Source organism: Acromyrmex echinatior, chromosome 2 (genome assembly GCF_024713525.1).
Source record: "Acromyrmex echinatior isolate Ae372 chromosome 2, ASM2471352v2, whole genome shotgun sequence".
NCBI classification, from domain to species: domain Eukaryota; kingdom Metazoa; phylum Arthropoda; class Insecta; order Hymenoptera; family Formicidae; genus Acromyrmex; species Acromyrmex echinatior.
The window spans coordinates 21,498,196-21,607,441 of NC_141853.1; the positions used below are offsets into that span (position 1 = coordinate 21,498,196).

A 109,246-nucleotide genomic window follows, 5' to 3' on the forward strand; every position below is an offset into this window, starting at 1 on the left:
AATTCCAACACCTAATATTACATACACATGTAAACCCCACTTTCCAAAAATTAATTAATGTGCGTGTGAATCTCAATCTCTGAATGAAATAATAAATACTTGTACGTACTTCTTTTGTGTATGAGAAATAATTTATATCTGATTCCATCTACAGTATATCTACAATATTTATTCTCTCTATTTTTCAAAGTATGTCCTCAACGTCCATGAATATAAACGCGTATTGAGATATTTGGAACATCTGTCTTATACTTAAATATTCGCGCGTCATAATTTTATTATAATTTAATAATAATTAAATATATAATTTTTTAACTATTTATACAGTTTGTCATTTTATGTTGATTGTTTTTAGGCTCGTAACCCTTTTTTCTTTTTACTTATAATAATTAAATATTATAATAATAAAACATTACAATATAGTAATATTTTGAAAAATAGAGAGAATAGATATTGTAGATATACTGTAGATGGAGTCAGATATAAATAATTTCTTGTACACAAAAAAAGTACACAAATACACATAAGTAAGTTTATTCTTTCAAAGGTTATTGCATTGATGTCTCACAAATAGTGTATAAATTTTTGGAAAGTGGGGTTTGCAATATGCCCCACTAATGAACTAAAATAAACATAAATGTAAATTTATATTTACACGGAATATTTAAAACTCGCTGTATTTTCTTTCGCCGATATACTAAATTGAAATCTTTTCTATTAAACATCTAATTTGTTGTGAGAATAAGCGTCGAGTTGTATATTTCGTGTATAAACTATGGAACTGCAATTACGCCTCGGAGGCGCAGTCGAAGAGAAGTAACGGACTGACGGGAAAACATGTATGCTCTTGACATTTCATTGATTTTAGCTCGATAAAATAAACACTCCACCGTAATACTAAAACAATGTACATAATATATTTTATATTATGTATATAATACAATGTATATAATATATTTTATTATAACAAATTATTACTATTATAACAAATTAATTATTTTATAATTATTATCAGTAGTTATATAATGTGAGAAATTGAAATACGGAACATTATGCACCAAAATATGCCTCGATGTGCTATGCGTTAAGATATTTACGTATATTCCTATATACACACTGTTACTCTCTAAAACTTAAAGTAACTCGAACAGTAAAGAGTGAAATCTTATTCATAAAGATTGAAAATTGAAAACCATTCTTTTTTAAAATTGGCTCAATTTTCGCTCTTTAAAGTGAGATTCTACTATAAAGAATTTAGAGAGTAGATATTAAAGGAACAATGGCAATCCAATCTCTGTTACACAATATTTTGTTATTTTTAATATCCTTGTGTGTAAAAAAAGATATTAATCAATCCATTTTTTTATGATTGTCGTTTCAAAGTAAACAAAATTCATATTAACAGATATATTTAGTAAACAATAAATTAAATTTTTAAGTCACATTTAAAATACTGAAAGAACATTTAAATATTCCTAGGTCTTTGAAAATATTTTTATACGCATCTTAAGATTAATCTTGACAAGATCGATCTAAATAAGTTTGTGCTTTTCTAATTCGCATTTTGGGGAAATATTAAAGATCAAGAATGGATAAAAAATATGAATTAACTCCGAAAAGACATCAACATAGGGTTTAGCTAAATTAATCACCTTTAATTATTAATATATACTGATTAATAAATAAATGGTAGTGCGAATCCTGCTTGTCGACATCCGCCAGATATTCAGGAAATTGTTCATCCGTCTTATGTAACGCATTGCGGACAAATTAACCTTTGCAAGTACAGAACATTTTTAATGCGGGGTATTTATTTTATCGAGCTGAAATCAATGAAGTGTCAAGAGCATACATGCCATCACATGTTTTCCCGTCAGTCCGTTGCTTCTCGGCTGCGCCTCCGAGGCGTAATTACAGTTCCATAGTTTATACATGAAATATATAACTCGACTTATTCTCATAACAAATCAGATGTTTAATAGAAAAGATTTCAATTTAGTTTATCGGCGAAAGAAAATACAGCGAGCTTTAAATATGAATATAAATTTCCATTTATGTTTATTTCAGTTTATTAGTGGGATATACCTACAAATCCCACTCTCAAAAAATGTGAAGTTGAAAACCTTCTTGCATGAATCTCAATAACCCTTGAAAGAATAAATACTTATACGTACGTCTTTTGTGTACGAGAAATTATTTATGTCTGACTCCATCTATAATATATCTACAACATTCTATTTTTCAAAATATATCTTCAACATCCGCCAGTTTTTGTAAACCAGTTTCTGTAACTTATTTTGATTATTTCTTAGTTATCAAGAAGAATGTTCAAGCTTTATTTTAAGCTTTCATTTCGATATGATAATTTTTTATTAAGTTTGTCGCTATTGAAAATATTAAAAATTTATATTAAAATTTAGTGGCTCGTTTTTTTGCCAGTGAATATACATACATTGTATATGTATGGCAACAATTCCGGAACGCATATCACGAGAAAGTTACGCGCTTGAACTTTACTATTTACGCGTGAATGTACATAGAGACACGTGCCAGTCTCGTTACCACGTGTCTCTTTAATGTGCTTTAATGGTGCATGAGAGAAGGGACACTTTCATCACGATGCGATTATTTTATTACTACTCAATAAGGATCACCTGTTCCTATTTAAAATTCATCTCGCGCAATTTAATTGCGTCCGAGATTGCGAACGCAGAAAGCGTAAAAGATCGCGATCTTCTATGATTCGTTATATAAGAAAGTATAAAATATTCTTATTGACTGAAGCAAACAATTTGCGATTGATTCATAGACGTAATCATAATGTAAGAAGATCAAGCGTTACGGCACACAAAAAAAGCTTAAACAGCAAGACATAAAGCCGGAATATAGATCTTTGCATAATGTATAATGCATAAAGCATAAGAAAATACAGTGAGCTTTAAATATTATTCGGTACGAATATAAATTTTCATTTATGTTAATTTCAGTTTATTAGGGGGGAATATAGATAAACCTCATTCTCCAAAAAATTGAGAGTCGCAATTTGAGTGAATCTCAATAATCCTTGAAATAATAAATATAATACTTGTACGTACTTCTTTTGTGTACGAGAAATTATTTATGACTTCATCTACAGTATATCTACAATATCTATTATATTTTTCAGTCTTCATCGTTCGCCAGTTTTTGTAGACCAATTTCTGTAACTCATTTTGATTTTTTTAGTTATTAAGAGGAATGTTTAAGCTTTAATTTAAATCAATCTTTTATTTCATTAAAAGAAAGGAAAAAAAAAGACTCTGATTGGTTGTTTTTCTTGTGTATTAAAAGTTAAATGTGTGAATAAAATTGCGAATAAGTAGTGGAATAAAAATTTGACAAATTTAGACAAGTTTCTGATGTGGTGAACAAATTGTTGCGCATTCTTGGAATTCTTTCACTTGGTCTTTTTACGTACGTATTAAGAATGGATTGCGCATTCTTAAGAAATTGTCACTATCAATGTAGAAAGAATGAGGTAGCTTGAATTATGTTATTCTTTCTGTCTGAAGTATCGAGTTGAAGAAAGATGCTGATAGAATTGATAAAAAGTTGATGAATACATGTTTCTTTCTAATGAACCACGGAGTTAAGATCAAGGAATGCGCTATATCTATCTATATCTATTACATCTATAAATTGATTCATTTTTTTCTTTTTAATACGTAATCTTATATCATTCACATGTTCCCTCGCGTTTCAACAGACCTCATGAACGCCTTTGTAACGATTAGATCATCATCGTCATCATCACCCTCGGGCGGCACTTTCGTTTGCGCCAATCGAGTTGCCGTATATCCCGGACGCGATCATTATCGTTAAGAATAACCGAGGTTCGCTTCTCTCTCTCTTTCTTTCTCTTTTCCATTTAGTGCTCTTTTCACCTTCCGTTCGTCTTTTCCTGAAGAGATAAGACGACCAACCACGCGCGCCCTGTCATAGCCCACGCGACATTTATTACGACTAATCAACCCTTCAAATAATCGCTCTAAGCGACACAGACAATTCTCTCATTTGGAATTTCATCCGTCTTGGATTGCATTGCCTCGCAAATAATCATGCATACATAATGAAATTATATTGTTTAATCGGTTAATAAAAATCAGAAAGATTCGCCTTACAGGAAGTAAAAGAGCGGTTTGATTAAACTTTATTTTATAAAATTATAGTTATTGTCATGCATATTAAATTTCGATTAATTCATTTAAATGGAATTAATTTTAAATAGATTTCGTAATTTGATTCGGTAATTTTGTTATTCTTCTTGGAGCTAGCTTATTATCTCTTCCATATAAAATCATGTTTCAAGAAAAAAGTAAAATAAAAATAGAAAAATATAGCTAAAATAAATAAAGACATATGTTTTACTAAATAAAGATAAAATATATGCTTATTTAATCGATTATAATAGAATTTCGTTTATCTACAACCCATTCATTTATTAAATAAACAATTCATACTCACAGATCCAAATATCTCTAATAATTTGTACGTGAATTATGGCGTCATAGTTCAAATAAGATACCTCGATATGCTCGACTAGTTTTCTGAACATCGGCTCTTATTATCAGTCATCGGAATAATAAGTACTAATAGAGGAGAAAAGTAGTGAATCTCTATTATCCGAACCATTCAGAATTGTATCCTCTCGACAAGCTCGGATAAACAGAGAATTTTACTGTATATGTATTTTAACTATATATATTTAATTATAGATACATATGGGTATATATTCATATTTAGAGTATATATCATTATATTTTTTAAATTTGCATTTTGATACAAAGACATTTTCATACATTTTTGCTTAGTTATTTACATCATACTTACTTCGCATCAATTTTATTTTTACACTTGTAGGAAAAGAATTTGCCATGATAAACTAATATTACATAATTTTTGATAATGACAATATAAGAATTAATTACATTATATAAGTTACATTGTAAATAGTTGCATTATCATAAAAGTATTTTTTGTTCTACACTTATATATAAAATATAAAATTACTTTCTCTTATACGTTGTTATTACAGCCTCACATTTTATAACTATATCTATATTTTATGTATCATATAACTACAATATAAATTACAAATGACAAACTATTTTGTCGGCATTAGATCCATTTCAATCATATTGTACAAGAGTTCGCGAATGTTCATTACAACTATAATTGAGTAACTTAATAACATTCTTTGAAGTTTTATTGCAAGTACACATTATCGATAATATCACTATTATAACTGTAATAAATGAGTCAAAATTAAACAACATTTCCTAGCTATATATAAATATTATATCTAAGCAAATTATTTTACGTCCAAGCTAATACACGATCAATAATATATAAAAGAAGAAAACAATGTCTTCGTATTCACCAGCACCATTTTTCAGTTTTGCTTCTATAAATAATAGACAAATAAAAGATAACAATTTATCAATTTAAATTAATGCATAAATTTAAATGTTAATAAACAAAATAAAAATAAAGATAAAAATACATTTACAAATCATACTTAAGCAGTATTCCAAAATTGACTGTCAGTACTGAAAATCTATAGTGCACGTGATGTAAATTGTAGTATTTTCAATGCTGGCAGTAAATTTGGAACACAGCCCTTGATGTGTATTACAAATATATTTTAAAATATATATTTAGAATTAAAAATAATAAAAAGAAAGAGAACTATGGAGTCATGGAAAAAGGAATAAAAATATATTTTAAACTATTGCTACAAAGAACATATATATCTGACTGGAAGAAATTCGAGTCTATTTAATTAAATGATTGCATATTGTATGTATGTGTATGTATATGTATTGATTGATTATACGAATTATGCAAAATTTAAATTGGACGGGGATTTTTTGGCACATACTGGTCCATAGCTTAATGGCACTTTCACGCCACTTCTGAAAGTGGATACATTAATCGTATCACATTATACTTGAATTTCTAAAGTTGTTCTACAATATCGTGATCATTTTTGTATGAAGATTGTTTAAAACTGTTTTTTTGAGAGTGCTTTGTCCTTTGTAATTCCTTTGCGAAATATACTATAGTTTTCTTCAAGCCTTCAGCCAAAGGAACTTTAGGCTCCCAGTTTAAATATTTTTTAGCTCTACTAATGTCCGGTCTTCTTCTCTGTGGATCATCCTCAACCGCCGCGAGTTCGACTATTTCACTGGTAGCACCCACCAAACTCTTTATTACACGCGCAAATTCTGCGACAAATTGGAATGTTAAATTTCAATAAATATTACAAACAAATGTTGGGAAAAATGTAGCATAATTGGGATAACTCTTACTTTCAATAGTTTGCTCTTCAGGATTTCCAATATTTACAGGAAGTGTATAATTAGATGCCATTAATGCTACCAATCCATCCACCAGATCGGAAACATATTGAAACGATCGTGTCTGTTTTCCACTGCCGTATATCGTGATCGATTCATTTTGTAAAGCCTGGATGATAAAATTCGACACGACACGACCATCATTCATATGCATTCTCGGACCAAAAGTGTTGAAAATTCGTGCAACTCGGACCGAGACACCTTCGTGTCTCATGTAAGCATAGCTCAATGTCTCAGCAACTCGTTTTCCCTCGTCATAGCATGCCCGCGGACCTATATTTCAAATATACCCATCATTAGAGTATCTTCTACAATTTAAAGAAAAAAAAAAATAGTATTTACATCACACAGAATCTTACCGATGGGATTAACATGACCCCAGTAAGTTTCTGCTTGCGGATGTTCGTTAGGATCCCCGTACACTTCCGACGTGCTCGCAATTAATACTCGTGCACCGACTCGTTTCGCGAGTCCTAAAATGTCGTCAATAAATTAATAACATTGAATATCTTCAATTCATATCTTCAATTTTCAAATTCGGTTCCATACTGTTAACTCACCAAGCATATTTATAGTGCCTAAGGTATTTGTCTTGATCGTTTTCACAGGATTTAGCATATAGTGTGGCGGACTGGCCGGGCTAGCGAGATGATAGATTTCATCTACTTCTAGATATAATGGCCTTACGATATCGTGATGCACCAGCTCGAAGTTCTCGTGACCGACCCAGTGCTCCACGTTCCGCTTTCTGCCGGTGAAGAAATTGTCGACGACTATTACCTCGTGCCCGGCGAGCATCAGACGATCCACCAGATGGGAACCAACAAAACCCGCACCGCCCGTCACCAGGATTCGTTTCCGATTCTTATAATTTAGGAACTTCACCGTTGGGAAGTCCTTTGCCACTCCATTCTTAATTGCTGCCTCCAGATGTTGGAGTTTACCCTCCAGCTCGCGGATCCGAACTTTCGCCTCCTCGATGTCCCTGATGTCTCCGTCATCCTCAACATCGTGAATCTTTTGCGTCGCAACCTCGAGCTCGTTTTTATCTAAATTAGCTTTATTTACTCCGAGCACGGCGCGGTGTCGACCACGATTGAAAGATCGTTCCTCTTCCGTAGTCACCAGAGTTTTATAAAAACCTAAGACTGATACAAATATAAAAAACGACATTATTAATCCAAAAGACCTGTTTTTTATGCATTAATTTTCAACAATATAATAATTATATTGATATAAAAATAAAAAGTTTTGTGACTCCAAAAATAAATCAAATACAAGTAAAATGTATATGAGTTTCCGTGGTCGTTGTTACAATTACAAATTACATTGATAATCGTAATTAATTGTAAATTTATGCAAGATTTTTCAGACTGACAAAACAATAAATTTTTTGCTTCTCATAATATTTAACTTTTTTATATAACATATCATTACTAATAATAGTGTATGGATCTCGAGTAACCGCAGCGGTTAATCCTCAAAAAAATTTGCCTGCTCTACAAATTGCCTTATTCTCCAATTCTTGTTCGGCATTCGATGGTGCTCGATGCGAACGGTCCAATGTTACATAAATACGTAAATTACATAAATTATATGCTGCATACAGTCGCGCTCAGAGAAAGCTTTCCGATCGTTATTTACAGAGGCATGCAAAAATAATTTTGCTGCTCCAGAAGTGTGCATATATAATTATATTTGTATATAGAAATCGATTGAAAAAAGGATATGAGAAAGAAATCGTGTTAAATACGAATTCTTAGAACTAGAAAAAGATACAGAATAAATTAAACCGAGATTAAAACTGCGAGAAATCCAATTGCTCTCATATCGTTAATTGGCCAATTTAACATAAAATTTTCTGATTGGTATATTGGAAAGTTTCTAGGCCGATGTGAGTGAATGTATGATATCGAAATGTGAGCTAACGGAAATCTACCATCACAGTTGATCTATATTGGGTAAAAATAAACAATAGAAGAAAATAATTTTGGTCTGTTTGCTATACTCTATCTTTTTCTAATTCTTAGAACTAGAAAAGATAAACAAGTTAAATCGAGTTATAAACTTAATCTGGCTCTACATTGGCAGAAATGAATATAAAAGATTAAAATTAATCTGTATTGATGGAAATGAATAAGACAGAGGAAAATAATTTTAATAAAAGTAGAAATAAACATATATAGATTAACTAACTTTATCTTTTTCTAGTTCTAAGAATAAAAATTAGGAAAAAATAAAATAAAATTTATATTTGACCCATTTCTTTTTTGTCTTCTATTTTTAATAAATTCCTACAAAAACTGTATCTACATGCACATTTTTGGAAAAATTATTTTTGCGGAATTATTTTTGAAGAGAAAAAATAAGAGGCATTTCGTTTTCTTCATAACGATTTTGATTGAAATTAGAACTTGGTTATCGATAAAATTACGATCATACGTCTCAATAATATGACGATCGCGATGTATAATTACCGATATTAATAATTAACTGGCAATAATTCAAATCGTAAAATAGGCCTTTACATGCTTAATTAAATTGATATAGAAACAAGAAAATGTCAAAAAATTAAATCGACATGTTTGCCTCTCATTTTAGTTAACGGAAAGTCATTCTTGCAACGATTTGTTATAACTATCAGAAAAACTTTCAATCGTATATTTTATTTTTCGGAGTTAAGGTCGAGTTTTACGCACGAGAGATAAACACACGACATACACATTAAAATATTTTGTTATTCTTATAACGCAGCATCGTTGATTTCTAGTATTTTTAATTTTAACGATAGTAGAGTGCAGATGGAATCATAAAGTTATCGTTATGTAAACGTACCATGAGACATAAATGAGAAAAACGATACTCTGAATAATGTTGACGAATAAATGATAATAATGTGGAAGGAACGGGATGAAAAGGAATTCAAAGAATTCGAAGAATCGCTTGATGAATTCGCGAAACTAAACAGAGAAGCAAACGAGATCAAACGAGATCGCGCAATCGCTGAATTTATTGTCTGACCGTGTGGCGTATCAGTCGTAATAAATAAATCAAGTAGTTCGCGACGCAAAAGAGTCAAAACATATTCCGAGCTTGTTCGGATCTCCGATGATGCTCCTCGTTCTTGGCTCTCATAACCTATCGAAAAGACTCACCCAGCAGTGCGCAAATTGCAAAGATCGCAACCTGCTTCATCTTCCGTTGCGTGATAACCATGCTTTAAATTTACACATGACTCGTTTTAAATTGTGCTTACGTCACTCCCGTCGTGACTCGACGGACACCGATCGTTGCGTTCTCCCGCGTGACACGGGAAACACGCGTTCGAGGAGTCGAGTACAGTGCGTGCACTACGTAAGTACGTATATTATGGGATTATTTGGAAAGGATTCCGATGGGAATTATTCTGTTGCCCTCTAGATTTCTGTTTTTCTAGGGAAAACGGAATAACTCCGATCGAAATCCATTCCGAACACTTTCATATAATACGTTCCCAGTTTTAATTACCAATTCAAAATATACACACGGGGCGAGGGAACATAACCTCCACAGTACACGGACACCAACGGACACCGACTAAACGCGTGTTTCATCCACTGTATCGACAAACTTCTGTGTATATATATATATATATATATATATATATATATATATATATATATATATATAGTATAAAAGTCTGTAATTCGATCGCTCCGAGACGCACCTGCACGCGACGTGCTCGATGCTTATTGACGCAACGTGCTTGGAGATACGAGTGTCGCCATCTAAGCAGAGATATTCAAAAATTTTGAGATTTGCTCTCCGTTGTATCGTGATATTATCCTTCGTCAGTAATGCATAATTTTGTACCTTCTGTCAATAACTTGGATTATTGAATTTCAATGCATGATTTTTAATATTTTTCTATTGTTTTGAACTGTATGAAAAAACTGTTGAAGAAATTAAATTACATTACTTGTGAAAGTTTTAACAATGAATTTTTGCTATCATAGAAGTCAGATTGTATTTTTCATTTATTTTTCGTATTTAAATTTGTATGGCAGAATTAATTAAAAATTGACTGTGCCTTTAAATATATATAATTATTATTTTATAATGTAATAATATTAATTTTATATACTACAATTATTGTAATATATATTATCCTGACGATTGATTTATATATATATATATCGAATATTATCGTATTATATATAGCATAATATATAGATATTATATATACATATTATATTGAGAATAATATTTGAGTTATAAAATTGCACTCTCATTATTATTGTCATGACATATACTCCAGTTATCCATGCAAGTGGGAATCGTAAAAAAAATGCATCTTTACGGCAATAATTTATCGAGTCGCATATTTATTCGTAAAGCACCTACATAACAGTCATCTATATATAACAAAATTAACATAAAATTATAGGCCATCGGCAACGGCACGGACGCATATCGATATCGTCCGCCTTTAACCTAATCTAACCTCAAAAACTGATGTATCTCAACTCTCAACTGTACACGCAGGCGCAGAGCCAGTTCTTCGATTAATATATAAGGCTATACGACAGTACAAAGGAAACATCTCGGGTGGTTTTCCTGCAGTCACGGTGGCACTTGAAACATGGCAGACGTCATCGATTGTAACTTTCCTGTTTGGGGCCTGCTGCCTAAAAAAGAGACAGGTGTCACTCAGTTTCTTACTAAGTATCCGGAGTACGATGGACGAGGTGTTGTCATTGCGATACTGGACTCGGGGGTGGACCCCGGAGCCCCGGGTATGCAGGTAAGCCAAGGGTGAATTCGGACATTAGTTAGTATTGGTTAGTTGGTTGACACGCCTCTCAAAAAAATTAGCTCCTCACGATGCTAATTCTCTTTGCACAAGAACCGTCTTTTCTTCGAAACGCGAATGCAAAATTTTTAAGTAAATCTGTCTCGACGAGTATCAGTTCTATCCTTCATTCGCTCCTTAATTTTTTTGTTCGAGATGTTTCCCGGATTTCATCAACTATCTCCACCAAAAGATAAAAGTCATGCTGTTTGCTCAATATGATCGATTATGAGAAAATCTTATGGAATGACAGAAAGTTGTTGAATGAACTTTGTTATGTCAATAATAAATTTAATTTAATTGCGGCTGAGCTTTTTCACAGTAATTTCAAATTTGTATAACTATTCTCACATTACCATAATTTTTGTCAGTATATTTAATTAATAACAAATTTTTTTAAATCGCATTTTAGTATTATTTTTATTTTTATTTTTTTATGCATATTTTATTTTCGATAGTCTTTATTAAATCTTTAATAATTAAAATATTGTTAAAGCTCTATAGAACACACACATTATTAAATTTTTAATAAAACTTTAACAATACTTTATTAAAAACTTTATTAAAAACTTTAGTGAAAAAATAAATATTGTTATCTATAAATCAATACATATGGGATTTAGGTGACTTCAGATGGAAAACCCAAAATTATTGAGAGATTTGACTGTAGCGGAGCAGGGGATGTAGACACTAGCAAAGTTGTTCAAGCACCTGATGGATATATAACTGGCCTGACTGGTCGTAAATTAAAGGTATGTGTATTGTATTCTGTTTATGTAAACTGTTTTATTGTATAGAAAAGATATCATATTATATAGAAAATGACACTTTAAATTTTTTTATTTATAACCTAATGATACTTTTTAGAATTTTAAATTGTTAGTTACAAAAGTATAAGTAAGTGTAAAATTAATCAAATTATATTAACTATATAGCAGAATGTGTAAGTATATATATATATATATATATATATATATATATATATATATATATATATATATATTAACGTCATAATAATGTGTAACTGTAAATAAAATAAAACAGATGTTTATTATAACAATTTATATATATTAATTGCAACATTTGATTATTATTTATTATTTAGGTTCCATCTAATTGGAATAACCCTAGTGGAGAATATCATATCGGTTTAAAGAATCTGTATTCATTATATCCTAATAAACTAAAGGAAAGAGTAGTAGCAGAACGCAAGAAGCGTCTTTGGGATGATGGACATAAAGCAGCATTTGCAGAAGCCTCCAGACAATTACAGGTAAAATATTTTGTATTAAAATATGTTAATTTTTTATATTTGTTTAAAAAACGGATTATAATTCACTTGATTCTTTATATATACTTACAACTTTTCAAACTTGGATATATGAGAATTTTAACCGAATTGAATGTTATTAATCTCTTTGTTATTAATTATCCATCTCACTCTGTGATGTTTAAAATATATTTATTGAAATTTTTCAACATCAAGTTGTTATTTTGTCTTTAATTTATATAAATAATTACAATGTTATTAAAATGTCACAAGAATTAAAAATCAATAGAAATGTCTCTGAATAGTATTATAATTAGAATATTAGTCCATGTGTGATCCAAAGATAGGAATGCATGTCAAACCATGCAATTAAATGAGGCCGCTATTTCACAACATGTCACAGTGATCTGTATCTAATGCTATATTTGTATTTGGCAGATTGATCTATTGTAAAGCCATTGATTCTATTATATAATATCTACTTAAGCAAAGTCTATTATATTGTGAATGATACATATATGTGTAACATTTTTATTAATTTTATGACATTTTTATAGTATATAATTTATAAATATTAATTTCTAAGTGTTTAAGAAGGCATGTAAAAAATTTTAAAGATATATATTATACAAGAAATTGAAGATATAAAAATATATCATTAACGTAAAAAAATTTGTTAGAGAGAAAGAGAAAGAGAGAGAGAGAGAAAGAGAATTGAAAATATTTTATATGTTGAATTAAATTATTATAAGCAGATGTTTTTTGTACCTTTATTAAAATATGTATTGTCCTGTTTATATGTTTTTTATTAAATAAACTGATATGAATACAGTATTCATTTTTTAATTAATAATTAACTAATTAATAATGTAAGTTTACTTTATAAATATTAGTTATATAATATTCTTAAATATAATATATAGGAATTTGAGAATAAAAATCCACAATTATCGACTTTGGAAGAAAGACTGCAAAAAGAAGAGTTTGAAGCTCGAGTTGAAGTATTGAATAATATTGAAAAAAAGTATTGTGATGTAGGACCTACTTACGATTGCGTTGTTTTCCACGATGGTAATATTTGGAGGTAATCATATTTCGAGTATGTGATAAGCCTAAATATTCACATACCTATTTATTTAAAATTTAAATTACATTATATTTACTTGTTTGATTTGATGTTTATTTTTTCTATGACAGAGCATGTATTGATACTTCTGAAGTGGGTAACTTAGAAACTGGCGTTTTTCTTGGTGAATATTCTATCACGAGAGATTTTACTCCTCTTACACAAGAAGACCAGTTAAATATTAGTATTAATATTCATGATGAAGGCAATACATTGGAAATTGTCAGCTTATGCTGTAAGTACGACAAAAATTTTATTAAAGTTTTATAAAATTAAATGCCCGATTTTTCTATTAGACTTTAATTAAATTATATTGCAGCGAGTCATGGGACACATGTAGCATCAATAGCAGCTGCATATTTTCCTGATAATCCAGAATTGAATGGAGTGGCACCAGGAGCCCAAATTATTTCGCTTACTGTCGGTGATGGTCGTATTGGCACAATGGAAACTGGAACTTCAGTTGTGCGGGCAATGATCCATATAATGCAACGTAAAGAGAAGGTTCACGTTATAAACATGAGTTATGGTGAACATGCTCATTGGTCAAATACAGGTAGAATAGGAGAATTAATGAATGAAGTTATTGATGAATATGGTGTAACATGGGTTGCATCTGCTGGCAATCTGGGCCCAGCTTTGTGTACCATTGGTAAATATAAAATTCTTTATTCTCTTTTTACACACATTCTATTATATCAGCTTCTTAAAATTTAATTTTATTGCTACACTTTATATTAATATTATCAATACAAAATATATTTAGTTTTTTGTGCTATGTGTCTTGATATCTTACATCTAAATACTTTAAAAAATATATAGGAACTCCTCCAGACATCAGTTCAAACAGTATTATTAGTGTTGGTGCTTACGTATCACCTGATATGATGGTAGCCGAATATTCTTTAAGAGAAAAAATGCCAGGCATGCCATATACTTGGTCCTCCCGTGGCCCAATGATAGATGGAGGTGCTGGTGTAACAGTATGTGCACCAGGAGGTGCCATTACCAGCGTTCCAAATTTTACTCTTAGAAAAAGTCAACTTATGAATGGTACGAGTATGGCAAGTCCACATGTTACTGGAGCAGTTGGTGTGTATTGAAATTTCTATATATATCTATGACATTAAATTTTGATATGATTATAAAAATATTTTTATGACATACTTTTATATTTTCAGCGGTTCTTATATCGGGTCTTCTTGCCAAAGATTCTTTATATTCTCCTTATAGTATAAAAAGGGCGCTTGAGAATACTGCTCTTTATGTACCCAATTTAGATCCATTTGCACAAGGCTCTGGCCTATTACAAGTCGAACGTGCATTTGATAATCTCATTTCGTGTTGTGATGCACCCGAAAGAGACGTACGCTTTGCTGTCAATTGCGGCGTTAATAATTCTAAAGGCATTCATATGAGAACAGGTGTCATTGATCGTGCAAAGGATTTTGCAATTACAGTCGAACCAGTATTTATAAATAGCGAAAATATAGGTAACATAATACATAATGATTTTATGTAATTGTTCTTTTTTTATTTTTATTATCACGATATCATATTTCTCTAGAACGAATATAAAATAATATTTTAATAAAATGCTATATAAAATATTTTAATTAATATTTTAATAAAATGCTATATAAAATATTTTAATTAATATTTTAATAAAATGATATATAAAATAATATTTTTGTACAAATAAATTTATGTCATTTTGTAGATCCAGCACGCAAAATAGATTTTAATCTGAAGCTAACACTGGTGTGTGATGCTTCCTGGGTTCAATTTCCGACACATCTGGACTTGATGCATATGCCTCGTGCTTTTGCTATTAGGGTTGATGCTACTAATTTACCAGAAGGTGTTCATGCTACTAGGTAAAAATAGTTATTTTAAATTGTATCATTATCTTAACTAGTTTAAAGTAATTGCAATTATAAGTTTGCATTCTTACAATTTTTAGTGTACGAGCGTATGACGTAACTAATATCGCGAAAGGACCAGTATTTCAAATTCCGGTAACTGTTGTCCAGCCAATGACAATACCGAAGACTGCACTTCTTCCAGACTTAACATACACAAATGTATTATTTAAACCTAATACAATTCAGCGTCATTTTATTCTTGTTCCAGAAGATGCTACTTGGGCAGGTAATATATTAAAGATAATCTTATCATAAAAAATTATTTAATGTAATTTAGACAACATTATATACATTATATTTTATTTTTTATATGTTTAAATCAGTTCTCAGATTAAAAAGCACAGAAAAGGATAAGACTGGTAGATTTGTGATGCACACTATTCAATTAAAACCTCGTTTAGCCTGTAAAACTCTTGAAGTTAACAGAATAATAAGTGTTACATCTCAATCGGAAACTATTCAACCATTTGCTGTTCAGGTATAAAATATTTATATTAAAGATGTATAAACACATTCTTAAAAAGTACAATGTTTGTAATTGTTTAGTTTATTATATCTGTATATGCAAATAATTTTTTCAGGGTGGATTAATTTTAGAAGTAGTTATCGCAAAGTATTGGGCAAATCTTGGCGATATGTTTATTGATTATTCTATAGAATTTCATGGAATTCATATGATAAATGGTAATCTTACAATGCTATCTGGAGATGGAATAAATCGTCTTGAATTACGTAGCTCTCTTAGAAACGAAGAAATTGTACCCAATATTTCTCTGAAGACATCTGTTCAAGTCTTAAAGTATGTTTTACTTGATATTTTGCATCTTATTTTTATACTAATGATTACGAGATATACTTTAACATGTAACATTATAGGCCTAATGAATCGAAAATTGCTCCTTTACGAGCACGTGATATTATTCCACCATCACGACAAATATATGAATTACAACTAACATACACATTCCACTCGGCAAAATCAACTGAGGTCACACCAAATGCTGCATTGCTTAGTGACTTGTTGTATGAAAGCGAATATGAAAGCCAAATGTGGATGATTTACGACAGTAATAAACAATTGATAAGTTGTGGAGATGCATATCCATCTAAAGTGAGTTTTTATTTTAATATTTAAAAAAATATAATGAAATATTGTACTGCATTTGTCGTTATATAAGTACATTAACTTTTTTATGTATTATGTATGTAATATATACATGATAATATTTCTTTAATAATAAAAATATATTCAAGATTGTATATTTTTCACAACACTAATATAATAATTCCAAGATCTAAATATGGAATTTGGCCCAGTACGGTTTTATTTAACATATGAAAATAATATTAATTTATTACAGTATACAATTCATAAATTAGAAAAGGGAGATTATACTTTGAAAATGCATATACGTCATGAGAAAAAGGATTTGTTGGAAAGATTGACAGACATGCCGTTACTATTGAGTCAAAAGCTTAGTACACCAATTAATTTGGATATTTATGCCAATCAATCGCAAGCCATTATTGGTGGAAAAAAAATGGTTGCTGCATGTATTCCACCTGGCCATATTCTTCCTCTGTATATTACTCCACTGTCTAATGAAAGCAAGTGAGTGTTTACATTTATATCTGTATATATAATATTTTTTCTTAGTATTTGTGTTATAGATATACGTAAATTAATGTAGTTTGACATTTCTAAATTTGTCGATAATAATAATAGATGTAGTTAAATATTTAATAATTATTTGCATAAGACTAATCTACAACTATGAAAGTTATCTATAAAGAAAATTTTATAATTGGAAATTTCTAAATAGTTTCTAAAATATTCAAGGTTTTTAATTGCAACATTTTATCTTAAAAATTTATACTATAGGTTAGTTGATTATTTTATGTATGCACTCATAATTTTAATTTAGAAATCTAAATTTTTATACATTTTAACACACTTTTACGTTGTACACATATCATATATATACTTTTGCATATAATTTATATTAAAATACATTATATGTATGTATACAAATATACAGGAGATTTGGAAAATAATGATAAATCTTTCATATAGAGGCAGAATGGACTAAATTGAGAAGAAAAATCCTCAGTCCATTTTGTAATTTTCGCAATAGTTAATAAGATTAATTGCCAAAAATTGACGAAAATTGATCTTCAATAATTTTTTACTCAAATATTATTAACTTTACAGAAAAACTGCAAGAGACAAAAATTGTTTATTTTCTTCTTATAGAGCTCTAAGAAAGCTCTTTTTAGAATTTTTTCAAAATTTTTTAATACTGTATTTTCTCATTTGGTAAAAATGAGAAAAATGTAGTACTAAAAAGTTGATAGAAAAATTCTGAAAAAATTCGTAGAGTTTTATGAGAAGAAAAAAAAACAATTTTCGTCTTTTGCAATTTTTCTATAAAGTTGATAGTATTTGAGTAAAAAATTATTGAAAATCAATTTTCGTCAATTTTTGGCAATTAATATCTTGTTAACTATTGCGAAAATTGCAAAATAGTAGAGAACTTTTTTTCTTAGTTTACTCCATTCTGCTTGTGTGCGAAAGATCATTATTTTCCAAACATCTCGTATATTAAAAGTAAATTATTGATGTACTCTCAATATCATCTTTATTGCTTGTTTCATATATTGATAAATTGTATGTTTAAAATATAAAAAAATATATACTTTGAAATATTCTATCTATATAAAATTTTATATTTTTGTATATAAAAATATTTTGTTTATAAACTCTTAATAATTTTACAACTTGAAAATATCATAGTACTATGCTTGAATGTAAAATATTCTTTGAGTTTTACTTAGTAATTTTTTTTACGGTTTTATTGATTATCAAGTTAAATATATACGAATGAAAATATTTATATGAACGTTTTTATATGAACAAATATATTTTATGCATACGTGTACATTAAAAACGTTTATGAAAATATTATAATTCAATATTTTATATATATATATGTAAGATGTTTCTAAATTGATGTCATAAAATTTACACACATTTTCTTTGACCAATTTAGTATCTCTTTTTCTTAGTAAAAAGTTTATTGGAATTTTTTTTATATAATTCTTTATTTTTTAAATATGTTACATTTATATGTCAAATATTATATTTAATATTGATTTTTGTGTTAAAATTTTATTAAAACGAAATTTGTATAAGTAATATAATTTTAATTTTCCGTTTTGAAACTCAATTCCTATAAAGTTTTTTATTTTCTATTGCTTATAAATCAAATTGTAAATAAGAAAAATTGTACATACACACACACACACACACACACACACGCGCGCGCGCGCGCGCGCGCGCGCGCACACATATGTGCGCGCGTGAGTGCGTTTTCGTTAAAAAAACATTGATGTCAAATTGATTAAAAAATTTATACATACCTGTAAATTCTGTGACATTTATTTGGAGATATTTGATAATATAATATATTATTTAGTGCTGAAATGCTATTAAGATAATTTTTTTTTCATCTTACATTGCAGCACTGAAAACAAGTGAGTTTATAATACAATTTTATACATACTTTGAAAGCTTTATAATAAAATCAAGGACATTTGCTATTCAGTTATATGACAACATATTTTTAAATGCATGCTTATGTCTGTCTTTAATCAAGATATTGCATATAAGATACAATATCAAGATATTACTTATTGCAAGAAAAGGTACATTTAAAAAAGGCAATTTTACATAGGCAAATTTTTATTCCTTTTTCATTCTTAGTTAAAGCAGATACATCAACATATATTGGATAAATAATGTCAATTCTGATCTATGTTTATTACAAACAATACACGTAATCAAACTTATATAGTTAATATAAATAAGTTTTATAAAAAAATTTGCCTACGTATATATTAAAAACTATTGCTTTTTCTACTTTCAATTAGTTTGACGTTACTGTTTTTCAAAAATGTTGCAAATTAAAAAAGTTTCTTCATAGAGATTTCATATCTATATTTATATAATTGTTTCTTCAAATTTGATTGTCAACTTTTATTACTTGCGAATATTTGATTCCACAAGAAATGATTTGACTTTTTACATGTATAAATTATGCTTTTGTTTGCTAATGTAATGTATTAGTACATTTGATATGAATGGAGTGTATTATTTCTCTGCGAGATTATATTCTGTTATATATATTATCACTATTACGCTCTTCTTACAGTATTCTATTTTCTTTCATTCTATTTAGCTTCAGCATGTAATACATATAACAAAAATAAAATAACAGAAACTGCTATATTTATTATTAAAATATATAATTTTAATTACTTGATATACATTATATATTTTTCTTTTCTTTTTACAAAGAGTATCCAAATACGCTACCCCTGGTAGTTATCTTCAAGGTACATTGACTTTCTGTAAAGATGATATTGGGAAGAAGGTGGATAGTCACGTATTTAAATATATCATATCTGAGCCTGCCAAGAAAAATGTCAGCCCTACTGCTAAATCTGAGAAAGAGAAAACTACAAAGTGGGATGAATATCAGGAAGCATTAAGAGATTTAAAATGCAATTACCTTGCTAAATTTGGTAATCATTTAGATATTGTAATGTTTAGATATATAATAAATATAAATTTAGAGTAATTTAATATTATTTAGTTTAGTACTATCATATATATATTTTTTATCTTTTTTTCCGGTTTATATTCCATCAATTAGCACCATCAATAAGTAAGTTGGATTGAATTTAAAATGTGAACATTTATGTATTTTTCTCCATAATATTTATGTTCTTTTTTATATCCATATAAGATACATGTATTCTTTCAAGCATGTAATTGCAATTGTTGCATTTATTTAACTTTCTACAAATATTTATATGTTAAATATGTATCCATGATTACTTTTTATCCTTTTACTATGTTTATAATAAAACAAACTATTTACATTAACAGCATACATAATTTATTTGAGAACACTGACATTTGTTATCATATAATATAAAAAAATCTAACATGAATATCTACATGTATGCAAACGTGATCTTTAATATATATGACATTTATTATATATTATACATTATTAATTGAAAATTTATTTTTACGAATTAATACTAATGAATTCTGTTCTTGTTTGTAACAGAACCTGGTGATCACACCAATACATTGTACGGAGAATTGAAGGGTGCCTTCTCAGATCATTTGCCTGTCCACACTGCCATGTTGATATCGTTGGATTCTTCGGAGGCACGGCGACATGTACCACAAAATGATCTTTCAGAAAACGCTATTGCGTTTGCTAATCAAATAATAACAGTTGCTGACTCTGTGATCACTAATATTGATCAAGATAAGTTATTAGCATATTATGGATTGAAAAACGATCAGCGTCCTGATGCGGCTAAAATCAAAGTAACTATGGAGAAGCAAAAAAACAGTTTGATTGAAGGATTAGTGAGAAAAGGGTGTGCATTGGCACGATTGTATGTACATGGAACAAAAACTGGAGAAGGAGATGGATCCTTCGAACATTTGCTTGAAAGTGTTACACATCATTGGCAAGAAGTACAGAAATTCGCTGAACCTACTGACAATAAGGTAAAAATAATATTATTATTTTTAAATCCATCTTTTAAAATACACAAAAGTAATATATTATCCTTATAGAAGAGATTAGAAGTACACATTTAATTTTTAATCTTCCCCTTCTTCAAAGGATAAAAATTAAGTTTTTATGTTTTGTTAAATTTTGAACGAAAGATAAAGTTAGAAAAATGAAATTTAATGAACATTTTTCTCTAGTAAAAAGGACTTATTAATAAAAAAAAACTTAATTTTTACTTCCTCCTTTAAAGGAGTGTAACTCCTCAGAGATATATATATAAGAGTACATGTTTATATAAAAAAATCTTTCTTAATTTTCGACAAAGTATCATTTAAAATTTTTCATACTTATTTAGAAACATCTTGTATACATCCACTCGAATAAACGTTAGATAATTAATAAGTACATTATAAAATGATAAATAAGATAGATAATCTATTTCTATATCTTCTTTAGGTTGTTATTTTATCTCTATGGCATGCACACATCAATAATCATTATGGACGTTATTTGAAATTATTGACACGCTATTATGAAGAAAAACAATTAAAAGAAATTGATGAAAAATGCATTGAAATTGCAAAGCTTCTGGGATGGGAACATTGGTCACGTCTTCTTACCACAAGTATACCAACACGTTACCCAGCTACATATAGATCATTCTGATCACTGGTGAGTACTGTTTATTTTAATTTTAAATTAAAAAAATAGATAACAATAAACTTTATAAATTATAAATAGCATTTTTTTAATCATTACCGTTCTTTACAATATATTTATATGATTATTTGATTAAAACTTGAAGAAAGTTTAATTGGACGTTTTTTATAGAATACTATATAATAAACAAAACTTATATGTTGCTTTCAGATTAATGAATCCAATGTGCGAAAATATGATATAGAAGATTTATGAAAACGATTTTCACATCTTTGTAATAACAGTGACAAATATAAAAGACAAAACGTTTATTTGAAACAGAAGTCAGGTGTAATATACATTTAGAAAAATATAAATTTATTCATAATAAACTAACGATTTAGAAGATAATTGCAGTGCTGAACTGACTTAAAATAAATCATATTCATAGCACGCATATGATTTGCTTAAAAAACTGACAAATTTTTATTGAAAATAGAAAACAAATTTGATGAAAATTTTATAAAAAGTAAATATAAGAATGGTAAAATATTTTATTCGCAAAAATTAATATGCTATTAATATTATAAAAGAAAAATTGACGAGAAGGCTTTAATTTGAATGAGTACTTAATTTGAAATATATTTTTAATATTGCATTTTACAATGTGTCAATTTAGAAATTTAAATTTTTAGCTAACATCGTGTATCAGTTTCTATTATAATGCAATGTACCTCATTTGATTTTTATCATATTTCTATTTTTACAATAAATTATGGCTACGTTATTCATTACAAGTACTGGAAATCTATTATATTACGTATACCATAGATTTTTCACTACTCGTAGAATAACAGAACGTAGCCTATATGTAAATATATAAATATGTTTTTTGTTTTTATATTCATGGAATATACTTCCATTTTTGTGTTATCTTGGACATATAACACATTGACTAATCTTGAATAGATTATTAGTTTCATAATTGTAAAGTCATATTATTTACACGTGTAGCACAGACGCTTTTATATCTTATCTCATTAAAAATATATTATCACATACTTTTTATGATAATACATACATTCGCATATGCATATATTTGAAACTGAATTTCATACATTCTTTTTAAATGCTAAATGCTAAAAGAATTATTCATAGGAACAATATGCTTTTTATAAAAGAATAAAATGATGAAATTTATATCGCTTTAAAGAAAATCATGTTTTAAAATTATCGATCAATAATCAATATGTCACTGCAAGAAATGTCATTAAAAAGAAATTCAATTAATAAAATGTGTTTTGTTATAAAATATAATAAATATCAAATAATAACTTTCTCTCGCTCTCATTTATTCTCTTATTAAGTAAGCTGGAAATATGTTCTGAAAATATAGATTGTAAAGTACAATATATTAAAAAAGCTGTATCGCTTTTCTCAATTGTGCAATTATTTCGGCAACAAAATCATTACAAAAGTTATTTTTAGTAAATTATTATTTTAAGAACAATATAAATTATACTTTTTAAAAGCCGTGTTATACATTACGCGTTCTATTCGTCTTCTTCTTCATTTTTTCCTTCTCCAAAATGATTTTCCGATTCATTAAGGCAGTAAATCAGTTTTTTTATACATACACATTATCAATATTTGAATATCTATAATATTATACATAACATGAACTATAGATTTTCAGTACTGTAGCGGAACATAACTTAAATTGATTAATTCAATTGCTTGAAACGAAACAATTAATTTGTATCTAATGAATGCAGCTATTTTTCATACAATTATAACCCAATTATTATACAAAATTTGGCATCCAAAATGTCTTGACTTATATATGTATATATATATATATATATATATATATATACATTAAACTTTTTTGGAAAGAAATAAATATGAATCACAAAGAGATGTATTTGGTAACAAAATTAATAAGTAATGAGAAACATATGGAATAAAAAATATTTTTGTAATTATGACTTTACCACCACTATTTAGCTGTCACTTTCCGTCATACATGAAAAACTGTTTTAATAACGAAGTAGATATATTATGGTATCAACCTGAATTTACACAAAGCCGTTATCCACCAGGACAAAAACGTAATTATACTTTGTTACTTATATCAAATTGAGAATATCTGTATACTCTCATATATCACACTATCAATAACACTTTTTTATTGAATAATCCCCAGTAAGTGAAGCCTGTACACTTATATGTTTACTTGTGGCTGTACGAATCTTAAGAGGAAATGTATCGATTTATGATATAGAAAACTGCCTGAGATTAAATATTATTGTGGCAGAGGCGATAATTGAGGGTAACACTATTCATGCGTGGCTTATTAAGAAAAGGCTTATATCACATCCGTATTTGAATACTGAAGATGCTTTAAAACATGGGGGCAAGAGCTTAAATATATTAAAAGAATGGGTATGATAGGAATATTTAATATGAATTATATCCTAATAGACATACATATACATGTGTGTGTGTGTGTGTGTGTGTGTGTGTGTGTGTGTGTGTGTGCGTGCGCGCGCGTGTGTGTATGTGTGTGTAACTGTATACTGTAAGTTTATTAATATTCAATTAAAAAATTATTGATTTCTTATTCAACTTATATTTCTGAACCAATAGAAAAATTTTTGAATATATACATCTTACACTTGAATAATATATACATAATAACTTCCTCAGAAATTCAATATCTTTCATGAAGAGATAGAAACAAGCCTATACAAAAATATAAACATATTTTTACATGACTGGTATAAAAATCCAAAATGTCACACTCTGTTTATGCTGCTTATCACATGTGGACGTACTATATTATTTATATTTCAAGAAACTACAAGTAAGGTAAGCACACGTGTAGCTATAATCAATAGAAATCAATTACATAGTAGTCTTAATTATATATCCATATCTTAGTTGGTGATCGTCTAAATAAATAATCACATATAGCACATTTTTTGTTTTCAACTAGATTTACTTTTTAAAATGTTGACACATATAATTAATGATCATCCTGTACAAATAAGACCCAAGTTTTATTCATAGGTCACTTTGTTTGATTCGCACAGTCACACTACTGACAATTCAAATCATGGATTAGTCATAGCTCAGGTAAGTAAATTTTAGACTTTAATGAATATTAAAGGATACAATGTAAATACAAATGTTATGTTTCTTTTAATAATTGAAAAAAAAAATATATGATGCAGACAACTATCGATAGATTGGAATCATTATGCAATTGGTATATTCAGGATGTATTAAAAAATTGTTACAATATACATGCTAATAAATATGAATTAGCTTTCTTATATTCCAATGCACAATGCAATGGCCATAATAGAATTTTATGCGAATGTAAAAAATCTTGTAAAATGTAATCATTTTTATAACTAAATACTGACGTTTTATTAATAATTATATTTCTTGCCGATTATAAATTTAGAAAATAAATTATTTTTTTTTAACTTATAATAAATAATACACACACGAAATATAATTGTGGACTTTTAGCAGAACTTTTTATTTAATATTCATTTAAACACATAGAGATAATATACACGAAATATGGTGTATATTTATTCAGCAGTTTATTTAAACAGAGACGCACTGAATAGATTGATATATTTATTTACATTATGTACAATTTACTTTCTGTTTCTCCTAAGGCTGGTAAAACAATGTATTGTCTGCACGATGTTGAAACTATTAAGGAAAATTATATCCGAAAATAATATTCGAATATAAATTTCCTTATTTTCGAATAATAATATATTCTATTTTGAGTTTAGCATTGTGCAAACGTATATCCCTGGCGATATGTAACTACATACAATAATAAGTTTATACTGCTTTATATATTTATTGAGATTTTTCTCCTTTTGTCTATTTTTATTTTATATTTATAAAATTTAATCAAAAACGCGTGGACGAGATAATTTTATATTCCAAAGTTTTCGTTTCACAATTTTGTTTATATATTTTATTGTTTATATATATATATATATATATATATATATATATATATATATAGAGCTGCAATATTTTGATTTCCTAACAATTTTTCCAATTTACGATAATAAATAATTTTTACATTATGTCTTTATAATCTCCACATATTTTGTGTAGATAAAAATCTAAATATATTGCTGCGCTAAATTTTTATAGAATGTAGTTACAAGGGATAATATTTAACATACAAAATGCCTACGATAAACTTGTTAAGAGAATCAAATCTGTAAAGAACATCACAAATGATTTTTTATATAAGAATTCCATAAATGAACTTATACTATATAATTGAAAATGAAAACTATTATATTAAGTTTATAAAAAAAATTATATTTTGTCTTTAGAACAATGTTATATAAAGTTTCATAAGTATATTGTATACAAGTAATCTTTCTTCTAATGTACATATGAGAAACAAATTTCTCTTTATCTTCTCATCGTTATAATCTGATTGAATATAAAAAAATAAATAGAATGATGCCGAAATAGTATAATGTCTAAAATACAGATTTCTTTCTCTTTATGTTTTTATATACATTCTAAGTGTCGTGTAATAGAGTATCGTAGAATTTATTTAATAACAATTTCTTCAACAACGCAATTTCTAGAAATTACTATCTACAGGAACGTATGGACTAATTTCTCTTTCAATTTTGCTTCCGACATATTTCAAAAAAACGTCGAGTTTTTTAATTGCTTGCAAATACTACCGATGGTAGTTGAGCAACTTTCTGTTACATTCCCACATGTAAATAAACATCTCACACATATATTACTTTTGTACAATATGATCAATTTCAAGGCAATGCTTTTTTCTCTTTGAAGATAAAACAAAAGTTGTAATTAAATTATTGTACAAGTATCTAGTGGTTAGTAGATTTCACACAACTTGAACTTAATAAATAAAAGGAAATAACTATTATTTTTTTAAACAAACACTCAAGACTTTCTCTCTTTACATATTTTAGCAAATGAAATTGTATTGTCTACTGAAGCGATATATTGTAAATTGTTGAGAATGCATATTACAAGATGCTATATGGTATATACTATGATTCATTATATTATGTGCATTAATTTGTCTCTAATCAATTTTAAAAAGTAAAACAAAGTCGTCATTGGAAAAAAATATTTCACAAAATAATTTTAAAAATATATCTTTTGTAAACGAATAAAGTTATCATGTGCGAGAATGTTGCAAAAAAAAAGAAAATCGTTAGAGAGACTGACGAACTCGAGGTTGTGCCCATTCTACAAAATCATCGATTAACACAGGCCAGGCACCTTCTTCATCATAATTACTCATGTCCGAATTGATCATAAGTGCAAAGTCTAATAATAAGTTCCATGTGTCTTTTGGAATTGATCTTTTATGATGTTCCTAGAATACATCAGTTTATTATTTTAAAATAACTTGCCAAAAAAGTAAATTCAAAAGCAACATCCAAAATTTACTCACCTGTAAGAATTGACACCATAATTGAAGAAATTTAAATTTATCATCTAATACAATATTCCAATATGCAATTGCCATATCCAAATCTAAGCCTTTCTGTCCCGCATTTTTTGCATAATTAAATGTAAAATGATAAAAATCCTTGAATTTTAGAGGATCCCTTAAATCATTTTCTAAACTACCTAATCGCGCTTTTAGCTTATCTATACTATCCACACTGAAAATAATTATGAAAATAGTTATATTTGTATACACATGTCTGACGATGAAAAATGTAACGCACATTCACAGCACATTTCTTTTTTATTCAACCTTCACAGACGTATATCAAAGAAGTTAATATTTACCCCAAGTCCACCATTCCATTCATAAACTCTTCTTTAGTGAATTCACATTGTGTTTCGGCACGAAATTTCCACGCAATGATTAGAACTAATTTACTCTCAGGACTTAGATTCAAGTCATCAAGAAATTTCATGATACCATCCGCAGTAATTTTATTAGGTTCACTTGGATCTGTAAGATAATAATTATAATTTATTTATTAACATTAAACATATAAATAATAGACTAATGAATTCTTACTAATATATCATATATACCTTGGTATTTGCTATACAATATTTCCAATTTCTTTTTGTCAACAGAATTTTTCGGTTCTTTATAATAAGCTTCTGGATTTTGGAAGTAATTATCACTAGCGAGATCCAGTTTCCAATCATTTTGGGCTAAACAATATATCGCAGTTTGCTCTCCAGTTTGTGTAAATGTTATAAATTTTTTCACTTTGTCCCTTTGTGAAAATTTTAACTTATGCTGCAACATAAATAAAATGAATGCTATAAACTTTTTTATCATTAATTTAAAAATAAAAAAGTAATAGTAAGTAAAAGTGAAAGCGACACCAATATAATTCTGAACTCTTTACGTTATAATTAAAGTGCCAATAGAATATTCTACGATCTTAATTCAAAAGCAGTTATCTTGGCTGTCTGAAAGTCATATATGCAAAAATGACAGCTTGTATATCATTCAAAACACACTATGATATGTCGAGACGGTTTTGCATTGCATCAGAGATCATTTTAATGCAACCATATTTTTAAAGTTGAGAGATAGTGGGAGGGGAAGAGCAACAAAGTGAAATTTCGCGTTGCTCCATCGTCCCGGGTGACGAGATCAACGTGAATATGAAAAATATCATTATAATGTGGGAGATAGGTTATTCTAAAAACTCAAAAACGAAGGTTCAAAACTCCAGGACGAGAAGACAGACCGATTAGTCGAATAACGCGACACAAGCATGATCTTGTCGGCATACAATCACATTTTTCTCGAACGCTTACCATTTTCCGGCTAATTTTAGGCCCCCGAAAGCCAAAATATTATTCCCCTCGCACTACGCTTGACATGGACATTGCATGAACATGCGCATGTTCGACGAAGACCTCGAGAGACGCGAATACATCACGCGGATGCGCAACGTGTCGTCGCGAATCGCGATGTGCCACCAAACGTCGCTGAAGTAAACCAGGATACGAGACGACTGGAGGCGACGACGAGCGGGCCGTTCGAACTTGATTGACGCGACATCAAATGCGACTGAACATGACTGGAGGAATTAAGGAGAAATCAGAAGAGATCGTCGAGTCTCCGAATCTCGAAAACTAGGTTGACGTGAATAACTCTGATCAACTCTGATAATTCCCGAACAGCTGCTCACGATTCGCCACGCTATTTCACATTTTCGGCATGCGATCTTGGGAGCAATGGGTGGATCGGTAGTATACGTTGCATTCCGCTGGGTCTTACGAGAACGGAGAAATCAGATAGACGACGTACGCGAGTGAGACGCATCTCGGGACTAACCTCAATGTCCTCGATGCAACCGCAGGCAACGTAGAATGTGACTCTGTCAAAAGTCCTCGTGGCTCGTCACTCCGGCTCGTGATTTTTTTCGATCCGGATAGTAGGGAAACGGAGGAGACCATGAGGTTGCGTAGGTTATTGACAGCACGATGATATGATCTGATAAAGTCATCTCCAGGTTTAATTTCTACGTCGGTTTCTAACGTGGACAGGTATTAGTATCAATAATGTGTTTGCGTACCCTTCGTCCTTTAAATTAAACTAAATTATGAGAAATTATGGATGAAAAGCTGTTTTTGTGACATGCAAAATGAAGTAAAAACTCATGAAATTACTCTAATATCTGTGTAACATATTACTTGCAGAAATCCAAGAAAATGCTAGATGAAAGTATCCAGGATTTATTAGACAGATGAAAATACTTAGCAATTCCATATAATCATGGTGGGAAATACTTATGAGGCACTTCCGTTCTACCACAGTGGATCAGGGAGGGAGATGTGCCAATGGTTGACACACATTAAATTGTCAAGAATAATTATTTTGACATCTATAGTCTTATTTATTGTGCCATTATTTACGCATTACTATTTATCTAAGGTACAATTAAAGAAGAAAGTTTAGCTTTTAAAAATTATTTGTTTCAGAATGTATTACATTAACTTTGATTTTCAGGTAGAATCAGATGCTCCAGATAGGGATATGTATAGAACATTCTCAACCTTGGAGGCTTTTGAGGATTTCACATCCATGAAAGCATCACAGCTGAAGATGAGAATAGAGGAAATGTTTCGTATAAAAATTTCAGTGAGCAATGAATTGAGAGACCTGAGCGCAAAGAGGCAAAGACTTCAGAGTGAAGTTAATAGTTTGACACAAAAGATAGATGAGCTGAAGCAAGAGTTACTGCATCAGCAAACGGATCTTGATAGATTAAAAATAAGTGTGGAGCAAGCACAGGTGGCACAGAAAGAAGCAGTGGAAAGAAACACGCCTGAATTAGCACCACCTAAGAGAATATTGATTAACACTCTGCCAATTATATTACCTAGCACAGATCCACGATCATGTAGAATGTATAATTGTTTCGATCATAGTCGATGTGCACTGACAAGTGGTTTTCCTGTATATTTGTATGATCCAGATCAATTTTCGGTAGTTAATCCAGGATGGGATGTAGATGGTTTCTTAAAAACAACTATTAAACAAACGCTAGGTATGTATTTAGGATATAGATAAACTCTTTATTACATTAAGTAAACAGAATTGTATTTAAAAACATCTTTTGCGTTATGAAGTATTTATCTGTGATAAAACTTGTTATATAGAAAAAATTGATTGTAGGATATAATCCACATCTTACTAGAAATCCAGCAGAAGCATGTATTTACATAGTCTTAATTGGTGAAGCATTAAGCCTCCATCAAAAGAGTGATCAACGTCATAATAAAGCTTTAGATATAAAGAAATTACAAGCACTTCCCTATTGGGGTGGAGACGGTAGAAATCACATATTATTAAATCTTGCACGTAGAGATTTATCTGCAGATTCTGGAAATATTTTTAGTAATCTAGATACTGGCAGAGCAATAGTAGTACAGTCAACATTTTATAGAAATCAATTTCGCGATGATTTCGATTTAATTGTTCCACCAATTCTGGGACCACCTGGTGGAGATGTTTGGCAAGAATGCGCGCAAATGTTACCTGCAAGAAGGAAATATTTGCTGTCATTCCAAGGAGAAATGAGGACTTTTATGGGCACACCGATGACATATCAAATTGATGACGCAGATATAGATCTGGAAAAACTGATAATTGATGATAACAATATAGATGCATTTATTATTCAACATTTAAAAGATATGAGCAACGGAATAACTTTAGATAAATTTTTTATTCAATTTGAATGTATACCAGCTTCTATGGAGAGTAAGCCTGTGGAAACTCTTGATTGGTCTCTTTGCGGAACTGATTCATCCAGAAGAGCTATATTAAAGGAATCAACATTTGCATTGATCTTAGCTCCTAGCAATGCTACATTATTGACTACTTCATTTATGCAAGCGAGATTGTACGAAGCATTGCGAGCTGGATCAATACCAGTCATTCTTGGTGGTGATCAGATTTTGCTTAATTATAACGAAGTTGTTGATTGGAGGAGAGCAGTTATTTTCCTACCTAAAGTAATTTTTATAGTAATTTATTACCAAATTTGTTTTTTAATTATTAAAATGAAATTAGTAGAATTATGTAATTATTTAGGCTAGAGTGACTGAAATGCACTTTTTACTGCGCGCTGTTCCTGACAACGATCTTTTGACTATTCGAAGACAAGGTAGATTAATATGGGAACGTTATATGAGTACTGCTCAAGGTGTAGTAGATACGACTATAGCAGTAATAAGAGACAGACTTGGTATACCTCCACTACCAGCGTCTCAAACATCCAGTCCTAGTGTTTTTAACGAAAGCTTTGTGGTACGTATTTTAATGTGACACGTTTTTCTTATTAAAGTATGTATTTATATATTTTAACATGAAAAACATATTTAATTTTATAATCTACATTATTTTTTATTTTGAAGCCTTTAAAATCAGATGCCATTATTACTGAACCTGAAGCTGAAGAAAGTTTAGGTCCTTTAGAACCGCCGTATCCATCTCCTGCTTTCAAGAGAAATTATACAACACTATTAATTCAAAATCATGAAATTTGGAATGATTGGATGGATCCATTTAATTTGTATCCACAATTACCTTTTGATACTGTTCTTCCCAGTGATGCTAAATTTCTTGGTAAAATCATTATTTTAGAAATTATTCTACGAAAGTTATATGTTATATTTATATTGCTTTTTTTATTTTTTTATAGGTTCAGAAGTTGGCTTTCGACCTATCGGTAAAGGTGCTGGAGGTGCTGGAAAAGAATTTAGTGAATCATTAGGAGGAAATTATCCAAGAGAACAATTTACAATTGTCATGTTAACTTATGAAAGAGAACAAGTTCTTATAAATTCACTGGCGCGTCTTTATGGTTTGCCTTATTTAAATAAGGTACTTGTAGTATGGAATAGTCCAAAACCTCCTGTAGAAGATCTCAAATGGCCTGATATCGGCGTTCCTATACATGTAATTTTAATTTATTATTTATAGTATTTATTTTTAAAGATTTATTTATTTTTAAAGATTACACATTAAAATATATTTTTCAAATATATTTGAACAGGTTATAAAAGCTCCAAGAAATAGTTTGAATAATAGATTCCTGCCATTTGATGCAATTGAGACAGAAGCCGTCCTTTCTATTGATGATGATGCTCATTTGAGACATGATGAAATCATGTTTGGTTTTAGGTAAGCCAATTTTTCAGTCTTTTTATTCGAATATACTTTTGTTATTTATTAATGTACATATTTAGAGTGTGGAGGGAACATCGAGATCGTGTAGTTGGATTCCCTGGTCGATTTCATGCATGGGACCAGAATTATCACAACGCTTGGAATTACAATTCTAATTACTCTTGCGAGCTATCCATGGTTTTAACTGGGGCTGCTTTCATTCATAAACATTATACATATCTGTACACACATTGGTTACCACAAGCAATAAGAGATAAAGTTGACGAATATATGAATTGTGAGGACATTGCAATGAATTTTTTAATATCTCATCTTACAAGGAAACCACCAGTTAAAGTAAGACATTATACATATATTTTAAAGAGAAGATATTCATTACTCTTATTAATATTATAAATCAAAACTTTTTAATTTTTTAATTCAGATTTTATAAAAATTCTGCAATTATATATTATTAGGTGTTGGAATTAATTCGTAGCGTTTTACAAGTGATGGGAAGTACTTTCATTAATGTATTTTTTAATGCTCATGTGAAATAAATAACATTCTTTCATTAAAAAACGCTACGAATTAATTCCAACACCTAATACAAACTTAAACATTTTGTAATATAATATTTCTGTTTACATTTTAATCATACAATTAAACTTGGAAAATTTATGTGAATATATATGATGCGATGACATTAAAATATTTGTTTGTTTATTAGGTAACGTCACGTTGGACATTTAGATGTCCTGGTTGTCCAGTTTCACTTTCAGAAGACGATACTCATTTTCAAGAAAGACATAAATGTATCAATTTCTTTTCACAGGTAAAAAGATCTATCGTTAATTATTTTTACATTTTTTTATTACATTTAAGTACTCTAAATTATTATTATCGTTTAAGTAAATTCGTTAATTTTATTCAGTACAATTAATGATTTCAGGTTTTCGGCTATATGCCTCTATTGAATACACAGTATCGAGCTGATTCGATATTATTTAAGACACGAATACCACATGATAAGCAAAAATGTTTCAAGTTTATATGAAAAGGAGATACATTAAAATTTTTGTGTAAATATCGTAGAATAGGATTTGTACGATTTTGATATAATTTTATGCAGGTCACTTAAGAATTATTATGTCGAATATTTCACAGAACACATATAGAAAACATAAGGTACAGTAAGAGTTTAATTATAATAAGTCAAAATGTTATTAAATTGTGTTAAATTCACTTCAAGAAGTAGACAAATATTAAATGTTACTAATATTTTTTTTAGTTTTTATAAAACATTTAATAATAGACGATGATTACAAATGATCGAAATAATTCTATGAGTAATATTAAATGAAGTGAATATGTAATTATAAATAATTCTTTCTAGCTTTAAGTTTCTTTAAATATTTGATATTTAGCAACAAAATATTTAATATTTTAAAAGAATGTTTATTTTGTAAATATATTAATATTAGTGTACTATATATTAATATTAGTGTACTATATATTAATATAATAATTTATTACACATATTATATTCTATAAGTGCACTAAAATATAATTTACTTTAATACGCTATATCGCGATAGTGTATTAATAAATTACTGCCTATTAGACTTATAATAATGTACATACCTAAGATAAATAATTAATTACATGTACATATCTAAGATAAATAATTAAAAAATGATATAATTTTTAAATAAATGAACAAAATTATATTTTATGTATTTATGTCCAGTAATGATTATTTATTATTATGTAAATAATAATTTATGTTTATTAAATTAAATTTGATAATTAAATTTCATAAAGGCTGGAAGGAATAAATACATAAAACAATATAAAACAATTTGTTCTAAAACTTTACATTGATTTTTCTATTGATAAATGTTAATTTTTATTAAAAATATATTGTATACGAAGGCCACTTGTACACTTGTACATTTGAACGAAACTTTATATTTCTTTTTAAAAAAATTTTAAGAATCTTAATAATCGATTGCTTTAAAATTGACAGAAACATCACATATATAGATATTTCGATATTTGTTTATACAATCTAATAACTCATAATATATAAATTGTACATACTTAACTATTTTTTATTTCCAGAATATTACATATAAAATATAAAAATATCCCAGACAACACATTGAGATATAAGACGTCTTATATCTCTTTTTTAGATACTTTGTGTTATCTGGGGTGTCTATTTAAATTTATGTTTAGCATATAAAAAAATACATTTATTATAATAATTTTGTATATATCATAATTGATTATATATTAGGAAACAATTATGCAAAAAATTAATTTTATGTGCAACAGATTATTTTTTACATACAAGAGTTTTAAATTAATTTTATAATAATTTTTTCAGATTATTTTAAAATTACATATAAAATTTGATAAATTTTAAATACAGTCTGTTTGTTTATAATAAGTAAATAATAACAGTATAAATAAATACGACGCGTTTTATAGACTGCATAGAATAAAGTTTATCATATTGATATTTATAATAAAGTTATATTTCATGGAATGTTACATGGAATATGTATATAAATAGTAAATGACCAATATTTTTTAAGTAAAATTTTCTTTTCTTAACGCATTAAACTTTCAAAATTCTATCTCAGGTGCAAACAAATTGATGCGACAAGTGATTAATCTTGTCTGTATTATGAGAAACGAATCAGTTATAAGTTATAAAAAAAAAATTAAGTTTTAAATTTTTTTAGATTTTATTTATATTTTTAGCATGTTATGTTTTATTTTCATGTAACAAAATAGTTAATTATATCATTTTATTATTATATACATTTTCTATGTAATCAATATGTGCCAAATTTTTTATGACTGTGTGTATGAGATAATTGTATAAGATAATGTTAATTGCACAAGTTTTTAGCTATATCTTTAATATCTATACCTAAACATTTCTAAGAAATTTATTAATTATTGTATAACATAGTTAACGAGTAGATTATTCTTATAGTAAGTGTAATTGCTAAGCGATGTAATATTGTAATGAATTCTGTACAAATAAGTGATGTAAAAGATTCTTCTGTACATGCTCTGTATTATTATTTTATATATTATGTCGTGCAAACGTATATCACAGATATGTCTTAATTTCTTACTTATTCGTGATACGAAGATCTGATTAGACGTTTTACAAATAAAAGAAACATTTATTCGACAGATAAATTAATGACTGAATATATAAATGTGCGACGAAATAATAGATTAAAATACATTGCGTTTTTTGCAATATATGTACATTTTTTTTATACTTTCAACATCTGCTATTTTACTTTAAAAGAATATTTTGCATGTAAATAATTGCTGTAATCAATTTTCGCTTCTTTTCATTTTTCATAGACAGAAGTCATTTTTTATAAGACAAAACATCTTATATTTTTCTTTATCTTATCCTGCAGGTAGCAAGTAATAAGTGTTGATTAATAACTCTCCTGCATTAAGCCCCCCGATCTATATAAGACGCAGGACGCAGGTCGCAGGTGAAACTTATTTCAGATTATAATAAGTCGCAGACCATAATACGTAGGACGCAAGACGCAGGACGCGAAAGTTGAAGTTCATCCGACTTTCTGCGTCTTGCGTTTTGCGTCCTACAACCATATTATAATTAAAATACATTAGATTAGTTTCTAGTTTTGCGAGCCTTGCGACCCGCGTTCTGCGTCTTATGTAGATCGAGCTTTAGATATTGGTTCTGATATTCGCTGCTAATACTGAAAATCCAATAGTATACGTTATATACACTATAGATTTTTAGTAGTAAATAACGGAACAATCATTGTCTGATGCGTAGTAATAAAAACGCCGGCAGTAGTTGTTGCATGTATATAGTCAGACATGCACTGGCAGTAGTATCATACCGCGCTGCGCAGTCAAAAGTAGCGCACTATAAATTTGCATCGAACGAACTACATTTATACTGTTCACAATGACTTCGACATCGTCACATATTTATTCGTACATATTAATTCGTACATATACAATAACTTCGTAATTATAAGCGAATAGCGCATTAATTACGCATTGCAGATAAAGCAAGCGTTTAATACAACGGCCAAAAAGAGGTCAGCCTCTTCCATTTATTCGGCTTTGTTGTTTTCCAAAATGCAAATAGTTATGTATGTTACTTATTAAAATCGTTCTAATTGAAGAATAAGAGTCCATTGATTTTAATATATTTGGATCGAATTTTAATTTTAGAGAGATATGGGCATTATTGCATCACCGTAGTAATTTCTTCGCGACATTTTGACTATTTGCTCCAAGTCGCTCGTATTGGCGTTTTATCGAAAAGGAAAAAAAAAATTCTCGACATCATCCCATATGCAGTCACGTGATGGATATACGAAACTCTGGCAATGTTGAAGGAATGGTAGTCGACCGGTTGCCCGATGGCGCACTTCGGCCATCAGAAGTTTCTGCCATTAGAAGTCACATGTCGGAACACGATTCCCGGAAAGAGATTTATCGAGAATCCCATGTGGAATTATACGAACAGTCACGGTAACTATACATTGTGTATGCTTCAGTTTATGCTCTTGCTTTCATATCACGTGTTCCATTTTCCAATGCGAATGGACAATGTGAAAATTATGCATCTTTTATGTAGCGTTAAATACATTTTTTTTACTAGTTGTTCGTAGATTTTTACGTTATAAAGGAAAGATTACGCAACGATGGAGTCGAGTTTACGGGAGTTTTCTGACGTTACAATTTTGGCTTTTACGTGGCTGCTGAAATCAAATCCGCCTTATGTGCGCAAGATAAAGCTGAATGGAATCTGAATGACTCTTAATACCAGAACCGCCGATGGTATTTCACTCGAACTACTGAAAATGCCAATATGGTGATCTCCTATCTTTATTTTCGGTTAGTAAAAAGTTATTTTAATATTATTATATCGTTAGAATGATTTGTTTAAATTCATGTATTTTTTCAATATTCTGTATATTTAATATAAAAAAGTGATTTTAGTATTGCTTAGTAAATAATACTGAATTTGAGTCAAATTTAAGTAACATTTTAATAAGTTGAATTGACTTCATTGTTTTAAATTAACTACATATTAAGTAGGAGCAGTAGCGATCTTTATGAAAAAATATGATTAAGTGTCAATAGTTATCATTAGTTTCCAGTCGTAATTTAATAAATCAAAAATAGTTATAATATTCAAAAATAGTTATAATGTTCAGTTAGTAAAATCTTAATCTTTGGATTTATTTAGAAAGAAATATATTTTTACTGTATATGCGTTCCATTTTTTTTTATTTCTTTTTCTTCTTATCGAAAGTCTTTAGGTTCATTTTACCCAATTCGGTTACCCTCTTGGGACGCAGATGATCAACTGTTTCCATCTTTTGTGCGGGCGACCTGGTTTTTTTTTTATATTTATTGATCAGATATGTCAACTATACTCCACCTACAGAAGTAATAAAAAATAACTCAAATTGGGTATAATTTGACATTATAATTCTTATTGTTATTTTTTTAAATAATTTTTCTGATTTTTAACAGGATTCGCTTTCAAATACAGCGCCACGTAGTCGCGGTCAAAGTTTGCGCCAGATTGGTCCACTCGGCGATCAATACGGCATTTTCCGCGACGTAAGTCGCGTCCCTTTTGCTCATTGGTCAGAACATACACCGCAATCCCATTATTTATTAAGTTCGCGCGAAGATGCGATATTCGTCAGTGAGCACCATCTATCACTGAGCGATTGTGAGACGGCGATTATGATCGACGCAAATTAATTACGATTGTATGAATCCGGAGTGTATCGCTGCTCGAACGACTTCAAAGTTGTCTTTCTATTTTCCCTTCTTTAGCATTGTTCATCACATACGTGAAACTGGAGTTCGTACGCATCAGATGTATATAGGGCGCTTCAAAGAAATCTTATGTTCTTTCCCTATTTTATATATATATATATATATATATATATATATATATATATACATATATATAAAATATTCTTCGGAAAATCTTAAGTCAAACTTTGCTCAACGAGAACATCATTAAAAGTCATTTTTTTATTTTCGCAGCAGCTTTTTGTCTTCGAAATTAAGAATATCTCTTAAAAAATTCTTAAATAAAAACTTTATATAAATATAATCTATTTAAAAAATTAAATAATGATCAGGTTTTTTTAAATATACTTTTATGTGTTGCTACATGTATAATCTACACTTAAAAAATTTGTCGCAAAATAGATATTTAAGGGTGACATGATCAATGCTTTGACAGCGAAATAATAATTATTTTTTTCAATGTAGTTCTTAACAAACGACTCGAAGAAAGCGCGCGCGATTTCTAAGTCACCCTGTATATTGCTACGGACGAGGGGATGGAGGAGCAAAGCTTGGTTCGCGCAACTGCGGTCGGACAAGTGTGATAAGGCAATCCTCCGTTGGATAGAGGTCTCTCAGCGAGCGATACGTACAACTATCGAAGGGCAGCTCGCGAGGAACGCGGGCTCGCGCTTCGATGTCATCGTGACGATCCCGACAGGAAGTCGATTCGCGACCGGAAATTAGCCCCGTTCGCGTCCCGCCCGTCCCGTTCTGCGGTTGTCACAAGAGAAGGGTCGTGGGAAGTGAGCAGGTAGCATTCGGAACACAGGAGAAAAAAGAAAGAGAGGGGAAGTGAGAGATAACGCAAAGAGAAAGAACGAGAGAGAACGAGAGAAGTAGTCAGGTGGTGGTGGAGGAGAGAGAAAGAGAGACAGAGAAGGATCACGTACAGGCGCGAAAAGGGGAGTGGCGGGATAGGGGGTGAGAAAGAGACGGAGAGCTTACCACCAGTGGTACCGAGCGCGAATACTACTCCGCGAGTCGACGTGGCTGCGAGACAGCCCCTCGTTGCGAGAGGAGAGGAGAGAAGAAGAATATAAACGCATTCACGGGTCGCATTCCGACGTCGCATCGAAGGGAGGGGGTGAAAGGATATCGCGCGGAAGTGAAACGTTTGTAAGCCGGCGACGCGACGCGACGCGACGCGACGCGACGCAGCGCAGCGCAGTGCAACGCAGGGCAGCACAACGCAGGACAATACAACGCAACGCAACGCAACGCAAACGCATCGCAACGGCGGCGTCGCGACGCGACGCGGGGTGGCCGCGAGTGCGCAAGCACCCTCTCCATCGCTTGCGTGACAAGTGTCCGACCGTTCCGCTCGCAAAGTTCCTCGCGGCTCGACGCGGAGCGTACCAAGCGAGTGCTGTGCCGGAGGAGTATACGCGTGGAATATCTAAGAGAAGATCCTGTGAGGCTCGAGATGGATGTTTAATTTTGTGACGACGAGTAGGCAGCAACCTCATCTACGAGGGCGTTCTCGCGTTGGTAACGACGGTGATGAAGATAATGAGCGTGACGTCAGCGATGATACCACGATCTTGGCGTCGATAGAGAAGCACCTTGGAGCGATAGACAACCCTCGACCCCTCGTCACATTGTCAGCTGGAGAAATGGTTGTCGTGGGTGTGTAACTGTCCGCTCGGGGACGATCGACTGCGTGGGCGTCGCGGCGGCCGTTAGAGGCGCGCCGAGAAGCGCCATTGTCGTATCGGCCGCCACGTGAATCGCAAGCGGACTTCTCCTCGGACGAGATCGAGGGATCGTGCGAAGATTGCACGGATCGGTATTCATCCGTCAAATGGACGTGCTCCGCTATTCATCGAGCATGTCCCTCGCAGGTACGGCGGGATCCAGTTAACGAAACGGTGATATACCCTAAGGGTCCACACAGTGGTTGGGATGACGCATTGCCTCGTCGCGGGTTCCAAAAGATAACGGAGCGGAGATATCCCGACAAACGTCGAGAAGCTACAGGAGACTTGAAGTATCAGCAGCAACAGCAACAGCAGCAGCAGCAGCAGCAGCAGCAGCAGCGACGACGGCGACGACAGTGTTCGACCGTGCGAAGATCGAGTCGCGCGAAAGTGGAGTCCTATTTATCAGCAGCGGCCCAGTGACCCGTTTTCGTTTTCAATCGATGCGGTACCAAAGAGTTTCAAAGGATCGGAAGGACAGAAGGGCGCAGCCATTATCTAGCAGTAGAGTCCAACCGATATCGTTCAAGTATCATTTCGTGCGGAATCGCACGTTGATTAGATCCACGATTAGGAAGTCGAGAAGCTACGGTAACCCGAACCCTGAGACTCTATTTATCTGTCTCGATAGCGGTGAACGGGCGAAGCGTGACGTCCGTGAGATCGAGGATCCGAGGGTGATATATTTCGCGTATCGTCCGATGGTGCATTCGGGCAGCGCAGCGCGTGAGGCCGGGCTGCAAGAGAGAATGCGAGAGCCTCCTCACAGCCTGTGAACATGATTTGTCATACACATGCGACGGGCAGTAATCGTACGACGAGAGACACCGACGACGACGACGACGACGAGGAGGAGGAGGACGACGAGGAGAAGGACGACACCCGACCACTCTGCGGCCATGCCACGAGCACGCTGTGCGCTCGCATGAGACCAGCCCGACTACTGCCCGATTGCCCTTCCACGTATCAGCAGCAACAGAAACAACAGCAGCAACTACTGCAAAGGCTGCGGCGAAAAAAGGGGAAAAAATTGATATCGCGTCATACATTGACCAGCGTAAAATCTAAGGACGTGATCTATCGCCATCCGTTATCGTTATCCCGCGTAAAGGAGGCCACATCGAAGTCATCGACCACGATCACGGAGGAGGTCCCGCTTGGTCTCGATTGGCGCGACCTGCGAGTGCAACGTACCGCGAGTACCGAACCGACGACGACGGTGCAACCGTCACGACGACGACGACGACGACGACGTAACCCCGGTGCGCTCGCGTTCCCGCGTCGGTGCGGTGCGGTGGTGCGGTCAACGGGTGTCGGATGACTTCCCCAGGTCGACAGACGTGTTATGTAGTCGTAGAAGGTTATTATATATTGTCTCGGTCATTATATCCAGTAACGAAAGCCGTCGTGGAAGAGGCGCATTTAGGGTGCAGCCCCATCGGAGCAACGTTAACGTCCCATCGACGTCGACGTCGTCGGTGGTGCGCCGGCCTGCCTATCCGCGTCATACCCACGTCGCATACCCCGTGTACGCGCGTATATCGCCAACACCGTGATGGCGGAGGCACTACCTCAGCCCGACATGTCGCACCTCACCCCCGAGGAGAGGCGCATTATAGAGGGTGTTTTAATGCGCCAAAAGGAGGAGGAGGAACAGGATCATGAGATTATGAGGTACGCGACTATAGACTATATGCTCATTATATTACATGTACTTTGCGAAAATTTTGCCTCAATGACGTATGGACACGTGGAAATTTTCCCTTTTTTCCCGAACTTCTTATAAAGGAATTTAAATAGAAATAATTATATGTGTGGTGTCTTTCACATATTAAGTTGTAATTTATTTGTACAGCAGCACATTGAAAAATAATACTGAATATCCGCAGAATATAAACTAATAGTAACATTGTATTAATCAATTAACTAATTAGAATCAAATAAATAATAAGATTAATCAAATAAATAACAGAAAAAGGGGTTACGAGCTAAGCGAGTTGTTCAATGTTAAATATTAGAAAATTGAATCTTTGTATGAACATCAAACACAAACGTTTTAATCTGTATCGGGTCATTCTCAATATGAAAAATTTAAATTAAAAGATTTATATAGAACGTAATGTTTATTAGTACATAATATTGATCATAAAATCGACAATTAAAACTGTATAATTATAAGCGTACAATAAAAAGTATTAATTCGCTCTTAGAAACACGTTCGCTCGTAATTTTTGTGGATAGTTAATAGCCGCGCAATCATACTTCGAAAAAGATTGTCAAATTGTGATATAAAATTAATAAAATTCGCAGACAATGATAAAAATTGCTTGGCTTATAGCATTGTATTAATATTGTAATGTCCTATTCTCTCCAATGTAAGTTATGTATAACATGTATTATATTTATATTGTTGGATAGAAAATTATAATATTAATATAATTTTACTGTTAGTTGTGTTTTGTGAATAGTTTTGCAAATAGAATTGTGACATGAAGTCTATTGCGTATCTATTCCGACATAATATACGAGTATTGTTATACTAAATGTATTATAAGCAAAAAAGAAAAACACATAAGAAGTCAACAAGTTAATTGATAACGTATAATCTCAAGATATGAAAAAGATAAAGGTAATACAATGTACACAATAATAATAATTTTATTCATTTAATAATATTTAAAATGTTGAATCTGAGAGAAAATGAAAATTACTAACATTAAGCAATAATCAATAAGTAATCAATAATAAATAATTAATAAGTAATTATATTATTTAACTGAATAGTGTACTTAAACTCAATAATTGACATAGCGTCTTCCCTCATTTATGTCATTTAGTAAAACATTAAATAACGAACTCGAAATATCATTATAAACACGATACTAAAAACTTTTTTTGCTCTTTCCAGTAGTAGTTAGGTACAATATCACATCTTAAAGCGAGAATGTACATTGAGGTTTTTTATTGCTGCCATATAAGCGTGGCTCGTGCGTTGGATTCGAAACTATCGATGAAGTATTGTTTCACACAAGCAGGACGCGCGAGCTTTCACACGGGTATTTAGGACTCTCTATTGCACCGGATATTGCCAGGCTGGTCAAATGCCTGTAATAACATTCACGTACCGTGATGCATGTGGTCGGTATTGTCCGTCGCGCTTTCGGTAATTGCGACCATTTTTATTTCCATTGCCGCAAATAAAACCGTGAAACTGCATAACGCCAGATGAACACTATTGAGAGTGCCGATATTTTACTGGAGTAAAAACTTGATATCAGCGTTGGTGGGACACTTAAGCGGATATACGCAAATATCTTTCGATTTCACGATTCCTAAATTTACAAGAAGTTATTTGTTTCCAACATAACTTCAATATGTTGGAAATATATTTATTAGGTGTTGGAATTAATTCGTAGCGTTTTTTAATGAAAGAATGTTATTTATTTCACATGAGCATTAAAAAATACATTAATGAAAGTACTTCCCATCACTTGTAAAACGCTACGAATTAATTCCAACACCTAATAGTTTTTTAAAATAATTTCAAACTTAGATAACTTTGGATATTTGAATAAAGATTAAAAAATTATAATTAATAGGTATTTTTATTAAGTTCTGTATTTATTCGTAATTTACTCGAATTTATTAATGCATTTAAAAGTGTGCATTACAAAGAGGGTAACAACTTTAATTGTAATATAACGAATATCTATTTTAACGTTATTGGATCAGTGATAACCGCCAAGGTCATGCCTCGACTAAGTTTAGAAGTTATCGGAATTAGTAGATAAAAGATATTAATGATCAAACCAGCGCAAAAGTTAGTGCAGAAGGTTAGTGCGCGAAAAAAAAAAACTAAAAAGTGAGACATCGTTTAGTTGGTTTTTACCGCAATTGGCAGACACGGACGAAACGACAACCGATCGATTGGCTAAAGGTATTTCTTGACCAACGGGTCTGCTCCGGATCGTTTCACCTATTTTCCCGGCTCACCTGCTCGTTAGTCCTTGACCGCTTTACACCTACATCTTCCATTTATGTATCCATGGCCCCGCACATGCTCCCGATTACCGCGTCGACTCTCATCTCTTTTGTATCAAGCAGTCAGAAATAAAAATCGCTTATAATTGTCTTCGACGTCTGCAAATATTCTCGCCCTTGTACCGCCTTTGCGGCAAGGTTCTGCGTCTCAGGTGACTCGTGCATCGTGATCGACTCGTCGAAACGTGTCGGATGTAATGTGGACGTACATACGATCGATTGAGATCGGCCTCGCCGTATCGTGATGATAAAAATAAGACCGATCTGTGCTTCGCTTATCATAGGAGACGACGACTGGACTGGCGCGGCGACGGCGGTGTGCGTAATTGCGCGAACGGAGATCGGCGTTCTACCCATGGTGGCTAACAATAACTGTAAAAGAGGAGGAAAGGGAGAGAGAGGGAGAGAGAGGGGGGGGGGGACCGGGCGTTGCGCAGTGAACAGGTTTTATTGATAGGTCGTCGCGACTGAGCGAAAAACGGGAACGTGAGAACGAAGGGAAAGAGTAATGAGGAAAGCGTGCTGTGCCATACCGATGCGCGCGAGATCATGTAATGTAGACGACAAGTACGTGTAGGGACGCATGTAAAATGCAAGGCGACGAGCCTTGACGTGGCGTAGTAACGAGCTGCTGCAGCTGCATAGGGTATGCATAGGTCTATGCGAACATAACTCGTGGACGGGGTGTGAAAGCGTTTGGATTGGCACGGTAAATTTTTAGAGGGTGGAATACGCATCTTGCAGACGCAACCGGATAGCACGTATCCGTCGATGGTAAGGAGTAAGGGAAGGAGGGAGGGATGGGTGAAGGAGCGCAAATATCATTGAATAACGAAAATTAGGCCGGACTTACAAGAAAGTTAAACCGGTAATTACACCTTTGCGTTGACTTGCCGTTTAACAGCGTCTTCGATTTTAGAAAGAGTAAATAAAACTCTAAATTTCTGAGAGAAAGATAAATTACTCGTGGCTCCCCTGAAAAAAGACGATGAACGTGCATTTGCGAGAAATCGGAAGTCGTTTTCTTTATCGAGCATTAACATTTTATTGGTCTTTGTTTTATTTTATAGATACCTATGATCGCACGAAGTATACGATATTTGTATGATCCTAAAACGCTACATTTCTTGTAATATTTTCTTTTGTTCATTCATATGAATGCTTCTACATCAGGTCGTTTCATGGATTATAGTAAAAGGTTATTATTGTCACAATTATGATATTAATACATTAGAATAAAACATAAAAGACAAATCCGCGCGAGAAAACGTATTACATATTATAATGACAATTGTCTTGGCAATTTAAATTGAGAATAAAAATTTCTTTTTGTTCAAGAATTAAATTAACAAGAAAGTTTAATTCTTTGCAACTCAAACAAAGTTTAATAAATAAATTATTATTATTATTTTATAAATATTTTTGTTTTATCGAAATTGATATTTGGAATCTGTCTCGATGTAGAACATCGAAGATTGAAATCCAATTTCGTCACACGCTAGAAGCATAAGAAAGTTACACAAAATCACTGGGAATGTATCTGTGATACTTCATCTGTATAAGCTTCTTTTTAATCCTTTCATGTCGACGGGAAAGCAGTTTCTTGCGTGTCGCGACCTTTCCACGATCGCTTGTAACACAGAAGTGGGAAAGTCTTGTGCGACTCTTTGTCGAGTGTGATCACCGTTGCGTGCGCGAGTCACTCGATTATCGGTAAAGTAATTAGAGAAATATAGGTATATAGATGCGGTGTAACTTCTCCCTCTCCCCTCCTTGTTGTAACACAATGCGCTGGCTTTTGTTCTATCGACAAACTCAGGATTTGGGTTACGGTGTCAGGATGCGTGGCGTGGCTGTCTCCTTTATTTGACAATCGGTCAAGGAGATAAGGAGATTTAGTTTGTATATCTTCCTGACTATAAGATTGACGCTCGTAATATATCGATTCTAAAATTTTGTTCTACGACGTTTAGTCGATTTTTTCGTAGTGTCGTATAGCATTGTACGTTTCTATTATCGGGATGGAACCAGTACGTCACAATACCAACAACCCCCTATATAGAAGCTCGGCAGTCTAATTCGCCACTGAGTAGTCCAAGATATATAAATCTTAAAAATTGCTGCAACGTGTCGTCAGAGTGCTCACCTATTCCTACTTGCAGCTACGACAGTAACTACGATTTATTTGCCGATCGAGCATCTTTCATATAAGTTTCGCACATTGCAAATGTACCTACACTTATGTCTGAAGATTTGCATTGGCAAGTGGTTTTATTTGATCTTGCCGATCGACGATAAATTTTTCTTTTTTTTTAACATAATTTCTGTCATCAATCCGTCTATAAAAAAAAATATATATCCGTGACACTTTACATATATACATACATTGACGGATTCAGAAACTTATCAAGTTTGTCAAGTCACCTGTCAATCAGATTCACAAACTTAGCCATTGGCACGAAAGTGAACATTTTTTTTTAAGTTAAATATGAAAAGAAATAGAACATTAAATTATTATTTAAATCACATTGAAAAAATATTTAAATATATATAATTCATAAAATATTTTATTTTAAATTATGTTATATTCACAAATAAAAAATAAAAAATAATAGAATAATAACATCTACGTTTTTTGTATCTAGGACTTCTTTAAATTAAATAAAAAAATATTTTTGGAATATTATTTAAAATTGTGATTAAGCATTTCAAAAATATAAAAAATATATACAACAATAAATATATATTTAACACTTTGCTATAAATATTTTTAAAAAGAAGACTCCAATATATATATATATATATATATATATATATATATTAGATTATCATTTAATAATTTTAACGGCTTTATTTTATATTTATGTGACATAAACAAAAGTCCATAATTAAAGACTCTCGCTTGGTTTTTTCTTTTTTTATCTTTCTTTTTGAAAAGGGAATGGATGCACAAACGGGGAAAAAGATCGTACTGATTCTCTAATGAATAGAGAAACAGTTCTGTTTATCCGACTGCGGCTTGCGATATATTTAAAACGTACTGATGTCGCGTCCATTATACAGGCGATGTTTATTTCATCTCTTTATGGTTCATTAATTTCACTTGCATTTTGCGAGAGCTCTTCGCGTAATTAGTCCTCAGATGGACACAAAGAACAAAAGATGCGATTATGGTTGGACAGGTACGAAATAAACGTGACCTTAAATGTAGCTTCGTGTTTTTCAACGGACGATTGCGCTGCAATAACTGTCAACTAAAGCTTATAAATTTCATTTTTTTTTCCTCCGGTAACGTGACGTGCGTTGCGTTCAAATGGAAAGTTGATAAATAAATACTCTTACCACGCTTTTATATAAAAGCGATTGAGAGCCCATTGCAACAACAATGTAAATTTTCTTGGACAGTTTGATCCAGTAAGTGATTTGGTTTTAATGATTTGCTACTTCTTTCTTCATTATTTATTATTCTAATTATATATACAGAAAGTGTATGATATATACAGAAAGAAAAAATGAACAAAGATTTACGCCATGCCCTTTAAAAAGTATTACAAAAGTATTTTATTTAAATTTCTAGCAGTTTGTATTCTTTTCTTGAATAAATTTTATGAAACATAGAGGAAAGAATTTCTCTAATTGAAATTAAATATTGATGCACCGACATTTGATCCGAATCTTTGTAAGAATATTGTAGACAATATTGTGTCGATATCGACGACAAATCTTGCATTTTGACAGAATCGTTGGCTTAATTTTGAACGTGTGCAGGACACAGTCCTAAATTGGCTTAATGGAGTAGGAGCAAGAATAGTGTCGCAGTAATGGCGACGAGAATGACGTCGACCGTCGTCACATCGCATTTTCAGGGAGAGATTGCGACCGTTCAGTCGGAGACGCTTTCAAGGCGCGATTTACGAAATAGAAATAAGTCTAGGAGCAATCCGTTATCTTGAGGTTTGGTAGAATGGCGGAGTCCACAAATGGTGGAATTAGGATTGACAAATTTAGCTGCCGTCCTCGCGGGATGTGGCTTTCATATCAAAAATAGCCGGTAATTTTCTTAGCTTTAGTATTCAGTTGGACACTGAATACGACGCTAGACGATATTGTTAATTTTCCATCGTTTATCCTGACACTGATTATAACCATCGTTCTTCTTATACGACGTCATCAGAAGTAATTCTACACGGAATCTAATGAACTGTAAGCCTTGGACTGTCAAGCTGTTAGACTGTTAATTAAACATTAAATCTGTTTAAAAACATATTATAGAAGTGATAGAAATAGGTTACATTCTTTTTATTTTATTTTTTTTTCTTGAAATAGAATACATTCATTTAGTTTTCTTTCATCAATGATCATGCTCTTCTATAATTAATCGTACTAGGTGCTATAAAAATTATCAGTTTCCAATTTCTTAACAACTGATTCGTCGTTATTGAATCTAGAAAAAAAAAATGAAACAAAAATGTGCAAAAAAAAAATAGATTACAAAAGATACGCTTCTTCTTAATAGTTTGCTTTTTTGTTTGCAGACGAAAGCAAGATGAAGTGCAGACCCTCGAAGAAACGATACGGATGCGTTCGGAAAAACACAAAAAGGCCGGGGTTGAACTTAACGCCACATGTCACATATGCCTGAAAACCAAGTTTGCCGATGGCATCGGTCACATCTGCACCTATTGCAAAACTCGATGCTGCGCACGCTGTAGCGGAAAGGTCACTTTACGGTCAACCAAGGTAAGAGGGCATGAGAATGGAGCGAATAAACGGCGAAGAATCGTGGGACCAGATTGATCGAGTTGTTGCGAGTATCTGTCCTGACGTGCCACTTTTCTTTCCGCGTATTATATCGCCGCACTCGGCATACCGTGGAGAAACCTTTCGAAGGCCTCGGCATAAAAAGATCACACGGAAAATAAAAATAGAAAAATATCCATCGTGTTATGCATGGCGATCAAGTTGATATTAACGCATCTGATGTAAATAATGTACTCGTCTGATGTAAATAATGTACCTCGTCGAACGATACATCTCGAGGGGTACAGGATATAATAGGAATATAAATCATTTTAACAAAACAACTGAAAAAAAAAAAAAATACGTATAGATAGAAAATGTTATTTTCGTATGCAAACAATCGTTATTCGGAGTAACATCTATAAAGTGTGGAAAATAAATTCATCAGGCCCGCACTGTTCTTAGAGTGAACTTTTCATGAATGTATAAATATACAGAGATAAAAAAAAGTATTGTCCTCTTGATTTTATCTTGAACTTTGGCGCAGTACTTTTTATTTGTCTTTTTTATTTAGTTTGTTTTCTTAGCAAGTAAGTAGATAAGTAATAGATAAGTAATAAAATCAACTCGAGTTATCGAGTTTGCATTGTTCTCACGAGCAATTTATTGATTGTTTTAATGAATAGCAAGATTTTTAAAATCACGGTCGATTAAACGTAATTATACGGATACTCATTTCCTCTCTTATTATTTTCTTTTGAAAAAATTTGACATTACTGCAATATACCTGTTCTGCAAATTATATATTCTGTTCTGCAAATTAGTTGTCGAAACATTTTTTTCGTAGAATTTCTCTTTTCCGTAAAATTTCTGTTCTTTTCACAGAACCTCGATAGCATAAACGGTAAGTCCCTCGTTTCCGTCACAGAAGTATCGTAATTACCTCATTATGGGCGCATGTATTGTACTTCGCGACGGCGGAGATAATGCAAGGAGATAACGCGTGATTTGACGGTAGGAGAGGAGCAAGAAAGGAAAGGATAAATTTAACAACGTTATCAAATCACGACGAACCGAGAGGGAAACACCAGACGGCAGTAATATGAGGGTCGGTAAATGTGTAAATTAGCCGCTTGGAAACGATTAAGAGCAGACGCATTGTAAAAGATAACAATCGATACGTATCGTCCGGGGATATTTACCGGAATACATCAAAACAGTTGATCTATAGTGTCACGTCATCATCTTCATATCGGTACATCAATTAACCTTTATCGCGTATAGCCATGATATCCGTGGGCGTAATATCGTCATTAAAGAGCCATCACGCGGATACTTTGTCTCTTAATTTACGTCGGGGAGTATTGTTTTCTGTTTCTGTTCGCTTCTATACTCGCGTAATTTCGATTTTCCGGTTTTTATCCACGGAAATGAAGGATTAACGACCAGTGCGGTGGAACATAGCATGCAGCCTCAGAGAGTACGGTGAATGCCGGCGGGTGCACTTTTAAAACTTCGCAATTATCCACGCCACCACATTCCGGGATCCGCAGAGATTTTCGCAAACAGAGAGACTAACGTTTGTCGAATTTGCACCGGTATACCGTTCTAACGCGATTATCTTGCGCAAATATTATTCTTATCTCCACATCGGGCTGGTTACGTTCCGTCCTCGCGCGGTATTACAATATCGATTTACCATATTCGAATCGTAGCCTTTCCGCCGTAATCCTTGTGCTAATAAATACATAAAAGTCGCATACGGAGAAAGATTTTATAGGTTGTCGCGCGCAATGTAACTATTAACCGTATTACTATTTATTATCGTGTCACAGCGCAAGAATGTGCGATATGTTGCCATTTAAGTACGCCGTTGGAAGTTCTATGGGTACTTATAGGCTAGGTATATAAGAGAAGCAGCTATAATATATATATATATATGCAACTTATGCGCGTATACGAATATAAATATAGAGATTTAAATAAATAGAAATATAATATTAGATTTCTCCCTTATTATTTTTAGCTTGGAACCGATTTTATCGATTACCGTGTCTTCTGGCTTTATTTAATGACCCAGTTTCGTGACAGATAAATTGCGGATTTAATATAGTAATAATTACCGAAAGGAAATCTAGAGATTATTTCTGGGTACGCGCGCAAATTACATCATTCGCACGGCCGCTGTGTGTGATATTTCGCGCAGGACACCTCTTTACTGCGAACATGTAATAGCTTTTATCTTTCGCGAGAGCGTCACTGCATCTTTCATCTCTTTCAGCGCCAGGGAGACAGAGAGCTCCATTTTCCGGATTATTAAAAGTAATCCGGGCGCTGATCAATGACGCGAGCGAGCGAGCGAGCGCGCCCGCGTAAAATTTAACGGCGCTCGGGCACGGAATGTCGGAAACGCGCATAAACGTAGTGAAACATGGGGGGAAGGAGGGAGGGTAGGTGGGGTGTTTTGTAGTAAATCCTCTCGCCACCCTCTCGCCGTCGCGGGTTGCACACGTGCGCGCACGCTATGCACGCACGCCTCCGTCATGGCCGCACGCAAGTACAATGACAAACGTCATCATGAGCGTCGTTACATCATCGATCCGCGCTCGCGAAACCATGAGGGAGGAAGACGGAGGATGGCGGAGAAAGGGGGTTCTTTCTTCGTTCTAAATGAGCTCTCTTACCCCGTAACACGTCGCGTCGCGTCGCATCCCGTCTCATCGCGTCGCGTTGCGTCGCGTAGCGTCGCGTCACGTCACGTCGCGTCGCACAGTCGCAGTCGGATCGTTTAATTGCGTCCCGTTGCGAAAACAACGAAATTACAGAGCTATCAAAATGTCTCGCTCGAAAGGAATCAATACCGACCGCTCGATTATAACCCATCGGAATCGTGTGTCCCGATATGTCTGTGCGTTGTCGACGTCGCCGTCGTCAGCAGTTTTTCTTTCCTTCTGTCTCGTTCTTTTTTCCTCGTTCTCACAGTCTGGACGCTGCGTGGGAGCCTATGAATGGGGCGCGTCCCTGCGTGACGTCACTCGCCGCGCTGGTTCACGGAGGGAGTGTCGGGGTTGGTTGGAGTGCGGGGACGTTGGAGGAGTGGGTGGCCGGGCGGACGGTGAGACGTTGGGCGATCTGCGAGGGAGGGTGGGACGAGAGGGAGGGGGAGGGGGTACATGACGCAACATATTGATCTAAGTTTGGTAGAGAGGGTGCGTGGTAGAGGAGCACACGGAGGAGGGTAGTGTATAAAGGGAGTGGAAGGAAAGGCGGAATAAAATATACGCTATCCGTCAAATCTACGCTCTTCTGGGATTCCTCGATGCGCACAATTTTGTTTAAAGATTGTTTGTTGTTCTCCCGAGTTGCAGCGGCATCAGGAAGAATATATAGTTCGACGTTCTGATGCCGCGGCTACCGGTGGATGTCGAAGATAACAATTGCTTAGGGAGTCGGTAAGAAAATGGGGAAAGAAAACGAAAAAGGGAATAACAAGATTTGGAACATTACGAACAATCGTTACGAACGATCTACAGTGGCAATCGCGACTTGGAGATTGTCATCGAATTGCTAGACAGAAACAATGTCTGTTGGAGAGCTGTGTTGGAGTACTGGATTATTTCTTGAAATAAATTCTTCGAAACGAAATCGAGGAGCCTTGTTATTGCTTATGGGATTTATTTATAGAAGATTAGATCTTATTCATGAAACGCGCTGCAATATAAATTCTAACCATGTACTACAAGCGTACTTAATATGTTATACGTTATTTTATACGCTATTTTTATCATTGCTTTATTTTTACAACTAAATTAATTTTACAATTATTTTTACAACTGAATTAATTTTTTAGAAAACAATAATTCGAGCTCGAATCTCGACTGAAGTAATATTTTTTTCAATTAATAAAATTATTTACATGTTTAAGATGCTTATCAGCTTCAGATTATTAAGGTCTTTCTAAGATGTTTACGAGTATATCAATATTATTAAATTGCTTCTCAATTTAATTTGTGATATTACTATTCTAGTTTTGTTAGAATTGCGTCTCAAGACTGAAAATTAAATTTGACGCACAGTTTACAAAATTATGTGAATTTATAAATTTCCACTAAATTATTTAAGTACTCGAGATTCAGTTTGATCGTTTAAGGCTTTTATTTATTATTTGTTGTATTCACATTATGGTCTTAAAAAATACTTTGTTTAATACAGATGATCTTATCAATGATCTTTTACCGGCCGTAATCTGTAAGCATTGACGATTATTCCCCTCTTATTCGACTGTAATTGGTCAATTCTTACAGATAACGATATAAGTTAACAGATTACGGCCAGTATAAACGCTCCTGAAGTGTCTCGTGGATATAGTAAAGGGTAAAAGCATTTCTGAATGAAGTCTGGTTTACGATGTAATACTTAAATGGCGACTGATATACGTGGAAAGCGACGTCATAATAAAAATGTCGATGGTTAGAATACGCGACGTTTACGACCCATTCCGCGACCATTTTGTTTATCTATGCTTCGAGTTACAGCTCCTCCGCTGGAAATCAACTATATCGATATACATCCGATGATACATCTCGCGATTGAAACACGCATTCGCAGCACGAAATCAGTAGACCGAATACTTTATTATCGCGCAAGTACAGACAGTAATATAGCGAGAAATCGCCCCTGGGAGATTTTGCGTTGTTCACCGGGAAGATTCGAGGTAGTTTGGGTGATATACGAGAACGCGCAGATGCAACGAGAACACGTGTAACGTTAAAATACCCGTCGACTTCTCCGCTTCGTTCTCCACAATCTGTATTATTGATTGCGGGCCATTCTCTAATTCCGATCGTCTCTATTTTTCATATCGCAGAATCGCGTAAAATCGTGTGCTTTTGCACGGTCCTTTTCCTTCCTCGTTTTTCTATGCCGACGTCCATGATAATGTGACTTAGAGAATTGTTTCTTTTTTTTATTAAAATAATTATATATTTCTATTTCCTCATTGATTTTGAAATTATTTCATGTCTTCGTAGACATCAAGGAAGAAAATAATAAGAAATAATAAGAAATGTCGCGGACGTTAGCTTTTAGATTAGTGCATTAATATTAAAAAATGACTTGAAAAAATATGTTAAAAAGCAAATCTTTATATTAATTTTTTTTAATGTCAATTCGAAACAGCTCGTTCTGTACAAATTTCGCTACATTGTTTAAAAGCGTTGATGTTATTCGTATATTGTTTTATAGTTTCGCCATGATATCGTTCTTTGTGGTCGCTGCTTTCTTTCGCTCGAAAGTATCGGAACGTGATATATATTGCAATGATCAATAAATACTCTGTTTCTCGTTTATTTTTATAGTCTCTCGATGTTGCTAGGATTTTGTATATATTTTTTTTTTAACGAAGAAACTTACTGCATCACGCGCGCGACGAAATGTTTCTTCGAGAGTGTCTTCAATCCTTCATCTTCGATAAATTTTAAAAAGGTTACAAACTACTTTAATATTAACAACGCATTAATCTATAAAAGTTTAGATATAGTACAACGGTGCCTTTTTACTAGAATATTTTTCGTCGCTTTAGTAATTTGGAGCGACTGCACCTCACATCTCGCACGTTGGCGATCATAAACGAATTATAGGAGTTACATGGTGAAGTGATAATAAATATGTGCGACTTTCGTGGCGCCTCAGACATATATACACACACACACACACACACATACACACATTCCCAATGAGGTATTAACGATCGAAAGTTCGCTAAGAACCCAGTACTTTGACTTACGGGTAGCATCTGTCGTTTCTCAACTGATGCTCTCCGTAGAGTAGCGACTTGGGAATACGATTCTCTCGTCCGCTCATTCTATATGTAGGACACCTGAAAAGTTCGCCGGACAAAGTCTAAGCTCTTGACGCTAATATGGATCTATGCTTCCTATCAGAAAGATGCAAAAGCGCAAAGGTCAAAGTCATTAGAAAGGAGCGAGTAGATAAAATTGCATTTCATAAACTTTCGAAATCCTCGCAATCTCCGTAGGACGGAGGACTTTTGAATTCTATGAATTTCGTGAATGAAACTGCATGATATAAACTCTTACTAACAAATTCTACTACTACCTATTAAATATTTTTATCTGTTTATACACGTAGCGTAAAAGTATTAATAATAAATAGATGCCATATAGTGGAAAAAAAATCTTATTAAATTTAGTGAAATTCAATCAAAAAAGCATAAATCAGACGCTTATAATTAATTCTATTAAACATTCATTACGATAAACAGAATTTTTATTTATATGAAAGAAAAAGTTTTTTTTTGTTGCATTAATTGGAATATAAATCAGACACTTATAGCTTCTAATTAAATCTATTAAGTTTAAATTGAAATAATCAGAAATTGAATGATAATCAGAATTTTAATTTACATGAAGAAAAAATCTTTGCATTCAGAAAAGCATATATATTAGATACTTATAGTTAAATCTATCACATTCAAGTTGAGATAATCAACTTGAGATAATCAATTGTATGACAAGATCAAAATTCTGATTCATATAAAGAAAATATCACCTTAATTGAAATTTTGAAAAAAAATTGTTGCATTAATTTAAATTTTGGTAGATTCAACTAGAAAGGTGTAAATCAAATATATTTAAATTTATTAAATATTCTAAGCGAGACAATTAAAAATTTAATTACAATAATTAGAATTTAGATTTATATAATCAGAATTTATTTTGTTTATACTTTTTATTGTAGAATCAGAACATTTTTCTCAATGTATTATACTTATTGGTCTTATATATCAATCTGTCATTAATTTTGCATTATGTTAATTATATCAATGTGATTCATTGACGAATGATAGTGGCGTATACAATAACATCCCTTGATGTATACAATTATCCACCTAGAATCGATGATAGTATCATTTGAAACTCCACCGATCTTGTGTGTGCAAACTGATTCCTAAAACGAGAGCACTTGGTAATTGCGTCAGTTTGCCTCAAAGGCTTGGCTGTCATTTACGAAAGCCGAACTTGTGCACGTTCCCCACGTACTTCCTCCGTATTATATGCTCGAGCATGATTCCAGGTTAGTCTTCCGAAGTGCCCCAATACGATGCCTCGCTAGAGGGTGCATACGAAGCGAGTTCTACTTAAATTTGAAGGGCGATTCTAACAAGAAAAGGGACCCAACTGTCCCCCTTCAATCTTTAATGAACCTTTGGTATGTTGTTCTTCAGACAAAAATAAACAACACATATTTTTTTTATATGTGCTCATACGCACTTTTAAGGGGTGAAATAGCCTTTAGAAGAAAATCGGTTTTTCTCTTTCGAAGTGGATATTGTCGAAACTGGTAGAAACAATTTTTCTGAACGAAAATTGAATGAATTCAAGAGTCCTTTAGAACTACAATAAAAAAAAATTTTTTTTTAAATAAAAAAAATTATTTATTTATAATAAAAATTATTTATTTATAAAAAAATTTTTTTTATTATTTCTAAAGTACTCTTGAATTCATTCAATTTTCGTTGAGAAAATTTTTTTCTATCTCTTACAGTTTCGACAATATCCGCTTCAAAAGAGAAAAATCGATTTTCTTTTAAAGGGTGCCTTATAAAAAAAACCTTAAACCTTTTAAAAGTGCGTATGAGCACGTATAAAAAAATACGTGTCGCTCATTTTTGTCTGGAGAATAACATACTAAGTTCATTAAAATCGGAGGAGGACAGTTGGGTCCCTTTTCTTGTAAGTACGGATATTGTGCACGTAGGTAATCGTTGCATGACGACCGAAACTCTTAACGTCGCAATGTGCTTTCCGTTATCTTTTTTTACGTTTCTCTCATCCATCAGGTGGTTGCTGACAATAAAGAAGTCGAAGTTCTTTTGTCCCGTGATGGTTCTCATAGAACTATTTTCTTTGAAAAACAATGCTTTATTCAAGAAAGCGGAAACTTCTTTAGATAAGACTTCAGGTTCAGTTGATTTAGTTTCGGGTCCATTCCGAGTGATCAAAGAGGAAGGTCTGAAAAAACAGTGCAGTGTTGCGATATTACGAGCACATTGACTATATATGTCTCATCTTAAATTATACTTTAATAATATAATATATATATATATATGCGCTTTTTATTTTCTTGATAAAAGTTTGTGTTTTTTTTCAAGGTTTTTTTTATATATAAAATTATAAAATGAATATTTAAATGAGAATTTTTGACATTAAGTCATCGGCAAATATAGAAATTTATCAAGAGACCATTACGCGTTGCAAGCAAAATTTTTTTACAGTAAAATATAAAAGGATAGAATATTTGAATTATTTTTGGTTGAAAAAGTATCATTTAAATATATAAATTATGAAACGTTTTACTTAAAATTATATTAACCCAAAAAGAGAATAATAATAATGAAATCTATCTATATTTCTTATACCTATAAGGGCTTCTTAAATTAAGAAATATTTTTATATTTGGAATAAAAAGTGTGATTAAACATGTTAGAAATATTAAAAATATATATAACATTTTGCATATATTTTAAAAAAAGATTTTAAGAGAGGCTCTCTTGGATCCATCAGTGCATCAAATAATTAAAATTTATTAAATAATTTTCTTTCTTTATCTCTTTCTCTTCTTCGAATAATATTATCGATAAGAGATAATTTGGTATACATGGTGGGATTTATATATTCAACGCTCGCATCGATCACATTTTCCGAAGTCAAGACGGAGTCACGTTGACTCGGTGTGGGCGAATATTACATGCCGTATATATCGTTGACGTCGTAGTGACTTATCGGATTGACTTGTACGAGCTTGTGTAGTATCGATCGTTCCTCATGCTCGAAGTATCAGGACGTGGACGTTGATGACGACGCCGGTTTGTCATCGCCGTTGCCATTGTCGGCCCCCGCCGCCGATGGGACTGCGTACTTGGCGTCGTGATAAAGTAATCTGAATTAATTTGTCCCTAATTAATTAATGCAAATCACCGATGCGGATCAATCCGCCGAATTAATGATGATCATTTACACGGCACTGGACTCTCTCGAATGCACAGGATAGTGAGATAGCTTAAGGATCTTCTTCCTTTCTTTTCTCTCTTTTTTTTTCCAAGACTGGCAGGTAGCTCACATGTGTCACACATAAGAAATATTTTCGGCGAACGAAGGACGCTGGCGAACGAAGAGAGATCGCGGGAAGAGGTTGAACTCTTGACATATTGCTGTCTAGGCAACTCAACGAAGTGCTCTTCAAGTTCTTCCCGTCCACATCTATCTTTGTTGCTGTGCTTCCTCCTTCACTCCTTTTCGCCGCATCTTTGTTATCCTCTTCTCAACTCCTCGCGGACTCTTCCTTACAGGCGTGCTGTCAGTCTACATCGTGGTGTTGCCGAGTACCTAGTTGGAAGGTACTCGCTGAAGCGTACGCGATCGTCGCACGTACGTGCGACGTCGATCGTATTCGAATTTGCCGGAAAATTCTTCTCGCGTCGCAGTTTGAGATAATAAGTTGAAGTGTGCGCGCGAGTGCACGCACGCACGCACGCACGCACACACACACACACACACACACACACACACACACACACACACACACACACACACACACACACACACACACACACACACACACACACACACACACACACACACACACACACACACACCACACACACACACACCACACACACACACCACACACACACACACACACACACACACACACACACTCGTTTTCTTCCACCGTTCTTTCTGTGTGTATTTCCTATAGCTTCCTTTTGGAATTCTCCTTTTTAATTTTAGAACGCTAAGCTCACAGCTCGCGAAATGACATTGAAAGCTTTCCGATAATTCTTAAAAAAACATTTAACGAAACGTGCGAATCAGGAAAAACGTGTCCAAGTATCTAAATGTCTTTGTATTCCTCCATGAAAGGCATGAAACATAGCATTGTGATAAATTGTTGATTGAATAATAGTTTCAGCAGTTGTGTGTATATAATTTTCTGTAATTGCCAGGGAAACAATCTCATTGTTAGTACAATTCGTACAAATTATATGTTTTATGGACATATTCTGTTTGACAATTTTATTAAGTGACTAATTTTACTCACACAGTTTTGAAAATTAATAATCATTGTAGAAAGTTGTGTACATTTTTTAATCTATATAATAATGAAATAATTTTGTACTGAATATGCAATATTATTTCATTTAGGATTAAATAAGAAAAAAAAGTTATCATGCAAAAACGAATCGGACAGTTATCTGCATTTATTAAAAATATATATCACATGATATTAACCACTACTATAATAAAAATTTCATTCCTTAAGGCAAAGTTTGACATATGTACAGTCAATTCAATACTGATTGTGAGTCACGTTCACTTCGCACGCAGTGTTCAGCACGAAGTAGGTTGACAGGCACTTATCTTCTTAGGTCTCAACGGATTCGTCATCAAACTAAAATAAAGTTTATACTTTGACATCAATTTTTAAATCTAGATTCTTACAATAATAATTAAAGTTTTCTGCTTTCGTGTGTGACATTATATTCTCGCAAAATAACAACATCTTCAATTCTACATTATTTGACAATGTCATTGATCCTCATCATGATTTTCAATGTAACGCGGGAATGGGCAGCAAAGTGTTATCGATGAGAGTTTGCATAGGCATTGTTTTGTAGTTTGCTATTAAACGCCATCCATCACTCTCTATCTTGATGAAATATTCTACTAGTTCCTATTCACAGTGCAAACTACTTGACTCGAGCGGTAGTTCGCTAATTGTGAATCCTCATTATATCCAATACACAACAATTGCTTATAAGAATGCACATGATAAGTAATTTATTGAAACAATTAATCTTATATAAAATATGCCGCCTTAATTTGAGTCATTCATTTTTTTGTTGTAATCATACTAGAATATATTACGAAATGTTCTTCCATTTTACAGATTTGTGTATCATTACTTTTAACTTATCTCGTATTTAAAACAAATTATTTAACTAATGCTAGATATATATCTAATGTAAATATATATATATATATATATATATATATATATCTGTTACATGGAGCTAAAATGCAAAAATATAATATCATAAAAAAGAATGTCGCATATTATAACAACATTATAAATTATGAATGCACATATATATGAATGCACTTCGTGAAACAAATTTGTAAGTTTGAAAACAATAATTTTTAATTTATTTTATGTTATTTTATTTTATCGAAATACGAATTAATATTTAAGACAAATTAATAAACATTTACAGAGAAAAATTTTTTTTTTTTAAAATATATAAAAGAAGCAGGAGAATTACAACTACTTTTTAATCGTCTACGTATACTGGCAGATTAATTTTGTTACACTTTTTACGTTCGCATCTATTCAATTTAATTTAACATTACTCAGATTCACGTAGATTTGCATAAGAATATAACCCGAGGCAATAACCCGATCCAGCGACAGAAACTTGGAGAGGAATTTCTCTCTGTAAAACCGACGAGATTTCAAACCTTGCGGAGCAGAACGGATACAATTGTTCTAAATACTTGTCGTATTTATTTGATCTAGAACGCACTTTTTAATTCTGTTTTATGCGAATCGCTCACCGTAAAAATAACGCTCGAGCAAGGATAATTGCGAAATAAGATATGTCGCACGTTGTCTAGGTTACTTTATAGTTTGCGTGTCTTTCGCTTCTATAATCAATCTCACGCCGCTTTATACATTCCAATTAGCTTGGTAACCGGCCGACTTCCTATAGGTAATTTCCTATTAATATCCTCGTCACTGGCCGCACGCGGTGACCTGGATCGATAAGTTTCAAGATACTTTCGCGCTTTGGAAAGATAAAATTTTTGCGCACATTCGTTCTCTCGATCCTTAATAAAGCACATCGTACAAGCGCACTACTTAGTCTCCAAATATTCCTTCGCAGTGTCGAGTTACAAATAGACGTTGCTCGTAGTACTTTTATCGTCAAAATGAGAACGCTACTTTTCTGATTGCAGGTGGTATGGATGTGCGTACTTTGCAAGAAGAAGCAGGAACTTCTTTCGAAGACCGGACAATGGATGACGAGGCCGGGCCTCGCCGTGGACAACGCGATGATGCGGCAAATGCAGGAAGACTTGCAGGTGGGTGGTCGTCAGGGACTCGCGGACCAAACTCGGGATAAAAGACCGAAACTCGAGAGGGCGCACAGCGCGGCTGAGAAAGAGAATTTGCCGTTATTACAGAGAAGCGGAAACTGTCCTCTCAGGAGACAGTACTCCCAGCAAGAGCAGGTAACGTTCTCCTCGCTCGCCCGATATTCTTGTCGGAACGCACTCTTTTATTTACAAGGCAGATATACTTTTGCGCACGTAAATGCTCGGATGCTCTTATATTCATAAATATGTAACGTTGCACCGTGATAAGTTCGCAATAATTCGCACATTTGATATCTCCGCGATTTATTTATTTACGAACGGAAGAAAAGGTCGAGGCGTTCCCGTCATAACCGAAGAGAATTATCAGCCCGCGCCCTCGCGATGTACATTGCACGGAATACTCAGTGAGTCTCGTTCCTGTGGTTGTAGATCTCGGGTCGCCGGATGTCCACGAGCGACAGTGGGGTAGAAATGTCTGTTTCACCTCACGCGAGAACTTTACCGACACCCCACGTGGTTGGGTCTTACCCGATGCAACAAACTCCGAGGCATCCTGCAGCCTATCCTGACGACGATCCCAATTTATATCGAGGCGAGCTTGACGGTCTGATGAAACAACATCCGCAGAACTATTCGAGACAACGATTGACTTATCAAGTAAGAAAATCGATAATTTCGAATCGGAATAGTTCCGAACCGATAATTTTAATTCTTATGAAAATTATGGAATATATGTGCAGCCGCATTAAATTCGGCGAGCTAATTTTATTTTCTTTACCTTGGAAAAAATATTTCATATATAATATTATAATATATAGGTATAATTATATAATTGTATAATTATATAAAATTATACAAAATTATAATTAAATAAAAAATTGACATATTTTACACACACACACACACACACACACACACACACACACACACACACACTCACTATATATATGGACATATTTTATATATAATGATATATAATTGTGTGTGTGTGTGTGTGTGTGTGTGTGTGTGTGTGTGTGTGTGTGTGTGTAAAATATGTATTTTATATAATTATACCTATATATTATACTTATATATATATATATACACACACACACACACACACACATATATATATATATATATAATATTTTTTCCCGGGAAAGCATGCAAATTTAAAATGATAATAAATAACTTTCACAATAAAATATAGTCTTCTTCATTAAATTTTAATTTTAATTTTATTTGTGTGAAAGTAATAATAAGTACAAATTAATAAAAAATAAAAGTTTATTATTTTTCATATCATGCATTTATCTGACATAAAATTTTAGAATTTTAATTTTTTTAGATAAAAATACTGAATGAACTAACTGACTATAGAATTAACTTAACTTTTCATTGAATATTTTAACAAATCTTTTTATTTTCAACAATAAGAATGTTTTTATTTTATAAAATTTGTTACGGATCAATTAACGACTGTTGTATACAAAAAAGTTGCAACTTGATATACGATTTGATAACCATATCGGACCGACCCACTGAGTTTTATAACATATCGATTATTTAATGCAATGCAGGATCAGGGTACAGACCTCGGAATGACTTACGGTCAGACACCGATGGAGACTGGCTCCGTTCGTTCTGCAATGCATCCCTCGCAGCATTCGTTGCATCAGACGCAGGGCGGACGTTCTGCTCAACCTACGTCAACAGTGGGCGTCACGCAACAAAGAAGTTTCAGTAGCAGCGAGGAAGAGCGAAGCACACCGGAGTGCGCCAGTGACGAGCCGGACGAATCGGAGAAGGGTAAGTGAATTTTTCAATCTCAATATTTATCTCTGATTATATTCTCATCACTCGATATAAATTAACGAGATATTCATTTTATTTCATTTGATTGATATTACTCACGATATAAATTTTATTTGAATTCTTCGAAGAATTTTAATTCAGAATAAAAATGTTTAAAAGTAGGCTGTTATTAAATTAAAATTTATATATCATAAAGTAAAATTTGAATTAATTTAAATTAAGTATATGATATATATATAGTTCGCGATTTTAAATACATCTTTTGCCGAGTCTTTTTTTATCTATTTATATTTCTTTTTTAATTAATTGATAACTTTATATATACCACGATAATTAAAATTTATATTACATCTATGTTATATTTATTTATTTTTCACAAAAAAGCTATTAGTGAAATTTAAAAAAATCGTTAAATGGCCAAGATCGCCGCCGAATTTATTTTTAAATGTAAACGATGGAAACATCAGGTAATCGATAGGGCCAGCCTTATCTTTGAAAGTCAATGCAGAAGGAAAGTCTAATCTTTCCGATAGATTTGATTTATGAAGAACATGCGTATTTCACGATACATAAGTTATAGAAAGTGTAATCGATCAATCCAATGCTTGTGTTTGATTGTAAGATAATACGTATTTATATATAATATATACAAGTATATTACAATAAAATTAAAAGATTTTATATTAAATATGACATAATGCTACTAAATTAATTTAATAAACATATCGAATACAAAAAATTCAATTACATATATAATTCTTCGTTCCGATAATTTTTGTTTAAACTTTATTAAATTATTTCACGATTGCTATTAACTGGAAAAAATAAGGAAATATTGTGTGAATTAATTCTAGGTATAAATTTTACATTTATTTAAAATATAATAAAAGCATAAGGTCCTATCGCATTTTAATTATGAAATATTTCAACGAAGAAATAGATCAGCTGATTCCTGTAATTGATTATCAAAGTAATAAATTTTACACGTGTCTTCAATAATATTGTATTTTGTCGTTGTGTTCGTTTTTGTGGAGAATGTTCCATTCCTAAAAATTGGAGGAATGTGAGGGAACCGTGTGTACGATGTACAATATAATATGCGATCATAGTTGATTAAACGCGAGATCGGCGAACTGTGAATCGACTCATCCAGGTGCGCACCTGTAGGGTGAAGCGCTCTCTCTCTCTTTTTCTCTCGCAGAATACAGAAATAAACTGTATTCTACCTACCTCCACTGTGCATCACTTTTTCCATATGATGAAGGTCGGGTATGCCGCGTTTCTGCGTCGATCATATAGAAGTCCTCGTGCGAAATTCGACGTGCTTGAATTACCTTGAGTCATCTTGAGTCATTGCATCTGTCACCACGATAACATAGAACAACAGCATAGATGAAATCTTGCGTAAAATTTCTTTCGGAAAGAATCAATCGATATAGGATTAAGGGACACGTGTAACTGTTAGTCTCGTGCGAATTTCGTGATGCAGGAAAACGCGATGGCGATCGAAACGAAATCATAACGAATAATATGACCGCGTTTAATAATTTTCACGCGAGTGTCTTTGTATATGATAACGCACACGTGAAATGCCACGTTATATAACTTGAAGCGCATGTATCGATTTTATAATGGCCAGCATACTCGGTTCCCTTTTGGTCCTCTCAACGATCCTTTCGCAGGCTGAATTTGATTAGATACGTATTTTTTTTTTTCGATTGAGGGGAAGGGTGGTGGCATTTTTAGTGATAAGGGATATATCCGCTCCTTTTAAATTCACCGACCGATACACCGCGATCGTGTATCCCGCGTCGCGCCGGTGTATCCCGCGGGAATTCTCAGGTTCTGCCCTCCCGGTCTCGCCGTTGCATTGATCCTTGGCATCCTCTCGCTCCTCGCTCACCCACCCTTTCAACCCTCTCTTGCGCTCCGCTTACTTCTCTCTCTCTCTCTCTTCCTCCCTTCCACCCTTCTTCCCTTCGCCACGGTCTTCCTATTTCCACTCTCATCCCTCTTCTTCCTTCTGATACCTCGCTACGCCCACACGCTGGTCGTGACGTCACGCCGCCAGCACGTGGGCGAATTCAAACATCTGCCCCTTCTTCATTTCTGAATAGTCTTCGACCTCTAACCGGCCAGGACTTGAACAGGAAAAAAGGCTCGCCAACTCAAAAGCTCAGTACTCTCGTCGACTCGTAGAATGATTATCTTGGAGATTATTCTTCCCTCCACGAGCTGAATTTATATGAGTGCACCCTTTTAATCCTTCGTCTCGTTAGCGCCAATCGATTTATTATTTACCTCCTCTGATTTTGAAAGACAATTTTCTTCATTTCAAGGCACATACAATACCGGTACACAATAAAATTAAACATTTCCAAGGCTTCACTTTTGAAGTTAATTCGACCATAACTTCGAGCTCTGAGCAACGATGCATTTAAAAAAAAAAAAGAAAAACTGACATAGTTGGCGAAATGGGGTTACGAAATGTCATCGAGAGCACAATGAAGATCACGTGAACCCACACTAGTTTAGAACCACCCCTCCGCGTGGCCCCGTTACTTATGAACAGAGGCTGGGAAAACTTTGACATTTTCCCTACTTCTAGCGAGCTGCGTACAATTGCGCTTTTCAAATCGACCGACGCGTCGCATTACATTTTTTTTTCTTTTCTTCTTTCGTGACGCGTTTTACAGTGATTCCGATGCGAGTTCACCCATGGGCTAATTTGTCTGCGCAACGTCGACCATTTTTCATGATTGATCGTCCGCGTGACAAACGAGAGTACTGTACTCGCGATAACCGTAATTATATTAGCGTTCGTAGTAGCGTTTTGTGTAACGCAGCAGTTTTTTTTCTTGTATTACGAGCCACGCGGTACAACAGGATCGAATCTTCTCGAGAAAGAAGGGGTTGGAAGATAGACAGTCTTGCGTATAAATCCGAAGACATTGCAATTTGACGATCGGACGAACAAGGCTTTGGCGCTGTATTTATCTTTCTTTTTTTTTCTTTTTTTTTATACCATGGAATCCTTGCTCACTCATAAATCTGGCGCGGCGCGCACATCGAAATTGGCTCCTACGTAGGAATCAAGGCATGCTAAATCTATCGCGAAAAAAATAGATAGCTGATGCAATAAGAGAGGAATCGCGTGAGATTAAGTTGATCGTAATTGTACGCCTTAATTTTACGCTCTAACGATATTGCACACGTTGCGTTGCACTATTCAAAATACACATTAAGTACGCGTCTTTTAATTCAATTAATACATGATGACGCGTTCGGGATTGATATGTATGAGGGGTGGAATGAAGGAAAGAAATCGTGAAACGAAGCCCATAATACTGTTCGTTATAAAAAATTAATGAAATTGCCTTCCCGCGGAAACTAAAATGAGAGCTCAGCAGAGGCACAACGATTTATTACATAGATTAGTTATGGATTCATGTAAATGTGTAAACATGTGGGCGCGGAGTGCATACGCATACACGTGCCTACTGTATATCGATGCAAATAGTTAAAGCAACCTCCGCTAGATTTTGCAGAATGTATGACTTTGATCCTTATACATCCCTCTGAGATACCCGTTTCTCCACATTTATTTCTGTCACAGGAGGAGGCACAGTAGGCCGACTGTCTGTAAATAACGTGATATTTCCTCTTGGTCGCTGCGCGGATCGCTAGTTTGGGATAAACACGTAGGCCGGAATCAAGCGGTCGCTACTCTGCAGAAACTGACAACAGCAGACTACGCATATCAAAGACACGCATCGCGTCATGCCGTTATGACGCACGGCCTACCTTCAATAAAAATGCCAATAATAGCAGTAATGTAGACCGATAGTGTCTATTTTTTTCTCTCCTATATTTTTTCGACGAAACGATGCACGGTAAACTGTATTCATTAACGTGCGGAGGCATGAGAGCATAGAAAGAATGATTTTGAAATTTATCTAAAAATTTAGCTAATACGATCTGAAAATAATTATTTTTGATGGTCCAATTGGATTGGTATTTTCAGATCTGCGTCTAACTAAATTTTTAACTATTTTGGCAAAACTATTCTTTCTATAGTCTTGATATGTATATTAAACACCTTTATTACGAATATTATTGTATATATTATTATACATATATATTATTTGAACGAAAGTTTAAGTCTAAAAATTACAAGATGAAAGAAAAAAGAAAACAATTTGCATTGGATGATCGATTACACGCCCGATGGCGAGATTAATGGCCAGTTTCGCACATCCAGTTAATTTCAATTTTAATTTAACCAATTTATTATGTCTTTTTGCGGTTTATGATTCTAAGGAATCATAAGTATATAGAATTCACCGACGTGTAAAACTGGTCACGAAGCATCTGGCCGATCACACTTGAGATGAGATGAGGTGTATCTAGCCGAACATATTTCATTGAAAATTTTGATACACAGAGATGATCATTGAGTGTAGCAACACAATTGTAAGTTTAAGGTCGAGTAACAAGGAGTAATCATATGTGAGAATCGCTTTTAAACGCGTACGACGCGCGAGGGAAGCGGCGGGCTAGCTCGACGGTGGTGTTGTTGCTCCCATTCGTAGATGCACAATACAATTAGTGAATAGACAATTAGTTTGTAGAAGCGAGGTAAGTTACGTGTGCTCATATGTTATCTGGGCGATCGCCCGTTTTAATGGCGACCTGTAGAGAATCCGAATCTAAGGCGAGATACGTGTCTCTCTATGAGAACAGGGAGGGGAAAAAAGGAGAGAGATCTTTCAATATTTGTAGGATAAATTAATTGCCATGAGAAATAATGTTTGCTGCACAATCGATGCGGTTAACAATAATCCACTTCTTATCTAATCTCTAAATAATCTCTTCTACCATCCACATTCTCGCGCTACGTTCTTTAGCGTCGGAATAAAAATACGTTAATGAAGATTCTCAGTCCGATTTTCAACAATCGCGCACCTGTGACGTGCGAAAACAATCCCAGATTGAATATCCGCTTCTGACAATCTACTGATAGCGCGATTCGATGCGATAGTAACGCTTAAACGCCGTAATATCTGAAAGTCTCCGCTCTCGTCGTTATCGATCACGCCTCACCGACGAGCGCGACGAGATAGCAAGCGGAGGTAGGTACTCGGGCATTTCGAGTTTACCCAATTTCGTTATCTTGGTAATGAGTCTTCGTCGGCGCGGTTTTTATCCATGATCCTCGCGCGGCCGAACTTCCGCAGCTCAGCGAAATTTTTTTCGCGAGAAATAGGAGGAATAGTGCAAACGAGATACCGCCGCCGCCGTCGTCGACGACGGCTACGATGTAAGAGTGGGCGTAAGGCGGCGCCAGGAACGGGGTGGTAAAATCTTGGAGTGATTTATACGCGGTGAGTTGGTGTCATCTAACTTTTAAATTAAAATTTTCTGCACTTTTCTCCGACGCGTGACTTTACGGTCCCTGCTTCCGTTCGCCGCCATGACATCTGCTACCACCGCTCGCGTTCTGATCGCGCTTCACTTCTATTTATTACCTAACACGAGCATCTCCTTGGGCAGAAAATGCCACGTTCGCGTCGTCAGGTACCTGCGGATGCGTGACTATTCCGCCCACTTTAAACGCGCGCTTAAACGCCCATCGACAGTCGTTTGTAGTCCCACATTCGTCTTTTATTCAGGCCGTTACTTTGCGGATACGTGACATAAAGCTTCACTCATTGTGCTCTTACCTCACAGTTTATCTCGGTTATGAATTTAGTGGAAATTAAATTCACGTTTGTTTACTGGCGGATCCAGAAATTTATCAAGAAGGCATTGGTGATCCAAGCAAAATTTTTTTTTTAAATATAAAAAGATAGAATATTACATTATTATTTAAATTATTAAAAAAATATTATTCAAATTCAAAGAAAAAAAAACGTTTTAAAATTATGTTAACACAGAAGAATACTATAATGGAATCCAGAAATATTTTTTAATTTAAGAAGCTCCTAGATATAAAAAAAATATAGAGTAATATTCATAGTCGATTCTCTCTCAATCAGAGAGCTGTATTAGCATACTTGACATTACTTACTTGACATTATTTAAGAAAGTCTTAAAATAGAACAGACTGTGAATATCGTCCTATTAGATATATTTTTTATATCTAAGAATTTCTTAAATTAAAAAAATATTTTTAGAATCAAAATTATGATTAAGCATTTCAGAAATATATATAACATTTTGCTATAAATATTCTTAAAAAAGGAGACTTCAAGGAGGAGATCATGGTCTCCATGATCCCCCGTGGATTCGCCAGGGCGTTCGTCGGATGCCGAGCGTGAAATTTTCGTAACCAGATGGATTCCATTGTTACGTGCCTTCGGTCGTCAATGGAGCCGTCCTGTTTTTATCTTCTCTCATTATGTCGTAATGCCGAGATCGCAATGACACACGGATATCAAATGCACATTACCGCGTGGAACGCAGATATATAGGTATCATTGAATGATATAAAGATGCTCTCTCGTGGCGATCATATTACCAATTTGTTAGTTTTACGAACCGCGAATCTCTTCTCTTTTTTTTATCGTGCTCATCGCCTACGTATTATACCGACAATACATATACAGCGAAACTTCTCCCCCTTATAATATCCCTTTTATACGCTGTCCGATTTAAAAATATTCTGCGATTTTTAATATTTAATATTTAATGACAAAATTAATGGTACATTTCTTTCAGCGAGTGAATTATCTACGAATAACGACTTTACGCAACACTGTCTGACGTCAAAGAATCATTCGCATCTCGTGATGATGTTCTCGTAGCATGGTTGTAAAATACCGTTCGCGGTAAATTGAGAATCGTTGAATTGAGTGAAATGCTTTCGCATTTTTATTTTGTGCGATTTTTTTATTCACAGATGTTCAACAGCTCGTTGTACCTCATTCGTATTTACCATTCAGTTTTTCTGTCTACCTGCGTCTGCGTCTTGTTTAAACACACCGAGCACGAAATCTTGCACATATTCCCATATTTTCGGTACCCAATATATATATATTTATATTTATATATTTTATTGTACAAAATATATATATATATATATACACATATATTTAACATAATAAAATATATAATATATAAAAAATATATACCCATAAAAGCAATTTATTTCTGATGTAAATGAACCGCAGCGGACAAGCTTATTTCGACGATTATTTCGATGATTAGCAGTAAGTCAAACAGTATGTTGCAATGTGTAGTTAAAGGGAGATCGGCTTTTAGGGCAAAAGCCGCCGCCACTAGGGATGACTTCCAGGGGTACGCGAGAGAAGGCGACAGACAGAATGAATCGGCAATTCCCCGCGGTACTTAATAATTTTATTACGTAAACATACAAAGCAAATCATCTTTCGCTATATATTAATCGCTACACATATATCTAATTGTATGTATACTTACATATACATATATATAATATGTATATCTGTGCGTATGCGTGTGCATGTGTGTGTACGTATCTGCCGAACGGTCGTGCGTTAAATAGGGATTGATAAGCTGTTTCTCCTTCTGATTTATCTGATTCTTGCGGCTTGATAATGCATATATTATGTTACTTTTCTTCCTATTCTTTTATGTCCTTTTTGCATTGGGATTTGATTACTTTTTTAAAAATCCAACCATTTCGCTAATCCAACTTCAAGATTAAACTTCATTGAGGACATACCGTCCATACTTAATTGTGTTTAGGTTTCTTTTGAATTGTCTTGCAAAGAAAATTATCTCTCCACGCCCTCAGGGACACATTTATGTCAGAGTTACCATGAAAATAATGCGAGGATACATACAGTTACATAGTAAGTTTTTCTACGAGAAGATCCTCGTCTGTGACTCGCACGTCACGCGATGCGACCGATCGGCAGAGAATTGTAATAGACTTTATTTGTTCTACTTTGGACGGCTATGAATCGTGCACAGGTATATTTTTATCTATACTTCACTCAAGAATATACGCGTACACACATACAACTCCCACAAATATCTCCGCATCTCAAAATCCTCCGTTCGCTCGCATATACACATTATCTGGATATACGCATAGACCCGTAGGAATTTTTTATTAATTGGGATGATGACGCTGTAGCCAAAATTATATTTTTAAGATTGGGATTGGGTCTGTGTTTCATATATCTCACTTTCATGTATTAAGTTTTCGAACATTCCTATCTTTGGCATCCGTACGATAAGCGTCTAGATTTTCTTTAAACTTCAAGAGAATTTAACTTTAAGAGAAACTAAAGATAAGTTTTTTTTTTTTTAGGAAAATCAAGTTAGCGTATTGTTTTTCAAATATTACAGATATAATTCAATTTATATGAATGCGATCTTATGGAGGCCAAATTTATATCTTTCGTCCATACGATAATTTTTCATGTCTTTTTGTGTCTCGCCCAGTTTTTTGTGTAACGGATAAAAGTCTGTTATTTCTACCATTAAAATCCTGCTGTCCTAAGAAACAGAAAGTGTCTCAATGCAGAACTTTAGATGGACATTTTTCCAAGAAAAAAAAAATTTGTAATTATCGTTATGCACGTACGCGCACACGTACACACACAACCACACGATCCCTGCACAAATTTACGCATATAGTCATACCTTTTAGCGTCTTTCGCCAATCGTGTGACAGTCGTAGGCAAATTCAAACGTACCGGTTCTACTTAACGCTTCTCAGACGTCGTCTATCGCACATTTATCGGGGGCAAGCTTGCACCGCTGCCTTATCTCGTTTCCGTTAGGTATATCGCTACACACAAAACGCACACACGAAGCTGACACGCGAAATCAAAGAGGGAGAAACCTCGGACAGGACAGGACTAGGAATGCAGGGCATCGCAGGGAGATATACTCGACTCGAGATAATGACAGAATAATCCCTGATGGTTCAATGGTTTCGTTTTCGGTACGTAAATCGACTCGATTGCCGAAAAATGAGACCTCATGAAAGAATGGATAAGAACGCACAGAGAGAAGATTTCAAAGAAAAACGCGAGAGGATACGCTCTTTTCTCACTAGGGAGGTGGGAGAGAGAAGCGTAGTTAGAATTAAGGGTTTACGATACATAAAAAAAAAAAAAAGAAAATTCGCGCACGCGAATCGCTTTTTCGTAGACAAGAGGAAAAGGAAACGAAGGAGAAAGAAAAAAAAAACACGAAACGTTTTGGATCTACTGTAGGGAAGGGGTACTACCACCACGCGGGAGGTCCGAAATCGATGTCCAGTGGTGGGCGTAGGCACAACGGATTCCACAATGGGCACCACGGGTCGGGCGCGGGCATGACGGCCGTGGAGCATAACGGCCACCATCCACCGCGAGAGCCGCGAAAAGAAGAGAGCACTCTCGTCAGACGGAGCTTCCGAAGATGTGGCGACGAGTGGCGTGCCGACAGTAGGAGGTGCGTTTCAAGGAGGCTGACGATCGTGTGCGCTGCTTTTTTTTTCACTTTTTCGCCGATCTTAATGAGCTTCCTACAATAAACTATTACTTAAGTTTTTAAGTCTTATGAGAAATTAATCAATTACAGTTGAATGTGAGAAGAACAATCGATTATGATTGGTCAATATAGTTTAAGATTTAAAGCTTAGGTAATGACTGATGCTTGATTTATGCTTCGGTCTTAAATCCCCTAAAATCCTAAAATTCAGCCAATAAGGCTGCCAGTTCTAATTGGTCCTAATTGAAATCCTGTATTCCACTAGCTAAATTTTAGAATTTTAGGATTAAGACCGAAGCGTAAATCAGGCATTATTGTAGAAAGCTTCTAAGGCTGAAGCAGACTTCTGCATAACGTATAAAACATAAAGCATAAGAAAATCAAATAATCAGAATCACAGGTCGATATTCATAGTCGATTCTTATACTTAAGACTTAAGTACAATCTTAAGTACAATCTTAAGATGTCACGAACTGATTAGATAGCCATCTTAAGACATTAGTTAAGGTAGTCTTGAAAGACTATGAAAGGAAAGAAGACAAGGACTATGGTTGATTTATTTTCTTATACTTTATGCGTTATGCAAGACTGTGCTCCCGCTTTTACGCGATAAAACGCGACGCAAATGAAAACGGAAAATATTTAACGAAGTCTCGTCGCGGAGTGTCTCCATCGCACAAGTTCGACGTCATGAAATGGTTATTTTTTTTAATTTATTGTAACACGGAAACGATGCCGTTATTGAACTAAGAATACGCAAAAATAACAATTACCTTTTATTTTTTATTTTATAACTAAAAAATTATAAAATAATCGTTTTATAGTTACATTTTATAATTTAAAAAATTCTATAAACATTGAAAATAATATAAACATTGAGAAATTGAATATAAATATAGTATCTATCATTGAAACTATGATGTAATCCTACGCGCTTTGAAAAGTTTTTTATGGATGAATGAACTTTTACGATTGGGGATTTTTATCATTACACTTTACAAAATCGCGTTAATTGAAGATATCAAAAAGACAAATATTCTAATCGGAATACGTATCATAAATCGATATCATATATGTTGTGTTGTCGTGGCGGATCACACTTCGAGCTCGATCACTCGGTCGGATCAAATCGTGAAATCGGAATCGCGGCGGTGTAATACGACAAGACAAACACACACACACAGGCACCAACCACTTATCGTTCTCGTGTCTCTGTGTGTATGTGGCGTGTCCATCAGGTTCACGGAGAGAAGGGGGAAAAAGACAGTGCGTTTTGACGGTGGGACCAATGTCGGCGGCCCTCAGGAGGAGGAATGGTCTTGGGAGGCCGATCGGCAGGGTAGCCAAGACAGCGCGACCAAAGACTCCGGGATAGACACTTCTAGCACCTTCACGAGCAGTGAAGACAGCAACAGGGGCGATCTGCCCAAGGTACGGGACCAGGTTACAAACGAGTAACGTCAACCGGCTCGAAAAAAAAATAAAATAAAAAAAAAAAGAAAATAACTTTAGAGAACGCTTCTCGAGTTGTAGCGAATTGTAGATCGGAGTCGATCTGTCATGTAGAAGACGGAGTCCTACACACGCGCGTGGATAGACAAGAGTTTAGGAACAAATCGTATTCGCCGGTGAATCGAGTAAAAGGGGTTTTTTTCAGCAGCGCTTTTTGTTGCACGATCGCGCCTGATCGGGAATAAAAACGGTACTTCATCTCGGCAATGATTACTCTCCTCCGCGTGCGATCTCCAAGCGCCAATCGCGGCGGATCCAAAATGGAATACGTCGTCCAAAGTGGAATTACGATTGTTTTCTTTCTCGCTCCTAGCTTCGATAGAGTAGCGGAAAGGTGCATTGAAGAAGTGGCTTGCTAATTGATGTAATTAGCGCGCAGCACTTGTAATTAGTTACTTTCGGGTTACAATATGTACCGTGTGCCAGGAGAGCCGAAGTTTCAGGGAGTGAAAAATTGCGCAATTGATTGCGCTGAGACCATTGATACCGATCGATGTGTGAACTGAGAGAGAGAGAGACAGAGAGAAAGATATATATATATATATATATATATATATATATATATATATTACACACGCCGTAATTACGAAATTATGTTTGAACGTTTGATTTTTTTTCATCCCATCTGTGCTGACAGGAGAGAGAACCTCTTTTGCTCGATTAACCTTAAACTTCGTGCTTAAAGGCTTGTGTGCTTGTATTCGTTTCGAGGTTCGTTTGTATGATTTGTATCGGCTTTCTTTGTACAGTATTGACATAAAGTTCAAGCTTATTTGGCGTCCCAAAAAGTTGAAGTCACGGAATATCGTTCACTTTCAACTTTTAAATTGACTTATTGTCAAATAAGCGAATATGCTATTGGTCATTTATGTACACATATTGATGTAATTAGTAAAAAGACAAAAATTTTTTACTGACTGCCATCCACAGTATTCTGTGAATTCAAAAGTTTTAAGTAGAAAATTATCTTCTGTACAATTCTCTTGCGTCAGGCTTCTTTCGATTCCATTTCATCGTGCCTCTTTTACCTAAAATCTGCTGTAATTTTCCTCGAGTTTCGCAATGACATAGATTTAATAGCGACGGAGAAGATTTATGTACTTTTAAATAATGAATATAATTTCTGACATTCATTTCTCTTTTACGCCACTTCCAAATTAAGGGACGGTCGCCCAATTAAGTTTTTGTGAGTTACATTTAATGTATAAGAAGTTGCAGATAATTGATTTTTTAATATTCGGCGTGTAAACTATCTTAGAAATATGTATCTAGAGAGAGAGAGAGAGAGACAAAAAATGACGCTTGATGTTATTATACATAAAGCTCATTTTGCTATTTTTATTCATCAATATAATATAAATATATGCGTCTGTGTGTGTGTTTGATTAATAGTTGTGGAAATAAAACATTCTGTATAAACGAATCAATACTCAAACGAAAGTAGATAATAATCACAATTTGATTATTGTGTATCTTCTTCTATTAAAAAAAAAATTTAGGAAAATTTTATCAAAATGTAAAACGAAATAAAATTATATAGCCAGTTATAAATACTTCATGAAGATTATTCGATTTGATATCTGTTTTTGTCGAAATTAGCAGAAAATAACATTGATCGATGCTTTCAATCCTCCAGATGGAGGAGGAACACTATAACGATATAAAATTTCTTATTTTTCGCAGTTATTGACAAATAAATAAAGATTTATTTATATCGTTTTAAAAATAAATTATTTAAACGTTAAGAAACGTTAAGAAAATTAAATAAGTATTAGACATGCTAACTAATTATAGAATATCCGTAAAATATTTTACGACAGCAGTTCTAGATTTAAGTATTTTTTTAAAGTTTCTGTACGAATGGATGAAATATTGCGTGCACTGCTTATTGTTTGATAGACTAAGAAGATAGGTTACAGGGATCGCGGTCCAATTATACGAAGCAAATAACCAAGATTAAATTCCCTGGATAAACAGTCGGCAATCGGATAATTTATCTGGCAACGACTTACGTATCTCTTGAAGCAACTCGATCGGGATCAATCTTTTTCACTTCTATTTTCCAAACAAGTCACGTAATTCGAGGCTTGCTTCTATTTTCTCGGAGGCAAAAGTGGAAACTGATTGCGATGCGTGAAGGTAAAAACGAGGAAAATTAAACACTGTCGAGCGCGATTGATTCTACTGACTTTCGAATAAATCGAAGGAGGAAGGTACGGGACTTGACGATGCGGGAATTAATTTGTGCGATTACATCCTATCGATAATTGTGTCGCGTCCTGATAGGCGCAGATCTTATTCAATAAAAATGCATTGCGATTGTACCTTTGTTAACTGTGTATTTTAGCGGCTTAGAAAATTTCACGTGATTCTTTCGCGAGGCAAATTACGTCTAAAACGATCCAATTAAAGGATTGACAAAGTTGTCAGTTCTCGAAAGAAAAACGTATCTATTTCATAATTAATCAAATTGGATCGCGGCCAAAGGCTATCGCAACTGATGAGACTTGATGACCTCGTTAGTTGTCGTCGATCAGTTCTGAGCAAAGAATTTTTTAATATCTCTTCAATTATTACGATTTCGAGCGGTTATATAACTGTTTTACTATTGAAAGAAGTTTGTATAATACTATTGTTTAATCACGAACAAGAAGCTTATTGTCGTCTGGTATTTAATCTTGCTAAGCATTGCGTTTCGAACATATCTGACAGGAAGTTCTTTCAACTTGCATTACAACATGATCATATTGTTACATGATCACATTGTTATTACAACGATTAAAATTACTTTTTAAATCTTTTACTGGCGTAAAAGTAGAAATGGATTATAAATGGTTGAATCTATTAAGAAATTTCAGAAATTTGAGCTTTCGAGAATATACGATTGATTGTGTAGACTTTACTCTCTATTTTCCAGTAATGTCTAGCATTGCTATTATTAAATCCATTATAGTAAAAAAATATAATAATTTTACGAATAAAAATTTGAGTTAAAATCTTATCTTACAAAACTTCAGGCTTTCTATGAATCTCGTATTAGATATTGAGAAGCTCAACATTTGATAGGACAGAAGCCAAAAAGAGGCGAACCCCTTTCCCTGAAGTAGATCCACCTGGTGAATCGTGTCGTTCTCAGATAGAAATACATCACGCTCAGGATTTTTGCGCAATATTACGCATATTGACGACCACGCAGTGTTATTTGCATGTCTGCAATACATGTATATCTATAATTTTTTCTAAGTTTTCTGGGGATCTTTGGACATTGAAAAATTGGACAGGTGCGGGATGCATGCTGTATAGAATGCCTAGGTATTGTAATATTTGCTAATCACGCATGTAACGCATGAAGCAATGGCCACTATTCGCTTTTATATGTTTCATGTTACAACAGCATGGGTTGCTTGTTCTAAATTTTCCAACGTGCCTAGATCGTCGAAAATCATCAAAGACCACTTTTTTCGTTGAGAGGATAGCGAAAGGTTTCGTGAAAGTTAAAAACATGAAGCTTTTACTTGTTAGAAACAATTTATTTAAAATAGTCAATTAAAGTTATTTCCATTTTCTAATTAATTATATTGTTCTTTTTTGTATCTCGACACAATTTACCAATTCGTATCCTCTCAAATCCTATGCTAGTTTCAAAATTATATATTTGTATCTTACAACATTTTTTAATCTCAAATAGTGCAAGAGAAATGTGTTGCAAGACGCAAAGCATTTCTCAATAGTATTTGTAAACTGATATGTGTTGTAATTGTTTTCTATTAGTTGTGTTTTAATTAATAAATATAGATCAATAAAATGGAAATACGTCAGGATACTGGAAACTGATGAAATTATACAAGTTTTTTATAAACAATGAGTTTCTATATGATTGTAATTAATTACTTTTACAACAAAACAACAGTATATTTCATAATTAACTGGTTATTAATTAAAGTCACATAAAATATCTCTAGATTTTATTAAATTTTCTTATTTAAGATCAGACCAGAATCCGGACTATCCATATGTATAGTTAATGGTTTATAAAGGTATGACACTCATTATCAGTAAAGAAATACTATCCGCGCTCCGTAGCATCCATTATCCTGGCAAGCGAGCGAAGACGGTCAGAAGATCATCGGCCACATGGTTTTACGAAAATCGGCCGGTTCCGGAAGCTGTAGTAGTATACTCGGACTAAAAGTTGTCGGTGGCAAGCTATTAGAAGATGGTTCCATGGGCGCTCTGATCGAGAAAGTGAAAAAGGGTAGCACGGCGGACGTAGAAGGTCAACTTAGACCCGGTAAGATTATAAAGTTCGGATCAAACAATTCGGAGAATTTTTTAATCGTCCAAGTCTTATCTATTTACGACGAAATTATGATAATACGTGATGATAAAACTTTGTTCACGGAATATACTTATTGTAAATTGCAAAATTTGTGTCGCTCTGCTTTAGAAAAATCATAACCGGAAATTGATTGTTAGTTTTGCATTAATTAATAAATTTTGTCGTGGTAATCCGTACTTTCAACTTCGATGCTTTGAAAGCGCACGGCTTGTCGACAGCGCTCGTAACAATCGCGAGCAAACCGTTTCCGTTCCCACGACCGTCCATAAGAACGAATCGGACGACGCTCGATCCCTTGCGGCTGTTTCAGGTGACGAGGTGATCGCATGGAATGGAAGGTCCCTTCAAGGCAAAAGCTTCCGAGAGGTTTACGACATCATCGCCGAATCGAGGTTGGAGCCACAGATTGAGCTCATAGTTGAGAGAAAGTTATCGACAATGGGTATGGCGCCTGCAGGACCGGGCCCATCGACGCCCATGACATCCAGGAGAATTGTTGCTCAGAGCCAGTGGAGACAGAAACACGAAACCATCTCCGGGCCTCCGACGCCGCACCACAAAGGTGACTATACACAGAGCACGTTTCGTTTCCGGCCGTCTTCCGACTTGATTTCGCTTCTATGTATCACAAATGTCGTGATCTAGATTATTCTATCACTCGTTTCGCTCAAACTCGGAATATACTTGTAACATATTTTTTTTTATAAAACTCTAAATATATTTATTATCAATTTGGTATAATATAGTAGTCTTGCATGTGGGCTTTTAGTACCGAGCGTTATTCTAATAAACATTTTAATAAGCGTTACAAGAAATTATATATATACATATATAAAATTATATATAACCGCAGAACACAAACAGTAACATTACATTAATGTTATAATTTTCTACTCAACAGTGTGTTATACAACATGTTATATTACTATTATATTGATTGAGAAATTATAACATTGTTGTAATGTTGCATTATTGTTTGTATTTTGCAGGTATATACACAAATAGTAATTATACAATTAAAAGGGATGAGATCGTTTTAGGTAGATCGACTTCCATTCTTCTCAGGATGTCAATTTGGATGTAGCAACAAAGAGTTAGAAAAGAGTATATTAGGAAGATGTTTTGTTTTAAACTGAATGTGATTATTATAGAATCAGAAATATTTTGTTTGAAATGCATTTACATCTTCCTTTTAGTTGATCAAAGAAAATATTACGTAGTTTGTTTCATTTAAAAAATTTTTCCGTAAATTTTTTTATACTATTTTAGGTAAGATTTATAGGGAAGATGAATAATAAGAAAATCAGCACAAATTAAAAACAGACGGAAGAGTTGAAAATTAATTATTTTGATTAATAAAATATTTATTAATTAAATCTCATTACACGTAAAACAGTGCACTGTGCCTCTCGTTAATAATATTGCGTTACTCGCATAAGTGTACGTATTAAGCATATGAAAAATAACATTATGCTACGAATTACATTTTTCGCATTTCAGGTCTTAAGAAATGCTTACTATGGGGTAGGCCTCAGACAACTTTCTTTAAATCATTTTCTATTAATCAGTGTTTCTTGCCTGTACCATTAGCCTTTTATCTCCGTTATCGACCACCGTTTCGTGAGATTTTGCCTTCAAATCTCAACAAACGGAACCGGAATCATGATTTCGATGCTACGACAAGACGTATGGCGAAGCAACGAAGATTGATTTATTATTTATTCTGCCTTGAGTATCGTCGATGTTTAACGTAGATGTAGATCGTAGTGCTAATGCACCCTTCCTCCTCCCTTCGTTAAAAGAGCACCGTTGTATAGGTATAGTCTTATGGGAGCAACAACTATTATATATTATATGTATTATACAAGATATAAAGATGCCGATATATAATATATAAATCCCTCATATCTCGTGCTTCCTTTCTACTTATAACAAATCACGAGTATCTCGTGTAATCCTTATGGATAAATGTAATTTGCTGTATTCACTACACTGTCTATTATCTCCACTATATATCGATCTAACATTATTATCATAATAACTCCCCTCATTCCTTTCGTGGCTCGTTGTCACGGATTTCCGTGATTGTGAGAACCCGTGCATGCGGACTTCACTTCTACGAAAGACGTGGGTGTTTCCAGAACTGTTCAGAAATAGTTTATCGATTTTGCAACATCCCTAGGGGTTCGATGACGTTGTGAGATAGAACTTGGTTTTCGCATCTATAATTTCGCACACTCAAGTATCCGATCGACGCAGAGATTTCTCGAATAGACGTCTAATAGACATCTCAATCTTTCAAACACTACTTTGGACGTCTTGAGGATACATTTTCAATCTTTCTGTCGTTTGACTATTTATCTAATACATATCGTATGAACACGAATATTAACATATTCATTGCCAATAAATGTAAGTGCCAGTGATCGGTTGGCAATGAATGTGTTAGCGCAATAAAAGCATGAGAGTTTGTTCATTCATTGGACCACCCGAATTTCTTCTTCTTCATTTACCGTCGTCTCTTACTTCTATTCGTTACTTTCCTTATGACGAATCTCGCGCGTACCTTCTCTTCACGTGAATCGCTGCAAGATCGTAGATACGGAAAGTTATATCCTAGTCGAAGCTGCACGATCACTTGCAGAATTGTACGACGCGAGGCGTGAGAAACCCTCGGTTTTAGTGACGTCGCCGGGCTCGCCGGACCTGTACGCCCAAGGACGCAGTCGACACTCCCGACATCCGACTGGAAATGTGAACGTGGGCGGCAGCATCCAGGTGAAGCTGGGCTTCGATCCCGTGGGACTTCAGCTGATTGTCACGATAATATGCGCCGCGGGACTCACCCCAAAGAGCAACGGCCAACCTAGAAATCCTTACGCCAAAGTTTTTCTGCTTCCTGATAAAAGGTAAGTGAATTTACTGAGTATTATTTTATAGTATTCGATGATAGTACATTTCAATTGAAAATTTCGAAGAAATACGCGTAATACCTGTGAATGCTCCGATATTCATAATTTGAGTATCGAAGCATGTACAGATAAATTTAATCAAATATCATAAAAACTCAACTCAACTCAAAATACATTGTTTAAAATATATTATTTGATGTATATACGTTAACATTATAATTTTGTTTTGAAAAAGAACGGTCTTGCTGAAGTATCTAAAAATTTTTAGCTATGTAGGTTTGAAAATAATTTTGTTGGGGATTATCAAAATAATTATGTAGGACGCTCAAGCTGGTTGATAGAATGTTGAAACTTTTTGCAGCATTGCTCATTATGTTTGAGTTTTCTGCATAATTATTTTGATGATCCAACAAAATTATTTTTAGGTCTGTATCTACTTAAATTTTTAGATATTTTATCAAAATTGTTCTTTCCATGCAAAATGTTATAACAATGATTATTCAGTTTGTGGCCTATTTTATTCTAATTTAATTACCGACTAAACTTCCGAGTGTTTTATACATCTCTTTTTTAAATGTCACTGTAGCGAAAAATCGAAACGACGTACGAAGACTGTGGCAAACACGAATGATCCCAGATGGAATCAGACTTTTGTTTATAATGGAGTCAGACGTTCGGACCTGAGGAAAAGAGCACTGGAAATTACGGTTTGGGACTACGCTAGGTACGAGGCGAACGATTTCCTCGGCGAGGCTGTCCTGGAATTGGCAGTATGTCTCCTGGACGAGGAACCAGAATGGCATTCTCTGACCGCTCACGGAGAACACCGGCACGTTAGGTATGACTCGCACTCGCGGATGCTAGTAGTTCCAATGCCAATGCTAAAAGCGATCAAATAAATGCCTCGCATCGATACGAATCCCTTACGGAATGTTTGACAATGTTCCTATGTTATACCTCTCTCTGCGTATAATGTGACGTAACATTGTACAATGTCTTATCTCAGAAATCTGTATTTTACAAATTCATTTTGTTCATTCTTTTGTTTCTAAACAAATAGAGATAAACTGCAACAAATGCAACAAAACGAGTGTGACTACTATCGCTAAGACTATTAACTATTTTTATTCTTCAGGCATTACCAAGATGATGACATGATAGATTGTCATCTTAGTCCGCCATCGACCACCTCGAGATTAAGTGACTCTGACACCTCGGAGTGCGACATTACGGATTGTGACATGTCTAGAGAACAGAGGAGAACGGCTGACGGTGCTAGCATAAGCAGTATTGGCAGTTCCTCTAGGTAAGGCTATTTCTTAAAATCTCTGTAATATATATAAATCTCCTGGTCTAACGAAAGAGAGTATATTTAAACCGTCGGAAAAAAATCGTTTAATTCAATTAGCTTAGAATGTCTCCGTTGAATACTGCATAAATCCGTCATACGCAAATCGAAACATTTACGCGAGAATCATGAGATATCGAATAGAGATAAGTTTATATTTTATACATTATTGAAAATTAAATGCGGCATCCAAATTCAACATACTTGATGGGTAAGAATTACGATATTAATCTGACAGAATTGCTGTCATCGATTTAAAATTTAGTTTACAGATTTCGTAACTATTATCGTTATTATTGCGTAACAATTATTCTCGTGATCTTTATTATACAAAGAAATGTTATTTCAGTGTACGATACAGAATATTTTTCCGCAAGAACTTCTTCCTTTAATATCCTACCATTAGAATTGGACGTTTATCGAATCCATGCAATTAGAGAGAACTTTACGTGGCTTAAAATAAATACACGATAAAAAAGTCTTCATTAATTTCTTTTACTCTTTTGCCCTCTTTTTACCGATCATTTGTCATAAAGTTATTGTAGAGAGTTGTTTCTTTTAATAATTTGAAAATAGTTTCCGTGAAGTTTTGGAAGCGGTTCCAATACTGAGTTCTGATTTGCTTTCTTTCTTACATGACTAAAATGTAAGCCAAGTGCAGAGAGAAAATAGAGACAAGTACGAATATATAAAATAAATGATAGCTAACGGAAGTTTGAAAAAAGATAAGATTCGAGCGGAAGGGGTCAATCGAAAGAAAGAGAGAGGGTAAAAGCTAAGTTATAAAACTGGGCAACAAGCCAATTGACATAGCAGTTATCCCGCGACCGTTGCTAGCTCCGGAAGTCAGCCTGAAACTCGTATCCATATTAACACTTCAGTGACAATGTCCGATTATTATTCTTGAGTGTAAAGTAATTTTTATGTCGAAGCTTTCATAAGTCATAAGTCTCTACTTATGTGCGAAACGAAAGAAGCAATAGTGCACGTCAAAAGAGAATGAAGATAAGAAGACAACTGTTTAAAGAGCTAATCTGTAATAATAATGAACTTATTCGAAATCACACAGCTACTAAATTAATGGATCTCAGAGAAGAAAGTTAAATATAATTTATTGCTAGTGTAATAAATTATTCAGTTACGAAAATATGAAATCTGTGAAATCTGCGTTGACGTGAATTAATCATCAACGACAACGAAATTTATTACGTAACAAAATTTGTGATATGCATATGCGCGATATTTATAATTTTCATATAATTCTTTGTAACTCCCTTTAGCAAGTAAACTTTTTAAAATTGTTTCAATGTCAACACACGTCTTGCTCTCGCTTTAAAGATAGCTTGCCCATAAATTTTTTCATCGACGATACACGCGGCAAATCGAATCAATGTAGCGAATTCAATGAACACGTAGGCTATCTTCGATAGGCTTGGCAGATAGAGTGGCAGAGATGAGGATAAGCCGAGATACTATCCGGCATCACTCTGCACTTTTTTTATATCAGCTTCGATCTGCAAAGCGAACGCTTCTAAGCGCGCATTAGCCTGTAAAAGCTTTCTCCGAATAATTGAAACATTCCAGTCTGCTTTGAGAGCAGCGGACATCCTGCGCATATTTAAACAACCTTCAATATCGTTTAATGAGATTATTCGAAAGGGTTTCGCCAGTTATATTAACATATCCATCGTCAAATCAAGCTTCTAATACAATGAACAATGTCTGCGTTTTAATAAAATATTTTTATTATAATTCTGCGCGAACGTTATTATATTTAATGACGAACTACGAATAGCTTTTCTGATGTATCACACGAGAATTACAAAAAAATTTATTTCCATAATATTATACAAATTCTATACCATTTTTTTCATGTCTTCGCGATATCCTAAAAATATTGATAGAATTAAAAAATATTACACTGAAAAAAATAGTCTGGTTGCATTAATTGGAATTCAGATCAAAAATGGACAAAGAATTTTCTAATTCGATCTATTATAATTCCAATTGAGATAACCAGAATTCTGATAGATATGATCAAACTCTTCTAATTCGCCCATTTTCAATCAGGAATTTTTTTTTAGCATACGCATCTATAAAAATCCATAATTGGACATATTTTAAATTGATACATTTAATGCGGACAAAATGTTTCATGTTAAAAATATATGACTTGTGAAGAGATAAAAAAATTAGACAATGACGCGTCGGCCGCGGCCGCGCCATCGCCCATTGATTTTAATTTTAATCGTGTGCTTTGTGATTTATTTTTTAGGTTTCATAATATGCCGTCAAATTATAAGCGGTACGGCCATTACAATTTATATCTTATCTTTCACGAATCACGCAGTCACACGTCTTGCATCCTCACCGCTAGGTTCTGTATTGCGCGTAGATCAGTCAGTTAGTCGTGCCGACAAGCCGGAGATGTAATAGGGACGTGACAATGGGACGTGTACTGACGTGATCATATAGCTAATTTAATTTAAGAACGGACAACAAAGACACGAGAAACCTTTATTTGACAAGGATATTACTTCCAAGCGTGGATGGGAGGAAAGGAGGAAAGAAAGTGTCCTTTTTTTGGAGAAAAAAAGAAACAACGACTCTGATACGGACGTCGTCGGTGACGGGAACTACTATCGACAAACAGAAAATCTCTAACGCCTTTTGTACTTTTTCACGCGCGCGATATTGTACACGCAAGTCGGTGAATATTGCAATGCACAATATGTTTCGGTGTTATAAAATTTTTGAGACAATATCTATCTTTCGTTTTCGTTCTTTGTCAAGGCGCGAAAATATAGTGAAATGAACAACGATATATTAAATACGAATATTTAGCAAATCGCCATTCATGTAGGCACTTTAGACGTCATGCTGTCATTGCTTCTTGCATATACGCATATTGTATTAGATGCAAGACATGGCTTCTAGAATGCTTAGTGCATTGCAGTGCATCGGCCGGGGTGGATTGAATTTCTCGAAGCTTCGATTGCAATTCGCCAGATTTTTCGTTGCCAAAAGTGGTGAAAATTATTCTGGATATCTTACACACTTTGCGCCACGATCGTTCTTTTCGACGTACAATACTTACGTACTTGGCACTCATCTAACGCACTTACACGGCATATTCTTAATTTATGACGAGTCACCCTTTTTTTTATCGCGTGTACTTTCATTTTTGGCAACGAAAAGAATCCCGCGATCGAGAACACCAAGGAGAACGTTCGACTGCATTGCCGAGTAACTTGGAGCTGCTTCGCGCCAAATTAGGAGATATGCATTTGCAGTTTGCAATCTGAAAAGTCGAATTGAGCTCACGCTTATATTTTATGCGCCAAAATATGAAAGATACGAAGAAGATTTGAAAGATAACGAATGAAAGGACTTTGCGGATTTTATTTTTATTTTCACGTTTTGGCTCCGTTCTCGGTGCTGTGTAGCTCATTCTCGCTCCTAGCGTTCTGAACATCTTTTTTTCCGCTTTCCCACCATCCTGGCCGCATGCATTTTAATGATTAGCGCGAGATCACAGCACTCGCCTCATTTAACTTGTAAGGCACACAACATTCACTGATTGATGAAAAAAAAATGAACGCATGCTGGAGCAGCCACTATTCTAGCCCACCGCCGGAGAGGGAACTCTGCATCGATGGTGAGCATCGGAGTCGAAGAGATATGTCACCTCAGGGACGCAAAAGGGCAGCCCTAATGATTTCTCATGACCAACCCGCTACTATCAGTTCGAGTTACCAGACATATCGTAAAGTAAGTGTTCGAGAACGTTTTTAATTATCATCTGAGCACCGATCGCAAAAATTTTTTTAATGGAGCATTTATAAAAGGAGTGACAGTATCTGAGGTTCGACTGAGGGAACTTTTAACTAGACTAAAATAAATAAAATGAAATCGATATGTACATGTTATTAGATAACATTTATAGAGATGTACATTATTAAATATGTACCGCAGGACGAGATCCATCGGGGAATGATGGGTCACAGGTCGCACAGCGCGGCACCTATGGATTCTCCAAGCATTAGATATCGAGGAAGGTCTCAGAGTCCCACCGGTCATCGTTCCTTATCTCCACCCGAGCATAGATCCATTCCCTACTCGCACGGATACGTTCATACGACAAGGTATAAAATATCACAGGGAAAATTCTTTTGACATCTAGATTATCTAGATTATATATTTGTGGGAACTAGAACTGGACTTACTAATGCTACCTATTTAGATTCGGCTCGAGATCGGCGACCGCCACACCTACTGGATCGCCAAAGAAACGTCAGCTACCTCAAATCCCGGCAGCTTTAAAGGAAAGAGTCACGCAAGATTTTGAGGAACGAGCAAGATTCATGAGACATCGCAACAGACAGTCGATATACAGGAGCACTGGTATGAGAGGTTTAATGTTTTTCATCGGAAAAGTTATTGCGTTTTTCCGATATTTGCTTATTTTTTTATACTATTGAAAGAATGACAACCAACATAATAGTTAATATATTAACTCATTCTTTTTATAAATTTTTATTGTATCTTCAATAATTAATTAATTTATTCTCAGGTTGGGAAAGGCATTATAGTGGCCTTTCGGACTCGGATCTTCCTTCAATCGGACACGATCCATTAACATTGTCACACAGTCACGCTCACAGAATGCACAGGCCGAGGAGGGGGCATTTAAGTCCCGACAAAGATGTATTGGGTGATCTTGGAGATTCTGACATGGAAAGCATAGCTTCGGTAACGAGCAGTGCCTTTAGTACGCAATCGGAACGACCACGTGGATCGAGAGCGCTAATGTGAGTATAGTTTTATAATTAAATTTCCGTTATTTTAGCGTACGAATTACCTCGTGTTGCGGCAATCAATGTGCAAAGCAACGCAGATTCAATAGAATACCCCGTAGGAAGGAGGATCTGAGGATCGAGCGTGCTGTTTTAAATATACATATATCGCTGCAACATTATAATGCATCGTTATACGTCCTTTATGTCACGATAAAATCGATAATCTGAAGAATAGCACACTCATCGGCTCAACCTCTCGAGTCAAGGAAAATCCCTGGATTAAATGGACATTGTCAACTAAATGGGTATCCTGTAGTTGCACATTTTCACATCCTGCTTGTGTACGTGTCAAGTCTTCCGATATCCTTCGCGCCTTCTCTACAGAATAATTAGATTGCACTTCCTATGCACTGTGTCAATGTCCATTTAATTAGTATCTCATTCTAAGAAAGCAGGGATCAGTGCGTGGCGTTGGTCGAACGGTTAAGTAGTTGTGTCTCATCGCGTTCATAGAGATGAAGAAAAAGCATTGCTAAGTACATCGATCGCCGCGTGTCTCTTCTGAAATGCCGACCCGTTGTTCTCGGCGAATCGACAGAGTCGAATTCCGAGATGTTAATGACCGATATGCGTTCGATCGATCGCGAACGCGCGGTTATATAAAAAAAAAAGAAAAAAAGAAAGAAAAAGAGAGAGAAAAAGGAGCTAAAGAAAGATGGAAAGCGGAATGGGCTTACCCTTTGGCTGTGTTCCCGCAAAAGTGCTAAACTCTCTATATGAAAAACATTGTTTACAGACCGACAGTTTTAATACCCAGTGCCATATCCCCCATACCCCCGCCCCCTAGGCGCAATAGGCGCAGGCACAAACTTAGGGTACCCTGCAGCGAATGTCATTGTCCCATCAAGCCCAAAAGCAACAACCCTAGCAAGTGTCCCACCCTATATCCCCTCGTACGGAGCAAGTCCGCAGTGGTACGCTCGTTGTACAAAAAGATGTGTACGCCATTCACGAGATCGCAGACCGTCGACGAGAACATGCTGAGATATTACAGCTCCGAGACCAGCGAGTACAGCGTTTCCGAGGGGTACATACTCAAGCCAGAGAGACTCGTAGCTAGTAGCGCTAAGAATCGTATACCGGCGATATACGTCGAAGATTGCCTCCGCGTCAACTTTAACGATCGTTTTGTGGAAAAGTTTCGCTCTAGGTATTCGACGCCGTATCTCGCAGGAGGATTTGGTACGTTGTCGCGTGCACGTAACGATTCCGCGGTGATGAGAACGACGACGTCGACGACGACGACGACGACGATGACGATAACGACGACGACGACGACGACGACGACGACGACGACGACGACGACGACGACGACCATGACGACGAGGACGAAGACGAGGATAAGGCAACCGATTGTCGATTCGATCGACCTCCCTGATCATTTCGATATTAGGAGCATAGACGCTAGATTGCATCCGCGTAGGTCTTTTTTGTCCGCTAAGACTAGGAGCTTCGACGTGATGCACGATACATACGGTGATCGTTTCGGTACTAGGCCAGGGGCCGTCGGTCTGCTATCGCGCCGGGCCAAGAGTTTCGAGTACGAGAGCATTTCGAGCAACATATTCAGCGACGACAGTCTCAGGACGGCCAGAAGAAAACTCAAGCGGAATCTCTCTCTCAGCGATGCCGGGTATGGTGACAAGATACCTGCGCTGGACGATCAGAGCAAATCCTACTACGATTCTAACGGTGACGACAAAGTGCCTACGAGTCTCACGAATAAAGAGACAAATTACGATTTTCTGCTCGATCAGGACCACAAACCGTTTTATGGATATGACTCGGAATTTAGTTGCGGCGAAACGGAGATTTACGTTCCCAGTTTCGACAAGCAGAAGACCGAGACCGACGATTATCAAGCTTCTTATAGTTCCCATTTAACGGAAGACAATGGTCTCTTTAGTGACAACGATCGTGCTAATCTCAGGAATGTTCTGGACAAGGATGATATTAATAAGAAAAAATACATGGATGGAAGTTACTTGAATCACGACACTTCGTATATTAGGGATATATCTCCAGGAACAAGAACCAAGAAAGTAGACAGCGATCTTCGTACTTCGATTGGTGATATCTATAGTAATATTGAGGAAACTTTTTCGTCTAATAAAAATTATAATCGTGATATTCTCGCGAGATCCGCCACAAAAATCCACGATGTCACAAAATCTACTAACATGGATGAGTGGATGTCGAAGGACGTAAAAGGTGTCCTGCGGTCTCATGGAGCAACTGGTCGTTCTTATCAAGAGGATAGGTATAAGACTCGCGAGAACTGGGACACTGATTACGACGAAGGATTTATAGATCGGGAAAAGGACTACGAACAGAAGCAGTTTAGTTACCTAGACAAAGGCATTTGTGCCTTAAGAACTAGTGGATCAGTGCGCGAAGGTGAATATTTTCATGATGTAACGAAACGTTCTTGTGCTGTTCAGGGAAAATGTTATGCACTATCTGATGATGATGACAAAAAGTTCACGATGGACGATTACATCAGTTTTCGTTCGTCCGACGATTACAATTATTGGACTACGCACAGTAAGGCGGAAACATACGAAGATGGATTTGTGCCGCGAAGACGAAGGCGAAGAAATAGGAGAGGTAGTAGAGATGGAGGCGCAGGTGACTACGAGATCCTGCCACGGATCAGAGACGTGTCAGGCGCTCAATCGAGAATGGAGAGCAAGAAATTGATGACAATCCAACGTACGGAGTCTACGCCAACCCTACACTCAGACGAAGACGTGAATTCGCTTGCAGACCGTGCTAGACGTATTTATCGTCGCAAGCGAAATAGCAGTTGTCCAGAGAGTAGAGATCTACGAATGTATGGTCCGCGAGGAAACGGTGAGAGAACTGTACTGGAGTCTGACGAGGAGTTCGGATCGATGGAGACGGTAGTCGGCGCTGATTATTTCCGTCGTACTTCGGGCTACGTGGCGAATGCTAGAGCAAACGACGGCATTAGATCGGGCTTCTTTGACGCGGAACAAGATCGTGATAGCTACTTAGACGCAAGATACGATCATGAGGACCGATATCAGGATCGCAGTTATCCGATGGCACGCGGGCTAGTTAGGTCAGGGTCGCAACGTTCTTCGAATCGCGATGCGCGATACATATCGCGCGCTAGGCGTAAGAGTAGTTGCCCGGAGTGTCGTGAGCTAGCACTGTCCTCCTCGGAGTTAGGTAGGTCGGGATCGCTATCGCGAAAGGGTGACGATCTTCGGCGTTCATCGTTAGAGACGAAGCATAGATATCGTAGGCGGAACAGCAGCTGTCCGGAGGCTAGGGATCTCGAAATGCTCGAGAAGAGGCAGCGTCAGCAGCAATTCATGCAGTTCCATCAGCAGCAACAGCGGCACTCAAGTCAGCAGTATCAGCAGCAACCGCAGCAGCAACGGCAGCATCAGCAGCAGCAAGCGCAACACCAGCAACCGCAGGGAAGTAGTAAGAGGAACGTGGCGATCAGCGACACCCTCGAGTACTACGAGTACTCGATGGAGAGCGAGAGCCAGTGCAGCGAGAACTGCGGATTTGGCCCGTGCGATCCGCGTAGGCCCCGTAACCGAGCACCCCGCCCTGGTAACGCTAATTCGAGTCTCTTTGATTCCCAAACCGCTACCTCCGACACTGCTAAAAACTACCACCCACGGATCAACGATCATCACCACCAACACCCACAAAACACGAAAACGTCGCCGCTCGCCAATGTCGCCGATGTGGCGTCGACGTTTCTGCCACCGTTGCCGCCGTCATCCTTGTCGTCCGCTCGACGACGATCCCGAAAAAAATCCGCTTACGACGTCGACGTCGTCGCCGATCGTCGCGACGACGACGACGCTCGGAATCGTCGTTCTTCATCTATGCCCGAAAGCAGCGAGTACACCAGTCAGTCGAGTTCGTACGAGAAGACGTCCAGACGCCAGGTCACCGACAATGGCCATGACGAGCATGATAAGAGAAGTCAGTTCACCAGAAGTCTCAGTAATGCCGATGTGCCGCAAGACGAGAAAGGTAAGAGAGAAAGTTCATAGTGATTGAAATTAGCTCTCTAAAATGTTATTTCTCGACAAATTCCATTTTTTAATAACAAGACATATTTGCATCGATTATGTTATCTATTGAATAAACATAATCGTATATTTATGGACTTTTAATAATTTTACATATCTATAATATCGAAAGTTGCGTTTATTAAAATTACATTTCTTGATTATTAAATTTGATTTCTCTATCTTGTCCACTCTATTGTATTCATCTACTGTATCCACATCTTGCTGTTTAATAGAAATTTTATTTAACGCTTATAGCTCTGATTTTTCGCTGAATATAAATTCTCTTTAAACAGACATCGATTTTACTGTCACGATGACGTAATATATATAACTAAGAGAGCGAAGACCGAACTCTGCAAAAGTATAACATGAATTTTCGTCGAGATTTACAGTCACGAACTAGTTGCACTCGAATTTAGCGGTAGTTAATAAACTACAGACACACGTCCACGCAAATGTTCTAAAAGTTCCTTTTGAGTTCGCCGAGTCACGAAACGTCTTTTTCTATCTTTCTTCAACAATAGTAGAGTAAAGATTACACGCGCATTGCTCCTTATATTTTACATGATAATTATGTTTTCAACCGTGTGTTGCTAAATTTTTAATTTAACTGACCGAAGCTATATTCTATTATGTAAGTTTGTGTCGTGCTTTCATTCCTTTATTTTCTAAACTGACATAACAAAAGACAGGAACACACAGAGATGTGGCTCATAGTTTTTACTTCACCCTCGGGCCGCTCTGATTTAATTCTACACGTATACAAGTACATGTTCTTGTTTCGCAGACACGGGTAGTTTCAGCGATACTGCGATTGCATTGAACGTTGAAGAAGCAACGAGAAGAGGTCGTAAGAGCTCGCCAGGAAGTAAAAGCGGAAGTGGCAGCAGTAGCGGAAGCGCGGTGCAGTACCAAGCGGGTTTGAGCAAGAAGAGCAATAGTACCAGCCAATTATCTGCGACAGGTAACACATTGTCACGCTGGCCATTTCTAGTTAAGTTTGCGTTTAGTCTCTACGTGTTATACGTAGTCGTGATTTTCGTAAAGATCGATCGTTCGCGCGAAACTAAAGTCTTCCGGTGCGCGATATTAGAACGTTTGATCGATGACACCATCTTGCGCGACATTAGACAGTTTTCTATTTTCCTGACATTTATATCTTCTCTCTTTAGTGAAAAGGATATCGTTTTCTTCAGAACATCAATATTTCGTAAATTAGGATAGAGTAGTTTAGTATCGTTAGTGTGTAGATTATAACGGTGTGCTCTCGCTACGTGCGTACAAATGAGGATAATGCAAATATGTCGTCGATATACGCATTTTGTTAAATATTAATGAAGATAAATTCAATAGCTTTGAGCGCATACAACAAAAATTTTTAGTTACGTTTTATATAAAGTTTACAGTCAAAATGTGAATGAAGAATGAAGAATAAGAAGAATAAGAAACTACGGGTAACAAGAAATAAGCTTGCATGTGTTTGAAAACGTGAGCGGTTGAAATGCAGAATTAGTGATTGATTATTATGTATAAAATACTTAGTCATGTAATACTTTATGTGTAAGTATTTTATATATAAAATATTTAGATTCATACTTTATATGCAGTTATAACTACTTTGTATATAAAATTCTAAATATAGGTATTTTATACATGGTATTTTCCAAGTATTTTATACATATGAAACGTAAGATAAAGTTACTAAACCAGTTGATACAAAAAGTACGTTGTGCTCTATTTGAATGATTTTATTCTACTAATTATTCATTATCTGTTGTCTTATTCTTCATATTTCAAGTCTTGGTCACTACGGTTGCGCGGATTGCATTTCGATTCGGATAACGAATTGAACGATAACAAGAGCATATCGTGACAAAGCAAAAAAACCCAATAAGCGGGGCAGTATGTACATTCTAATTGTATTCTTGTTTTCTCCGCCATCCTTCCTCATCTCTATCTGCCTCTTCTTCGACATGAACACACTCACACTTTACTTCTACCAACCAACCACCTCTCGACGCTGGGGGACCATTCACGTCATCGATCTGCACCCACCTGCACGATTTCTCATCGTGGCGGCCGATCGTCGCCCCGCGCTCTCGTGTGCTCGTGTTCATGGAACACTCCACACGGATCACCATCATCGATTTGCTGGACCGATCGCCAAAAAAAAAAACTTGAATTGATACTCTCGTATACTCATGAAAAAAAAAAACGTATACGTCTGTAAAAAAAATTGACTCTATAAACTGACATTATGCTTACAACTGTTGCTCTTGCTACCGCAACTTGCAACCACAAATGAACGAACGAACGAACGAACGAAACGAAACGAACAACAAAACTGTTATCACATCACGCAAAATCCATAACATACCACGTGCGTCTGTTGGTGGTACATGCGTGGGCGAGGAAGGACGGAAACGGCGGCTGGGTTTCGGGAAGAAGGGGAAGTCGTCCTTTACAGTTCACAGGAGCGAGGAGGTCCTGCCGCCGGAGGACACGGTCGGTGGTAGGAGCGGCCGGCAGCCGAGCTCCGCGAGCAGCGACGGCGAGGGGAGCGGCGACGGGGACAGGTCCGATTTGCTCTCTCTCAGTAGAAACACTTCTCTCTTTTTCATCTCTTTTTCACTTTATTTTCCTCATTACTTTTGCATTGACACGGGAGCGATCGACTGTGGCCGGGGAGGGATATTTACGTCTTACGTGGGGGCGGGCGCGACGTTTACCATCGAATTGTACGTCTTCGCGACAATGAATTCTGAATGTTTGCACGAAGACTATTATGTCGCGGAATATGAAGGACGATACGCATAATCCATATCGCGCGTAATAAAAATTGTCGCGCGAATGGAAGAGCGAGGTATTGGGTGGTACTCATAGTCGGATCTTATATTTAAGACCATTTTAAGTATCAGTTTTAAGATGTCACGAACCAATCGATGTCAGAGAACCGTGTTAACATCTTACGATATTACTTAAAACGGTCTTAAAATAAGAACAGACTATGAATACCGCTCATTATTGATAGAGATTTTTACTCAGGTATACTCTGATTCCATTAATCGTAAAATTGGATCAAGCCTTCGACGAAATGTGAGTACACGTTGCAGGAGGACTTGCGATAGGAAGAACAAGAAATACTGTCTCTACCGATGAACACCGTTGTTAACAGCAACAATGAAACACATTACACATCACTCTTTAGAGGCCGTGCTTTAGTCGGAGTCGTGCGAGTCTCTCTCGTGATTGTTGTCGGAAAATACTCTCTTGCCTAAAGTTGAATCGGCTCAGTACAGTGGATCCGCAAAGGATTCTCGTATGCGTTGTCATCGAATATTATTTTTCTTTTTTTTTTTATTATATACAATCGAAGAGAAAGTATTTTGCGAATCTGCACGTTTCTACAAATAGTCACGAGGTGATTCCTTTCCTTCTCGTTATTCTAGATCGTAGATGCTATTTCTACGTAGCATTGATACGTTATTTCTAGAGAAACGTTCGCACGAGTTTCCTGGGCTGTAATCTAACAATAAGCTCTAATAATAAGCTCTATCAATATACGTGTTAAATATCGTCTGTTTTTTTTTATATTTCTTCAGAGATGCAGAGTCCATCGTCTCTAGTTATGCAATATTTATTCCGACATGACGCGAGCCACGCAGATCAGGAAACTCATATCCTATTTGCACAAGTATAGTTGTGCTGGCGTCTTTTCGTGACTCTAGAATAGTGTCTCGGCACCGTGTGTCACGTTATAATCGTTCCGTTTCATACAGCTTTTGAATCTAGATCGTCGCGTGGTCAATTTGAATTTTTCAATTGCATCGAGGTAAGTTGGCCACCTGTGTGATACGTTATTTTTTTATTATTTCTTAGAAGCCGCTGTTGATACGTGCTTAAGGTGAGAGTACGCTACTCACACGGCTTTTGATTTTTCGATGTCCTGAATCATTGCAATGCTTTTACGGAGTATATTTACGTTACAATATATATATTTCTGCGATGTCACTGATTACAAATCTATCGTTGAATGTGCTGTCAGATAAATGCGATGTCATTGATTACAATTTATCGTTGAATGTGCTGTCAGATAAATTATTTCCGGACAATCCTTACGTACTAACTTGATAATTATACATTTTTATTTCATTTTTCTAAATTCGATGTACAAATTATAAGTGTACAAAATGTATGTATATGTATAATTGTATATATAATTATCTTTGTACTTAAGGCGTCCGGAGAGTTATTCAATAATCATACAACATGGAATAATATGGTAGAGTAAATATACACATTAACTTTTCTAAAGTTACAACTAATTAAATTTTATAGAAATAATATCAATATCATACATAAAGAAAGATACATTAATTGTTTCTGACTAATTTTTTCTTTCGACAGCCTGCGTAAATTTATTCTAAGGAGATTAATGAAACATACTAAACGACTGAAGGTTTATTTATATATACTTTTGTGTGCTATCTATTGCCATTGAAACAAATTTTTATTGGATCGTCAATGATATTTTATGTTTCTATAAATTAATTTTATTTTGCATTTAGTAATTCCAAAAAGAATAGTCTGTTATGGTTCATAAATACTCTCACGCTAATTGTAATACAACGAACGTCAAAACTTATAATTTTTCACGTAGGATACTAAGATTAAATATATTTCTATGTTAATGTCAAATGCAAATGGCCGAGCAATGTTATCCCGTTACATTTCACTCTAAATATAACACCTCAATAAATTTTTACATTCCCTTTTCCTACCTAGTAGAATTCAATTTAAAATGTTTCTCGAATTACAAGGTCTCATTTCAGTTCTGCATTTTTTATCACTGATCATTAGACTATTTCTGGAAAAAAGAGCTGAGAGAAAGCAAAGAAAACAAGGCATGAGAGAAGAAATTTGCACGAGAGAGAGAGAGAGAGAGAGAGAGAGAGAGAGAGAGAGAGAGAGAGAGAGAGAGAGAGAGAAGTAGCCAACAAAATCTTACATGTTTGAAATTGTGTTTGTTGTTCTATTATTGCTCGTGCGAAGATACACTAAATTAATAACCGGAAATTCGGTAGCTCTCTTGGATACCTGAGGATGAGGGAGAGATGAGCCGCTGCAGTAACGGCGTACGCAGATATTAATAAAAGACAATAGTTTAGCGGTATTTCTTGTTTGGTTTACAACGCAGAGTGCGGCGGGATGATCATCAGCATTGGTGGAAGTGCCGGCGCCGTGGCACGCGGTGCCGGTTTATCGAACCGGAAACGTAACAGCACGCCGTGCAGCATACAACGATCCGAGGAGATCATGCCGGCCTACCAGCGCTTTGACAACAAAGGATCTGCAGCCAGCGATACCGCCGGAAGTCTCAACTCGATTTCTAGTTCCGAAGGAAGCTCGTAAGTAGTGGACTCCACCTGTGGCGACCAATTCTGCAAGCGGAAAAAGCGCGAGATTCCTGATATATACCCTCACTTTCTCTCTCTCTCTCTCTCTCTCTCTCTCTCTCTCTCTCTCTCTCTTCTGTCTCTCTCTCTCTCTCTCTCTCTCTCTCTCTCTCTCTTCTCTCTTCTTTTCGGTTTCTTTTCTTCTATCATTTGATGCTGATTCTACTATTAATTTCTATTCCTCTGTGGTTTTACTTACATTCTGCCCTCTTTGGCCGCTTGCACCTTGACTAAACGCGAAATGAGCTGTAAGTTGTAATTGAACTATATGAAGGTGAGTTTATAGATTAATATATATTATTGAGAGAAAATAACGAAAATATTCTAGATAAGAGTAACAAATTATATGTTTGAATATATTTTTGTTGTGTGTTAAATATATTAGACTTATTAAAATATATGTATCTCAAACAGGGTTTTTCTCATATATTATTGGGTTTCTGTACTAAGAGAAAATAGAATGAAAAAAAAGTCCAAGTACATAGATGAGCAATATTAATAGATGAATTAATATAAATTCAGAAATTATGAACACATAACAAGTAATGTCGAGCATGGATGTAACGCTTGCTCAGTTTAACGATTACTTGCTTTTGAATATTGTTTAATAAGTTCATAATTTGAGGTGTTCACAGCTTGCAGCTCATTGCTTATCGTTTGTCAATGTACATGCTTATTGTCTTTTCATACTCTAACTCTAACTCTAACCAAACAATGGAAACTTATTCTTTGTCGTTCATATAAAATACGTATTTAACTAGAAAAATTAACAAATTTTATTATACTTATACGTTGCATAAATTATCAAGATAATTATGGTGTCGTAATAAATTATTATTATTGCTATCACAGAATCATCTTAGTCATAGACAAAGAATAATCTTGCTTATTTATCTTCTTTTATATCTTACTCCTTGTATGCGCCAAGATCTATCTACACCTAAATCATAAACGCTCCACATCGATTATTAAATTTTTAGACGTATGATTGAAAATATGTCAGTAATACGTCCATAATTCGAACTGTGCAATTACATGATTGTGACCACGCGCTTTTTTTCATATCTCTTCGATTTTTGTCAATTTGCAATTTAGATTATTCATCTGATTTTTCTCACAGTCCCTTTCTCGATTTATATTATTCATTATATTATCCATAAACGAAGCGCTGTTTACAAAATCCATAAATGAAAATCAGAAATTTAATGTTTGTATATCATGTTTTATTGCAAGATGAGTAACTTGATTTTACATCTGTTTATTCTCCCCTTTTTTTTATTTCATTATATATAATAATTGAATAATAATTTATATAATCAGGATTAAAAATTTTGGGAAATGTAATATTTTTTTGTATCAGTAGAATACTTGTATTGTATGTCAATATTATAATGCGAGGAAAAAATATGTATTATAAGGTATAGTCTTCGACGAATTAGCTGTGGGATTTATATTCTACTGTTTTTTTCTGTCTCCTTTTTACGAAAGCGTCCACAAAATTATTGTTGTTCATTATCGGTGTTGTTGTCGTCTTGGCTTAATTGCTTGATTGTGGCAAATGGTTGTACTGCATTACCTCGGAGCACCGTTGCACATATATAATGTACACACACACATACATATATACACATACACACACGCACTTTTGTATCTATGTCAATGTGATATCTCATTGTCGCGGAGTTACATATTTTCTACCTACATGGTAAGAAAAGCCCTGTGAATATGTCGAATGTCACCTAAGAATGTCTTCGCAGGACCTCACGTCTTTCCAATGGTTTCCACCTACTTCTGTACGATCCATTGTCTTTTATATACTCGACTATGATATTTATTGATATATCGACGTTTCTTGTAAAGTAATCCCTTCTGTCTTATGGATTTCTTATCATTTCCATAAAATGTGTTTGATATATCGTAGAATAGGTATTGTACAGCGTGTGTATCTTTTAAAGTACCTGCCAGTTCGAGGTGTAACAGTAAGAAATTAAAAATAAACTAAACGTGGGTATGCGTGCCTGCGTGACTTATAGGATGTAAGCAAACGCTTTGTCGGTTTGGCATAAAATGTTTACGAATAATAATTTTGCTAATAAATTATTTTACTCTTTGGCAGCAGTAATATGGTCGAAACTACAGAGAAAATGATTGGGTGCAATCGGATGTATGAACTTCTATTCGTATGACTTTACCCGACACTCAAATATATACTGTCGCACTTATTGGTGGTATGATAATATTAAAATTATTGTATATCTTAAACGGATAATGATAATGCTACTAGATATAATTACTCCACAAAAGGGATGTACATTTATTTCATAAGATATTACGAAAGCTAATTTCTATGATTAGTTATTAGATTAACAATAATTTTGAATGGCTGTATGCACACTCGATGTGGATATCCACATTTATAGCAAAACTGTTTTTAAAAAGATCCGCTTATCTTTAGTAACGTGAATCTTCCCAATGGCGTAACGACAAGTAAGTGTATATTAATACAAATTATTTTAATTAATTTTTTTTAAGATTTTAATAAAGCATGTTAAGTAGATAAATGTAAGCGAAGAAACAGTACTCAGTCGTATGTTAAAATTATCGATAATCAAAAAAAGATACAAGATAGAAATTGTAAACATAATTTTTATATTGTATCATTTAAATTAATTATTGCATTTACATACTCTTTGCATTTTTTTCTTCGTTTGTATATATTGAAATGGACTGATTACTGTTATTTATAATAATTATCCAAAATCTCTTTTTTTGCGCATTTAGATTAAAATGCATGCGTTAGCAATCTGATATGTTTTTAAACTTATTTACATAATCTCTTTTTTCCATGTGTATAATATTATATTTACTCACTCTACACTGACACTACACTTTCAGCGTGAGTTCTTCTTATCTCAAACTGAATGAGGTGTGTTCTCTATCTTTTACAACTTTCGTCGAAGGCTTGCGAGAATTGTCCCTCGCTCCTGCGGAAATATTACTTTCGTTTATGATTTTTCTCCTTCGCATTTTCTTCATTGCATCAGAGAGTTCCTTCGAATACTATAATTTTCGGCTTGCAGTTTTCGCGCTTTATTTTTTCTACTGTGGGTTATCGTACATTTAGAACAGTCAAGATCATTGTACATATACATCTTGTATAAGTTTAGTGTGCGAGCAAGAAAACGGAAAAGGGAAAACTTATAAAAATTCCCATTTTTCATTGGTCGCACGGTAAACACTATCAGTTAAATTATCACTCTTCTTCATCTGAAGTCTTATTTCTCCAAGCGGTTTTTTTAAATCATTCTTTATATTTTTTTTAGTATCCAGAATAAGTTGCGTTTCTTTACTAAATAAATAATTTTGAAAACTGCAGTTGGTCTCCCAGCCTGCGAATGGCAGGCGATGGGCAGTTGAGAAATTTCATTGAAGATCTCGGACCAGGCCAAGTGGTCGGAAGACAAGCACTCGCTACCCATTGCCTCGGCGAGATTCAACTATCATTGAGCCATACGAAGGGTTACCTTGAAGTAGAGGTCATACGTGCCAAAGAACTCAAAGCGAAACAAGGCAGTAAAGTAATACCAGGTTAGTCAAACTTTGATAAGTTTCACGATTGCCGAAGTGATACGGATGTGCTTAGTTTTTCGACTCTCTTATTCCAGCTTCTTACGTAAAGTTGTATCTGGTGAACGGTAAAAGATGTATAGAGAAAGCGAAAACCACGACGGCTAGAAAAACGTTGGATCCATTCTATGGTTCGCAATTATTGGCTTTCAAAGAAAACTGCCGAGGTTGTATATTACAGGTACGTCGTTGGCTATTCTTCTAATTTCCTTTTTTTAATTCAATTACTATTTTATGCGCATTATTGTATACTGTTTCAGGTGACAGTATGGGGAGACTACGGTCGGATAGAGGGAAAAAAAGTGTTCATGGGTATTGCACAGATCATACTGGATGAACTGGACCTCAATCAGATGGTGATCGGATGGTACAAGCTGTTTGACACCCAAGCCCTGGTCAGTGGAGCTTCATCTCTTGCTTTGTCCCGTCGATCTTCGGTTACGTCTCTCGATTCTTTTAAAATCTAAAAGAATGACTGCCCGAAGAACGTACCGAAATATTCCTTTTATACATATTTACTGAAGAGATCTTTAAGTTTCTTGCAGTAGACAAAGTAGCGCAGACACAATTGAGTCCTATCGAGCTCCTATCGCGATGCACCCAGTCGCTTTTATCATTAACAGAATACTGAAATGCACGAGTCTCGATGTACAAGATAGTATTACATTTATTTTAATTGATTAAATAATAGAACATGTATGGAAATTATTATAAACGTTTAGTATTATAAATGTCTTTAACAACTTAAGTAACACGTATAAAATCATTGCTTGATGATATTAAATGTAGTATTAAATAAATATATTAGGAGATAGAGAGTTTGGATTACTACGTCCATCGTAATAAAAAATTGAAAGAAGTGTTTAAGTAATTCTCTACCGTGTTGTAATATTACATATTCTTCACTATGGTTGACAGAATTGAAAAGAATCTTATACATCCTACACGCGTATTCCCCGTAGGCTATTAATGTCGAAGCCTAAAGCTATTTAACGAGTGACGTTCGGCTCTGAATACGGTAAAGTCAGTTTAACGAACAATATATAACGAGGAATATACAGTATGAAAAGTGCGATTGTATACGGATAATAAAAAATTCTGCGAAATCGGAATGAAAACGAGAGATATAAGCAATGCAAAGGCGATGCGAGAATGTGAAAAGAGTGAAAAAACGTACGAAAGGATGTCTTTCTAGAAACACCACTAGTACATATAATGTACGGCATATCAGACGAGCCACTAGTCTGTATGTAGACTAGATGTAGACGTAGCAGCCATGTTCCCGGAGCGCCAGATAGTTTTAGGTACGCACTGAGATGAAGGCATCGTTCGTAGATAGTTGGACAACGATTTAACGTGGGTACATAAAAGGCGATATAATAAAAAAGCGCCGATACGATTGCAATCGTTCGCGAGATGATTGCAATGTCTATTCGTAATACCTTGACGATCAAGTATAGCAATATCGTTCGTATTTTCAGGATATTAACCTTTCGATCGATTTTCTCAAGTACCCATGTGAAATCTTGATACACATTTGTTGTTGCCAATATCTTCTTTTCATTTCCACCGTTTCTGTATAGAAATCTCCTCTTATTATTCTTTGAAAATGCTTGCCCTATAAAAATACTTCCATTTCGGCTTCGAAGTAGCGACATAGGTCGGTATTCATAGTCCGTTCTTATTTCAAGACATCTTAAGATGCTAATACGATTCTTTGATTGGTTTATGACATTTTAAGTTTGTAAGTTAAGGTTTTCAGTATAAACGACTGAATACCGGCCATAGAGTCGATAACAGAAAGGAGATTATGTTATCACATATGCGGTCGAAACTTCGTTGCCACGTGCTGTATGCATCGATTTTACCTTTCTGAATTTGTAGAAAGAATATGCCTTTGTCTACGAAATTTGGTTCGACATGAAAAAAGTTCGATTTCCATTAATCCTTGAATTTACTATTTGCACATTGTAAATTTAATATTTATCCTCATCCATTTAAGAACGATTTTTATAGATTTTTATAGATTTCCTGGTATTGCTTCATATATACGTCACATTATTAATTTCGACCTTTGCACAATATTCATTCTCTTTTTCATGACTCGTTTGAACTTCCTTGTAAATACATGGTAAATCATGACAGTTTTTAATATGCTTGAATTTTTAACAATATAAAAATTATATGAAAAGTAAATAAAGGTAAGTTTGTGCCGTATTCGGAGTCCTATGTATCCTCTTGTATATTTTCTCAAAATGTTTTCAAGATATAACTAATTTGAGATATTGAATGTCGAAGAAATCTCATGATAGAAGAATCGTGAATTTATATATACGATGACAGTGTATGATGCGTGAATCTCATATGCATGTGCATTGAGAATTTTTATCATTCAATATTTCATGAAAAGTAAATGTTATATATTTGTAATTAATAATACGTTTGTTTATTTTTCAGTGAAAACAAATTAAATCCAGTAAGTTCAGGATAGATGTGAACTCAAATGTGGTGTACTAGATAAATAAGATGTGAAACGGTCAATGACACTCGTTTTCAGTGAATCTAAATGTGGTTAAGTGAATAATGAAATTCATGAATACAGTGAGAAATATGCGATAAATGGATAAATCACGGACTTCATTTAAACAGCATGTGAGAGAGATTTAAAGTATTGAAACATTCCAAATGAGAAGACATTTCCAAACTTTGTATATAATTTAGGACAGTTCAAGTATGTCGATCTCCGAAACGATCGGCTAAAAGACATTTATCGTTGTCAAATTTTTAGTCAAAAATGTCACCGTCAGAGCATATATTATTTAATGTAAATATTATACTATAACACTGATATGAGAATTTGCGATATGTGCGCGCAAGTTTGAATGGGTAATGATTTACTTTATATTCTCGTTGACTTTCTATGATGATTGTCGCTATAGTTTTTTTCTTAATTACACAAACTCGATCTAATTTAACATTTTCTAAGTTAGTATCGGAATCATTAGAATGTACGATGATATAATTAATTACACAATTTGTTCCCTGAATACTGATATTTATTGGTATCGTATTAGCACGTATTACTTGGCTTTTTAAATATCGTTTAGTAATGTGTTCAAAAAGAAAAGAGATAATTATTATGATGTAGAAAATATGGAACAGGAATATGTACTATATTTCTCAAGTACGAAGCAGACTGATAAATCGATTCCTATACATCTAGTTTGGATCTTTTTGTTGAATTAGCAGTCTCAAAGCCAGAATGAAATATACCCGAACGATTACGAATCAGCTTTGTTTGAAAGCTTTGTTTGGAAGATTTTATTCGCGTATAAGAACCAGTTTTCGAAACAAATTGAAAAAAATAAAACCGCCCATATAACTCGCGTAAACGGGACGCGTCGCGGCAAAAATTCTCTTTCGTACTGATTTTGTACAAAAACAGTGAAATGCCACTAAATATTTAAGAGGCTTTGTAAATCTCTGTAAGAAGCGCGTAAAAGAAATGCTTGCCATTAATTTTATATCTTAATTATCGTGCTATGTGTTCGATCTTTCTTCGTGCGTATCTTGAATACTCGCGAAGATATATTCAGCGAGCATGCACATGCACGTCTGCTGTGAATTAGTAAATAATTACATTTGTGCTCTCTGAGAGAGAGGGAGGGGAGGAAGAGAGAGAGAGAGAGAGAGAGAGAGAGAGAGAGAGAGAGAGAGAGAGAGAGAGAGAGAGAGAGAGAGAGAGAGAGAGAGAGAGAGAGAGAGAGAGAGAGAGAGAGAGAGAGAGTGAAAGAGCATTACCTTTTGTGAAGTTTTTAAGATTTAGCATGAAAACTTCGTGTAAAAAATAACATTTCAATTTAATTATAGTGCATGAGATTTGGAAAACGAGGGTAAGTCTGAAAAGGAGCAAGTTTTCAATATTTTTCAGGTATTATTGAGAGTTACACTTTTGCGAGTTGACACGAATACGAAAATTAGAAAAATCACTGAGCAAAGTTTCTTTGTAAGTCTTGTTAATAATCTCATGAAGTAAGCTTTTTATGTGACATACCTTAAATTACAAATCATTGTATAGTTGAAAGGTACTCCTTGGATATTATCGATAAAATTGACAAATGGAATGCAAGCTTCAATGTATATGGCTATTACGTATATTTTTGTAAATCTACGATTTACTATAAAAATTCGCTAGAGATATAGGTTTGAATGTAGAAAAATTTCTATAATTCGCGTCACATTTCTTGTATCACTAAAGACTAACATCCAGCGACATTAATGTCGATGCTCTTTTATCACAAATTCTTACTATGATTGACCAAGTATAATATTTTGCTTTGCAATTTGAAACGATTGTCTCACACATCTCGCACTCGTGTTTCTGCTCTCCGTTATATCAATATTTCTACGCAATTTCTATCGCAACGCGATCTTTAAGGTAAGATCGAGATAATGCTAGCGCGGAGTATGATACGCGTGCTGAGATTATATCGAAATGTCATCGAAATACATACAGTCCGTCGTTAAGTGAGTTATGACGTAAGACTTAACTTAGAATTTGACAAACGAAATAACAAATACCGTTAATTTACAGATGAACTATGTAGATGTCACCGATAATCCGATTGTTCACGATAAATCCTAGGTAACGTAACTTTCTCGTAATCGGGGGACCGATCGAGCTTTAGGGAATGGTGGAATTGTATAAAAGGGTGGTATCTTATCATATCTATAATATGCTTATATTAGAGACGTACAGCAAAAAGAAAGAAGCTTTTTTACTCGTGAGAAAATAAAGACAGAAAAGTAGAGTTCTATCCAAAGACAAAGATATGTATATGTAAAGTACTGTGAAAAAAAAGATATTACTGTAAGCTGATTTCTAAGTACATATTTTGCAAGTGCACGAACTTATTAAGATCGTGGGACGACATATATACAAGCATAATTCTGTAATAGTTAATTAATAAAATATACAAGACTACTAGATAAAAACTCTTCTGTTTGTAACGCGTCGTTTACAGACGGTTGTATAAGATTCTTCGCGAAATTGATTCGACACTCGTCTCTTCGTGAGCTGTTTCTTGCGTTTTCGACAAGTAAAACGATCGACACAAATTCGTTTAAGTTATTACTTAGAGTTGAGAGAAATCGTAGAATTTGTATATCACGAAAACTTACTAAGACTGCGCTCGTGTAAATAATCGAGCGATTCGGAAAATTGAGAAAATCACAATTGTTACATGACTACGCGCACTGCGAATAATAGAATAGTAGATAAAATGGCAAATAAAATCATTCTCCGTGTCGAAAAGAATTGCGCGTCGTAAAATTTACGAGAATAACGAAAGTAACGTAAATTCGCTCATCACGCGAATAATGATTTACAGTAATAATGCTAATACAATTCGTATGGCATCGATTAGAATCGTCGATCTGTCATGAGAAACAGCGCGAAGAGTGCACACGTCGATTTCTATTCTTGCCATGCCCATTTGTATATAGGCATGCTCAATTCTAGGATCGGACACGCGCATCACATAAATCACACACACACACATATATATATATATATATATATATATATATATATATATACATATATATAATATTAAAAATACGAAACTACGGAATATAAATTATTATCCGACTTTGTACCTATATATTATTAATTAACTCAATGAAAGAGATCGAGGTAAAACCCCGAAAACTATTATTGATTCGAATAGTGAAAGCTAATGCGAAAAAGGGGGCGAATAATCGAGAAAAAAAAAGATATAATAAAAGGTAACAAAGAAGGAACATTAAGCGGATGAAAATGCTAAGAACCAAGGGGTACCACTTTTGTCAAATTTAGAGAGCCAATTTAGATTTACAACTATAATAGAGTGTGCGTGCGCATGTATGTTTTCTCTGTGTGTGTGTGTTGTGTGTGTGTGTGTTTTTGCGTGTATAAGTGTATCAAATGTATAAAACGAGGAAAATAAAATGAGAGAGAGAGAGAGAGAGAGAGAGAGAGAGAGAGAGAGAGAGATGAAGAAGAAGAAGGGAGATCAAGATATGTATAACGAGCTGTATAAAGTGAATTAATCATTATTCTCATAGGAAGAAGTCCAGCGTAGCTTACAGGCGATCTTGTAATCTTGTATCGTAAGCTCACGAACGACTCGTATATATCTGAATGCACCGAGAATCAGAAGTGATTAGATACGCATATCACCGTCAATCGATTATTTTCACAATCGATTTCGACGAATATTACGAATAGCATGTTAAATGTTGAATGTTCTAATTAGATTTTTCTGTGCTTTTTTCTTTTCCAAACGCACGACTTTCAAAGTAGTAAAAATTTTTCGAGCATCTTATCCGATATTTTCTAAAGCGAATTACGAGTCGGTCGTAAGAACGCGAGCAGTTTTACGATTTTAATATTAAACGAAAAATGAAAGCGAAGGGAAATATTATTATCCGAAGTCATGCTCGTCGCTCGAGACTGATCCACGACGAGTGAGACTCATACATTTCTAATTTATTGATAATGAACACGTCCGAATTTATTTCTATATCTATAAAGAATAAGAGAGCGGGCGAAAGACAAAACTTAGAACAAAAGGAAGAAAGTAAGCGAGAATGAAAATGAGAAAGAAAAGAAGAGAACGCGTGTGAGTAAATGAGAGAGAGAGAGAGAGAGAGAGAGAGAGAGAGAGAGAGAGAGAGAGAGAGAGAGAGAGAGAGAGAGAGAGAGAGAGAGAGAGAGAGAGAGAGAGAGAGAGGATGGGTGTGTGTGTGTGTGTGTGTGTGTGTGTGTGTAAGAGAGAGAGAGAGAGAGAGAAAAAGAGAGAGAGAGAAAAAGAGAGAGAGAGAAAAAGAGAGAGAGAGAGAGAGAGAGAGAGAGAGAGAGAGAGAAAGAGGGAGGGAAGAAAATGTATAAGGTGTACAAGGGAGCGGAAGAGAGCGGGCGTTATGAGAAAGCGTATAATTTTTCGTTAAACAAAAACAGAAATGAAAACACGTAAATTACGAAAGAACGAAAGAATTTAAGCAGTACGTTTAGACGACGTTTCGCGGAACCTCAGCTGAGAACTCCGTGAACTCCGAACTTTGTTCTTCTCCTTCCTTGTTTTCAAAAAAGCGTCGCGCGAAAGTCAGAAATACGAAATAATATTGTACGTCGTACAATGCGAACATTTCATTTTCGTTTCTTTAAATTAATAGTGTATCTCCCTCCCGGGGACGTGTTGTAAAGAGCTAATCATTTCACTCACGGAGTTCACGGCAGGAGATCACGAGACGATTAAGTATAAAGCGTTAGTGACTGTATCCAATATCATATATCTGATAAAAGATACCCCCGATGCCAGAGATGGCGTGTGACAATAAAGTGATTCAATGATCCTGTCGCGTTTCTCTCTCAGTCACCCCTCATACTTTAACTTGCGTTTTTTCCTTTCCATAAAAGAAGAAAATGATAAATGTGCATGAGAAATCGTCGAATTTTCTTTTCTCAAAGAACGAAAGAAAAAGAGAAAAAGACATGGAAACATACACACCATCGCGTCTTATCGATTATGTTTATCAAATGATCAATATAAAATACAAGAGATAGCTAATTGTACGATGTACAATTGTTTTATAACTCTATTTTTGTATTATTCATTTTGAATATTTGCGGTAATAAAATAGCTGCACTCATTGGCTGCGTTTAGCAAAAGAACTGATCAATAAGCACATTCTTTAATCGTTGACATAACTGGGTGTGAACCATCCACAAAATTATTTTAACTCTCTGAAACTCAATTTTCTTTTATTTTGTAGAACAAAAATACAATGTTTATAAAAAAATCTTTGATTTTTCAATTCCCAAAATAGCCTACATTTAATATGCAAAATAAATACTCTTTATCCAAAATCAACTTACAAACTAATTTTATTTTAAGTATTATATCTAAATAACAATTCTGTAAATTTTTAACTTTTGCTGTTAAATTTTTTAAAAGTTACAATTTTTTCAAAGATTTTATTCGTTTCTTCTCTATTCTTTGAATTTTTTTACAAAAATTGTAATGAAATCTTAAACAAAAATTATTTGAATGTATTCTATAGACCTTGAAATTAACTCATAATTTTTTTCATACGATTGGATTTTTTTAATAAGAATGTCAGTTGTTTAAATATTGCTCTGAGTGTGAGACATTCAGGGTATCAAAAAGCGATAAAAAAAGGAGTGTCAACGAAGGGATCATATAATTTATTCTCTTATCTTTAGTTCTCTTTGGATCTATCATAAGACTCAATCATTAAAGAATCACTAAAGTCAAGAAGTATTAAAAATTTCCAGCTCTTTAATGTTATATATGGCACATCGTATGGTTAGGTTCAGTTAGGGAAAGTGTGTGGTGGCTCTTAAACCACACAGAAAAACATAAGGAAGTAAGATGTATGGTTATTGCAATACTCTTTTCTATTGTAATTGGCCATTTCACTTATTGCTTACTCTCTCTCTACCTTACTTTTACCGTAATTAATTACATTTTTCTATGTGTTTTTGGCTTGAGCATTCATTGATCAATTCTCTTTGCTGAATACAGGCCATTATTGTGTTTAAGGAACTCATTAAATAAAAAATAAATCAAAATGACGTATTTTTACGTCAAAATAATAATTTTTTTATTACAAAATTTAACTGTTTATCGACTTTAAGCATCAAAATAAAGTTAGTTTGATGTCATTTTGATTTTTATGTGTTTCTTGGATATGTATGCGAAATCACCATGCTATCATTAGCATAGAGAGGTTCAAAAAG

At 34.5% G+C, this 109,246-nt stretch overlaps 6 protein-coding genes across 20 annotated transcripts; 4 read left to right on the forward strand and 2 right to left on the reverse strand.

The window, feature by feature from the left end:
• Positions 1 to 4,777: 4,777 nt before the first annotated feature.
• On the reverse strand, positions 4,778 to 10,120 carry Uxs (UDP-xylose synthase). Of its 2 annotated transcripts, XM_087402731.1 has the most exons (7): positions 10,105 to 10,120; positions 9,906 to 9,994; positions 9,554 to 9,615; positions 6,959 to 7,546; positions 6,758 to 6,871; positions 6,351 to 6,671; positions 4,778 to 6,266 (listed from the first exon to the last, which is right to left on the reverse strand). In XM_087402731.1, exons 2-7 carry the CDS (start codon positions 9,989 to 9,991, stop codon positions 5,998 to 6,000), a joined length of 1,440 nt encoding a protein of 479 aa, XP_087258857.1. In that variant the 5' UTR covers positions 9,992 to 9,994; positions 10,105 to 10,120; the 3' UTR covers positions 4,778 to 5,997. The 2 variants fall into 2 exon arrangements, with proteins under 2 accessions (XP_087258857.1, XP_011068578.1); XM_011070276.2 differs by lacking the exon at positions 10,105 to 10,120 and having other exon boundaries at positions 9,554 to 9,748; positions 9,906 to 10,016.
• A 550-nt stretch (positions 10,121 to 10,670) lies between these two features.
• Positions 10,671 to 23,123, forward strand: LOC105154625 (tripeptidyl-peptidase 2). Of its 2 annotated transcripts, XM_011070280.2 has the most exons (19): positions 10,671 to 11,181; positions 11,853 to 11,981; positions 12,335 to 12,502; positions 13,423 to 13,583; positions 13,697 to 13,860; positions 13,945 to 14,277; positions 14,448 to 14,717; positions 14,807 to 15,118; positions 15,346 to 15,502; positions 15,589 to 15,776; positions 15,874 to 16,028; positions 16,132 to 16,349; positions 16,427 to 16,661; positions 16,912 to 17,162; positions 19,908 to 20,134; positions 20,266 to 20,277; positions 20,689 to 21,143; positions 21,607 to 21,822; positions 22,021 to 23,123. In XM_011070280.2, exons 1-18 carry the CDS (start codon positions 11,020 to 11,022, stop codon positions 21,814 to 21,816), a joined length of 3,807 nt encoding a protein of 1,268 aa, XP_011068582.1. In that variant the 5' UTR covers positions 10,671 to 11,019; the 3' UTR covers positions 21,817 to 21,822; positions 22,021 to 23,123. The 2 variants fall into 2 exon arrangements, with proteins under 2 accessions (XP_011068582.1, XP_011068583.1); XM_011070281.2 differs by lacking the exon at positions 20,266 to 20,277 and having other exon boundaries at positions 10,674 to 11,181.
• A 567-nt stretch (positions 23,124 to 23,690) lies between these two features.
• Positions 23,691 to 25,634, forward strand: LOC105154626 (uncharacterized). Its single transcript, XM_011070283.2, has 5 exons — positions 23,691 to 23,900; positions 23,996 to 24,234; positions 24,499 to 24,660; positions 24,862 to 24,927; positions 25,026 to 25,634. The coding sequence occupies exons 1-5, from the start codon at positions 23,774 to 23,776 to the stop codon at positions 25,194 to 25,196; spliced, it is 765 nt and encodes a 254-aa protein (XP_011068585.2). The 5' UTR covers positions 23,691 to 23,773; the 3' UTR covers positions 25,197 to 25,634.
• SCCRO (defective in cullin neddylation 1 domain containing SCCRO) lies at positions 25,311 to 28,768 on the reverse strand. Of its 2 annotated transcripts, XM_011070285.2 has the most exons (5): positions 28,630 to 28,768; positions 27,886 to 28,099; positions 27,631 to 27,799; positions 27,287 to 27,500; positions 25,311 to 27,208 (listed from the first exon to the last, which is right to left on the reverse strand). In XM_011070285.2, the coding sequence occupies exons 1-5, from the start codon at positions 28,630 to 28,632 to the stop codon at positions 27,044 to 27,046; spliced, it is 765 nt and encodes a 254-aa protein (XP_011068587.1). In that variant the 5' UTR covers positions 28,633 to 28,768; the 3' UTR covers positions 25,311 to 27,043. The 2 variants fall into 2 exon arrangements, with proteins under 2 accessions (XP_011068587.1, XP_011068586.2); XM_011070284.2 differs by lacking the exon at positions 28,630 to 28,768 and having other exon boundaries at positions 27,886 to 28,156.
• Positions 28,769 to 28,889: 121 nt separating this feature from the next.
• LOC105154628 (tripeptidyl-peptidase 2) lies at positions 28,890 to 39,183 on the forward strand. The gene is made up of 12 exons (XM_011070286.2): positions 28,890 to 29,364; positions 29,518 to 29,752; positions 29,828 to 30,368; positions 30,497 to 31,338; positions 31,418 to 31,633; positions 31,741 to 31,951; positions 32,028 to 32,284; positions 32,382 to 32,509; positions 32,575 to 32,851; positions 33,225 to 33,329; positions 33,447 to 38,409; positions 38,825 to 39,183. Exons 2-11 carry the CDS (start codon positions 29,594 to 29,596, stop codon positions 33,549 to 33,551), a joined length of 2,841 nt encoding a protein of 946 aa, XP_011068588.1. The 5' UTR covers positions 28,890 to 29,364; positions 29,518 to 29,593; the 3' UTR covers positions 33,552 to 38,409; positions 38,825 to 39,183.
• A 2,454-nt stretch (positions 39,184 to 41,637) lies between these two features.
• Positions 41,638 to 107,837, forward strand: Rim (Rab3 interacting molecule). 12 transcript variants are annotated; one of them, XM_087402959.1, is made up of 26 exons: positions 41,638 to 41,772; positions 48,675 to 48,879; positions 60,918 to 61,193; positions 61,488 to 61,715; positions 62,621 to 62,849; positions 72,068 to 72,287; positions 73,565 to 73,757; positions 77,922 to 78,129; positions 78,488 to 78,739; positions 79,678 to 79,701; positions 80,822 to 81,086; positions 81,676 to 81,927; positions 82,225 to 82,395; positions 84,713 to 84,742; positions 86,052 to 86,208; positions 86,413 to 86,582; positions 86,681 to 86,841; positions 87,011 to 87,248; positions 88,792 to 91,319; positions 92,148 to 92,324; positions 96,558 to 96,768; positions 100,193 to 100,404; positions 100,482 to 100,624; positions 100,704 to 100,838; positions 101,639 to 101,747; positions 102,901 to 107,837. In XM_087402959.1, the coding sequence occupies exons 1-25, from the start codon at positions 41,654 to 41,656 to the stop codon at positions 101,648 to 101,650; spliced, it is 6,816 nt and encodes a 2,271-aa protein (XP_087259085.1). In that variant the 5' UTR covers positions 41,638 to 41,653; the 3' UTR covers positions 101,651 to 101,747; positions 102,901 to 107,837. The 12 variants fall into 12 exon arrangements, with proteins under 12 accessions (XP_087259085.1, XP_087259079.1, XP_087259087.1 ...); XM_087402953.1 differs by having other exon boundaries at positions 100,704 to 101,747; XM_087402961.1 differs by lacking the exon at positions 101,639 to 101,747.
• Positions 107,838 to 109,246: the final 1,409 nt, after the last annotated feature.

Coding starts and splice junctions, on each gene's coding strand:
- Uxs (XM_087402731.1), bottom strand. CDS start 9,991: ATGAAACACGCGTTTAGTCGGTGTCCGTTGGTGTCCGTGTACTGTGGA. Junction 9,616..9,905: donor CGTGTGTATATTTTGAATTG/GTAATTAAAACT, acceptor GTAAATTTAAAG/CATGGTTATCACGCAACGGA. Junction 6,267..6,350: donor TGAAGAGCAAACTATTGAAA/GTAAGAGTTATC, acceptor AATTTGTCGCAG/AATTTGCGCGTGTAATAAAG.
- LOC105154625 (XM_011070280.2), top strand. CDS start 11,020: ATGGCAGACGTCATCGATTGTAACTTTCCTGTTTGGGGCCTGCTGCCT. Junction 15,503..15,588: donor GAAGGTGTTCATGCTACTAG/GTAAAAATAGTT, acceptor TACAATTTTTAG/TGTACGAGCGTATGACGTAA. Junction 21,144..21,606: donor CTGAACCTACTGACAATAAG/GTAAAAATAATA, acceptor TATCTTCTTTAG/GTTGTTATTTTATCTCTATG.
- LOC105154626 (XM_011070283.2), top strand. CDS start 23,774: ATGACTTTACCACCACTATTTAGCTGTCACTTTCCGTCATACATGAAA. Junction 24,235..24,498: donor TAAATATATTAAAAGAATGG/GTATGATAGGAA, acceptor TAACTTCCTCAG/AAATTCAATATCTTTCATGA. Junction 24,928..25,025: donor ATGGATTAGTCATAGCTCAG/GTAAGTAAATTT, acceptor TATATGATGCAG/ACAACTATCGATAGATTGGA.
- SCCRO (XM_011070284.2), bottom strand. CDS start 28,141: ATGATAAAAAAGTTTATAGCATTCATTTTATTTATGTTGCAGCATAAG. Junction 27,800..27,885: donor ATTGTATAGCAAATACCAAG/GTATATATGATA, acceptor ATTATCTTACAG/ATCCAAGTGAACCTAATAAA. Junction 27,209..27,286: donor TATGGTGTCAATTCTTACAG/GTGAGTAAATTT, acceptor GATGTATTCTAG/GAACATCATAAAAGATCAAT.
- LOC105154628 (XM_011070286.2), top strand. CDS start 29,594: ATGGTGGGAAATACTTATGAGGCACTTCCGTTCTACCACAGTGGATCA. Junction 30,369..30,496: donor AACTATTAAACAAACGCTAG/GTATGTATTTAG, acceptor AATTGATTGTAG/GATATAATCCACATCTTACT. Junction 31,952..32,027: donor CAGTGATGCTAAATTTCTTG/GTAAAATCATTA, acceptor ATTTTTTTATAG/GTTCAGAAGTTGGCTTTCGA.
- Rim (XM_087402953.1), top strand. CDS start 41,654: ATGGCGGAGGCACTACCTCAGCCCGACATGTCGCACCTCACCCCCGAG. Junction 78,130..78,487: donor AGAAGGTCAACTTAGACCCG/GTAAGATTATAA, acceptor CGGCTGTTTCAG/GTGACGAGGTGATCGCATGG. Junction 92,325..96,557: donor CAGCCAATTATCTGCGACAG/GTAACACATTGT, acceptor TTTACAACGCAG/AGTGCGGCGGGATGATCATC.